The sequence below is a fragment of the Tinamus guttatus genome, unplaced genomic scaffold, assembly GCF_059628265.1.
Source record: "Tinamus guttatus ecotype Peru unplaced genomic scaffold, ASM5962826v1 Tinamus_guttatus_pri_ptg000397l, whole genome shotgun sequence".
Classification (NCBI taxonomy): Eukaryota; Metazoa; Chordata; class Aves; order Tinamiformes; family Tinamidae; genus Tinamus; species Tinamus guttatus.
This window is the reverse complement of record NW_028288931.1, coordinates 2,500,917-2,632,769: the sequence shown is the minus strand read 5'-3', so window position 1 is coordinate 2,632,769 and position 131,853 is coordinate 2,500,917. Positions and strand designations below refer to the sequence as shown.

The 131,853-nt window shown below is 58.1% G+C and overlaps 17 protein-coding genes across 19 annotated transcripts; 7 read left to right on the top strand and 10 right to left on the bottom strand.

Annotated features, from left to right (window-relative positions):
* Positions 1-2,461: 2,461 nt before the first annotated feature.
* Positions 2,462-5,969, bottom strand: HMGN2 (high mobility group nucleosomal binding domain 2). The gene is made up of 6 exons (XM_088531130.1): positions 5,866-5,969; positions 5,122-5,166; positions 4,731-4,760; positions 4,351-4,401; positions 3,871-3,966; positions 2,462-3,385 (listed from the first exon to the last, which is right to left on the bottom strand). Exons 1-6 carry the CDS (start codon positions 5,878-5,880, stop codon positions 3,350-3,352), a joined length of 273 nt encoding a protein of 90 aa, XP_088387256.1. The 5' UTR covers positions 5,881-5,969; the 3' UTR covers positions 2,462-3,349.
* Positions 5,970-8,870: 2,901 nt separating this feature from the next.
* DHDDS (dehydrodolichyl diphosphate synthase subunit) lies at positions 8,871-17,580 on the bottom strand. The gene is made up of 9 exons (XM_088531141.1): positions 17,518-17,580; positions 16,679-16,766; positions 15,704-15,820; positions 15,131-15,273; positions 13,686-13,802; positions 13,383-13,484; positions 12,660-12,774; positions 10,846-10,953; positions 8,871-9,495 (listed from the first exon to the last, which is right to left on the bottom strand). Exons 2-9 carry the CDS (start codon positions 16,739-16,741, stop codon positions 9,256-9,258), a joined length of 1,005 nt encoding a protein of 334 aa, XP_088387267.1. The 5' UTR covers positions 16,742-16,766; positions 17,518-17,580; the 3' UTR covers positions 8,871-9,255.
* A 2,367-nt stretch (positions 17,581-19,947) lies between these two features.
* On the bottom strand, positions 19,948-28,699 carry LIN28A (lin-28 RNA binding posttranscriptional regulator A). Of its 2 annotated transcripts, none has more exons than XM_088531022.1 (4): positions 28,663-28,699; positions 27,442-27,620; positions 21,483-21,667; positions 19,948-20,170 (listed from the first exon to the last, which is right to left on the bottom strand). In XM_088531022.1, the coding sequence occupies exons 1-4, from the start codon at positions 28,697-28,699 to the stop codon at positions 19,948-19,950; spliced, it is 624 nt and encodes a 207-aa protein (XP_088387148.1). The 2 variants fall into 2 exon arrangements, with proteins under 2 accessions (XP_088387148.1, XP_088387149.1); XM_088531023.1 differs by lacking the exon at positions 28,663-28,699 and adding an exon at positions 28,334-28,364.
* Positions 28,700-34,904: 6,205 nt separating this feature from the next.
* CRYBG2 (crystallin beta-gamma domain containing 2) lies at positions 34,905-42,336 on the top strand. Its single transcript, XM_088531021.1, has 20 exons — positions 34,905-35,819; positions 36,018-37,058; positions 37,339-37,386; positions 37,470-37,588; positions 37,886-38,024; positions 38,105-38,244; positions 38,331-38,457; positions 38,601-38,636; positions 38,706-38,833; positions 38,911-39,037; positions 39,218-39,360; positions 39,438-39,564; positions 39,649-39,681; positions 39,784-39,896; positions 40,112-40,241; positions 40,336-40,475; positions 40,554-40,677; positions 41,384-41,542; positions 41,922-42,081; positions 42,248-42,336. Exons 1-20 carry the CDS (start codon positions 34,905-34,907, stop codon positions 42,334-42,336), a joined length of 4,038 nt encoding a protein of 1,345 aa, XP_088387147.1.
* A 6,978-nt stretch (positions 42,337-49,314) lies between these two features.
* UBXN11 (UBX domain protein 11) lies at positions 49,315-58,162 on the top strand (the record flags this gene model as incomplete). The annotated part of the gene is made up of 11 exons (XM_088530980.1): positions 49,315-49,422; positions 50,161-50,218; positions 50,821-50,897; positions 51,370-51,484; positions 52,922-53,139; positions 53,444-53,521; positions 54,902-55,022; positions 56,158-56,261; positions 56,440-56,513; positions 57,091-57,237; positions 57,988-58,162. Coding segments are annotated over 11 exons (1,275 nt in total), but the record flags the coding sequence as incomplete, so codon positions are not given.
* A 1,817-nt stretch (positions 58,163-59,979) lies between these two features.
* On the bottom strand, positions 59,980-61,526 carry SH3BGRL3 (SH3 domain binding glutamate rich protein like 3). The gene is made up of 3 exons (XM_088531155.1): positions 61,404-61,526; positions 61,034-61,201; positions 59,980-60,600 (listed from the first exon to the last, which is right to left on the bottom strand). The coding sequence occupies exons 1-3, from the start codon at positions 61,449-61,451 to the stop codon at positions 60,535-60,537; spliced, it is 282 nt and encodes a 93-aa protein (XP_088387281.1). The 5' UTR covers positions 61,452-61,526; the 3' UTR covers positions 59,980-60,534.
* A 691-nt stretch (positions 61,527-62,217) lies between these two features.
* On the bottom strand, positions 62,218-71,388 carry CEP85 (centrosomal protein 85). Its single transcript, XM_010218892.2, has 13 exons — positions 71,322-71,388; positions 70,645-70,797; positions 68,139-68,854; positions 67,367-67,500; positions 66,492-66,618; positions 66,167-66,352; positions 65,730-65,882; positions 65,330-65,484; positions 64,813-64,933; positions 64,311-64,361; positions 64,129-64,236; positions 63,287-63,512; positions 62,218-63,009 (listed from the first exon to the last, which is right to left on the bottom strand). Exons 1-13 carry the CDS (start codon positions 71,374-71,376, stop codon positions 62,846-62,848), a joined length of 2,349 nt encoding a protein of 782 aa, XP_010217194.2. The 5' UTR covers positions 71,377-71,388; the 3' UTR covers positions 62,218-62,845.
* Positions 71,389-73,898: 2,510 nt separating this feature from the next.
* On the bottom strand, positions 73,899-79,679 carry CNKSR1 (connector enhancer of kinase suppressor of Ras 1). The gene is made up of 21 exons (XM_088531132.1): positions 79,614-79,679; positions 79,027-79,227; positions 78,732-78,922; positions 78,536-78,620; positions 78,289-78,330; positions 78,095-78,202; positions 77,965-78,024; positions 77,642-77,710; positions 77,287-77,410; positions 77,139-77,214; positions 76,528-76,662; positions 76,292-76,446; positions 76,006-76,038; positions 75,759-75,931; positions 75,610-75,683; positions 75,230-75,301; positions 75,075-75,148; positions 74,797-74,861; positions 74,604-74,718; positions 74,177-74,358; positions 73,899-74,099 (listed from the first exon to the last, which is right to left on the bottom strand). Exons 1-21 carry the CDS (start codon positions 79,677-79,679, stop codon positions 73,899-73,901), a joined length of 2,301 nt encoding a protein of 766 aa, XP_088387258.1.
* A 2,496-nt stretch (positions 79,680-82,175) lies between these two features.
* On the bottom strand, positions 82,176-83,165 carry ZNF593 (zinc finger protein 593). Its single transcript, XM_088531154.1, has 3 exons — positions 82,959-83,165; positions 82,734-82,796; positions 82,176-82,549 (listed from the first exon to the last, which is right to left on the bottom strand). The coding sequence occupies exons 1-3, from the start codon at positions 83,153-83,155 to the stop codon at positions 82,408-82,410; spliced, it is 402 nt and encodes a 133-aa protein (XP_088387280.1). The 5' UTR covers positions 83,156-83,165; the 3' UTR covers positions 82,176-82,407.
* Positions 83,166-84,067: 902 nt separating this feature from the next.
* CUNH1orf232 (chromosome unknown C1orf232 homolog) lies at positions 84,068-84,962 on the top strand. The gene is made up of 4 exons (XM_088531152.1): positions 84,068-84,166; positions 84,222-84,305; positions 84,389-84,486; positions 84,708-84,962. The coding sequence occupies exons 1-4, from the start codon at positions 84,068-84,070 to the stop codon at positions 84,955-84,957; spliced, it is 531 nt and encodes a 176-aa protein (XP_088387278.1). The 3' UTR covers positions 84,958-84,962.
* A 617-nt stretch (positions 84,963-85,579) lies between these two features.
* On the bottom strand, positions 85,580-86,708 carry FAM110D (family with sequence similarity 110 member D). Its single transcript, XM_088531147.1, has one exon. It carries the CDS (start codon positions 86,597-86,599, stop codon positions 85,679-85,681), a length of 921 nt encoding a protein of 306 aa, XP_088387273.1. The 5' UTR covers positions 86,600-86,708; the 3' UTR covers positions 85,580-85,678.
* Positions 86,709-93,953: 7,245 nt separating this feature from the next.
* PDIK1L (PDLIM1 interacting kinase 1 like) lies at positions 93,954-100,081 on the bottom strand. 2 transcript variants are annotated; one of them, XM_088531140.1, is made up of 3 exons: positions 100,037-100,081; positions 97,872-98,173; positions 93,954-95,238 (listed from the first exon to the last, which is right to left on the bottom strand). In XM_088531140.1, the coding sequence occupies exons 2-3, from the start codon at positions 98,154-98,156 to the stop codon at positions 94,498-94,500; spliced, it is 1,026 nt and encodes a 341-aa protein (XP_088387266.1). In that variant the 5' UTR covers positions 98,157-98,173; positions 100,037-100,081; the 3' UTR covers positions 93,954-94,497. The 2 variants fall into 2 exon arrangements, with proteins under 2 accessions (XP_088387266.1, XP_010214709.2); XM_010216407.2 differs by lacking the exon at positions 100,037-100,081 and having other exon boundaries at positions 97,872-98,232.
* A 1,867-nt stretch (positions 100,082-101,948) lies between these two features.
* TRIM63 (tripartite motif containing 63) lies at positions 101,949-104,748 on the top strand. Its single transcript, XM_010216418.2, has 8 exons — positions 101,949-102,152; positions 102,374-102,540; positions 103,098-103,266; positions 103,507-103,602; positions 103,745-103,978; positions 104,100-104,122; positions 104,441-104,565; positions 104,663-104,748. The coding sequence occupies exons 1-8, from the start codon at positions 101,994-101,996 to the stop codon at positions 104,746-104,748; spliced, it is 1,059 nt and encodes a 352-aa protein (XP_010214720.2). The 5' UTR covers positions 101,949-101,993.
* Positions 104,749-105,258: 510 nt separating this feature from the next.
* On the top strand, positions 105,259-107,015 carry SLC30A2 (solute carrier family 30 member 2). Its single transcript, XM_088531142.1, has 8 exons — positions 105,259-105,308; positions 105,425-105,603; positions 105,685-105,831; positions 105,998-106,151; positions 106,231-106,378; positions 106,472-106,577; positions 106,655-106,789; positions 106,870-107,015. Exons 1-8 carry the CDS (start codon positions 105,259-105,261, stop codon positions 107,013-107,015), a joined length of 1,065 nt encoding a protein of 354 aa, XP_088387268.1.
* A 377-nt stretch (positions 107,016-107,392) lies between these two features.
* On the bottom strand, positions 107,393-112,124 carry EXTL1 (exostosin like glycosyltransferase 1). The gene is given in 11 exon segments (XM_088531131.1): positions 107,393-107,702; positions 107,704-107,941; positions 108,015-108,175; positions 108,268-108,354; positions 108,455-108,550; positions 108,692-108,807; positions 108,880-109,012; positions 109,084-109,203; positions 109,276-109,383; positions 109,619-109,712; positions 111,190-112,124. Coding segments are annotated over 11 exon segments (2,328 nt in total). The 3' UTR covers positions 107,393-107,462.
* Positions 112,125-114,977: 2,853 nt separating this feature from the next.
* On the top strand, positions 114,978-117,529 carry PAFAH2 (platelet activating factor acetylhydrolase 2). The gene is made up of 10 exons (XM_088531137.1): positions 114,978-115,067; positions 115,163-115,313; positions 115,422-115,518; positions 115,619-115,687; positions 115,773-115,896; positions 116,183-116,296; positions 116,479-116,570; positions 116,652-116,822; positions 116,925-117,073; positions 117,398-117,529. The coding sequence occupies exons 1-10, from the start codon at positions 114,978-114,980 to the stop codon at positions 117,490-117,492; spliced, it is 1,152 nt and encodes a 383-aa protein (XP_088387263.1). The 3' UTR covers positions 117,493-117,529.
* Positions 117,530-127,357: 9,828 nt separating this feature from the next.
* Positions 127,358-129,645, top strand: STMN1 (stathmin 1). Its single transcript, XM_010228654.2, has 4 exons — positions 127,358-127,427; positions 128,116-128,288; positions 128,546-128,737; positions 129,156-129,645. The coding sequence occupies exons 1-4, from the start codon at positions 127,415-127,417 to the stop codon at positions 129,222-129,224; spliced, it is 447 nt and encodes a 148-aa protein (XP_010226956.1). The 5' UTR covers positions 127,358-127,414; the 3' UTR covers positions 129,225-129,645.
* The last annotated feature ends 2,208 nt before the right edge of the window (positions 129,646-131,853 follow it).

Sequence of the window (131,853 nt, the reverse complement as noted above, 5' to 3'; positions counted from 1 at the left end):
GGATCTGCCAGACCCTGCCAACACACCACGGATCCAGCTCGCTTCTGGGGCTGTGGGTATTTCTGTGAGATAAATTCAACATTGATGGAATTTCCTTCCTTGATTCCTGGAGCACTTGCCAACAAGGAAGCTCATTTTGTCATGGCATGGCAGGGAAACCCAGGCATTAAAAGGCAGGCTACAATCCAGCAACAATCCATACACTGAACACCCCAAACATGGTAACAACCTTTGGCATTACGACAAATTTCTCTCTGGAAATTACGTCAAAAAGTAATTTAATTGCTGAAGTTTACAACTAGTCCTCAGGCTTCACTTAGGACCCCTAATATACGGTTTTATACTTTGATAATGCCTTGTATTTCCCTCCACATAAAGTACAGAGATAGCACTTTGCTAGAATAAAGGCACACCAAAATTAATCTCCTCCTGTCTGTGCAACACTGAAATAGTGCTGCTCATTTGGGGTAACTTGCTCTTGCTTGAGCACTGTTGCAGGTGCCACCTCTACATAGGAGCTAGAAGCTCGTGAGGAGGGGAGAGCCATTTCCTGGGGGAAATTTTTGTTTAAAATCCCACAATAAACTTCGGAAGGTTAATGGAGTAAGATAAACCGAAATACACCGTAACAGAAATCCTCCATTTAGAGTCAAAATTTATAAAGTTTTTTCTTTTTAGCATCCAGGCATTGAGGTTTGCTCTTTCTCGTTCTTCTATCACACTGCACATTTTCTGCCATCCTAGCACTTCCTGGAGCTCTCTATTAGTTTGTAGTACCTAATCCTCATTAGCCTCAATCAAACTTTACTCAGAATTAGACCCCCTTCATTATCCCCTTCCCATCCCTTGGTCGAGAGCAAGCACCTACTGTGGATCACAGATTAGTTTTATATATATATATATTTTTTTTTTTCTCTTAATTCACTTGAAAGCATAAATCACATTCCCAGGCAATGGATAGACAATTCTCCATGTGAAATGACTGGTTTAATAAAAAGGGAAAATAAATAAATAAATAAATAAATCTTAGCTTAAGGCATTCTGGCAGCCAGAGATGCAGATTTGTGGCTATTCCAACCACTAAACATGCATGATTGTAGCACAGGGCTGGCCGATCTTTATGGTTTAATTTACAGAACTAATTAGTTGGATTTACTGTCTTTAGCACTCTTTACCCACTATTTGCTTAGGGAGAAATAGATGAGCCCTGCATGTCCCATCATGTCAAAGGGAAAAAAAAAAATACAACTCGAGGATCAGGGCACATCCACTGGGATACACTATAAAAGATACTTTAAATCTCGCAGTGCTTAATACACGTACAGCCGTGTTCCACAATAGACCACGCTATGGGTGCAGTTATGTGTGTGATAAAGACTAGAATTTTTGGAGCACCTATGACACAATGACACCTACCAATTCAATCATTAGCAGTTCAATAACGTGGCTGAATTACCACGAATAAACTTACATGGTTGTTATCACACAGAGTGAGGAGTCACCTTCCTGTTTGGCTGGAAAAAGAGGCCTGCAACATAACACACAGCGCACCAGCACAGTTCACACCAGTAAGACTCTTAGGTATGAAAAAAGATACCTCATTTTTTTTTTCTGGGGGAAATATTAAGACTTACTAACTAGGCAGTGCATGATTGAACAAGTTGACGTTGGTACATTCTCATCTGGTGCAGACTGCACCATTACTAGACACAGAGGACTGGATGCGAAACGTTTGTCAGGACCCGCTGGGTTCTCCCCAGAAGCAGCACAGGTTACAACAAGTCATTGAATGTAATCAAGGACAAGGAAGTCCCAGGAAATGCCAAGTGGGGATACAAAAAAAAAAAAAAAAAAAAAACTCTGAGAAAGCTGCTGAAGGAGGTATTTATACATTTGTTTTGGGTTTGCAACCATGCAATAGGTACAAGTAGCAACTACAAGAAATGGTGCATTTTTACTGAAAAAAATCTTGTCTTCGGCTTAGTCACTACCATAGCAAAGTCTGCATTTGATTAGAAGCAACAATGTTCAAACTTAAGTGCAGACATCTAACACACAATCAGTTTTATGAAACTATTATTGCTTTCACTACAAAGCAAGGCTAAACGGAATTTATTTTCCTGTACAGCAACTGAAGTTTCCACCTTTTTGTACCAGTACTTAAGACAATGAAGGCAGATGTTCTCAGCAGACTCACCTACACGCTGCATTTTGGCGCTCCGAGTTTTGAAACACCCCCACAGAAAGGTTACCTTATCTAACTTGGAATTAAGGAGATCTGGATTTCCACTTGCAAATAAAGCCTACGCATCAGAATTAATGCGCTTAAAACAAGTTCTTGACCATTAGTGAAACACTGATGAAATCTAAATGCTTACATGTACACACAGCAACTATATTCTTGCAGCATATACCACGTCAGAGATGAAATAAAGGCAAGAGAAATTAGAAAGGCATTAAGAACAGTCCAAGCCAAACCGTATCCAGCTTTATTAAAGGTACTTTTCATAAACAATCATGGTAATTTAGGCAGGACATGGGCTACAATCTGCAACATTTTACAACAACTGTCAAACTCCCCTCCCTTTGTGGACTACCAAAACATAAGAGTTGCTATAAAACTGAAGAATCTTCATTTCATACTTGTAGAAGGAGAAGTTTAGAGTGAGGGTGGACACTTTCACATTTAGTATGTTGTTTAACAACTTTTCACAAACCTACCCTGACTTTTAGGGAAAAAAATAAAAATAAAACCGCAGGTTTCTTAATCTGAAGATCCACAGTATAAAAGAGAAAATATAGCTCTTTTTAGAGCCATTATATCCTAAATTGAACACGAGAAGTCTGGATCAGTTGACAATGCATTTAGAGTGGTTAAGTCCCAAAATGCCATTTTTGCCATATTTGGGAGTGATAAGCTCTAGGCCAACGATGAGGACATGAAAGAAAACACAGAGGGCATTGCAAACTGCAGCTTTGAGGCCAGCAAGAGGCATCTTGGGAGCTTCAACGTTCACTCTGATGCACTTCACAAAACTTGACAGACGTGCAGCACGAAGGAATCCTTCCTCCTCTATTCAGGAAGAGCCCTTCTTCCAAAAAAACTGGGAGGGGGAAAACTTTTTCTTTTTAAAATACAGGTTCTGAGAAATAGACTAAGTGACATTTGTCCCCGCTGCCCCTCCCTCCCGCCCTCCCCAAAAACACAACAACGAAGCGGTCTGTGTGCTAACAACATAGCTTAAAAAAAAGTAAAACAAAATTCTGCATTGTTATAAAACTTGATAAAAAATAGTATTTCAAACTGTACAGTCACCAGAAGTACACAGTTATCAAAAATTCACACATTTTACTTGGCATCACCAGCACCTTCAGCTTTCTGTGCCTGAAAGGAAAAGGGGAAGTGGTCAACACACACCATGTACTTGCACCAACAAACTTCCCAATGGGGAAAAAAAAAAAAAAAAACCCAAAAAACAAAGAACACCCTTATCTGAGCTGCATCATATTTTTTAAACAAAATGAAATCCATAAGTACCTTAAAAGCAAACCTGAAAATGCTTCATTAGGCGTTTTAACTTTACTCCTTTTTAGAACAAGGCGTTAACATGATTTTCATAGAGTAACTTCATTTCAGTTGGCAAAAAGACAACTTTTATTTTAACTCAATACCAACCAGACAGTACAAACTGTGTTTTCTAAAAAGAATACTCTGCAGACTTGTTGCTAATGTCATAAACAACAGGTCTAAATAATTGAGCAATAATTTCACTTCAGTAGTGCAGGCCTGGACCTGCCAATACTTGATATGGAAAAGAAAAAGAAATGAAGTCACTGAAGTAACACAAGCTGCTAGAAACACTCTTATACCTGGTCTGTTTTGGCATCTCCGTTTTCTGCGGGGTTGTTGCCCTCCTTGCCAGCATCAGCTTTCCCCTTTTTTCCTTTAGGCACCTTCTCACTTTTCTGCCAATATCAGATGACATACACCATTAAAATCCCTGATACCCACTCAGCCACAAGAATTCAAAAACTAGGATGGTAAAACCCAACACTGGATGTTGGCCTAGAAAGAATGCAGCAAAACACAAGTACTTATATGCTTGAGACAGATTCATGACCTTTGTAAAGTTTCCTCATTTATTTGGTTAGTTTTAGACAATCTTATGCAAGTTTTATAAAGTATAGAAGCTTTCAGTCCAACTTTATAAGTAACAAGGCAGCTAAATTCTCAAATGATTGCTGTCTCAGAGACACCGATGCTCAAAGTTTTATGAATTATTACTAGTCAAACCTGTACTTATAACCTATCTACCTTTCAGCAAGAAGATTAACAACACACCAACTTACCTTTGGAGCTGCCTTTTTAGGTTTAGGCTCTGGCTTCGGAGGGGCAGGTTTCTATAGAAAAAAAAAATACTCATGCTACACAAGCAGTTAAAACAATGAGCTGCCCTTTTCTTTCTTTCTCTTTTTTAAGTCAATTCAAATAGTTTAGTTTTAGGAAAATAAATCAAAGCGATATTTGAAATTGAAGCACTTGCTTGATTTGACAATTATTCTACCACTCCCAGAAGGCCACACAATGGGGCAGTTTGTTAAGCTAACAACATTCCTTCAGGCGAACAATGCATCCCTCTGGAATACCTTGGGTTCTCATACGGATGCAGTATTTAATACTCAAGCCCGATAAATGCTGTGACACCTCTCCTCAACAACGGGATACTCACAGCAGATAACCTCGCCGATCTCCGTTGTGGCTGTTTAAAAAGAAAAAAGATGAAAAATAAGGTCATAGAATATGAACAACCAAAACCATCTAAATGAGCCTATTTCAAATGGACACAATCCCAGGACAAGAGCTTGAGTTTTACTTTTTTTTTTTCCTACTATCAAGAAACAAGCAGATACACTGCTTAAGTCACTACAAACGGTATTTGACAGCAGTTAGCACATTTTTCATGGTTAAGATTAAAAGGCACAGGGTTAATACTTTAAAAGGACAGCATCAATTAAGTGCCATTTCCCCCACTCCAGCTATCAATTTCAACAAAGTTAAACCTAGTCTCCCAATGCAAACACCTTACGCTCCAACTTTCGCAAAAATATTTAACTTCTTACCTCATCCTTAACTTTGGCCTTATCGCCCTTGGTATCTCCTTCAGCCTAGGAACACGAAACGTTAAGTTGCACCGAGCAGGAAGGCTCGGCCCCCACATGCACCCGCAGCGACATGGTTGTCTTTAACCCCGGTATCTGCGAGGCGACTGTTTTCGGGCCTAGGCCCTAAGGGAGCTCTGCGGCTCCACCCCCACCTGCCTGTTGAGGCCGCGCGCGGATTTTGGTGCGTGGGGGGGAAGATTTGGGGGTTTTGGCAGGGCCCCACAGCGAAGCGGAGCCGCGATCCCCCCCAGGAAGGCGGGAGGAGGCAGGGGACGAGGCTGCCCCTTCAGGGAGGCCCCGCTCCCGCCCACGGCTGCCCCCGCGGGGCGGCGGTTTTGGCGGCAAAGCGGCCGCCGCTTCCCGCCCTTTCCCGCGCGCTGGAGGGAAGGGCCGGGCCCCGCCGCTCCCCTCCCCCCCCCTCCCCGAGCCCAGGCCAAACCTCCCGCCAAAACGAGCCGGATCGCACCGGCCCCGCGCCCCTCCCCGCGCGCCGTTAAAGCCGTTAGCGCCGGTAACGGTCCGCGCCGCCCCGCCCCCACCGCGGCCTCCGCTCGCGCGCCGCCTCGCAGCCGTTACCGCCCCGAACGGGGGGGGGGGGGCCTAGTCCCGCCCCCCCCGCCACCGGCGCGGGCGAGTGAGGAACGGGGGGAAATGGCGGCCCGCAAAGCGGAGCGGGGCGCCCCGCTCGCCCCCGCCACGTACCTTTCTCTTCGGCATGTCTGCGGGCGGCGTGTGCCGTGCGTGCGCGGAGCGCGGCCGGCGGAGGGGGCGGAGGGAGAAGGCGGAGGAAAAGGGGGGGCGAGGGGGAAGGGCCGAGCTCCCTGGGCCCGAGGCGGCGGCGGCGGCGGCGACAAGCGGAGCGGGGAAAGGGAGGGAAGGGGCTCGAGGAGGAGGGCGGAGGGGCGGGAAGAGCGGCGGTGCGGCGGCTCGGGGCGGCGGCGCCGCGGCGGGGCTCTCGCTGCCGGCTGCGGGCGCTGCCTCCCGACCCCACTAATTTGAATCGGCTGTTTATAAAGTTTTATATAGAGCCGGACGCGGCCCAACCGGTTCCAGCCGGATCCCCGCCGCCCCGCGCCACCATTGGCCGGCGCGCGTCACGTGGGGTGGGGCCAAGCCAGGCGGCGCGGGGGGCGGGCGGGGAGCGAGGCGGCGCGCGCGCACCCGGGCCTCGCGTCCCCCTCCCCCCCCCCCCGCCTTTTTCCCGCCGCGCGCGGGGGCGGGAAGAGCCGTGAGGGAAGTGGGGGGGAGGGGGCGAGCGGCCATGGCGGCGTGAGGGGGGAGAGCGCGGCCGCCTCCGCGCTGGGCCCCGGGGCGCCCGGGCCTCTCCCCGCCGGGGCCCACAAAATGCCGGGCGCAGGTGAGCGGAGCTGTCCTTCAGCACCAGCTGCGGCGGCCCCGCCGCACCCCCGGGAGCCTCGGCCCGCCCCCGGGGCTTCGCGTTCCCCCTGCTCCTCAACGGGAGGGTCGCGGTCAAAAAGGGACGACCGCACAGGGCTGTGGTAGCCGAACCCAAATGCCATAAAGTTCACATTTTAAGCCGTGCCACCCGGGTGAAATGCCCCCGCTACTTACGCTGGAAGCGGCTCGCGAAGTTAGCAGGTGGCCAAAGGAGACATGGCGCAGCTGGAAGGGGAGCACGGCCACCTCCCGAGGTACCGCTGCCCCGAGGGGAGCATCGGGTTAGGGATGCACTGTGCTCCCGGGCCCAGCTCCTTAGGCCTTACCTGGAAAACCAGCACAAGCCGCACGCCTTCCCCTGCCTCTCCCAGGGATCTCGTGGGCTTTTTCAGTTCTTGGACACAAGAGCTGCATATATCTCCACTCGCATGCTGATTATTTACATCTTCACCATGTAAAAATCCCTTCAAAACAGACAAGCTGGATCCTCAGCCACAAAAGTCCATAACTTAAACACCCACTGGACAGAGGGACTCTTGAGAAGTAGGAACCTGCCCTTATTACTTATGTCCATCCTTTAAGGAGGCAAAGTTACTATTTTATTAGAAGAATTAATGCAAGTGCAATAAGACAAACTGTGAGGTACCGCAAGCTGCCCCCCACCATCACCCAAAGGGCCTGAAGGTTGGATTTTTTTCAACCACAGCGATTGCTCTTATAGAAAGGTATCAAAACTCTCCTGACAAACCAAGTGTAACTTTGATCCTTCAGTTACCAGAGCTGCAACGCTACCATTACACTGCAGAAAGTGACCACTGCAGTTTTGGTTGTTTGTACAATTTAAAAAAAAATTACTGGTCTTTGAGGCAAATATACATTCTTGGAGGGAAGACAATCTCCCTGTCTGCCTGGCAAAACAAATTGGAGAGCGCTCAGTCTCATGGAGACTAAGAACTATTTCCATAGACAACTTCCTGCAACATAAAGACAGGCAAAATAAAAATGTAAGTGAAAATAAAGATGTAAAGAACAGGCAAAATACCACAAAATAAGCTTAAATGGACAGCTTCCATCTCGGCATACTTTCAGCCAAGCTACTTTACTTACGCAGGAGGATGCATTTGCACAGTGCTTCAATCAGCCAAGTCTTGGGACACCAGCAGATTGCCCAGACAGTGCTGTAAAAGAATTCAGCTTTGAAATTCTTTCTATTTTAACAGGAATCAGATAAGGAGTCTGTCACAGGTTAAACAATACTATATCACACCTGGATGCCAACTTCATTAAAACTTAGAAAACAAGCTCTGTATAGTTTTAAATGCTAGGCTTAAAAAAATAAAAATGTTTGGTATGAAAATGCTTTATTCATGGTTTGACAACTTAATTATGCTCTTCACAATCATACTCAGCATGCTGAGTTTGCAGCACTTAATCTTTAAATCTGCATTTTCTAGTCCTCATCTGAGGGAAAAAGGATCTCTTTGAAAACAGCAATGGCTGCAACTGCTGCACCTGTACATACAGCAGAAACAAAAGCAAGACAACATTTTCTGTTGATTATTTTTTCTATGTGGACGGAAACAGGAGAATTAAGAGATGAAAATGATCTTGGAAATTAGCTATTCCATCTCCCTGCTGATAGAGAATGAAGAGCAAATACCTCTCCCAGCTACTCCAGCCCTTCTTATTCCAATCAGCTGCATAGCACTTTTAAGCCATTTTCATTAGGGATAGGTTGGTTTTGGCTACTGTATCACTGAACTAAGCCTACCCTAACACCTTGGAAACAGGATGGTTAGTCATAGCTTAGTTCTCTTTTACAAGTCTGGCATACTATAACCATCACCTGGTTTTAGCCAACTTGTTTTCCTCTTTAATCCATTAATTTAGGTCCATACCAATCCTTTTTCTTGCCTTCTTGGAGCCTTCCCCCTCCTTCCTGCAGGACAATCGGGATGTTCCAACATCAGTAACTGCTTTAGGTGCATTTGGGTCCCTTCTGACCTTGTTGCTGAGATTTCACAGGACCTGACAGCAAGGTGAGGCTTTGGGCCTTCTTTACAGTGACCACCTTGGTTTAGTTCTTTGGAAGCCAAGAGCAGATCTAAAACCCAGCAGTCAGGAGGGGAAAAAGAAAACAAATAGATGCTATTAGGGAGCGGGAAGCATCTCTACCACTGCTTGGCACAGGCCCACTTATACACCGGGAATAACCCTCTCCGTATAGAATGGAAAGGAGACACCTCATGGAAATAGTAAAGGAAATCTTACCAAAAGATTCCCCACTGCAAGGCTACAAAAAAAAAATAAGTCCAGCCTGATTTAACAGCACTGATTTCCTTTTCCTCAGCCAATTCATGAGGAGCCTAACAGAACTGGAAGCTCATTCCAGTAACCTGCTTGTCCCCAAAGCATCCAGGCCTGCAATATACCAGGGAGTGCAGAAAAGGCAGGGGAGTTTATTCTCTCTCTACCATCAGGGGCCCGAGGCAGGACGGAAAAATGCCATTACTTTCTTCAGTGGTTTTCATAGAACTAGGAAGGTTGGCACTCGGATAGTGCCACTGGGGATGTAAAGTGCTGTAGCCGCCCTGCATCCCAGCTGGAGTTCCACACCAAGGGAATTCCTCTGGGCAGCAGCTGTTATTCCTCACAGTTTGAAACTGTCTTCCCAAGAACTACCTGGCACCTGTGTCACGCAGACACAGGGCACAATCTTTCAAAGAAGTCCGCTCTCTTGTGCTCTAGCGCCTGCAGAAAGCCCTGGATTCTCTCTTCCCTCATGGCAGCGCATTCCTGCAACAGTGTCCGTCGACGCCGAGAAGAGTCTCCATGAGATGCCAACCCCTCCTGCTGCAGCTTCTCTGTCACATAAGCCTGATCCCTTTCCATCTGTTGTCGCCTCCTTTCCTCCATGTAGGAGTCTCTGGCCTTCTGCAGTGAAAAGCAGCAGAGCATTAGCACTTCACCAGGCCTCCCTGCCCACCCGTGGTACACATACAAGGTAGCAAACAGCAGAAATAACCTCTGCTTGGCCATCAATCGGCAGGTTAAATAAAGAGAGGCTCTGTGTGCATCTCTGTGCTGCCAGGCAGCTGCTTGATTGGTTACAGAAAATACAGGAATATCCTTCAGGACCTTCTCCTTGAGATACAGCTCTGCTCACAGCATTAACTTCTAGTTAAAATAGATAAAGGTCACGGCAGACTATGGAAAAAGCCTCAGATACCTGACTCAGAGAGGAGCAGAGTAGAGGAGTGGTTTCACATCACAGACTCGCACACCAGCTATCCTTGCCAGTGTCATTACAGAATCTTTGAACCCATTCACATGGCAGCAGAAAGGCTTTGGGGGATTCAGAACAACGATTTATGGGGCAATTCTTTGAGCTCATGATCGGGTCCTGGGCTAATTGGCTGCAGTGAATGGGCTCAGCATTGCCAAATGCCTGTGCTCTAATAATGTACCAGCTCCAGACGTGGCATAATGGGCAGGATAAAGGAAAATGTGGCAGCTCTCTTTCCACCTATCCTCAAGCATTCAAAATATATTGTAAAGAAACACTTTTGGGTTTCTTCTCATTGCACATACCTTAACTTGGCAGGCATAGAACTGCTAACATAAGAGCTACATCTGCGTGGAGGCAGATTAAGCCTTCATTAAAGAGAAATAAGACTGTGGTCATTGTTATATAACCTGATATGCATACATTAAGGGAATACTGGCTTTTCAAGAAAGCAAAATGTCCAAAATACTTACTGGAATGAGGAATTCTCATACTTTTGACCACACTTCCTCCCTATTCAACTCATCAGTCTGTCCTCTGGCACTGTAAACTAACTTTTGCTGTGCTGGGATGAAGTGAAATTCTGCCCATGCACCAGAAAAGATAGAGAGTTTTCAAGAGGGGGCTTTCAAGAAGCTCAGCATCTTAAACTGGCTGGTTTTGCCCTCTGGAGCACTCACCTGTTCTGCCCTACCAGCCAAGGAGCAGGAAGAAACCCTTCCTGCTGGTGGAGCAGCAATGAGCAGTGGAGGTATTGGCAACTTTAGATACCTTAGTTACTCCAGAAAAAACAGGAGCTTGTCCATATCCTAAGATGCTGTAACAAGCTACAGGAATTCAGAAGTCGCACATCTAGAATAAGCTGCTATTAATGTATTAATGCACTAAATTCCAAATTCCCTGTTCATACTTCACCTACTCTCACCTGATCTCCAGCATGTTATAGAGCTCTTCTATGAACAAAATACTGTGTCTCCAGCTCCCTAAGGCTCCCTTACCTGTAAAGCGCTGTAGTTCATCTGGAAGCGCAGGATAGCCTCACACAGGTTCCAAAAGGAATATTCTGGCCACAGCACTGACTGAAATACCAGGCATGAATGGGATGTCTGCAGAAAGCAAGTTCATCAAGAATTTAGGTGTCTAGTGAAGGAAAAGTCATCAAGACAAAGCTCAGTAAAAATAGGCCTTTTTGGCCACAAAGACTTTACTTAGGTTGTGTTATCAGATTCCTACATAAAATGAAATAAAAATAACTAGGATACTTTGAAACTGTACAGTGTAGAGTCTTTCTGCCTAGTCTGCTTTTAATCCTGGGACAAGTGCCATCCGTTCCCATACAAGTAATCAGCAGAATTATTTCAAATGCTAGGCTGGTCTTCACTCTTCACAGAAGTATTTCTAATAGCTGAAGTATAGCAGATATACAGAAAAACTAATAGAGCACTTCTGGACTATCAAAGGCTGAGTTAGAAGAGCAACAGATGAACTGAGGATCAGTTCATGACACTTGAGACCTTTACCAAATGACGTCTGGTGATATTCCTCACTGCCCTCTCACTGCATTTAAACTGCATAACGAATCTAAGAGTTGTGTTGCACTGTTGGCATCCTAGAGCTGCAAGATTGAAGCTTTCAAGTCAAACATCCACTTTTGCCATCAATTCCTTAAAGTTTCAATTAAGCAGATAACCTTTCAGCAAACATTACTATAAAACATGACACGTAACAGGACCCTGCATGTTCTTTTTAAAACTCACAGTGCTGTAAGAAAAATCTCAGCATGAATTCTACACAAGAGAATGCTGCAAGGACATTTTGCTGCCACAGAATCACCCCTAGTAGCACAATTTTTCTACATTGGGGTTGTTAGGACTCACATTACTGCCAGCAAAGGTAAATTTGCACTAGTGCTTTAAATGGTGACCTGGCAGGGTGAGAGCACGAATAAACATTGCCCTCTACCACTTCTGTTGAACGAGCTGCAGTCAGTGGCAGGGGAGAGGGGCCTCTTGCCAACGAGATTCACAAAGCATTCAGCTGCTCAGCAATGCTCCATCGGTTACGTCCAAACTCAGGCTCCAAGACATCCTCGCCAGGACTGCCAACAAGAGAAACGTCCCTTTGCAGCACTGACACCTGTCCAGGGCGTACGTGTGCCCAGAAACATGCTTGCTGGGCAGCCCAATTCGGGCCAGGCAACTTCCATGAACTTGCAAGCTAAACGTCTTAGAAGAGGAGTATTTGATGTGGTTGCTTAAAGGAATTTGGTTCTTGGCTCCAAGCTGTACAAATTGCAAAAGAAAGGTTAACTTTTAAGTAAAACCGCTTGACTCAAATGTTCTCAGTGTTCTCTGCAGAGCCTAGGTTACAAGCATTTCAGTACTGCTTAGTATGTGAAAAAGAAATAAAAATAGCAATGCAATTGCAGATACATGAATTTCACATGTTAAGAACTTACTATACCTCAGCTTTGTGGACTGAGGTATTTTATTTGGACTTTGCCATCCTCAGAAGCTGTTCTGAGAGGGGTCTTGTTTCACTACCAGGGTCAAATAAAGTTGCAAAATGTCAACAAGTCAGTCATGCACATTATGTATAGACTAGCAGGGTAATTCTTCAATTCCTACAACTGAAGGAAACATTTGACACCTTCTTCCAGAAAACCTTTCTGAATTTTTCCTTCAACAAGCTACCTACAACTTAGCTGGCAAGTGTTTAAAAATTCTCACATCAGTTCATGTCTGGGTCCAACAGAACTCTCCTCTGCAAAGATGGAAAATATTAAGAAAAAAAACAAAGTTAAAGACTTTACCTGCCAGAGTAGAAAGTCGCTCAACCGGACTTCTCCTGAGGTTCGTATCAGGAGATCTGGGTCTGGGGAGTTGTTGGTGTACAGACACTTATCAAGCAAGGACTCTGACACGTCACTAAGGGAGACAGATGCACTCCATTGAGATTACCCTCACAGCCTGGTGGAGGTGGTACTACATAACCAGAATTACTGAGAATTAAACATATTAAAATTGGGTGACTGGAGCTGTACCACAGCCAGCCATCAGCTTCCTTTGGACACACACTGCTGTCTGCTCCACAGGCTATTTCAAATGCTGCTTTAGCCCCCACAGCATGTCCCTCATGCTCCTTTACTGGCCTAACGAGACTGCAAAGTTCCCTCTGGAGCAGAGGGCCAAGTGCTAACGTCTCCATCTCCTCCAGGGCGGAGGAACAGTTCAATATTCATGATTCATCTGTTCTTTAACCTCATAGCTAAGACTGACAGTTAAGAAGCCAACTACTGTGGCGTAAAATCTGCCTTCACATTTAAACTAACTTAAGACACAGCCCTAATTTCTTTTCTGTCTGGCTTGTGAACCCATCCCCATGGTAACTGAAATAATAAAAACTAACAACTCCATAGTAACTTAAGTCATTTGTTCCAGTCAGACTGGTTTAATAGAATCTATTTAAAAGCTACTTGGTTTCTGGGAGGTAATTAGGAGACATAGGAGGTAGGACAGAGAACGAGGAGAATTACCTGGGTTCGAGCAGTCCTTGTTCTACCCCCCAGGCCATCTCCCTCACAGCATTGCTGATTTCATGTCTCGATGTATATGCAAAGCAGACATTTAGAAAGCATCTGAAAAGAGAAAGATGTAAAAGGAACTAATCGAGAGAAGGGCTTAGCAGATGGCAGAGAGAACCACCTCTCTGGAAGAGTTACACATGCTCACAGGAAAAGAAAAATGTCTGTGCTGTATCTGCCAAGTCTCAGCCTTTAGGTACACGAGGCAGACACCAGCTATCAGCCACTTTGAACAGTGCATTACTCCTTACTTACTTGTTGTAGTTCCTGGTTGCCAGCACAGCTTGGGCAATCAGTTCCTGAATATCCAATGGCAGAAGTGGCAGGTCCCCAAGGACACGGATACACACACCATGCTTTTTCAAGTTCTCCCTGCAGCCAACAACAAGAGTGAGGACTGCAGAAAACAGGTCAGTCCTGACTGGACGAGAGCCAGGTTTGCCTTGCATAACATCCACCAAATGGGAAATGCAGGCATGCAGTGGTAAAACAAAATGAAGAATTAGAAAAAGGCATAACAACCAAATATTGTTCACAGATGACTTAGGGATTGGTTTGGGATGATGGAAAATGAAGGGGAAACTGATGGTTCTATACACAGATTTCTGATTCACAAACTTAATCAAAGCACAAGATAATGACCACAGATTAGGCATTCCTATTTGAGGTTAGGAAACACGTGTTTGGGGAAAAAATGTACACAGATATCTAACTAATGAAAAATAAACAACATAGGAAACAGATAATAATGGCCATCTCAACAGCATCTTTTTTTCTGCTCTAAGGAAAGATGAGTGCATCAACAAGGGGATGGCAAAATGGAAACTAGCTGAGATCGGAAACTCATGAGATTTCTCAAGGTTCCTGCTGCTGTCTGACCAGTGCTACAAGTTCCCTTGTGATTAAGGGTCACGCTGGGTAGAAAACAGGGCAGCTAGCACAGATTGCAAGTTCACGGCCTCCTGGATTCATAGCATGCCGCAGTGCTCAGGTATTCCTGCTCTTCTCAAGTTCTGCCAATGAATACGAGTCATCCTTTCCCTCCACTTATTCCAGTTGTGCTCCCTCACTGCTTTACTGGTTTATTTTGTCTGGGTAAGCATCTCCTCTCTATATGCACGTTCTTCTCACCCAGGAGGAATGGGGACACAAATATATGCACCAAATGTGAGCAACATGTCACCATAATCATTTTGGTCACTCGGAGCTGTACTAGTTCTGACTACACAGACCACATAAATTAGGTCCCCACCTCAAAACGTGACCTCACACACTATATGCCCATCTGTAGAGGTCTCAAGTACTTTGAAACACAAGCTGCAGAGTTAAAACTCTAATTTCCTGAGGATACTAGGACTGAATTCAAGATAAAGCATTGATATTTCACCAAAACAGGCACCTAAGGCTCAAGTCCTAAGCAAAATGTACGATTGTGTTGTCTTCAGCTGAAAGCTGCGCTGTTTCAAATAAATGGACAGGATTATTATGCAATTAACCCTAAAATAAAAACAAGTTTGTTGTGCTTGGAGACAGCATGCTCAGGAGACCTGGAGGTGACATATGGCAACACAGACCACTGGGTGGAGGACTGCTGCCTTCATTTAAGCCATTTTCACAAGTTGCATAAGAGAAGCTAAGGGAATATTCCATGTTTTGCCATTACGCGACCCCGGGAGAAACCCACACGAGAGGATTCTTACTGTTCTTCCAGTAGGCGACTAAATTTCTGCCTCGCCAGATCCATTAGCCCATCCACTTCCTCCTTGGAGCGTTTAAAGTTCTCAATACTAAATGCATAAACAGTGACCTCCTGGATACCCAGATTTAAACACCAACGCAGCGTCTGTTAAGGAGACAAAAGGTAATTAAAAACTGAAATCAGGTAAGCAGCCTCAGGAAATCAGGCAGGTAGGCAAGACCCACCTGCTCTGCTGCTAAAACTTCCCTGTAATTCCCCACTACAGCAAATCTGGGTCAAAAGAAACTAAGATCATTAAGAGCTGATGACGAATTCCACCTGATGACGAGTGTCAAATATAGCTCAAAGAATTGGAGAAAAATCTCCCTAGTTCCAGTTCAAATCATTATTAAATTTTATAGCACAGATTCCAAATAGAGCATAACCATGAGACTAGCCTTTTCACAAACTGAAGCAGAATTAGCTCTGCACAAGGCCTGATTCCAGGGAAGAAAAAATAAAACATATCAGCAAAGTGGTGAACTCAGCTCAGACTTGCAACATCCAACCTAGGGGCAGCAACCACCCTTCCCACCTGTGCCAGCTTCTCAAAGCCTTGCGAATGCCCCTGCTGTCTCTCCACGTGGCACTTCTGGGCATAGCGGCGATTGCCATCCATGATGAAGGCAACGTGCTTGGGCATGGGACCTGCCTAGAACATAAGGAAAGGTGACACAGAGCAGATGACACAGGAGGCTAAGGATCAAGCTGGCATCTTGCCTCACAGAGAGCTCAGCCCTGCTGTTCTTGGCAGCACCACCTATTTGTAGGAAGGAAATAGTTAGTCCCACCTTAAATCCTGGAACTGGAAAGAGAGTAAGCAGCTAATTATCATTTTGCTAATCCTATTTAAGGCTCTATAAAAACATTTCAGCACTGACAATTGCCTCAGACGAAGAGCAACTCTGTTCCTCCATATTCTATTACATGACAGAGACTCAGGAGAGAAAGGGGCTGTGACGCAGCTACCTCTCTGCAGACACTGGGGAGTTTCACACTACTGTCAGCCTACGTAATTTTGCTTTAGGAGTTCACAAGTGTTGCTGCAGACATATTTAAGACATATAAAGCCATCATTTTTCCCCCTTTAAGGGCAGCATTTCCTTCTGCTGACCTCATTAAACTCACACAAATCCCTTTGAGGGGACAGTAGCACCAGCTTCAAGACTGCTGAGCACAGAGAATTCTCCTGGAACTGGGGGACTGGGATTTCATTCACCAGAAACTCAGCTTCATTTTTTAGAACCATACTCAGAACATCACATTTCCTTCCCTCCTCCCATGCCCTGTCTCCCTCAGTAAGGAAGCACAACCCTGGAAGCTGGAAACTCAGCTCACTGGAAAACACTGCCTGCAGCCCAAGTAACTTCCCAGCCCTAAATACTGTTTAGGTAAACATCCAATGCCAGAATTAATATGCGATAATGTTGCTTGCAACTCTATTTTTCCAAAACTGAGCTGTCACAGAGGCTATTACTATAATTAATATTCATTAAGGTTCATTCCTTACCTTAATAATGTTGGCGCAAAACCTCTCTATGATGGTCAGCTCACCTTCTCTGATCCACGACATCGCTTCTGCTGAGAGCTTATTTTCTCTTTAATTAGGAAGATGAAAATAAAAGGGACAGAGATTCTGCAGAACCCAAAGTAAGATTATAAGGGATCTGCCTGGGGAAAGAAAGAAAAAAAAAAAAACACTTTGGTTAACTGTTTTCAAGCTCTTTTATTATTTGTACCAATTCACAGATAAGCAGGTGATGAGGGAGCTAAACCTTCAGCATTTTTTTTTTACACTCAAGTTGCTGGAAACCCTTAGAACAAAACCTGCCTACTCGCCAGCCGCGCTACTGCCACCGCAGATGGGCCTTGCTCTTCCCAATAGAGAAGTGTAGCCTCCACGGCCATAAAAACCTTGCTTTCTCACCACGTTATCCACATAACGAATATTTTAACAGGTCTGAGCTTCACTAAACTTCCAGACCCACCTTCAAGCCCTGCAGCCAGGAGTGCCTAGAGAGCGACAAGCGGCCGGCGGGCTCTGCTGCTAGAGCCCCTGACGTGCTGCAGAGGCCCCCTCCTCCACCCCCACCGCGGACTACGCTTTCCCCGCCGCTTTCCGTGGAAAAACATCCCCTGCATTCCCGGAAAAGCCGCTGATCCCACCAGAAAGGGGCAAAGAACTCCCGGAGAATCGGGAGGCAGCAGCCGGCCGAGCCCGGGCAGCCGCCGCGGGACCCCCCCGAGCACGAGCAGCTGCCGCGGGAGGAGGCCCCGCTCCCGGTCCCGGTCCGGTCCGGTCCGGTCCGGTCCGGTCCGTCCTCCGCCCCGCGGGGCTCCCGCCGTTACCTCTCCCGGCGGCGCCGCCTCAGCTTCCCGGGCAGGGTGACGCGCACTTCTGCTGACGTCACCCGACGGGGAGGGGAGGGAGTCCTGTGCGCAGGCGCGGCGGGGCGTGGCCAGAGCGCATGCGCCAGGCGGGGCAGGGGAGGGGCGCGTGAGGCGGGGCGAGGGTGACATGGCGGCCGCGGGGGGACAGCGGGGAGGGGGCGAATTTGGCGGGGGCTGGATGGTGACAACGGGGGCGGGGGGGCTTTTTCTGAGGTGGGGGGGATGGAGGGAGCGGGAAGGGGCTAGAGAGTTTGCGCAGCCCCAGGAAACAGCAACCCCCACCACCCAAAACCATCAGCAGCAGCCATGGCCCACAGTGTTTTATTTTTATTTTTTTTTCCAGAAAAGAAAAAAAAATCACATTTTACATAGCTGGTACAAAAAAATAAAAACACACACAAAAAAAATGGAGAGAGGGGGGAATCCCCGCAGCACAGGGGGTATCGGCGCTGGCTGCAGGGCGCCCGCAGGAAACCTGCGCTTGGCCAAGGGCTGCCCCCTCCCCAACACCTCGTCAAAACGCACGCATTCCACACAAACAAGCTTTGGTTGCTAGCAGTAAACATGGGAGTTACATTCTTACGTCTCCTCGTAGACAAATCTCGCGGCTTGGGGCTTTATTTCTCTCTTTTTTTTTTTTTTGCACCAGGGGAGGAAACATCTCGCGAGGGCCGCTTGGTCCTCATACATTCACACGCTCCCCGCATGGCCCCGTAATGCACCGTGCCCGGCGCCCGCGGCCCTCGCACGGGCAGGCAAGGGGAGGATGCAGCAGTTTATTAATTATTGTCAAGACGTGGGGAAGAGCCACAAGGCAAGTCAAGAAACACCCTCCTCTGCCGTGTGGCTTCCCTTTACCTACAAAAATCCCCTGTTTGTTTTTTTTTAATTTATTTTTCCTGAATCCTGGTCCCTTATTGGCCCTGAGAAAAAAATGAGTGATTCACTAAGCCGTTTTCCTTTTGCTTTTGCCTGGGGCAGGGATGGTTACAGAAGTCATCCCCCTAGCACAGGCAGAGCTGCAAGGCAGAGTACGCAGAGAAGATCCTGTCTCTCTGGTCCAAAACCTTTTAGATGTTTTTTTTTTCTTTTTTTCCCTTTTTATCTTACTTTTGTAAACAATAATCAAGGAGAATACTGAGAGAAAGCGGAGAGATTTACAGAGGTATTTACATAGACTAGACACCTAGTGGAAAGTCACCAAAAAAATCAAACCGAAGGGGAAGGGCAAAGGTTCTACATGATTCTTCAAGACAGAAACAAGAATTGGGGGGGCAGCAGTTTACCCGGCACAACCGAGGGGGCCCGGGAAGGCCAGCGGTGCCCCCGCAACCCGATGTGCTCTATTGCATTTACCCCGTTGAGATAAAAGCGGCGATCCTGAAGCAGGGTCGTCCAGCTCCCCGAGAACTCAGAGACTTTCCCCCACCCTCCCCAAAAAACAGACACCACCACCTCACCATAAAAACTACCGGAGCAGAGCAGGGAAGAGCCGGGGGAGCCGGAGTCCCCTTGGCACTGATGGAGCAGATGCTCCCCATCCCTGTGCCCGTCTACATCTAAACTTATCACTACCTAAAAATCAGCAGGAAGACGAAAAAATCACAGCACCCTCCCCAGGGAAGGGCCCAGCCGGCCCCAGGGCTGCCAGGTTTAACACAGCGTTGCCCAAAAAAAACAGGAGCGCAGGGATTCCCAAGTGTGGAGCGGAGCCGGATCCTCCGGGACAACGTGGGATCTAGTGGCTGTGCCCTGCCCAGGGCACCGCTGGCTTCTCCTTCCTTCCCTGCAGCCCAAAACCCCTCTTGCTCCGGTAGGAAAGAGGCTATTCAAATACAGACCAAAAGAAAACTAAACGCAAACATACCCAAAAAAACACAACCAGAAAGCTCAGCAACACGCCGGGCCACCTAGCAAACACCCAGTGAGGTAGATCTGCACTTCCAGACAAACCTTGTCACTTTTTGCTGTTAGAAAAAACCCTGCTCTCTATCCAGCGCTGGCTACAGAGGCAATTTATCCCTGAGATTGCTCGAATACCTGAGAATAAGTTGCAGGAGTTAGGTCCTTTCTCTCTCTCTATCTCTCTCTCTCTTTTTTTTTCCTTTTTTTCTTTTTTTCCCCCTATTTTTTTTCTTAAAGATTAAAATATACAAAAAAAAGAGAATATATTAAAAAAAAAAACCCTAAGACGACAAACAAACCCAAAGATACGTCATTCACGCACGTCCTAGTGCAGGTTTCCCTCGGCGTTGGCTTCGGCACGGGCGGAGAGGCTGGAGGAGGGCGACCCGCCGGAGCCAATAAATAAAGGCAGGGCTGGCAGGGATGGGGGGGGACGACAGCGGCCACCGACCCCCCGGCATCCCCGAACCCCGGCGCCCGCCATCATTCCCGGGGCTCCGGCAGGGCCGCGGGGCTGCGCATGTCGTCGTCGTCCTCCTCGTCGCGGAGGCCGGCGGCCTTGCCCTGCGAGCCGGGCGACTGCTGCGCCTTGGCGGGGCAGTTGGCCACCATGTGCGCGATGCTCTGGCAGAAGTGGCACTTCTTGGGCTGCGGCGGCAGCTTGCACTCCTTGGCGTGGTGGTCCAGCCCGCCGCAGTTGTAGCACCTGCTGCGGTGGGAAGGGAGGGTGGTTCAGGAGGGGGAGGCGCAATGGGATCCTGGGCTGCATTAAGAAGAGCGTCTCCAGCAGGTCGAGGGAGGTGATCCTGCCCCTCAGCCCTAGTGAGGCCGCATCTGGAGTATTGTGTCCAGTGCTGGGCCCCACAGGACAAGAGGGATGTGGAGCTGCTGGAGAGAGTCGAGCGCAGGGCCACAAGGATGATCAGGGGCCTGGAACATCTGCCCTATGAGGAGAGGCTGAGGGAGCTGGGCCTGTTCAGCTGGAGAAGAGAAGGCTGAGAGGGGATCTAATCAGTGTCTATAGGTACCTCAAGGGAGGGAGTGCAGAGGATGGTGCTGGTCTCTTTTCAGTGGTGGCCACTGATAGGACTAGAGGAAATGGCCGGAAACTGAAGCACCAAAAGTGCCACAGGAACTTAAGGAAAAATTTCTTAACAGTGAGGGTGCCAGAGCACTGGAACAGGCTGCCCAGAGAGGTTGTGGAGTCTCCTTCTCTGGAGATCTTCAAACCTGCTTGGACGCAGCCCTGTGCCATGTGCTCTAGGTGACCCTGCGTGTGCAGGGGTTGGACTAGATGATCTCTAGAGGTCCCTTCCAACCCTAAGCATTCTGTGATTCTATAATTCTATGACATCCCTGCTGGCTCCTCCGTGCGTCCCAGGGCCGCTCCCACACTTCGGGTTCAGCCCGGCGGTGCCGCTTGTACCAGGAGATGGCAGCAAACGCCCGTGCCCAAGGAGGCAGGATGGGGACACAAAGCGGGACGTGGGGGCAGAGGAGCCCTCCAGCTCCGTTCTGGTTGTGGCCCCTGCAGGGAGGGAGTCCTGGGAGGAGCAGGACCATCCGGGGGGACAGGCAGCATCTCCGGCTGGAGGAGGAACAGCCAATTCCAGCCTTCGGCATCAGACAGCCCTGTGCCGGGCTCATCCGCCGCAGCCCTCCCTACACGGACACCATGTTCCCGTTGGATCAACGGCAGGAGAATGGGCTGGTTCCTGTCCGTTTTAAGCCCTGCTCGGGACTTGGACAGCCACAACCGCTTGCTCTCCTTTTCCTTCTCCAGCTCCTTCCATCCCCACAGCTCGGTGACAGGAGCCTGACTGGGAACACGTCCAGGCCTGGGAGACCCTACCTGATGTCCAGCCATTTCCTGACCCCCTGAGAGGTTTCTCTTGGAGAAAATCCCCCAGGCCGGCACATCCCTGCCATGTTTCCATGCCAAGGGGATGGCTGGCTCGGCACATCCCAATCCCTGCCCACCTTTCCCAGCACTGGGACCCCAGGGGCTCACCCCTTACCGGTCTCCTTTCGCCCTGCGCTTCTGAAGGCTCTTGCTCTTGGGCCTCCTCTCGCTGCCGATGCAGAAGACACCGCCGGGGCCGGTCACCCGGATGGACTCGAGGCCTTTGGACGACTTCTTGAAGGTGAATTCGACAGCTTCGCCCTCCTTGAGGCTGCGGAAACCCTCCATGTGGAGCTTGCTCTGCAGGAGGAGAGACACAGAGGGGTCAGCGCTGATCCCTCCCCAAATCCCAGCACGTGCCAAGGACCCAGTTCTGCAGAGGGACTTTCTCGCGGGCACCATCCCAGGACACGATGGACACGAACGTCCTCCGTGTCCCCCCTCGATGGCAGCTTCGCGCTCCCTTGCGGAGAGGCAGGAGCTGCGGCTGGGAAGCCAACCTCCCTGTTCCAGCAATTCCGGGGGATTTGGACATAAAGGGAAGGCAAAGCGTGGAGTAGGAACCAGGACCCTGCGGGAGGATCTGCCCAGCTACAGGAGTAGAGATGCTTGGGCAAAACCCTTGGACGCAGCAGCACCCAGAGCTGCTGCTGCTGCTCCCTGCAGCTTCAGCCCTTTGAACGCTCCCAAATTTAGCAGCCGTTCGGCCCTGGATCATCCTTTCCCTCCCGGCATCGCTGCGTTGCTCAGCGTCCAAACCGAACTTGGGAATTGGGATAGAGCGGGCGGAGGGACGAGGAGGAGCAGCTCCCCCGGCCGGGCTGGCGGCTCCGCGTCCCGGCGGCTCCGTGTCCCGGCGCCTGGAGCTGCTCCCTGCTCCTTTATGAATGGAGCCGCTGGCCCATTCATGGGAGTCTGTCACCGTCACGTGGCGCCGCAGCCCCCCGTCAGCTCCAGGACACGCACGGAAACACCCCCAAAACCGGCAGGGAGGAAGAAAACAGCGTTTGCTGCTCCGAGGGGGCTCCCCCGGGATGCGCGTGTGTCCCTGGGCAAGGGGAGGACCCCTGAGCACCCCCGGGCAGAGCCAGCATCACCCGGGCTCCAACCCGCTCCAAAGCCACCGCCGAGGTCCCCAAGGACACCCCAGGGTCCCCGTGGCCAGCGCCGAGCGCTGCCTACGCGGGCCAGCTCGGACAGAGCTGCGACCAAGGCGGGAGCCCCGACGGCCACGCGGCCGGGCAAACTCAGCGCGTGCCAGAGCGGCGCCGGGAGCAGCCGCCCGCGGGGATCCCACGGAGCAGCCCAGCTGTGTTTACCCGAGCGGCACCTCCCGGCGCGGCCGCCGCGGGGGGCGGAAGGAGAGCGGCCCCGCGATGCCACCGTCCCCGCGCGCCCCCATCGCGGCAGCGCCGGGAGGAAGAGGAGGCCGAAAGCGGCGCCGCTTCTTTCCCGGCGGGAGCGGGCGAGGATGCCGAGGCCCCCCCCGCCCCGGCCGCCTTTTGAAGTGCGCGGCAGCGGCCGGTGGTCCCGGCGCATCCCCTGCCCCCTCGCGCGCCGGCATTGCTGGCATTCCTGCCTTATCGGATAGGTAATCAAACTGCAGCCCATTGAGGCGGCCGCATACCTCCCGCCGCTGAAAGGAAGGGAAGGGGCCCCGCGGCCCCGGCCCGGCACCACACACAAAGCGGGGCCTTCCCGGCGCTCCGCGCGGCCCCCTCCCCAAAATCCAGCCGGAGAGGTTGGGATGGGGGGTCGCAGGGAGAGCCCGGGGCCGGCCCCAGAACAAAGGGCTGGCGCTGTCCCCTGCGCGCGCCCGGCAAATTCCAGGAGTTCCAGGCTCCTGGTGGGAGCGGGGGGGAAGGGAGGCCCGAGCGGACGCGGCCTTGCGGAGCGCCGGGAGCGGGTGCCGGCCGGGAGCCATCCTGCCCCCAGGAACGATGCTGCCCCCGGGAGCGTTCGGCCCCCGCGGGTAGCGCTACGAACCCTTCCTCATCCACACGCTAACGCTGCGCTCGAAAGCACGGCCTGACTCAGGCATTGCCCTTGCCGTCATTCAGATCCAGAGTGAACAGCAGGATGAAGGACGGCACGGATGGCTCCAGCTCCCGCACAGGCCCTGGCAGCGCTCGGCCGGGCCGCGTTACCCACCCTCCGGCGCCTCCTTTTCCCACTGCTCCTCCGAGGAGCCGTCCCGTTCCCGTGCGCCGGGCGCTCGGCGGCACAAGGACACGTTATTCCCGCGCCAGGCGGTTCCTCCAACCGGCTTCGTGCACGCGGCCTCCAGCCCCATCCACACGGGAACTGGGCATCGCTTGAACCCTAAATCCCCTGGAAAACCGGCCGGGCCAGGCCAGGCTGCGGAGAGAGGAGCAGCCCTGGGGAAAGGCCGGTCCACGAGGCTGCACATCCCCCTCCTCATCCCGCTGTGCCCGGAGGGATTTTTGGATCCAGCAGGAGGGAGGCCACGGAATGGCCCCAGGGCCCATTTGTACCAGCAGCTCCCAGCACAGAGATTCCCATAGGGAGGATTCCAGCATCCCGCAGCCGCATCCAGCCCTTGGTTGCCAGGTCCTTCCCGCCTGCTGCATCCTCTGCAGCTTCCCGAGTCATCCCGCCCTTTCCCTGGCACCGGGGCAGCCGCCATCCATGTGGAGCGGGAATCGACTCAGCTATGTGGCCAGGGAGAGGCTCCTCTTCCAGACGGAGGAGTCGGAACAGGGATAAACAGGGAGACTTCCTGCCGGATCCAGCCTGGCAGAGGGCCGGGAACATCGCCGCAACCTTCCTGTTCCTTCCCAGCCTTGCCCTGGCCCATCCTGTGGCGAGAAGCCCCAGGATTTTTTCCTCCTTATCCAAACGCAATCCCAATAAAGCTACTTCCCTGCCAGGACAGGGGTTTTCAATGCTCCCTCTCGACTTTCCGCTGTGAAACGGCTCAAACTCCCATTCCCAAGGCGGGCATCCCTTGGAGGCAGCTCACCTGTCCCAAACCCTCCACTCCCTTTTATTTTCCACCACTCCTGACGTAGCCAGAGCCCCACTCGGGGGCTAATTGGGATCAGCTGCTCCCTATTAATTTCATAGTTCAGGAGTGGCCGCACTTGGTGCTCGCCAGCCCCAACCGCACCGGCAGTTTCAGCTTTGGACACCGTTTATTCTTACGAGGATGTAAAGGGAGGACAGGAAGGGGTTCGGAGCCACCGGGTCCATCCCAGGTCTCAGGGGCAGCCCTGGCCCTTCCCAGGCCCCGGGAGAAGGGCAGAAATCCCATTCATTTGGGCTATTTTATCTCGGAGACCATTTAAGGGTGTTTTCTGCGGGCGGATGGGGGCAGGGATGCGCCTGGAGCCATCCGTTAATCTTTACACAGAGACAGGAGCCTTTTTTTGTGCTCGAGGAGGGGGTTTCGGGGAGGGGGATAAAGCCGGGCTCCCTATCCGATGCTGCTGCCGCATTCCCAGGATGCGGCGCATTTTACGCCGGCAGAGATTGTTAAGAACTGGAAAAATAGTTTAGGGAAAGAAATTAAAAAATAAAAATAAATAAAAAGGAAGATTTGCTGAATTTGCTCCCGCCTCCCCTCCCCCACGGCAGCCGATGTGAAGGGACATTTGTGTCCCAGCCCCGTTTGTGTCCCAGCCCCGGCAGCCCCCGCGGCAGCGAGCTGGGATCCGGGATAACCCGGCACAAGGCCCGGCCCCGGGCCCCTTCCGAGGGCCAAGGGAAGAAGGGGGAGATGTTGGAGGGCTCCCGTGGGGGTCCCTGCTCCTGTGCTCCCAGTGACAAGATGCTCGGCGGGAGGCAGGTCCTGCCGCATCCGATGTCCTGCACACGGGACTGGGGACTTGGGTGCTCCCCTTGCACAGGGAACGGGAAGGGCTGAATGAACCAGCCAAAACTGCCTTTTCCAAGAATTTCCACCTTTCTTGAGAGCAGAGGGTTGGAGAAACACGCCGAGATGCCCAGCTGGGACACAGGCCCGCGAGCGACTGCCCTGGCACCCCCTTCCCAGCAGCCTGAGCCGGGGCTGGGTTTGATATCAGCTGGGCCCAGCGGCACCAGGGAAAAAGCGATGGAGGCGCCCGGATTTCCGCCCTCTCCCTGTTTCCAGGTTTTGCCGCCTTTGCCGGGCGGCTCCCCCGGCGCTCCGGGATGCTCCTGTAACCGGACACCCGGAGCGGAGGTGTGAACGCAGCAGCCGCATCCCCGGGGGGTGAAACACGGCCATTTCGGGGGGGTTTCACCAGCCTCCGACTCCAGACCCCCCAGGTCCCGCTCGGCTCTCGCGAGCGGCTCCTCCGGGTTCCATCCCGCACGCGGCTCCCCACGAATCCCTGCCCAGCGCCCAGGGGAGGCATTCGAACCCAAATGCCTCATTTTGGGCTCACAAAGAGAGGGACAGGCAGCCCTGGAGGAGCCCTGTTAGTCTCCTGTCCTGCCGAGATTTTAATCTCTTTGTGATCAGATAAAGGGCGAGAGGGCTGGAGACGCTGGGGCCGCACACCCTGCCGAGAGGGGCCATTCAGACCTGGTTCCTGTAATAAAGTGATTTAATAGATCTAAAGAGGCCAATTCCCTTCTTTCTCCCACAATTACTTCCTGTGGGTCATCACTCACACATGTAAATGGCGAGGGGAAGGAAGGGACTCTCGGGGCTCTGCTAAACCCCAACCTCTGCACCGGGGCACCCTCAGTTTTGGCTTTTGCCCTTCCAGGTCCACCTTGCTGCCCGGGAAGCAGGGAGGGCTCCGGAGCGCACGTTCCCGCTCCCCATCGCCACATCCCCGCTCCTCTTCCCAAAGCACCAAACACATCCCAGCGCTTCCCATGCCCAACGGCGGCTCCCGGGGGGATGCTGCGAGTTTGCGACCTTCCCCGGGACCCCCGTGCGATTCCCGTTTCCCGCAGGACCGCGAGCAATCCGCAATCTCAGCCGGCCGGCGCCAATAAACGCAGCGTGGCACCCGCTTGTGCTCATGTGCACGGCCCTGTTTTCTCCCCGTGCCGCCGCGACTGCCCGGAGGAGCCGCACGGGCTCCCCCAGATGATTTGGGGTCTCGCTGGCAAACAGCGCCACGACCAGAGCCCGGGATGGAGCCGCTGCAGACGCCGTTTCCCTATGTGGCTCCCCGGGGAAGGGGGACGCGGGGCTCCCGCGCGCCTCCGCTCGCTAGGTTAGCACGGGCAGGACAGATCCCGACGGCTGCCGCCAAACGCACGGAGCAAGCGGGAGCAGAGGGAGCGGCGTGCTCGGCACGGATGCGCCTCCGAGCGCGTCCTATTCCCCTTCCCGCGCTGCCCGGTGCTTCGGGCACCGTCCCCTTTCCCCAGCATCTCAGACTCGGGCCCTGGCTGTGCTGGAGCGGCTGCATCCCGGCAGCCGCAGTTCCTGCAGCGCTGGGGCAGGATCGCGGAGCGGACGCGCGCGGCGCTGCCCGGCTCGGGACGGCGCTTGCAGCTCGAGCCCGGACACCCGACAGTCGCTGCACGCACCGCACGGGCTCCCGGTCCGCGCACTGGGAACGGAGCGGGTTTTGGGCAGGAATTTTGTCCTCCAGGAGCGCAGCACGGGGATGAGCGCGCATCGCCGCACGAAAGACCGTTTTGTTCCTCTGTTTTCCCGGTCGGAGCCCCATGACCTGGAGCAGAGCTCAGTCCTCCCGCAAGGATGAGCCTCCCGACTCCAGGCTCTCAGGACCCCACATCCGCACTGGGGGACACACAGATTCACCCCAGCGGGCACCGCTTCCCCCTTCCCACGTGCACGGGCACCTGCTCCCCCCGGATTGGGGCCCCTCGTGGCTCCAAAGGGCTCCCCAGGGAACCATGATGCGAAAATGAAATCGCTCCAGGATCGGTTTACAGGGTCGCTCCCCGGAGAGGTGACCCCAGGCCACAGAGGGGCGAGCGGCTCTGGGCCCCACGTCGCTCCAACAGCCCGAGGGGGTTGGAGACAAATCCCGGGAGCCTGGAGCATCCCGGCATGGGGGAACGGGGGTCCCGCTCCGGGGCCCAATCCCGAGCGGCGTCCCCGGGGCCGCATCGTCGTCCCCGCTGCCCTCCCCGCGTACCTGGTGCACGAAGACATCGACGGGCGAGTCGAGCGCCGCGCCGCCCTTGGCCGTCATGGAGAGGAAGCCGAAGCCCATGCGGACGTTGAACCACTTACAGATGCCGGAGCCGTGAAGCAGCTGAGGCTCCTTCTCGGCCTTCGGGGAGTCTCCGGCCGCCTCCTCGCCCGTCTTCGCACCTGGGGATGGATCCGAGAAGCAGCTGAGCCCAGAGGAGCCCAGGGTCCCCCCGGCAGCCCCTCTGCTGCCCCCAGGGGAGCGGGCAGCCCCCATGGGGGCCAAATCCTGCAGGTTGGGGTGCCGGGAAGGGGGGAATCCCCCCCGCCGACATGGAGCCCGGCTCTGTCTCCGTGCGCACAGGGACAGCTCTGGAGCCAGGGAAACGAAGGCAGCGCCACGGTGGGATCGCCTCAGTTCACCCCTTCCTCCCCAAAAAGAGCCTGAACCCATTCCCCTCAAAAACACAAACAAACCAACCCAAAATAACTCCCAAACACACATGCACAAAAAGGGAAAAATATTCCCAAAATAACACCCCGAAATCGCCCTGTCCTCAGCAAGCCACGCTGGAGAAAAGTCGCTCCAGTCCCTCTCCTAAAGCAGCAGCCGTCGGGTTGCAGCAGGAGCTGCCGGCTCCAAAACAGCCCTGAACTTTTGGGCTCATCTTGAGACAAGAAGGAGAAAAAAAGAGGAAAAAAAAAAAGAAAGAAAAAAAAAGGAAAAAACATCCTGAAAAGGCCCCGAAAGCCCCGGGCGGCCCCGGCGCGGGCAGGGGGCGCGGGCCGCGCCGGGGGCGCAGGGGGCCGGGGCTGCGCGGGCCCCGCGCTCGGGCCGCGCGGGGTTATTAATAATCGCGGAGCCGCGGCGGGCGGCGACAATAATATAACTTAACCTGCAAACTGCTGGTTGGAAACCGAGCCCATCCCGACCCTCGCTTGCAAATTCCGCGCTCTGGCTGTTACCGCCTCCTCCCTCCTCCTCCTCGGCCAGCTTTGAGGGTATCGGCCCGGCCGAAAAAAAAAAAAAAAAAAAGAAAAAAAAAAGAAGCCAACAAAAAAAACCCCCAGCTTAGACCCCGACAGGAGGGAGCCGGGAGAGGTTTGACTCCATCTTCACTCCAACAATAGGGGTGGGAGGGAGCGGGAGGGTTTTTTTTCAAAGGCTCCCAAATTCGCGGAGACAATAGCGGCCCCCGCGCCCCCCCCCCCGCCTCGCACCCACCCGCGGGGCCGGGGGGCGCGGGCCCCCCCTCCGCCATCGCGCCGGCCCCTGCGCCGCCCGCGCCGCGGGGTCCAGCCCGCCCGGGGGGCGGCCGCCCTCCCCCCTCCACGTGACCCTAATTAACCCCCCCGCGTTAATAGCGATACATTCTGGGAGAGATTTGGGGAGGGGGAGCTCGGCCCCCTCCCTCCAATCAGGACGAGGCCACCTGTCAAGGCGAAGATGTGACCCCCCCCCCGCCCCGGTGCATTGAGGCTTTGGGACCCCCGCACCCCGCGGCGGGGGGGACACGGGGTTGTCCCCTCGCCTCTCCGCGAACCCCACGCGCGAGCGCAGCCACCTGCGGCCCGCGCAGCTCCGCGGGGGCAGCGCTTGGGGCTGGCGCCGGAGGATCGGGCCACCCCCCCCCGATCCCCTCGTGGGCAATAGGGGACCCCCCCCCCCGGGAGAAAACACGAGGGGGCGGGAAAAACCCGCGTGCTCCGGCGGCCCGAGGAGCGGGCGGGCCCGGAGCGGGACCGCGCGCCCGGCCCGGGCCGTGTCCTCCCCGCGCCGGACCGTGTCCCCCCCACCCCGCTGGGGCCACGCGCCCCCGTGGGTCCCGCATCCCCCGTCCCGGGGCCGCGCGCCCCCCGGCCCCGAGCTCCCCCGCACCCGGGGCCGCGCAACCCGCTAGGGCGGCGCGGGGGAGCCGGGCTTGGGGGGATCCCCCCCACCGCCCCGTCCCGCGATGTCCCCCGGGGCCTGGCAGGGACAAAGGGCGAGTGACCAGCGCCTCCATTTCCGGTGGCCGCTGCGGACAATGTCCCGCTCGCCATCCGGCCGGGCCCGGCGGCGGGGGGACAGCGCCGCCCGCCGCCCCCGGCCCGGCCCGCGGCCGCCTCCGCCACCGGGGCCGCGTGCGCCGGGTGTCCCCGCAGGACCCCCCCCACCACGGCCACCAAATCCCACAGGGGCGACCTGTAAAAGCGCCCGCTCCGGCCCCGCCGCCTCCCACGCACCAGCGTCGCCGCGCGGGTGCCCCACGCGGGACCCCCCCACCCGTGGGGAGCCCCGTTCCCTGCGGGGAGGCGCTGCGGGGGGGAGGGGGGGCGCCGCGCTGAGGGGGGAGCTGCCCGCGTGGGGGGTGACCCGGCCCCCGTCGCGCGTGGGGCCCCGCGCCCGCGGGCGCCGCCCGGCCCGGCCCGCGGCCCTGGCCATGGTGCTGAAGCGGCGCCGCTCCCTGTCCAGGGTTCTGGGGGTCCCGCCTTCCTCCTCCTCCTCCTCTCCCCGGCCGCCTCCTCCTCGTGCTTGGGGTGTCCAAGGAGAGAGGCAACAGGGGAGCAAAAAGCCAAAATAAAGGAATAACCAAATTTAAAGGGAACCGAGGGAAATTCTCCCGTGTTTTTCATCCCCGTCCCTCCGCCCTGCCCTCTCCCACCAGGCAATATCTGCTGCGGGCCGCGGTGCCAGGCGGAGGCGCCCGGCGAGGGGAGCCCTTCCTGCCCGCGCGGGCGGGCGCTGGGCTGCGGCGAGGGGCGGCCGCCCGCGCGCTCGCTTTCACGAATAATGGCTTCATTAGATGGCAAGAAGTGGCCGGTGACCTCTCCGAAATGGACTTTGTGACCCCTGCTGACCCCCCGCCCTCGCTCTGACAGCCTGTAAATCTTCGCCCCGCGCAGCCAGGCCGGGCCGAGGGAGGCGAGCGGACGCGGCGACGCCGGCGCTCGCGCGGGCCCCGCGTGGCGCAGGGCTCCCCGTCCTGCGCAAGGAGGCGAGCAGGGAGCCGCGGGGACAGGAGATCCTTGGGGGCAGTGGCACCGCAGCGACCACCGCGCTGCCCGTCCGTCCGTCCTCGTGGGCTCCCGCTGCTCCCTGCGTCATGGCCCTGGCAGTGCGGGGCACAGAGGCCGGCGCGTGCGGCTGGGCGAGGGGGAAGAGCGGCTGACGCTGGCGGCAGCTCCGCGGTCCCCGCACTGGCAGCGGAGCCCGGGGGACGCCCTGACCTTTGCCTACGGAGCCATCAATAACGGAGGCCGCGGGGCCGCTCCACCCCTGCCCTTCCCCCTGCTCCCGCGGTGCCCGCGGCCCCGCTCGGCGCCTCTAACGATCCCCGGCCGTCATCGAGGAACTGTCACATCCCTCGGCCGCGGTGCCATCGACCCGCACAGACACAGGTGTGATGGGGGGACGGGAGCAAGGAGACCCCGGCGGCCCCCTGGCCACCGCGGGCACCGGAGCGCGTCCCGGCCGAGGGCAACAAGGAGCTCCCGCCACCCACCCCCGTGCGCTTCCCTGCATTTCAGGAACTTGGGGAGAGCAGGGAGCGAAGGAAGGAAGGAAGGAAGGAAGGAAGGAAGGAAGGAAGGAAGGAAGGAAGGAAGGAAGGAAGGAAGGAAGGAAGGAAGGAAGGAAGGAAAAATGGATGGATGGATGGATAAGGGGTCGTGCCCAAAGTTGGCACCTCCCCTCCACATTCCCGGCTGCCTCCGATGAAAGCCCTGGGCCCGCAGCAGCTGATTGATCACCCGCGGAGCAGGGATTGATCAGGGATTCGGCCCCATGCATATTCCTGCTATCTGATAAAGGGAAATCGATAGCACGAAGAGGGATTCCTGCGAGGCCAGCCTCTCCGGAGGCAGCAGCCACCGCGGATCACAGCGTTTCCACCCCTGCCCCCCAGCAAACCCAGGTGGCAGGAGGGAAAACGGCTGGGGAGGGGGTGCAGGGCCGAGCATCCCCCCCGGGATGCGGGGCAGGGCGACAGGGCAGGGGGGACACAGGGTGCCCCACGTTCCCGTCCGCGGAGCGCGCGGGCCCCGGGCGAGCCGCCCTGTTTGCTCTCCAGATAAAGAGGCCGGAGCTCGGCCGGCCTCCCCGCGCTGGCCTCCCGCCCCGGCGCGGGCTCCGGCCGCACTCGCCCTGCTGCCGGCCCCTGTGTCCTGCGGGCCCCATGGGCAGCGGGGACGGCACCAAGGGCGGCAGGCGGCCGGGACAGGGACGAGGCGGCCGGGAGAGAGGGGCGGCCCGGGAACACGGGCAGGTGAGTCCTTGGGAGGCTGCAAAAGCAGCCGGAGGAGCCATGGGTTTGTGCGCGCCGTGCCGGGTGCCTGGTTCCGGGAGCCGTCCCGCACGGCTTGGGCACCCTCGAGTGGCCCCTGTGGGGCGCAGAGCCCTTCTCCGGGGGGGCTGTGCCCTGCTCTGGAGGATGGGGAAGGAAGAAGCGGCAACAACCGCGAGCTCCGGGGCTGGGCAGTCCCGTGCATGGAGGTCGGGATGCCCCCCGGGCACCCCCGGCTGGGAACAGCCTCCAGGAGGCCAAATTGGGCCCCTGGCACCGGAGGCTGCGGAGGCGCCGCTGAGCGGCCCCCCGGGAGCGGTGCCCTGCGGCGGCGCCGGCGCAGCCCGGCCCGGCGGTGCTGGGGAGGAGCCGGGTGCCGATAGCAGCCGGCGCCGGCTCCGATGGCGCTCAGAGCCCTTCCAGGAAGAGACTCCCACCCAGGCCCCGGCTCAGGGCTGAGGCACGAGGCTGAGCCGCTCCTGGTGGCCCAGGGCCGCCACAAGCCCCTCGCTGTCCCCTGGCAGCCCTGGGGATGGGACTGGGCTCTGAGGCAGCACCTTGGGGTGCTGCGTGACCGTGCTCAGGCCCCGCTGCGGCCAGGCCCACCCTGGGTACAAGCCAGGACATCCCCGTCCCCATCGTGGCACCACAACTCAGCCCCACGGGCCCAACACAGGCTCCGACGGTGACCATCCCCCTGAGCCCGCTGGGCGAGGAAGAGGAGGGCAGAGCTGAGGAGGCAGCCGCGCTCGGCAGGCCGGGGGCCGCCGCTCCTCCCGGCCGCGCGGAGTCGCAGGGACCGCGGAGCCGGCTCCGCGGGAACCAGCCCAACCGGCTCGCCGGCTGCGAGCGCCTGAGGAATGCCAAAGCCGCGCTCGCCCGGCGAGGGCTGGGTGCTCGCCCAGGGCTGGGCGCTCGCCGGGTGACTGCGCCGGTCCGCCCAGGCGCGGGGAGCAGCAGCCGGCAGCAGCGCGGCGCTCGGCACGCTCGGCACCGCGGGACGCTCGGCCAGCAGGTACATGGGGAGCCCCAGGATGGGGGGGACGCGGCGCTGGGCACAGCCAAGAGCCAGCGGGTACCAGGGGGGCTGTGGCAGCTCCGTCCCGGACACGGCATCGGGCGGCTCCAGCCCCGGCCTCGCAGGCTGCATCCCAGGACGCTGCTCCGCTCTCAACCCCGCTCCGAGCAGCAGAACAGCCCGGATGCCGTGGGAGCAGACGGACCCCTCCACCTGCACAGCCCCGCGGGCGGATCGGGGCTCCCCGGGTCCCGGCATCGCCGCGTCCCGCCGGGAAGCGCAATCGCCTGGCCCTAATTCCAAACCGGGGTGCACGCGCCCGGCTGTCCCATGGCAGCGGGTCCCTCGGAGCCCGCAGCTATGGAGCGCATCCCCACATGCCCAGGTCCTCGCAGCGCTGGCCCCCTGTCACCCCCTGAGCATTCAAAGGCATTTGGGGCCTTTTCCTTGGATGCTCCGAGCCCTGAATGGGCACGTGAAGACCCTCCTGAACTGCAACGCGTTCCCTTGTGGCAGAGGGCAACAAATTAGCTGAGCGGGTTGGCTTTGCCTGGACACAGGGTGATTAATCGGCCACGCCGGGCACCCCATCGCGATGACAGCGCTGTGGTTAGCAGGGCAAGGCCCGGCACTCGCAGCCTCGCGCCGCACCGTGAGCCCCCTTGTCACAGCGGGGAGCCAGACTGGCCGGGATCCAGCGTGGCCCAGGGCGCAAGAGGCAGCCGCGGCGCCCAGGGCCCGGGAGGAGCTGCAGGGAGACGGTTTGGAAATCTGGCTGTGGGCACAAGGCAGCCCGGGCGGCTGAGTCACCGGGGCACCGGGACGCCCGCGGGGCCACCTCGCTGGAGAAGCCCTTCGGAGGTGGCACGTAGAGCGGGCGGCCTGGCGAGGGGCCCCGGCGCGATGCGGCCTGGCCCTCAGCGCAGCAGGAAACGCAGCCGCTCCGGCCACGCGTGTGGGGCCGGGCGCCCCGCGAGCCGCCGGCGCCGCAGGCAGCGCTGAACCGGGCCCGCCACGGAGAAGGGGCGCCAGGCGGCGGCGCCGCGCGGGTTTCGCCAGCGAGGGAGGATTGCGCGGCGCCGGCTGCGGCGCCGGCCTCGCGGCAGCAACCCCCTTGGCAGGGCACGGCGGAGCCACAGCCACTCGCATCGCTGGGGACAAGGATGCAGGTGGCCGGAGCCCCATGTGGGGTCCACCACGGTCCCACAGAGCCCCATTTCAGCCACTTTCCAGCCTCAATCTAGTCCTGGCCATTTGCTTTGACCCCTGCTGATGCAAGAGGCAGCAGGTGCATGCGGGGACAACAACCGGCCCTGGTGCTGCCAGCTCGGGGAAACCTGCTCCAAGTTGGAAGGTTTTTGCCCCAGTTTCCACCTGGGAAAGCTGTGCGTTTGGCCCCTTCATGGTGGGGACGCCCCCAAGACCCCCTTTCCCTCCTGCTCTCGCCAGGTCGATGACACCAAATCACTTAATTAGGAGATGCCGCCACGCTTCCGGCCCCGTCACCAGCGGCTGCTTTGTCAGCTGCTTTCCATAACCCAAACACAGCAATAAAACCGTTCCGGGGCAGTTACGCCGCCTAATCACAGCGTCGCTGCCACGCGAGCCCAGGCCGCGTCCCCAGCTGAGCAGGACAGGGTGGCGATGCCGATGCCGAAGCGGGGGGCGCGGGATGCCTTGCTGGCCGCGGGCACCGCGCTGCCACGGGGCAGGAGCCCGTAATGAGTGTGGCTTGTTCGCTCACGCCACTTGGGCCCCGGAGCTAGACGGAGCGATGTCGTCCTCGCCCAGCTGCAATCGCCGCGGTCACAGGGGTGACGCTGCAAGGACGAGCCCAGCCCCGGGCCGTCCCGCCCGGCCCAGCCGCTGCGCTGGGGCTTTCGGGGCCGGTTCCTCTGCAGCGCTTGTTGAGCCGGCGCGGCCCAGCGCCCGCCTGACTCATGCCATGTTCGGGCCCGGCCCGGCCGGGCTCTCCGCGCACTCACCAGCACCGCAGGACACAGAGCAAAAGGTTTCAGTGATCCTGGGCTGGCCCAGGCTCTGGGACACAGCTGGGAGGTTTCCGCTCAGTTCCCCGGCACTGCACGGGGGTCCCTCCGCGGTGAGAGATTTTGGGGTATTGGTTAGTGCTGAAACTTTCTTGTGCCCATTCCCTGCAGCTCTGCCAGGCCCCGCACGGCCGCCATGGATTCGCCCTTCCGCCACACCAAGACGAGAGGCTTCGTCTCCAGCACGGAGCTGAGCATGAAGCAAGCGGCGCCCGTGGTGCCCGAGGCCCGGCCTCGCTTCCAGAAGGTCTCGCTGGTGTCGCGGAGGCTGGAGAGCTCTGTGGCCTCGCGGGGCCGGGAGGGCAGCCCGTCCCGCGTGTCCGTGCTGCTGCAGGCCTGGGAGCGGGAGATCGTGGAGAAGACGGCGGCGGCGCCGGCGGGGCTGGTGCAGCGGCAACGTTCCTCCTCCATCAACCTCCTCAAGGATTTCGCCCCGCACGGCCCCGTCTTCGCGCAGGTTTACTCGCCCATCCAGAAGCCGAGGAGGCAGGACGAGAGGGGGAAGGCGGCGGTGAGCGCCCGCGAGGTGCCCGTGCACCGCGAGAGCTACCTGCACGGCGCCCTGGGCCCTCCCCGCGCGCCCCAGCCGCCCGCGGCGCCGCCTCCCCGCAGCTCCTCGCCCACAGGGTCCCCCCGCAACGGCACCGGGGCCGCGGCCGGCGCCGTCCCAGGATCCATGTCAGATCCCGGCTCTCGGCCCGCCGTGCCCAGGGCCAGGCACGTCACCGTGCTGCGGGCGGGCAGGGAGGCAGCCGGCTCCGAGCGCAGGGTGGCGGAGGAGCGGGAAGCACCGAGTGGGGCGCCCGGCGCCGCGGGGACACCAGGGGAAACGCCTGGGCAGGAGGACAGCGATGGCTCCGACACGGCAGCCCCCAGCGACCGCTCCCCGGGCAGCTCGGAGGCTGAGAGTGTCTCCCAGGAGGAGAAACGCCCGGTGCAGGATGAACTCACCAACGGGGATGGCCACGGGAGAGAGCGCGACAGGCCCGGGGACCTGCAAAGCGGGAAAACCAGCTCCCGGCACAGTCCTGCGGAGGCAGCCGGGGCTGCTGTGGAGCAAGGAAGCACGGTGGAGCAGGGAAGCACGGTGGAGCAGGGAAGCACGGTGGAGCAGGGAAGCACGGAGCAGGGAATCATGTTGGAGCAGGAAAGCATGGCAGAGCTGAGAAGCACAGAGCAGCAGGGAAGCACAGAGGTGCAGGGAAGCACAGAGGAGCAGGGAAGCATGGAGCAGCAGGGAAGCACAGAGGAGCAGGGAGGCACAGAGCAGCAGGGAAGCACGGTCGAGAGGACCAGTCCCACTGCAGCCACCTCACCGCAAGCAGGGAGCAACACAGGAGCCTCTGAGAACCCCTCCATGGAGGAGAGCAGCAGCCCTGAGCCCTTCCCTGAAGCCCAGGGGCCTCTGCAAGCCCCCGAGGTTGAGCAGGAGGTTGGAGAGACAACGAGAGATCCCCAAGGAAGAGCCCAAGAGCTGGAGAGCGGGATGGAGCCGCCCGGGGCACCCAGCGAGCCGGCGAGCAGCCCCACAGCCGAGGAGGATGCGGAGCTGCTGGTGGACATGGAGCTCTTTGTGGACACGCTGCGCAACATGGAGCCCTCGGAGATGCGCAAGGCGCCCAAGGGGCCGCGGCAGCCGCGGCCGTGGGCGCTGGGCCGCTGCGCCGCGCTGCCGCCCATCCACGAGGGCCGCGTGGCGCCGCGCGGGCCGCAGGAACCCGCACGGAGCCCCGAGGAGGAGCCGGAGAACCCCTACGCGAGCCAGGAGAAGAGCCCCGAGGAGGAGATCGAGAACCCCTATATGAGCCCCGAGGAGGAGATCGAGAACCCCTATGCGAGCTGCGAGGAGACGCTGGCGGCTCCAGCCGCGCTGCGACGGGGCGGCCCCGCGGAGGGGAAGGCCGAGGCGGCGATGGCCTCGCTGCTGGGGGCTCTGCAGCGGGAGCAGGGCCGGCTGGGCCTCCCGCGGGCCTCCGTGGAGCCCAGCGTGCTCTTCCGCGGCAACGTGCTCAAGGGCATGGCGCTGCTCTCCGACTTCCTGGAGCGCCGCGCGGCCGCGGCAGACGAGGGCAGGCCCTACTCGCGCCTGGACAGCAGCGTGCTCTACAGCCGCTTCGTGGGCCCCGCGGCCGCCCCGCTCGAGGCGCCCGACGCCGAGGAGCCACCACCGGCCGACGGGCCCTGCCCGGATGCGACCCTGGCCTTGCAGGAAGGCCCAAGTCCCGGCCACGTCCCTCCCGTCGCCAAAGAACCTGCGACAAAAAGCGCCCCGTGCCCTGCAGACGTGCTGGTGAGTAAATCCCAGCACGCGCTCCTTGCTCGGCTCCCCATGCCAACGGAGAAGCTGGAGCGGGGCCCTGCACTGCGAGCCGCACTGGGATGGCCCTTTCCCTGGGGACATCCAAGAGGGGCCAGGACGCGGGTGCGAGTGGGGACGGTGGCTGCGTCACGCGAGGGCAGGGACCGCGCGGCCGCGGGGAGGAGCGCTCGGAGCGGCCGCTGCGGGAGGCACCGGCAGAGCGACCCGCGGCGGCCCCGCGCACCCCTCACACTGCTCCGGCCCTTTGCAGCAGGAGGACAAGGAGACCTCCAAGAAGATCAACGTGAGACCTGGCAAGGTGCGGGGGACGGGGCGCGCGGCTGTGGCTCCCGGCCCGCCGGCGCTGCGGTGCCAGCGCTCTGCTGTGTCGCCCCTTCCCAGATCATCCTCTTCTCCGAGCCGGGCTTCGCGGGCCAGAGGCGGGAGATCTGGGGCGACGTTCCCGACGCCACGTCCTGGGAGCTCTCGCACACCATCTCCATCCGCGTCATCCGAGGGGGGTGAGCGAGCGGGGGCGGCGCGGGGAGCGAGCCGCCCGCTGGGGCTGCGCTCCCGGGAGCCCAAGTGCCGGCCTGGCCTCCGGGCGTCGTTGCCAGCGCTCGTTACCGCGGCTCGTAGGCAGCGTCTCCCCGGCACACGGTGCTGCCAGCCCGGCGCGGGGCTTGGGGACGTGTCCCCCGCCTCTCCCACTGCCATTACCTGGGCTGGCCACCACCCCGCACACAGCCCCGTCTCCCTCGGGATGGGGTGACGGGTGAGAGCGGGACCGTCTCCCTTTGCTCCGTCCCCCCTCGCAGGTGGGTGATGTACGAGAAGCCGCGGTTCCACGGGCGCAAGTGCGTGCTGGCCGAGGGCGACGTGGAGATCGACAACCCCTGGACGGCCTACGGGCAGAGCGGGCCCTTCCGCATCGGCTCCTTCAAGCGGGTGGTGCGGGTGAGGACCCGCGCGGTGCCGGCACGCGGGGCGCCGCAGCCTGCACCGGGCGCCCCTCACGCAGCCCTTCCCCGGGCCAGGATTACCGCGTCCCCGAAATCAGCCTGTTTGCGGAGGAGAACGGCGAGGGCGCCCGGCTCACGTTCACCAACTCGGCGGAGGACACCCGCGTGCAGGGACAGCCCGTGACGGCCTCCTCCATCATTGTCCACTCGGGCCTGTGAGCGGGGGCTGCGGGCACGGGGCTGGAGCGGCGCTGGGAAGGGGCACTCCGGCATTTGGGAGAGCGTTTCCTGCTGTCCCCAGGTGGCTGGTGTACTCCAAGCCGTTCTTCGACGACGACCCCTACGTTTTGGAGCCGGGCGGGTACCCCAACCTAAAGGCGTGGGGAGCCAAGGACCCCTCTATCTGCTCCATGCACCCCATCCGCCTGGTGAGCGCTGCTGCCAGGTGGCAAACGAGCCAAAACCCTCTTTTCTTGAAGGAAAACGGCGCTGGGCCCCACAAGGCTGCAAACAGCCCTGCAGCGGCGCCGTCCCCTGCTGCCGCAGCCTCATCGGGCTCTTCTCGTTGCAGGGCTGCCCCGTGGTGGAGCGAGCCGGGGAGCCGCAGGTGAGCGCGAGTGCGGGATGCTGTGGGGCTGCCCGGTGCCGCCGCGGCTCCAACCCGCTCTGCCCCCAGGCGCTCATCTATGAGGACACCGGCTTCCAGGGCCGCAGCGTCACCGTGAGCCGGGACATCTACGACCTGCGGCGCCTGCCCGGGCTACCGCTGCCCACCGTGGGCTCCCTGCACGTCCTGGGCGGCTGGTGAGGGGACGGGTTTGGGGGATGCCCCACTCTGGATACCCCAGCAGTGCACGAGCCCTGTGTGTCTGCGTGTGCAGCTGGGTGGGCTACGAGAAGGAAGGTTTCCGGGGCCACCAGTACCTGCTGGAGGAAGGCGAGTACCACGACTGGACGCAGTGGGGCGGCTACAGCAAGGAGCTGCTGTCCCTGCGCCTCGTCCGCACGGTGAGAGTCCCCGTAGGGTCTTGCCCTCATCCCCCGGAGAGCCCTCTCTGTGGGCACCAGGCACCTGGGCACGGCCTGCGATCCCCCCCAGCTCATCACACACCAGCAACTCGGAGGCCGGAGGCAGCCCCGAGGTCCTTGGACACGCAGGAGGGCTCAGGGGGCTCCCCTGTCCCGCAGGACTTCTCTGCGCCGGCGCTGGTGCTCTTCGAAGCCATGGACTTCGAGGAGGGCCCCAGCGTAGAGCTGAGCGAGGCGCTCCCCGACACGCGGCTGGCCGGCTACGGCCCCGTCACCCAGTCCATCCACGTGCTGAGCGGCGTGTGAGTGCGGGGCCGCCGCAGCGGGTGCCCGTGGGGACGAGGCGCGAGCTGAGGGGCCCCGCGTCGCTCCCTCGCAGGTGGGTGGCCTACGAGGGCCCCAACTTCTCGGGCGAGCAGTACGTGCTGGAGAAAGGGGTGTACCGCAACTGCGAGGACTGGGGCGCCGCCGACTGCCGCGTCGCCTCGGTGCAGCCCATCGTGCAGGTGAGGGCACCAACCCCGCGCTGGCGAGTCCCCGCTGTCACCACGCGGCACGGCGCCGACCGGCTGTGTTCCCTTTGCTTGCAGGTCGGGGAGCACAACCTGCGCTTCGTGTCCAAGGTGAGGCGGTGCTGGCTGATGTGCGCAGCGGGGGACACCCTGGTGGGGCGGCAGAGGTGGCTTTGCCCCCATCTCACCCAGCCCCTTCGCGGCCTTCCCCAGATCCAGCTGTTCTCAGAGCCCGACTTCCTTGGGGCCCACGTCTCCTTTGAGGACGACCAGGACACCCTGCCCGCTGCCTTCGTGCCGTGCTCCTGCCGAGTCCGTGGGGGCAGGTGGGACACGGCGGGGGCGGCCGGGATGGGAAGTGGCCACGGAGGCTCCTCGGGGAGCGGGATAAACCCGGGGCTGGGAACCCTGCGGGTGCCCCACGCGGGTGGCTCTGGCTGCACGGGGAGGCTGCAAGAGCACGAGGACAGGCCCGGTGGCCATGGGGGCTGCAAGGGTCAGGCACGGCCCTGTCACCCCTGCGAATGCTCCTCTCTGCCAGCTGGACCCTGTTCGACGGGCCGGAGTTCACGGGGGAGCAGCACGTGCTGTCCGCGGGCGAGTACCCCACGCTCGGCGCCATGGGCTGCCTCTCCTCCACGGTCATCCGCTCCTTGAGGAAGGTCCCGGTGGTGAGTGCGGCCGCCCTGCCCTCCACCGGTACCGACGGGCAGCTCCTCCCAGCCGGCCCCTCACAGCGCCGGCCCTTCGCCCCGCTCCCCGCAGTTCTTCTCGGAGCCCTCCATCTTCCTGCACGGTCTGGAGTGTTTCGAGGGGAAGGAGATCGAGCTGAACACCGAAGTGCGGAGCCTCCAGGCCGAGGGCTTCAACAACCACGTGCTGTCAGTGCGCGTCAAGGGAGGGATGTAAGTGAGAGCGGCGCCCGCTCCCCAGGCTCCCCGTGCCCGCCGGCAGCGCCGGGGTGACGGCGCTCTGCCCCTCAGCTGGGTGCTGTGCGAACACGGCGACTTCCGCGGCCGCCAGTGGCTGCTGGACTGCACCGAGATCACCAACTGGCTGACGTACAGCGGCCTCCAGCACGTGGGCTCCCTCTACCCCATCCGTCAGGTAAGCGGCGCCATCCCAAGGGAGCAGGCGGCAACGACGGACCCCGAGACAAGCGCAGGCTGCTCCAGGAAGGATGGAGAAGGGGGTTGCCCCCACGAGCTCCACATGATGTGAGGGGAAGAGCAGCCAAGTGGGGGCACCCACGAGGTTGGCGGGCGGGAGGCAGCTGTGCCACAAGGGAGGCCCCACGGAGCAGCACGGAGGCTTTGGGGATGCCCGCGGAGAGCTCACAAGGAAGTGCCTGATGACAACGGCCCGTCAGCGGCACTGGGTGACCGGGGCAGGCAGGGCAGGGCCTCAGGAAACGGTGTTGACAGCTCCCGGCCGTCAAAGGTGCCGCCCGGCCGTCACTAGCACCCCTCTAATCCGGGCAGCCCGCCCCGCGCTCCCACCCTGGGAGCGGCTGCGCGTGGTGAAACTCTCCCCGTGGGCAGGTTGCACAACCCGCTGCCACCCCGCCGGGAAAGCTGCGACCGTGCCAGCCACCAAGGACAGGGCCACGGCCGTCACCTCAGCACGGCCGGGGACACGGCTGGCCTGGGCTGCTCAGAGCATCCCAACCGCAGCCGGGAGACCAGGTCCTCCCTTCCTGACGCCCCGACCAGCAAATCGATCCACGGGGCTGTGACGGGAGGGAGATGCCCAGGCGCAGAGCCAGAAAGCAGAGCCCAGGGGAAGAAGCGAGCAGAAAAAATCTCTCTTCCAGAGACGGATATATTTCCGAATGAGGAGCAAGGAGCTGGAGGGCTTCTTGTGCGTCCCCGACGACGTTGAGGACATGAAAGCAGGGCGCGTGGTGGTCTCGAGCCTGAGCGACCAGAGCAGCTTCATCTGGTTCTACGAGGAAGGACTGATCAAGAACCAGGTCAGGGCTCGCGTGCAACTGACGGCAACACAGAGGGCGCATGCAAACCCAAGGACACCGGGAGGCACCCGGCAGTACCTGCTCCTCCTGGGTCAAACCTGCTCCATGTCCTGCCTGGGCATTTCCCACCCTGGAGTGATCTTTCAGGCCTTAAAGCACACAGCCTCAGGTGACTTTTATTGCCCTGATCATGCCCACCTCCCACCGTTTTTCCAGCTTCGCCCACACTGCACCCCACCCAAACCCAGGTGGAGCTGACGGCCAGGGAAACCCTCTGTGTTCAGGGCCTCCAAGTCGCGCTAGCAGCCGTGGCAGGGAAAGCATCAGACAAGGACGAGGGATGGGAACGGGCTGACTTGGGGGCTGGGGTCCGTTCCAGGTTGCCCCCAACATGAGCCTGCAGGTCATCGGGCCCGCCGGGAAGGGCGCCAAGGCCGTGCTGTGGTCTGAGAACCGCGTGCCGCGGCAGACCTGGAGCATCGACTCTTCAGGACGGATCCACAGCCAGATGTTTGAGGACATGATCTTGGATATAAAGGGTGAGGCCCCCTCACAGCGGCTACTTTTCCAAGAAACCCCCAAAAGGGAGGGTTTGGCTGGAAGATGGAGCTCCAACCCCTTCCCACCCTCAGGAGCAGGAGGAGAAGAGACTGTCTGCTCACAAGGTACCTTCAGTCCCCCCCAAACCTTCATCTCTCCCCACAGGTGGTCGATCGTACGACCGGGATCACGCCATCATTTGGGACAGGTCAGAGGAAAGACCCACGCAGGTCTGGGACATACAAGTGCTATGAGGGGGCCGTGCGTGGCCCTGGCTCCGAGAAGCGTCGCAGGACGGGATGGGAGCGCTCACCAGCTCCTCCGCACTGCGGTGGGCTGCGTCTTCCCCGCACACACAGGACCCTGCGCAGCCCCGCAAGGCTCCCTTCCCACCCTGGCCCCTTGCTCCGAACTGTATTTATGTATGTGCGTACGATACGGCCCCGCTCGCGCTGGGCCAGCACCAGACGCGGGGTCTCTTTCTTGCACGGGGGCCCTCGCGCACCCCTTGCCGGGGCTGATACCCCAGGCCAGGACCTGACACCTGTGTGAACCCTGCAGCAGCCTGGCCAATGCCCCAACTTGCTCCTTGGGTACGAGCCCAGTGCCCTCTAGTGTCCGAAGGCCACATGCAGCACCTGGAAGCTGCTTTTAGAACACAAGGCAGATGCTCTCGTGCCACCCAGAGCAGCGTGCCCAGTCCCAGATGCCAGCACTCAGCAGAGCACCATCACACGTGGCATCAGCCTGGTGGTGGCAGAGCATGGGCTGGCAGAGTCCTGAGCAGCCCCATCCCATGGCAGTGTCAGTGCTAAATAAAAGAGGTTGTGGATGTATCAGTCCCTCTGGAAACTGGGAAGGGAGAGGGTATCACCAAAGCATGGATGGTGACCCTGGGATGCCTTCCCAAGTCACAGCACTGAGCAGAGGGGCTCCAGGCGCTTTCACTCCTTCAGCTGAACTTGCTTTGGTAGCCAATGCATCAAGATGACCAAGACATTCGTACCGAGGGCAGGGGGCTTCTCAGCGCAGGCAGCACTGGCATCATTACAGGAAACCACAACCTCTGCACTCCCTCCAAGTTCTTGGTGAGGCAAGCTGGATATTCCCATAGTCAGGAAAGCCAGAGCCACAGCCAGAGCAGAGCTGCATTTTAAAGGCACCCAAGTATCACAGCAGACCACAGGCGGCTCTCCAGGCCAGAAATACTGAGGGCAGTTGCAGCATAGAGGAGCCACCAGAGAGCTCTGGCTTGAGGCTAAACATCTGCTAGCAACCCTGCAGGGGAGGTACCACCAACCTCACACCCCACAAGCCCCGCAGGGGTGGTCCTGCCATCCTCACACCCCACAGGGGAGGTACCACCATCCTCACACTCCGCAGCCTCCACCCACACCGCCCCCATGCACCACAGTCAGAATAACGGCGCGCCTACCCAGGCCACCCTTATATAGCCCGCCCCTGTGACGCGGCGAACTAGGATAGGCCAGGAGCAGCCAGATGGCAGCGCCCCATTGGTGGGGAGCAGGAGCCCTGCCGTGCCATTGGTCGGCGGCTGCGTGGGATGGGGCGACCCGCAGAGGGCGCTGCGCGCGGCTGCGTCGCAGCCCCTGAGGTAACGGGCGTGGCCCCCGGTGCCGTCCCGTGTCCCATCCCCATGTCCCATCCTCGTGGGGGACAGTCAGGAAGCGCATGACAATCCCCCACCCTTGGCCCTGAGGACAGGCGGGCATGAAGGGCTCCTGACCCCAGCTCCACAGGCATTTCCCACACCTGGCAGAGACAAAGCGGACACGGGGCTGCGGTCCCGGCGTTTTATTTCTCGAAGCCTGGGCAGCAGCACGCCTGCTCCTGAGCCTGGGCGGGCAGCCCCACCTGTGGCCAGAGCACAACGAGCCGGGGTGGCTTCGCCAGCACATTGTGAAGCGTCGCAGTGTCAGCGCGTCTCGCCGGCACCCAGGGAGGGGAGCTGGAGCGCGGTGCCAGGGGCCCGTGCAGGGCCGGCAGAGCGAGTGCAGAGCAGCTGGTGGGCCGGGGAGAGGGACTGGCAGGTGGGAGCACTGGCATCATGCTGGCCGGTCCCCACGGTGAGTGTCCAAGGAGGGCCCAGGGCCGCCATCCCGGGGTGTCTGCGCAGCGCGGAGCAGCAGGCCAGGGCGCTCACCTGGGCGTTTGCACCCAGGCTCAGTACAGCCGCAGGAGGAAAGTGGTAGCCAGGCCCAGCACCAGGGAGACGAAGGCCATGCTGCAGCTTGGGGCGGCCAGGCTAGCAGGTTTTGGGGGGGCGGGGGGAGTCTTGCTTGTGTCCTCCACAGTGTCGCCCTCCGCCCAGCCCAGTGGCTGGAAGAGCAAATGGGAGAGTCAGGCACTGCTCAAAAGCAGGCTGGAAACCCCCTCATCGCCCCTCATCTGGGGGGCCTTATGCCACCACAACAGCCCCTCCCTGGGGACAGGGACCTGGCCCAGCATCATGCCGCAAGAAGGGTGAGCCCGTGCTGTGACCCATCTCCAGTGTCTGGAGCACAAACCATGCCAGCCCCGAAGCAGCTTCTTGCCCCTGCCCAGCCTTGTTCAGTTCAGGTGTCCTGAGGAGCAAATGAGGCAGAAACGAATGCCCAAAGGAGCCCAAGGGCAGCCCCGTGGCCTCTGCCCATGCCTGAGGACATCCCTGTGTCCCTTCCCCACAGGAGAGGAGGCATCTTAGCCCCGGCCCTTTCTCCCGTGTCACATACAATTCACTCGCTGCTTCTCTTTTCTTTTAACCAAAGGAGGCTGTAAAACAAGGGCTTTCTTCATGTTGTTCCCTGTTTCTAACCTGCAGGCGCCTATAGAAAGTGGGAGGCAGAGGGAGAGCAGCTGCCTCCGCCCCTCCAGACCACTCTGAGGAAGCGGATGAGGATGTGGGGGCTTGGGAGCCCCACGGCAGAGGATGTGGGATGGAGACACGGGGCTGGTAACCCCCTTGTGATGGAAAAGGAAGGCGGGAGGAAAGAGAACCCCCTTCCTTGAGGCACTGTGGGGTAGTGGCAGTTGGAGCTGCTCTCAGCACTGGCAGGGAAGTGGTGGGGGCCAAGCCAGAAGGACCCAACGGTTGCCGCAATCTGAAACACTTGCGGTTATCAGGACACGAAACGGCAAGAGAACCTGGATGGTAATTTGAGAACAGTCTCCTTCCCTCTCTAAAGCCCTCTCCGTCCCAGTTAAAGGCATTTACTTGAATTCCTCCTGCCCTAGCTGTACGTAACTCTGCTCGAGGTGTTTGGTCCTTCCTGGGGATTAGTGAGCAGCAGGTTATAGCACAAGGACAAGCGCTGCCTCGGCTGCTGGAAGTGGGTCGCTGTGAACCTGCCCTTGTTTGCACTGCTCCCCGGTGCGGGGCTGGGGACTTGCAGAGTGTTTTGGGCTGCAGCTCGTGGGTTTGCCCACCAAACTGGCACAGCCGCCCTGTAAACACATGCAGCAGAGCCTGCAGCAGGTCATGTCACCTGTCACATTTGTGACTGACAAAAGCCCAAACGATGTGGGAAGAAGCTGTGGAGAAACAGTCACAGGAGCTGCTTGGGACAGCACCCACCTCCCTAAAAACACAGGCACAAACAGGCTGCCCCAAAACGGTCCTCAACCCACAGACAGCAGAGCGCGACCTGCGCAGTGCTGCGCGTGGGTTCAATCAAGCCTCCCCAAAGGGAAAGAAAAATAACCTGCAGCAGGGAGAGGCAGGACAAAGCACACGCACTAAAAAAAGACTTAAAACCCCACAGAATTATTTAACTTTTGCAGATCATAGTGCAAAGCTTCCTATAGGACAGCCAGGGTTAAGGTAAAAGATGCTCTGCTGTCTGGCTGCGGGCAGGATTTCTCCCTCTCCGTGAATCCTGCAGTTAGGGTGGATCTGGCTGAACCCCCGGCTTTGGGGGCTCCCCAGGGCTGTGGGTTTCTCTTACCAAGCAGAGGGCGAGCAGGGCGAGCAGAAGGAGCAGGCGGGCGCACTGCGAGGGCTGCATGGCGGGGCTCGGCGTCCGGCTGCGCTGCGCCGCTTCCTCGTGTGCGCCCTGCGACGGCGGCGCGGGGCTCCTGGCGCGGGAGCCGCGGGGCGTCGCGCCAATCAGGGCGCCGCGCGCAGCCCTTCCTGCCCCGAAGCGTCGCCCCGCGCACACCCACGGCCCCGCCGCCCACCCGGGGCTCCGCGCTGAGCCCGGGCACCACGGCACGCGGAGATGAGGGCCTTGGGGACAGGGATGAGCAGGCACCGGTGGGGATGCGTTTACAGATGGACTTGCTGATCGGGAGGGTCTTTTCCAACCATGATGATGCTGTGATTTCCCCCAGCTTGGCTGTTGGAGCAAAGGGCTGCACAGCGATGCCAGCGGGTGCAGAGTGGCGCCAGGGGCCCCTTGGGCGTCTCTTCGCTGCCTTCGCCCCATGGTGTAAGGGGCTGCATCACGGTTACGGGTCTTGATTCACGGGGAAGGTTTGCAAATCAGCCAACATTTCAGCAAGGGCCCTGCCTTGCCCTCGCAATGAGCCTGTTTCCCAGTGAGTTGGAGCAAAAGATGGAGCCGAACTGCCATGTCCAGATGAGGGAACCAGCCCGTGTGACTGTGTGGTCCCCTCCAGGCCCTGTTCAAAAGAGTAAAACACCCGGATAGAAAAGACTCCCCACCTCACGCACCACCAGCGCTCACCAGGGCCCTGCAGTCACTCCCAGGGTGGCTCATCCATAACGCGATGGAGAAACACGGCCAGGAGATCAGCTAATGCTTCCCTGCCCCAGGAGCACTGCCTCCTCCCACGGCACCTCCCGCTCCTTCAGGAAAGCCAAGGGATCCAACTAGATTCTTTCTGAGAGTTTGAAGAGCAAATCTCCCACAATGCGCAGCTGTTTGGGTTATTTCTGCACAGCCACAGGGAGCCAGGCCCACAGAGCCAGGGCCTGAAGGCGCTTGCCAAGAGGCACCCAATTTGGCTGCTTTTTTGCAGCGCATGGAAGCGTCAAAATGAAGCGGATTGGGGAGGGCGAATGTGCCCTATAGTGTCTAAAATGGGACGTGTCTGGTCCTGCCCCAACTGAGAGGCCTCAGAAGGGTGAGGTGCTGCTCTGCATCTCTCCCTGGGAAACGTTAAAAACAGGAAACTTTAAAAACGCTGTTAAATGGGAAGAGGTTGGAAAACGCCGCCCCGGGGAGGGGGGAAGAGGGGGGCGGATTTTGGGGGGCAGAGGCGGCCATTTCCTGAGGCCGCCGAGGGGCTGGCGCGGAGCACGCTGGGACATGTAGTCCTCTGGCGGCCACGTGGCCGGGGCTGGGCCAATCGCCGCGGCTTGGGTTGCCGCGGCAACCGCGCGTAAACAAGATGGCGTCGCCGCGCCTGAGGGAGCGGGGGTGAGTGTCACCCGAGCGGCACCGTGACACGCAGCGCCGGGCCCGGAGCCCGGGCCGCTCCGCGCGCTGGGGTGGCCACAGGGCGCGCTCCAAGCGCCCCCATGGGACCCACGTGCCCAGGCGGCAGCCAGCTGTGCCGAGCTGCACCTGCAGCCCTCGCTTTGGCCTCCCCGCCGCAGCCCCCTTCATCCCTCACACACCTCCAGGTCCTTGTGCCCCGGAATCTGTGGCCGTCTGACATTAAAACCATGACTTCTGCTCTTCCCCCCCTTGGGAAAGCACCCCAAAGTCCTGCTCCAGCTCCGCACGCCACGGTAAATCCCATTAACACTTCTCTGATTCCTGTGTCTCCTTGGTTTGGTTTATTTGATACCACCTGGTTCTCCTAGTGCCTTAATCAAAGAAACAATGACAATCACGGTGTGACCTGCACACTGCCACCCCCCCCCTGCTGTATTGCACACACAATAAAAGTTATGCCCGTTAATTTGAGTCCTTTTTGTCTACAATCCTCCAAAAAGTTAACTGCTATCAGCTTTCCATGAACTCAACCAATACAGTCAATCAAGTCTGGTTCTGGCAGAACAGGGCACTCAGTTCAGTTCTGTGTCCAACAGTGACAGTTGCAGCAACAATATTGGCACGAAGCCACCCAGCCCAGGAAGCAGGCAGTAGGGATGGGGAAGATGGACCGGTGTGAAAATGTACAGTTTGGGCTTATTTATTTTTTGGGGCGGGACAGTCTACAATCACATGTTGAAAACGTGCCCATCAAGCACACCCTCCAATAGTTAATTAATCCACCCATTGTTTCTGTGTATTCTCTCTTATTTTTAGAAATGGAGCAGAGGGAGCTAAGGACATTGCTTCCACTGGTAAGGTTTTTCTTACCATCCTACGTATTTTGCACATGTTGGCAATTGTGGTTCTCTTCCTGTTCTCTATTTTTTTCTCTCCTACATGTGTTCAAAATCAGATAAGTTACAAATGGTTTCCACATCATCGCTAAGCCCGAGAACACTTCATCTACTTTTACAGTTCCATTTTAAGCCATATCCTTCCTCTTTTTCCTTAATCTTAAAGCAAAAGCTCTCTTTCCCTTCTTGGCAAAATTTGCTTCAGCGAGATCCACAAAAGTTTGTCTCAGACTATTGTTTTGTTAAAACAGCCCAAATTTACCACTGGTCTTCCTCACTGTACAACACAGGATGCTCTAAACCAACATCACTATCTGCTTTTTTGGCAGCCCTATTTTATATTCACTCTACTCCACTGCTCATATTGTAGTTTTGCTTGGGTCCTATGTTGTAAAATGAGTTGAGCCTCTCTGTTTTCACTAACTCCTACCTGGGATCAGTGAGCTTGTATCCAAAATACTGACCTGTTTTCTTTCTTTCATGCTTCTTGCACCTCTTCTCAGAAGGTGACAGCCTCTCTTCCTAGGACAAAGGATGCAGTGCAAGACAGTCCATCTTCTTGCTCAACAAGCATAGCACTCAAAAACGCACAGGGTAGTCTCAAAGAAGAGGGGAAGCAGAGTCATCGCTGTTTCCCAGTGACAGCGGGTGGCCTCAACAGCCCAGGGCTGCTTTAGGTTGTATTGCTCTTACACACAGCAGCACCTCCTGTGTTGGTGGCACAGCCATCTCCTCATCGCTCAGGGACCAAGAGATTTAGACACAGTAGCCAGAAAGGACCCCCCTTGCCCTACCTGCTGTGGCAGAACACAAATTCTTGTGTAGAGTCTTCTGCTCAGAAAATAGTACAACACATTGAGCAGCAGATGCCCTGGAGTGAAAATCAGCCTGCAGTGCTGATGGCATTTTAGAGAGGTGACACATTGTGCTTGTGCTTTCAGGTGCAGCTCCCACCGACATGGAGCTCGTGTCCTCCATGATGCAAAAAATTGCTCTGTTGGAACAAAAAGTAAAGAAACAAGCAGAGGAAATCCAATTGAAGGTAAAAATCATGGTCCTTAGAGGGCCTGTTCAGTGCCCTACTTTAACAGTTCAAGTCACAGTAGCAATATACCTACTCAGACCTACTTTGGGCAAAAACAAGTTAATCTGTAGTCTGCTTACTACAGAAATGACCCATTGCAAAGCCACAGAGCAGACAGCATTTGGCCTTGGGGTGTGGGACATGACAGTCAAGTTATGCTGGGCTTTTTCAGGCTTTAAGAAATGAATCTCAGCACTCATTTCCCCAAAGCATTGGCTGTTTAGCTTCAGGCTTCCCTTCTTTTTGCTTTCTGAAGCAGCAGCTGCTCAGATCACAGGGCTGCACCACAGCACGCCTCTTCACCTAACCAAAGTTTGGAATAAACAGTGTTTTTGGAAGTAATGACTACAGAGATGATGGTTCAGTTTCCAGATTTGTCACTTGCTGCAGGTCAGGTTGTGAACTGTGCTCGAGCAGGGAGTGCAAGGCCATGACCCCATCCATCCCACAGCTCTTGCCCATATGGCCAAGAAGGGGGTAGGTGGGTCTGCATGTCCCTTACCTATTCTTGGAGCAGTGTTATTACATCCACCCCTCTTTTGGGTCCCATCAAGGTGTTTCTGAGGAGATAAGAGCCTTTGTAACACCGCTCAGGGGGGTGAGGGTGTATGTACAGCCAGGACCAATTGTGCAGACCACACTTAGAGGTACCAAAGAGAAACTAAACATGTTTTGGTTTGGTTTTGGATCTTAAAGGACAGGAAGATTGCTGAACTTAAGGGGAAGATGAAGACCCCCCTTCAGAAAGCAGAAGGTAAAAATGCCCTGCTCTTGGCACCCTACTCCTACCTGAGAGCTCCACAGAGCTCCAGACCTGCTCTGCTGCAGTACCAGGACCTTCTTGAGGGCTTCTGACCTGCCCTTGCCTTAGATCAGTTACACTCACGCTGCTGTTAACCGAGGTAGATCCTCCCTTCATACATGCATCTGCTACTCTGCTTTTCTGGTGCAGCGTAATACAGTATTTTGTGACCCATTTTTTTTATGGGTTACTAAGTTTCCATGAGTACAGAACAACCATGTAGGTAGATGACAGGGGGCAGAGAAAAGAACAAGTAAACAGCACAGAAATCAAACAATCTGAAAAAACAGAGCTCCTCGCAGTTAAGCAAAACCCGAGTTGTGCCTGGAGTCTCAAACAATTCTCCCAGGTCCAGGTTTTAGCCTGTCCACATCTTTCTCAAAGTGCTGCAGGTTGAATTTGGCAGGGACAGCACACACAGCCCCTGTGGCTTATGGGCTCAGATGAATTCACAGTGCAGGCAGGCTGCAGGGGCACCTCCACTGCGTGGCATAGGTTATCTGCAGCAATTCCTTAAAACTGCCTAGGAAAAAAAAAAAAATCTTCCCTATCAGATGCTCCTGACTCACCCAGAGCAGAGGATCTAGAAACGAGGTGCCTTCGGCTGCAGACCCAGGTCTGGGAGATGGAGGTGAGACTCTTGCTTTGCTTACCCCAAGCTATCTGCACCTTTCACTTGAGGTTCTTTCAGTCCCAGCTTGCTTGGTGCTTATCAAGCTGCTCGTTTAATTGCCACAAATCTTCACCTCACCCCTCAGAAAAGAAAAAGCAGGTTGGATGGGAGCTACAGGGAGGGGAATAGTTTGTATACACAAATGTCAGGCCACCTCCGAGTATCACAATTTTGATTCCTAGGGCTGTATCCTTTGCAGCTGTCAGAGCTTTGGGTGACAACTATATAACTAAGGATAGTTTCATTGTGACATTAATCTGCTACTACTCTGTCAGTGAGAATGTCTAACAGGGCCAAATAAGCCATGAGCCACCTTCACTTTCACGTCCCCTTCTGCACGCCACAGTCACAACTACGCTCAGGTTTCCAGTTCCAGTTTCTGTGTCTGTGGACCTGCACTGCTGCCTTGGGTTTTCTCTTCTATGTACAGCGGTTTCTAAATGACTATGGTCTGATTTGGGTTGGAGAGAGTCATGAACAACTCAAAGACTTAGAAGCATGCAAGGACGAAGAAGAACTGCCTGCAAGGAGGCTCTGGAAGCCAGGTAACACTCAGTGCTCTTCCTTGGGGCTGCTGTCCTAGCTCCCGCTGAACACTTGGAGAGGGTACAATATTTCCTGGAGAAGACAAGCAGGTCATCAGAGCTTGTGATCTTGGCCTGGCGTCTCCACATCAGCCCAGCTCAGCCCAGCTCGGGTCAACAGACATGGAACAATATAACAGAGGCTGGGCCGGGCCAAATATTGGTATTTATATGCATATATTTTATAAATACCATTTGGGAGGAGAAAACCTGGTGGTTTAACCATTTGGAAAAATACCCTCAACAGCAGCTGTTTCCTTCCTACCCTAAGACCTGACATACCCTAAATGTAGAAGGTCTGATTTTGCTCTAATAGGAATGAGGTAAAGTGCGTGGAAACCAGCAGCAGATGTTTGTACACAAAGTGGCTACAGTAAGTGGCCCACGTTGCCGGTTCTGTCAGCGAGTGTTGTTTGCCTTTCCTCCCAGCAGCCACGTGAACGGTTTAAGTGGGACCCGATGGTGCTGAAAGGGGTCCAAGGCTATTTGGCAACAGCCTTCTAGGAAATGGTAATGGGAAAAAAACAGAACAAAACAAAACCTGGGCTCCGCAGCCAATGCTGCCTCCTGAGCACTATGCAAATACTGCCTAGTTATTTCTTCCTCTCTTAGATGCAGGAGGTAAGATGGGGAAAGTAACAGAAATAATCTTCCTGAGTTGCAGTTCATTTACTCATTCTAACAGATTTTTTTCCTCTTACATAAGCTGTTCTTTTTTCTTTACCAGATCTTTGAAAAGCAGAACAGAAAAATATCAAAGGCCCTGGGCCCCCCCTCTGCGTATATTTCTGCTCTCATTTCCTCTTCTCGTTTAATTTCTCCATGTCATCACAACATCCCCTGTGCCACTCTCCCTCCACGTGCCCCCAGACACACACACTCAGCAGCAGCCCCGTGGGAGAGGGCTGCTTTGGGGACAAAACCTGCCCGTGGCTCGGAGCAGGCAGCCAGCTGTGTTTACACTGGCACTTCCTCAGCCAGCCTGGCCCCTTTACCCAATCCACACAACAAGTTCCTCCTTCTGTGCATTTCGCAGCATCATTTTAAGAGACAACACATTAAGTTACGAGCAAACGCAGGGATCTGAAGGCTGCTGCAGAACAGTTTGCTGTGGCTTTAGCTGACAGCGGAGCTCGTGGCAGGTTTTAACAAGCACACTGTTTCCCTGGGGCCCTGCCCTTGTGGTTTCGCACACACCCATGGGGACCTGGCAGCCCAGCAACACTGCAGTGTTGTCGCCCCACGTTTTGCAAAATTGCACACGGTGAAACGCCAAGAGGCAGCACGGACAGCCCCAAAATACTAGCATTGCAATGCACCTCGAGTCTGTCCACGCAGATGTGAAAACTGTTTAGCTGGCACCTCCTTCTCCTCCTAACTGAGCTCCTTCTGCCACAGGTGAAACAATTGCTTCAAAATTCCAGATTGATTTTGACTTAGTTTTGGAAAACGTGAAGGATTTGAACGCGCTGGCTGGGGAAGGCCTTTCTGAGATCGAGCACACGCCTCGGGGCGCTCGCTTGAGGCAGCCAGAATCCCTCCCCCTCACACTGTATCGAGATGGGATGGTCATGGGCAACGGACCCTTTCGGCCCTATGAGGAACCGTCCTCGCAGGTATGGAGAGGTGTGGGGGGAACTCGACTCGCAGCCTCCCCAGATCCCAGGTAGGGCTTGGGAGCTCATCCCAGTCAGAAAAAAGCGCAGCTGCGGAGACCTCCCAGCCTCACGCTCTCAGGATGCCCTTAAGGACTGTTACCTGGTTGTACAGGAGCTTTTAGAGTTGAAAACTCTGAGTCTTCCATGCACACTTTCCTTCACTGCAGAAACACAAATAGGAGCAACCTAGGAGGAATATATTAGTCATGAGATGACTGCAGAGTCTGAGGACGGGCACTGAGGTTCTTGTGCTTTGTTTCAGCAATACCTGCGGGATATCATGGATGGTTATTTCCCTTCAGAGCTACAGCCACGCTACCCCAACGGCGTTCCTTTACAGGTGGGCAGTGCAAAGCTCCATTCAGCAGCTTTTTGATAGAAAATCCTCTCTTGGCTCTCTAAGAAAAGGGCTCAGATTTCTTCCACTATCACCAAGCCACTGGATCCTCCCCACAGATCCTCCCCTCCCCAAATTAAGTTTGTTTTGAAATCACACAGCTAATAAGCAAGTAAGTTCTCTGCAGGGGTGTCTTAGGAAAAGGGTGGATGGAAACACCTGCGAGAGCTGTTACAGGAAACATGTGAGTATCTGTGCACTGGGACCCAACGGTTTCGCTGCCTCGGTGAATCGTGGCTTGGAACAAGAGTTCAGAGAGCTGAACACGCTTTGTAGAAGAGAAGCAGCATCCGAGCAGCACGTGCAGCATCTGAGTAGCTTTGCAATTAAAAAAAAAAATCTCAAGCAGTTCCCCTGAGAAAGTTTTAACAACAGATTAGACACACGTGTCACAAGGAAGTAGAAAAAGTTGATTTTGCCATAATGTAATTGCCTTTGGCTTCCTGAAAAGTCTTTGCCTGCTCCCCCCCCCCCCAAAAAAAAAAATTACCAGGAAAAAGAGAAAAGCCTTGTTTTCAGGCACAAAACGGGCAAAGGGAAGGAATCTCAGAGGACTGTAATGTAAGTCTTCAAATGCACCTGAAACAGCAGGCACAGGCAGGGGGACATTTACCTCCTGCCAGAAAGGAGGCAACAGCACAGGGAAAAGCTACTGCGGCCGAGCCGAGACGGAAGGTGCCGCGGGTGGAGGGGCAGGACTGTCCCAAGGCAGCGTTTGTGGCTCCCTCCAAGCCCTGTGTGACTGGCCAGGACTAGAAGCCGCAAAGCAGCCCTACAGGTCGGGGCAAATACAGCCCCCAAGTTGTTCCAGCTGCGATTGGGACAGTCGGGGGTGAAGGGGACGCAGAGCGCTTGGATGGACAGGCTGCCCCTCCGCACACGTCGCTCGCGCGTTTCCTCTGGGGGCTGCAGGGCTCCCTGGCGATCCCCAGCGCTCATCTCCCCGCGCAGCCCCGGCTCAGCCCAACCACAGCGCGCGGCCGGCGGTGAATTCCTCCTCACCCCCAACCCGCCCGCAAACACGGAGCGGGGCAGCCCCATGGGCCTGTTGAGAGGGATGAGTGACCACCCTGGCGCTGCACGGAGCATCAGTGAGCTCTAGGCTTCTGCAAACGGCCAGAATTTGCTTAGTTTGAGAGTCTGCAGGGCCTGAAAACAGATTTGAGTTTTGACAGATGGACCAGCTTCACAGGAACTAGCTCTGGGTTTCGCTTGGGGTTTACAGTTCTTGGTTCTTCCTGTGTTTGGTTGTGCTCTGGTGCAGTTAGAACTGGTTTAGGGCAGCACTCAGACTTGTTTACAGCAGACAACCTTAATCCACAGGTCACCGACAAGAGGGACGTGGTATTCCAGGAGAGACACCTTCCAGGGAGCTTTCCTGGCCCTGGCCAAGTGGTTGGCCATTCCAAATCAAGTGAGCTACAGGAAACCACAGAGATCCCAGGTAAATTCTTAAACCTGCCTGGAAAATCACAGGTAACTCCCAGGAAGGAAAATGAAAGTCTTACCATGGTTGTGCAGGTAGCAAGAAACGAATGTGCCGTTCTCAGGAAGACAATGTTTGTGTGTTGGAGTTCTCCCCTTGCAGCTCTTGAAGCAACACTGCCTCTCCAAGCCAGCCAGCACACAAGGTGTCCCTTTTAATCACTAAATCTTCCTAAAGAAGGAGGCATGACAAGTCATAAAGAAACATTAGATCGGGAGGTTTCCCAAAATATGCCCCACACCCCCCAGTTCTGGAAGACCCAGCTCCTTCCAGCCTCACCCCTATGAGCAGCATTCGAGGATGCACAGGAACCCCGCGAACATGGCGAGGGCCACTTCCAGTTACCCCTTTGGTTCCAGTACAGTTTGCATCCGCAAGGCTGACATCTCTAAGCAGACTCAGCTATTCCCAAGATACCAGAATTCCTCTCCAAACTTTCATTAGGGAATACGGCATATAAGGTCAGCCTAGAGATACCTCATTTTGTTTTTAGACGCCAGCAGTCTGATACTGTCATGCTTGGAAAGCCAAATACATTCAGTCATATAGAGAGAAAACAGCTTGTGTAACTAAATAATATGTACAGTGGCATTAGTCATCAGCAACAATGTCATTACCTTATATATATAACACTATATTATTCACTTAATCATCTCAAGGACATTTACAAATGGAAGCGGTGCTAAATGATTCTTTTATTTAGGTGTTTAAAAAAAAATTGCTCAGAGATACCACACAAGGAGGAACCAACGCCTACAAATGCACTCTCATGAGCTGAGTTTTCCAAGTTTGAAGGAATTGCCATAGTTTTACGAGTTTTTCTCATTCGGAGCAGGGCTGACCAGGTTCCTGGCAGGTGTCCATGCTGGCTGTGTGCACAGTCAGTCGCTGCTTATGTTGATAATGAAATATTCAGTGGGCCAGAAAGTGGGACAGCTTCAACAGCGGAGACCGAGAAGAACCAGTCTCAGCAGAGCTAGAGAAGTTAGAGCTCTCCCTGTTGGTTATTCTAGTCTCTTGCGTCACCAAATAACATTCTGATGGAAAATTATCAAAAAGGCATCGCATGGGCACATTTTCCCTCTTCTGACAGGTCCCAAGCTCTCCCTGGAGCAGTTCCTGGACAAACTCCCCAAGTCCTTGGTCCGCGGGGGACAAGTGCTGGATGTCCAGGGCTCGGTCAGAGCCAGGCTGCAGGTACCGGCCGGCCCCGTGCGGGTCCCCAGTGCGATCCGCGGGTCCCAGCGCCCCGTGCAGCGCCGGCCACCTCCTCGCAGGGCTCCCCGAGCCCCGTGCAACCTCGTCACTCCCTCTTGGGGTTTTTGGGCACTGCTTCGTCCCGCTGCAGAGCTGACACTCACCCGTTTGCTCACAGGGCTCCGACGGGACACGGAGCGGAGCCGTGATTCCAGTGGAGACGCCCCAGCTGGCTGCCCTAAAGAGCTGCAGGTTTGGGCCCTCCATCTCTGCCACACTGGGCTCTTGCTCCCCTCCTGTTCTGTCACTGCAAGTCCCTTCGGGGCGTTGAGCTGAGGGAGTAAATGGACTTGCCTCTTTTTGCTCCTTTTATCTTCCCTCCGGGAAAATAATGAGCAAGCAGAAGGTCACGCTAACAGTGCTGTAACACTCAGTCTTCTGGGCAAGATAGGACCCAAATAGCTAATGAAAAAAGAATAATAACCAAGCAGATTAATTTTAATCAAAAAAAGTAGAGCAAAGTACTTACCAAGCAGCCCTGGTCCGAAATAAATAAATAAATAAGGAAAATAAATAAATAAATAAAAAAGCAGCATCCTTCTTTACAAGATACCTTCAAGCACTGAAAGCAAAGTAGCTCCTCGGTCTGTGGGTTGGCCCATTTGCCTGCAGTGAGACAGGGCCAGGCTGACCCTGCTTGAGCCTCTCCCCGTTTATTCGGGCTCCCCGGCACGGCAGGAGCTGCCCAGGGCCACCCGTCACACGAAGCTCGCGCTCTGCAGGGGGCAGAGCCCTCACTCCTCAGCTAACCGGGTTCTCCGACGTCCAGGGGGAAGGCAGCTGAAGAGGCCGAGCCTCCTGCCCCAGGCGTCTGCACCCTGCGGATCAAATCCGAGAGTGGTGAGCAGACGTACGTCGTGAAGATGCTCTTCACAGAAACCATCGGGGACCTGCGCCAACGCCTCGCCCAGGCCAGGTAGGCCTAAGACAGCTTGTGAAGCCCCAGAACGGTCACGCAGCTGCTCAGGGCTAGTCCCAGGCGCCAGGAGGTGGCAGGAATCCCCCTTTGGCTCCTCCTAACAGCAGAGGTGCTCTCGAGGAAACCCCTTTGGGGTCAGACTCTTCAGTCAGATCATTAAGCCACCCAACTCTGCCAAAACAAACAGGAAGACGCATCAGCAGAGACGTGTGCCTTGGCCTCTCAAAATTCCCATCTCACCTGGGTCAGCACTGGCCTCCAGCTCTCAGTCCCTCACCTGACTGTTGCTGCTCTGCTCCGAGGTGTCTGCACAACCCTTGGTTGACAGCCCTTGGTTGACAGCTGTGGGATAAACCGTCTTCAGCTCAGTCAACTATCTCCAATGCCCTCGCTGCTACCCAAGGGCCTCAGAAATCCTTTTAGGGCAGTTTTAGACATCTGAGGGGACACACTTGCCCTCCTCCTTGCCCCGCTGCTGTTGTGGCCTGCGGCCTGGCCTCGGTTTGGGGCCCAGGATGAGCTCATCGCTGCTGCGATGTCAGCGTGTCCTTCCCCGCTGCAGCTGCGCGGGCCGAAACGGCTGCTCTGGGCCTCGTTGTTCACAGTTAGGAGGAGCAGCCCTTTCTTCTGCTTGGCCTGTGCTTGTGAAACTCTCTCCCTTTGCTCTTACATAACTGCAGCTGGATTAGCTAGAGCAAAACCTCGGGGGAGCCCGTGCAGAGGAAAAACCGCGCTGTTCTTTGCTAGGGGTGGAGACTCCGAGTCATACGAGATCCTGAGCACCTTTCCCCAGAGGGTGTACGTGGACAACGCCCGGAGCCTGCAGGACTGCGGCCTCGTCCCCAACGCCTCCCTGCTGCTGCGGGAAAAGGCCTCTTCTAAACAGGGGGGACAGGGCTGCAAACAGATCAGCAGCCTCTAGCAAGGCGGTTCCCGATGTTGCAGCTGCTCCTGCTGTCCGGCCCGTGCTGGGCCCCGCCAGAGGAAGGAGGTGCCTTGCCCAGTTAGCTGAATTACATCCTCCCCCTGAGCCGGGGAGGGCAGAGTTGTCTCTCTGGCTTTCGCTTGGTAGCACCGTTACCTGGGATGGCGGGAGGAGCTCGGAGGCAGCGGCTGGGCCTCTCCCCTGGCCCGTCCTGTGCCTGGCGGGCGGGTGGTTTCCCCGAGACGGGCGAGTTCCAAACCCATCGGGGTGTTTCTGCCCGCGGAGATAAACCAGGGACGGAGGCACCCGCATCTGCTGAGGTTGGATGGGCTGATCCCTGCCAGCTTCACACGGGCACCGCGCGGTTCCTGAGCTGGGCTCGAGGCTGCTGCAGTGCGGTTGTACCCTGGCAGGATGGACCAACAGCCACAGTTGGGCTGTTCCCCCGAGGTTTCCACCGCACTTACACAGAGAGAGAAGCAGGCTCAGTGGTGCGTTTGCTGGCGAAGCTAAACCCTGAGGCCTTGAGCCATCAAAATGCTGGGAATGGGGCCAGGCTCCATCCTGATCCTGCTGCTGCATTTCCTGTAGGCAAAGAGCCCCTGCCCTGGGCCAGCCCCCAGCTCCGGCTGGGACGCGTCCCGCGAGCGCCCAGAGCCAGCGCCGCGCGTGGGGCCGCCCTCCCTCGCAGGCCGCAGTGCGGCTGCAACAGGACACCGTGTCACCGGAGAAGAGCACATCCCCTCTGCCTCCTCTTCACCCAATACCCCTAAAACATCTCCAGGGGCCGTGCTCTGCAGGCCCCTTCCTTGGGGCATCCTTCCTGCTGCAGCTCCAACAAGTTCCCGCCCGGCTGCGACGCTCCCCCTTGCGCAAGGCGGCGCCTTTTCCAGCAGGAGCCCAGCACAGCCACCACCCAGCCCGCATTAAAGCCTCCCGAGAAGCACCTATTTAGTTGCAGTTTCCACCTCCGTTGCAATTCAAAGGTAGTTAGCCCTGGAAGGGGACAGGACGCCCAGAGCGCTTCCTGGAACTGCTCAGCTTCCCCAGACCCCCTTCAGCGGCTGCGCCGAGCACAACTCGGCCACAGGAAGCGTCACCAGCAGCAGCTGCTTCTGCAGGCGCCTCCGACCCGTGACTCAGTCCCCAGAACCCTGTGCTGTCTGGCACGTGCAGGGTGCCCTCCTGTCCCCCACCGCGAGCTGCTCTGTGCCCAACCGGGTCAGTTATGAGCTGGAATTGGTCTTTTGTCCATGTGCCCCTCTCCCCACAACTGCTGCTCTTACCACGCACCGGAGAGACCATTTGGGGAGTGGCTACCAAACTGCAGGATATTCGGGCAAGTCCTGCGAGCGTCTGAACAGCGACAGCAATTTAAGGCGTTAAGATCTTTCTGTCAGGCTGCAGCATTGAGTGCAACCAACTCAGCTCCTCCAAGCTGGAACTGACCCGGAATCGTTACATAGGATGATGTTTAACCTGTAGTCAAAATAAAAGCAGTTAAAAAGAAACCCACGAGTGCCACCACGAAAGGTACAGTAACATTTAATAGCATCTCGGAAGACAACACTGGTTATAAATTTGCTTTTTGGCAGGAAAACAAAATGCACTTGGTCCAGGTTGCAAAAAAGCTATCCCCCCCCAAAAAAAAGAAATGGAAAGGAAAGATAAGACAAGACAGCCGGATCCTCGGCTGATCTGGAGCAGCCTTGAGCCCTCAACGCTCACACGGGAGCCCCAGCACCGCGGCGGGGCGAGGGCAGCGCGGGCCCCTCGCCACCAAAGCGGCCTGGTGGGTGACACAAGCCCTGGGCTCCCAGCGCTTGCCCGCTCCATGGGGGGCGGGCAAACACCACCTTTGTGCAGTATTTCTGCATTGAATTAACATAAAAAAAAATCAACTTGGTAGCCGTAATCTCAGCAGTTGAGATGAAGGAGGAAGTGAGGCAGCAGGATTTACGCTTTTACCAGCGACCGGGAGAAGTGGGAAGTAACAGGTAGCCCTAGGCCCTTCCCGTCGGGAGCAGGGGCTTCCCTGCGGAGGAGGGGGCCGCTGGCTGGCCGCGCTTGGCCCGGCCCCGGGGACTTGGCCGGCTGCAGAGGCACTGGAAGCTGCGCGAGCCGGGCCGGCTCCGTCCCAAGGCGCTGCACATGGAGCATCGGACTTGCTTTGGATCCCTCCGAGAGGACGCCGGGCCGAGGCAGGAGGGAATCGGAGACAGCTGCAGTGGGAGTTTTGGTCACGGGTTGCCCTGTGCTGGGAGGCAGGTCGCGGGGCCAGGACGGCGCTGGCACCCGGGAAGGGGAGGCGGTGGGAGATGAGGGCACTCGGGAATGCAGGTGGAGTCCAGGCCGGGAGGGGCCGCGGCTCACGCCAGCTTCAGGAACTCCTGCAGGGTGTTTTGCTCCACGGCTTCCACAAAGAGCTCGTAGTCCTGCGGAGAGAGAGCCACACGGCTGCTCGCAACGCCAGAGCGGGGCAGCCCGAGCGCCTGGCGCGGCCCCAGCTCCCCTCCAGGGACACCACGCAGGGTCCCCCGAGCGCCCAGCACAAAGGGGCTCATGGCCCTAGCGTCAGTCACTTGCGCTGATGGTGACGGTGCTGAGCATGGAGGGCCCCTTGGGCCCAGCCCCGCACCCTCCTCGGGGTCACCCCGGCTTGCGCTGACGCTCACGGTACCGTTTCCTGCAAACCACGACACCCCCAGCGCACGATAACCCACAAGCGCTTAATGTGGGCGCCTCATCAGAAACGCCTTTGAAAAAGCATCCTGACACTCCACCTTTAGCAGGGAAAAAGGGAAACAGGATCATTCCCGATGACCCAACGTTCCCGGTGCCTGTTCGCAGGCGGAGCGTGAGCCTTACCCCGCAGTAGTGGTCCCCGTTGACGATCTGGGGCGGGATGGCTTTGGGGTTGCCCGCCTTGGCCCTCATTTCCTCCCGCAGCGCGTTGTCCTGGGAGATGTCCACCAGCTCGTATTTGATGTTTTTCCCATCGAGGATTCTGGTCACTTCGCTCTGTTGGGATTTGATCTAGAAGCCGGACAGGAGACTCAGGTTATGGGGCTGGGGGGGGGGGGAACCCCAAGGCGCCCACACCCCCAGCGCGCGCTGGGGACACCCGGCGCTCGCGGAGCCACCGCTCCCGTCCCCAGGTGGGGGGCCCCGGGGCTCGGCCCTGCGCGGGGAGGCAGCAGGAGGAGGACGGGGCGGGCGCGGGGGTCCCGGCGCTCACCTCGCGGGAGCCGGTCACCGAGGTGCTGTAGACCTTGAGGGCGCTCATGGTGGGTGGCGGCCGCTGGGTGCGCGCAGCCCGGAGCGCGGCGGCGAGGGCGGGACGGGGGCGGCGGCGGCCCCGCATGTGACTGCGGGGACCAATGGGGCCGGCGGGCGCGGGCATGCGGCGTGGGGCGGCCCGGGCCCGGCCCCGGCGCCGCGGGCTTCCGCGCAGCGGGGTTCGGGACGCCGCGCCAGCCGCGAGCGGCCCCACAGGCCATTCCCTTCCCGCGGAACCGGCTCCTCTGCGCGCGAGAGCGACACACAAAGCGCCAAGTTGGGCCCTTTCCCAAAGCGCCGTCTCAAGCGCTCGGGACCATCGAGATTAAAAAGGCTGCGACAAAGAACGAAGCACAATTTATTTAGCAATCCAAGTATTTAACAGGGGAGAGGGGAGCTCCCAAAAAGCGGCTAGAACAAAACCCAAGCGCTGCTGCCTCGCGGGCGGCGGGGAAGGCTCCGGTTCCGCACAGCGGTCCGAGCCCCCGGCCCTGTCTAGGGCGGGATGATCCTCCCCAAGCAGGGAGCCGCGCGGGGGGCCCTGCCGCTCGTGGGGCCTTAGGGGCTGCTCCCAGAAACGCGTCGCTCCCTCGCCCGGCCGGCGGCCGCATGGGGCAGCCTGCGCAGCCGCGGGTGCTCTAGCACGTTAAGGCACTTCAGATACATCCACTCCCTCCGCAGCCGGAATCACACCCGAATTCAGAGCGTTTTCTCAGGGAGATGAAGGGTTTAAGGCTTCTAGGGTAGCAGTGCTCAGGAGGAGCATTTACAGAGTCTTTTAGTGTCACTTTATTCCCCTAATTCTGTTGGCTACTGAAAGACTCCGGTTGCATTTACCTGAGCAAAGGTCCTGTTCCACAAACGGCTGCACAAGTGCCCAAGCCAGCCCTGTGCACACACGCACGGATAAAACCTGTAGCACCTTGATAAAGTTAGCAGTAGTGTTAAATCCACAAATATCCCCTGATAAGAGTCCGGCCTTGTTAGTCACACAGGATCTACACAGGGAGTTTATCAGAAAGACCAGGGCGTATTTCCCTTCTCGCATTGGTTAAAACTGTCACATTTGCATGTCTAGAGTATGACAAGCCTGGAAGGCAGTGCAGAAATCACCTCCCAGCGTCAGAGACCGTATCAGCTCCAGCAAACACAGCACAAACACATTCCACTCCACCAGAGCAGCTGCAAAGCCCAGCACCAAAGCCCCGAACGATTCCAGTTAGCCAGGCAGCAGCTCAGCACTTCTGGCAACAACCCCCGGACTTCTCATGGGGAAACCACACGTCTTATACCCAAGAAATGAGATGGTAAAGTGCCAAATCAGTGTCATTTGTAGGAGCTCTGGTCTCCCCAGGGTTTCAAGTCTTCATTTCCTGCCTTACTTTGGGGAGAGCTCGTTCTTTACTGGGTGATGCAGTTGTCCCCCATGTCCTGGGCATATCTGTCAGATATTGCCGTCCTTAAGTCCTCCACCTCTTTGTGAAGCTGTTTTACCTCCAACAGTTTTTTTGCCAGTATATCAGGGCTCAGCAAGTCGTCCTTCTCCTTAGCCGAGTACTGCACAGCTGTGGGGGCAGAGAATTGAGTTACCTCAGACATGCAATTCTGAGCAAGGGTCCCACACATTTGTAAATGAGCCAGAAAAACCATCAAGACACGTTTGCAACAGAGGCACCACTTAACACTGAGTTATTACAGCAAGGAAGCATCAATTTTTAGAGCTTGCTAACCACAAAAGAAGGTTCAGGATCCCAGAAAGATGAGGACGTTGTATCTATATAACACAGGTGTTACTTAATTCTACCTCAGCACATTTGCTAGGCCAGCACTCTGCACACTTACAGCGAATGCCCAGGAGCAGGGAGAGGTTGGGATCCTTGCCCTGAGCCCTCTGAGTCACTATGCTGAAGACAGACTGCAAATCCTGCAGACAAGTGCCCAGCTCTGCGTGCAGCTCCTGGGCGAGCTGGGCCGCCTGCCCGGCGAGCGGCGGCGTCAGCTCCGCCTGCCGCAGACGCTCCTGAAGGGTCAGGTTCTTCTCGATGAGATCCTGGTTCTGCACAGAAAGCTGGACAAGGGGTCACAGCAGATTAGTGGTCACACAGTACAAAACTAGCAGGCTTAAAGCAAAGACTCGATGAGGATGGGAGCGCCCAGGCCAGGAGGAGCAGGTTTGTGCCCGGCTCTCCAGACTCCTGATGGATGAACAAGGATCAATCCTACGGGATGCGAGCAGCCAGGTTTCCCTGCTCACACACCAAGTACTCACGACAAGGGCCAATGCAACAGAAAAGCTTCCAGGTTGCACCCCAACCTCTCGCCCTGACACAGGCCATCCCACCCGAGGGGCTGTCATGGAGCTCAGCTGCCTTTAGGCTTCGGACTGGGGCCAAGTGCCACCTCACAGCCCGGTTCAGGCACCTGCTCAATGTGTTGCCGCCCTCCCCTGGCCAGCTCAGTACTCAGCACCACAACAGGCAGCCCCAGCTGAAGGTTGGAGCAGAAAGAGCGTCAAGAAGGCCCTTTGCTCCTGTTTCTGGGCAGAGGAGAGCTCCTTTCTGAACACTGACAGGGCACCTGACGGATAGGGGAGGCTGAGCTGCTGACTGCAAATTAAGACAAGGACAATTTATTATTTGTTCAACTGCTGTGCTCTGGCACTCAAAGTGTCCCCATGCTCTGACCTCTTTCACAGCAGTGCGGAGCTGCTGCAGGGCGTTTTCTCTCCTCATCGCCTCCTCTTTCAGAGCTTGGCTTGTCCCCTCTTCCTGAGCCACTTGTTCTTCCAGATTCTGGAAGAGACCATGGGAAATTAATAAGTCTAATTCATTATTAAGTTCTAGATCCCCCCACAACAGCCTCTCACCTTTACTTGCAAGGACAATTGCTCCATCTTCTTCTGCTGTTTGTCTGCAATCTGGAACCAAAAATAGAGGCCATTAAGAACAGGCCACACAGACTCTTTCCATGATATTAACAGGATTTCTCCTTCAGTGGGACAGTTTCCCCTTTCCTCTCTCTCTGCTGTTCATTTACTGTTTAACTTACTATTTGTTAGCAGAGAATGTGGATGTCCTAACAAAATGCATCTGATCAAAAGAACTATTAGAAATATCAGCTATGAAAAGGTAAGTTACATTCTTGTGGTTTTCCTCCCTTTTTCTGCATTTAGCAGCTCTACTCCAATGAAGTGTTCAGGGACTACTCTAGGACTGCATGGTCACCACACCAAGAGAAGAAGAGCTCTTAAAACCCCTCGGTTTGCAGTGCCAGAGACAGCTTTCAGTGCAGTTGTGACCACTTGCTAATGCCAAAGTCCTTGATTGCTTTTTAGTGCCTGCTGTGACCCAGTGGAAGAAAAAAGTTACCTTCCTGAGGCACTCGCATTCTTTCTTCAGAGAATCATTTTCTGCTTTGTGTTTCTCTCCATCATGGGCAGGGGGGCCTCTCTCTGCATTCTTTACAGACTGCTGCACCTTGTCCTGCAAGCTGAAGTTGGCAGAATATCGTGAGAAAAGCAGGGTGTTTCCCCTCATTAAACTACAGGGAAAAGTGACAGACCATCATACTGGCACAGTTGGCAGTAACTGTGGGTTGCACAGTTCTGTTGTGCAAGGAGCTACAGTTGAAAGCAATAACCAGAGGACACAGACAAACCCGGATGACAAATACCCCCTTCCTCTCAGCCACCTGCATCTGCTCTTCCCCTTCTTCGCATGCAGAATTTGAACACAGGGCTTGGGTGGGAGCTCACAAAATCACAGCAAATCCCAGGTAACCCAGTTCTGACAAGCGGGACAGCAGCAGTGCTGAAAGATCCCTGTTCTAGTGCTGCGACTCCTTCAGTGCCAGGACGGAGCTCACTCCCATCCCCCAGACTTTTACCTGCGCACCGAGGAAAGAAGCTCCAGTTCTTTGCGTTTTTGTGTTTCTAGATGCATTTCTTGCTCCCTGAAGGCAGCGCGGGTATCTCCAAGCTGTGTTTCCAGCGCCAGCACCGTTTCCTGCAGAGCAGTGTTCTTCAGTTCAGATTCCTTCAGCTGCAACAAAGATTATCACGATACTTTAAAGACCTCCCAGGTGTTTCATCACACACACAATTCAATTACACTCACAAGGCAGTTTTCACTATCCATGTGGTAGTTCTCAACTCTAGCTCAGAACATTCCTCCTTCCAAAAGGAGGCACTGAAACTTCACTTGCTTGAGATTATTTGCTCAGGTCATTCTTCCACAGCTGTAAATATCTAAAGTGTTATTATCACACCTGGGAAAAAGGTTTTTACCTTCTGACTCTGTTTCTGGTGGTCCTCAAGAGTTGGGAGATCAGCCAGGTATCGCTCAAGGGTCTCAATTCTCTGTTGTCTCTCCTTGCTTTGCTCAGATTCCTTCTGGCATTTCTTTTTCAGGTTATTAATGTGCTTGTCTCTTCCCTTTACCTGCAAATACAGTTTTATAGAACTTCTTTATTATAATAGTTGTCCATTCTTCAGTCCAGTGGTGCTGTTTGTATAGGCCCATTCCTTTATTGGTACAGTGCTCAGCACCAAGATACAAGATCATTTTGCCTCGGCAGCATTTCTACTCACTTAGCCTAACATAAGCTTCATCTCTGGTTAAAGGAAGAGGTATTAAACTACTTCTAATTGCAGGAGGGAGGGATTTTCCTTATAGATAGGGAAATAGGAGGAGGGAAGATATCTCCAGAGCAATGGGATCCTACCCTTTCTTCTTGTTTCTTTAATTCCTCCACATGTTTCTGCATAGTTTCCTTCAGTGTCTCCCGGATCAGCTTTGCATCCACCTCTGCAGCAGCCAGTTTTCTCTCCAATTCAATCTTTTCTTTACCAAGAGATTCCGTCTTCTCTGTGAACTGTGCTCGGAGAAAGGTGTTCTCCCGTTGCAGCTCCTACGGGGAGAGAGAGTCTGTGAATTCTGTCCCTTGAAGAATTATCATATCCTGCACAACCCTCCTAGTCAGGAAATTCCTCGTGAGATATGTTAGGGCCATTGGGTTCAATATATGATGTCCCATTGCACCCGATTACCTGCAATCTCAACATATAGACATCTCCATAGGGTGCTGGGGGCGCCGGGCAGCCAAGGAGGGCGCTGTGAACCTGCAGTTCACTTTCCCGAACTTTCTGCTCCAGCTGGGAAATGTGCTGTCTTTGCCTGTAGAAAACACATGTAGATAACACTGTTCTCAAATGCACACCTTGTTTTCAATGCTGATAGGGAGCACACAAGAACAGCCCCACCACGACTCTTTAGTTAATACTAGACGAGGGAAGGTGACAAGCACAAAAGAAGGACAACTGGCCTGCAGATAAATAATTCAGCCAATCTCTGTTTTCGTACTTTCACAGCTCTGCATAAACCTTCTTTCCCTCCCATCCTTCAAAAAATGCTTCTCCCCCAACAGTGATCATGCTTAAAGCAGCCTTTTATAACAGCTTATGGACCACTAATATTAACATATGAGAAGTGTTGTTTGCCAGCCCAAATTCACAAAAAAACAGATTTATTATAAAGGCCTCCAAGAGCTCACTAAAAGTTCTCAAGCAAACAGGCAGCAGTTTCAAGATTCCAGATATTTGTGATGGAAATGGAAGTTTTGATCCATTATAAAACAGGGAAAGACATAACCAACATTTGTTTGAATCTTTCAGAATTCTACTTCTGAGAGGATGGGAAAAAGATTTGTGGGGGGAGGAAAAAAAAAGTACTCTAAGCTATCTAGAACTTCTAGGTTCTTCTTTATGGCAAATAAATAAATAAATAAATAAAAATAAAAACCAGCCTCCAAAGGGTAAAAGGGTCTCTGAGACAAGAGCTTTCCTTCATTATTTTCATAATCCTGCCTCCTCCAAAACAAAATATCCTGGAGTTCTTCACCCACACTTCAATGTCAATCTCTCACCTGTCAATGAGGAGCTCCTTCTCCTTGAGGAGGTTTTCATTGGAGTTCAGGATATTGATCCACTGGGTTGGATCAGCTGAAGGCACCGGAGCAGGATACACTGAGGGATGGTGGCAGGCTGCTCCATTTTGTAACTGCAAGAGCAGACAAAATAAGGAGGGAGAGGTTTATGCAGAGGTAACTGCAACATTGCTAGAGCTATTTTGCACGCTGTGTGCTCATCTGCATGCCAGGACATGGCTATTTCAGTCTGTGCTGATGTCCAAGACCAAGTAACTTTGCCCAAGCACAACTGGAGATTAACAAATAATTTTAGATCACTGCGCTGTCTCACTGGAAACAATTTGTCTCCATTAGCATACAGCTGGTGGGAGGTGATAAACAAACTGCTTCCATCTAATAAATTGTGGATAATTTCATGTTTTTTTCCTAAAAGTCTATCTCTACGTACAGAATAAAACTATCCTATGAGCTAAATGGTTAACAACTTCTTGCCATACGTTTCCTTTGCAGTTTTGGGTGGACAGGATATTTCACCTCTCGGCCTGAGTTACCATGCAGGGCTGTAACACTATCCAGGCTTGAGCTACATGAGTGCTGTGACACATGATACCCATGACGTGGCCTGCTGTAAAAACAGCTCATTAAGAGACTTTCAGCACAAGACAGGGAGAAGCATGAGACATTTCCCCCTTGCTTCACAAGCCCTCAATGATTCACAACGAGAGAGGAGCAGTTTCAGACCGAGCCACTCACACAAGCAGCTTCCTACCTGCATTTGCTCTATTTGCAGTCGCACGTTGTCCAGCTGTTGTTTCCAAGCGCTGAGTTCACAGACCCTCTCGTGCGGGTGCAGCGTGCAGGTTTCTTGCATCCATGCTCGAGATGGGGGAGTTGTGGGTTTTGAAAAGACACCGTTGGCCTGGAGTGCTGCTGGCATCAGCCTGTTCCCGTTTGGCCACGCTCCGCCGTGGGCCTCGCAGACCCCGTTAGCCCCCGCTGCTTGCTTGCTCTCTGGCAGCACTTTGTACTGATCCTTCCCTGCCTCAGTTGTCCCAGCGTTCAGATTAAACTTCTGGAACCTGTGCAGAGGGTCAGTGCACAAACTATCCAGAAAGAGAGACTGATTAAAGGTTTGCTCAATGGCAGGGGTGTCGAACTTCTGATCACAGGCCAAGAGAGGATGCTTGGAAGCGGGATGCCAGGACTGCTCCAAACCATTTTCCCCTGAAGCCCCGCACAGACGCAAGAGATCTCCGGGTGGCACCTGAGATGACTTCCCAGCACTGAAGTCCCCATTTCTCATGAGTCCTGAAGCTGATCCTGACACGGCAGGTTTTGAGGTACTCTGTGAACTGCTCTGTTCACCTGCTGAGCGGAGCTTGGAGGGTGAAGCACTCAGTGTAGAAGGCATAACATGAGCTGTTGGGATGGTCACTTGGGTTTTGATGGGCTGGAATGAGGAACCGTTACTGGAGTTGCAAAAGTCTAGGGAAACAAGAAGCATGATGCTTTCATTACGATCCTGAAAGTATTCTGACCTAAACCACCACTTCTCTGCTGAATAGCTCGCTACAGAATTTTTAAAAAGCAATTCTTTTCCCCAAAACATCTCCTCATAAGCAGCAGTAGCTGATGTAGAGCAACAAGAATAAGGTATAGCTGTGTTTTCCCTCACTACAAAGTTCAGGAGCCTGGTGACATTTTCTTACCAGAGTAAATCACACAGAGAATGCAAGTTACAGCTCAGGACACATTTCTAACCCTTGTTTTTTAAGCTACTCTTCTATAATATAATCTTCAATCTATAAGGTTATCTTTCTGCTTGTTTAAAAATCACAGCCTTTGAATTGAATAAAAAGACTTACTCAACTGAACACTGAGTCCTTGATTCTGTTCTGCCCGTCCCGCAGCTCAGAGGCTCTGAACTGCAACCAAAGCTAACTGGAGCCTTCACTAAGCCCATGATGAGCTTCAAACATAGCTGGACGCTACATCACCAAGCGAGTGACCTTCGAACTCCTCCAGGACGCTGCAGCAAAAGAGCTTTTTCTAGAGGCTGCAGTAATGGCTCTTGCCTCCCTGCCACAGGAAGCGGGATAGAGCAGAGCACACACACCCCAACGTGAGCCTGTCCTGCCTGGCACACACCAAATCTGGTGACATGGGAATACAGGGCTATTCTTAGCAAGGCTCAGATTTCAATACAGCAACAGCAAGAGCTGCGAAAGGCAAACACCGAAATGCCTGTTCCTTCTCCTCCTCCTGACACGCACAACACATTAAATTCAGGTTTCTCCCAGATACCAAAACTTGTTTTCTTCATGCCTTTGGCTGCAGGCCCATCCTCACATGATGTTTCTCTAATTCAATAACAGGACAGCAGGGTCAAATTTCCGTGAGTTAGTAACCTCAAAGCATTGCTATAAGGAGGAATAAAAGGTTACATTTTGAAGCCAACAAACAAGATCATGCAATGATCATCAAACGACTGGAAAGCTGTCAGAATAAAGACACAGACTCCGTCTCAAAAATTAACAGGAGAGGCAGAAAATCTTCTCAGACATTTCTTGGCTCTACCTAAGAACCCCTGCTGCCAAGCACTCACAAAACACTCGCTATAGCAAACACAGGAGACAGGTACAATTTTGTTTTCAGCTCCTTAAACTTGTAGTCCTAATACCACCAGGAAGGACTTGGCTTTCCTGATCCCTGACCAGCAAGTCGCACGCGAATGCCGGAATCAGCTCCCTGAACGTGGCTAGGGTTATTGCAACGACATTTATAACTAATGTACTGACTAAAAAGTCAGTGTGGTTCAGCCAGCTGCCAGGGCTGCAGTTCAGTCTAAGCTCTTAGGAACAAAACTACAACACAAACATTAGAAGGGCAATTTCTCAAAAAACAGTCACCACCCCCCAGCTCTCAACACACAACTGGATGTTTTATTATCCTAAAAGTGGCTGGCTGTGACACTTAAACAACCACTCTAATAATGTTTCCAAAAGCTAGGTTTTTTTGAAAGCCTCCATTTCAATTCCCACGTTATTAAGAACTACAGCTCGTTCAAGGCACACAGGACAGCCTGTGAAATCCATTAAGGTGTGAAATGTATTGTATTAAGGAACACACAAGCTCCCTTGCTGCTGAAGGGAGCAGCGCTAATGTTCTATGTCACCTTCACAAATGAAGATGAAAATACAGGTAGAAAGAATACTGGGCTAATTAATAGTTTAAATCCTTCAGCAGTTTCAAGAGATAACGTGTTCAGAATTTACCTTCAGTGCTGTCTGAGCGGGAGGTCCCGATGCCTGCGTCCCCGCTGTCAGCCACGCTGGAGCAGCGACTGATGCGACTCTGGAACTTCGCAGACAACATGGGTGTTTTCCAGTCAGTCTCCAAGAAATTACTCTTCTGACTGGTCAAAGGGTCTAGGGAGAAAAAGTCCATGATATTCATGTTTTAGCCACCAAGAATAAAGCTGCTTCCTGCTTCCAGTGCACCTAATTAAGCCATAAATAATTATCCTCTCTATCTAGAAACAAACTGATCCTTGGTAGACTCCCCATACTGTTGCTCAGGAAATCTCTTTCCTTTTCCATAAGGAAATGGCAGCAAACATAGGGAAGCCAAATAATAGCAGGAGATTGGAAGTCAGGAGTCAAGAGCAGTCAACTCTGCTGTTACTGACAATCTGGGTTATATTAAACAAAGCTGATGCTCTGGTACTAAAATAAAATAAAATAAAAAAAAAATAAAAAAAATAAAAAGGAGCATCAATGTTAGCAGATATGGCAGAGATATGTTTTTTTTTTTTATCAACCATTAAAGACTCTTTCCAAATCATCGGCTATCATTCAAGAGACAGAACTACTAGCAAGTGCCTCTGGACACTCATGCAATTATATTATTTTGCAGGAACAAGACTTAAAATTGCTTTAAAGACTGTGCTTACCTGATGGATTGATCTGCTGGAGCCTGAGGTCTGGATGCTTCTCAAGAGCAGCCATCTTATCTATTCCAGTCAGCTAGAGAACAGTAAATAAAAGGAAAAAAAATATATTTTAATAGGCCCTGTTGCCATTAACCTAGTAGACAAGGATCAGCAAGATCTCATTCAAGGAATTCATCTTAATATAGCATTTTTCATCTTTTCCAGCAGCTACCTCTGTTTCACCCTCCCACACTTAATTATTAAGTATTTAAGTACTAAATCAATACTTTTAAAAGGCTCAGTTGTAGGTTTTCTTCATGCCTGAGAAATGAGAAGAGCTCCCATTTGCAACATTCTTCAGGTACGCAGCTGTTCAGCAGAGCTGTCAACTGGGGCATTTATATCCATTATAGTTATTTATAGAGCATCAGTCGCCATGGTATCTACATGCTGCCTCTATGTCTAGAGAGGCAAAAAAAATTATCTTTATAAGTCTTAACGTTAAAAGTAGTTCATTTCTGCCCTCTTGTAGAGGTCACTAGGCAACTACAGCCACAAGTGCAGCAATTCAAAAGAGCATTGCTGTACCATAAATGGCAATTATTATCTATCCAGAGCTTTGGTTTAACTTGTTTAACTTGATCCACTCATCAGAGAGTGAATTTGCTGCCTCTGATGTGAATATAATTTACAGCTCTCTTCACTGGGGAAACTTAAGGCTTCTCTTTCCCTCCATCAGTCAAATACCAAAGGCTCACTGGTGGCTCTATGGAAGCCATTCATACAGATGTTACACACTGGGACAGCATAGGACAGATTGTGAATGAAGCAGTGGTGTCATTTTACTCATTATAGCAAGGTAATAAAGCATAACTCTTAGCTAAATGCAGTGCTTGTTATATATGTAGTTAGGTATGAAACCACTGATTTTAAATCTCAGCGTCTCCCACACTACAGTCAAGCCCTTTTAACATAGAAATTCAAGTACACAAAGCTGAAATACAACAGAGAAAACAACCAAAGCATTCACATCTTGCTCAGCACCACCCTCTCACAAAAACCCACCGCCAACAGCGCACACAGCATCCTTTAAAACGCTCCTTGCAGCAGTGGGATTGGGCAAATCCTGCAGGCGGGGCAGGAAGGGACACATCCACAGGCAAAAATGTGAGAAACGAGGAGGAAAGGGAGAGAAGGATCACAAAGAGAAAGAGAACAGTGCTACACCAATGGAGAGCAGGAGCGATATGATACGGCCGCAGGAGGCTGGGGTGGAAGTGGGGGCAGCGACTCATCCCCAAGGGAGGTTATTTGTTCCGAGGAAAGCGACTGTTTGGCCTCAGGGAACCATGATTTGGTTCTAGAGCAAGGGAAGAGAAGAGGGGGAGGCAGTTTTACCTCAGGGAGGGGGCGTTTTACCTCAGGGATGGCGACCCTGAGGGGGAGGAGAGGAACTTGGCGGGGCGCTGAAGGACGGGGAGCCCAAGGGCTGAGGGGAAGACGAGCGAGGGGGCGGTAGCTGGATCCAATGGCGCTCCCTGGGCGGAGGAAGAGCCGCCGCCTCGCCCGGGGCAGCAGGAGCCCTGCGGAGCTCGGCCCGTCCCCCGAGGCGCGGCCCAGGCCCCTCACCTGCCTCCGCCGCAGCGCTCGCGCTGCCCCCGCGCGCCGCGACCGTTACAGCCCCGGGGGAGGGAGGGCGGGCGCCACGCCCCCTTCCTTCCCCTGCAGCCTATCGGGAGCGCCGGCCCCTCCCGTTCCCTCTCCTCATTGGCTCGCCGGCCACGCACATCCCCGCCCCAGAGCTTCGCGGCGGCAGCGAAAGGCTGCCGGGAGAGGAGAAATGTCCGTAGGCGCCACCCGTAGGGAGGGAGGGCGGCTGGAAGCGCGGCGCGGACGGCGGGCAGAGGCGCGCAGCCACGCCCCTCTCGCTGAAGCCACGCCCCCTAGTGGTTGGTCACGCCCCTTTACTGGCTGCTCCTGCGCATGCGCATTGGCCCTCCTGGCGCTGTTGTGGGGGCCAACATGTCAACCCACACAGTCGCCACGCGGTCCCCACGCTGTTCCCCGGCGTAGCCTGCCGGGCCGGGGCAGCCCCCGTTGTGCCCCATGGACACTGAAGCCGGGGGCACCCCTCTTTTACCCCGTCCCATGGTTCCCCTCAGCTCCCAGCACACAGAAAGAGGGGTTGGATGATGGGGCAAAGCCACAGGACGGTTCATAGAGAGCAAGACATGACCAGCAATGGCCAGCACAGATATATTTACAACTGGGCGAACCGGGCCTGGCCATCGGCACCGGGGAGGCCCACAGTGGCCTCCCGGCGCAGGCCCCCGTGGCACCACAGCAAGGTGTCCTTGGAGGAGGTGTCACAGCAACGTCTTGTCCCCATGGGCATGGGGGTGGCAGAGACCACTTCTTGCACTGGAAGTCCATGCTCAGCTCCCTGCCTTCAAAAATGATGTAAACCCCCCCAAAACGCACCTCCCACCGCGTCATGGGCAGTCTCTTTGCTCGGGCAGCCCCCTTGCTCAGGCAGCACTGTGTTTCCTGACAGGAGAGAGGTGTCCCGAGGCTGGCCCGGTGGTTTCCCGCAGGGTGTCACGGTTCAGCGGCCTCTTGCAGGGGGCCAGGTTCGGCACCGGGCGCCCCGGCCACGTCCTGGCCCTGTGGCCGCAGCCACGACTCGCGAAGCTCCTGGTAGAGCTCCTGGTGCTCTTCCTTCCAGCTCGCGAACTTCTCCGAGGTGAGCGCGTCGTCGCCAAGAAGCTGCTCCAGGACCTGCAGCTCTGTCAGCTTGGCCTGCAGGGATTAAAGAGCGGGTTTTGGAGGGACTCTCGTGGCCAGGACCAGGGCCGGGGAGGGCCAGGGGCTCCCACCTTGAGTGTGCTCTGCAGGGCCCGCACCAGATGCACCTTCTCGTTGATGAGGGGGTTCTTGTTGCGCTTGATGAACGACTTGCGGCACTGCTCCTCGGTCAGGAACCGCTGCCTCCCAATGAGGGACACCCCGCCCTGCTTCAGGCACTGCATCAGGCTCTCCAGGTCCTCCCCAGAGGGGTCTGGGCGGCAAGAGGGGGTCACCACAGCATGGGGACAGCCCCTGACACAGCCCCACACGTGACTGTCCCACCAACATCTTAGACCCAAAGAGGAGACTGGACCACAACTCAAAAAGAGGGTGAAGACACCCTAACACATCCCAACAGGCCTGCGAGAGCTTGAATGAACCTTCCTGCACTGTGCGCACGCAAAACGGTGGTCAAGAGCTTGGTCAAGGGGGACCCCCAAGCCCCCCAGCACCTACCCATGGGTGAGCAGGGCCGGGGGCTGCCCTGGGGGCTGCTGGCCGCGCTGCTGGGCTCGCTGCCGGCCGCGAAGAGCTGCGCTTTCTCCGGGGCGCTTTGCAGCCTCCTCTTGGGCTGGAGGAGAGAAGGGGCAGGAGGTGAGCGTGGGCTCTGCCCTCCCCGCGCTGTCCCCGCTCCCATGGGGACACTTACGGCGTCGCAGCCCTGTCTGGGAGAGTCTTCGTCCGGGTCCTCGGCTTCCGTCTCGCTGTAGCAGTCTGGGGACAGGACGGTGGCACTGGAGGGGCCACCTCAGCCCCTCCAGGAGAGGCAGCTCCGGTGCTTCTCGCAGGCCATGGGTGAAGCTCCGAGTTCCCCAGGGCAGGAACCCAACCACGAGGCGTCCCAGCCCTGGGGACACCCCGGGGCCCACGTCCCCCCGGGGGAACCGACCCCTTCTCCTGCCTCGCAGCCGCACGGGCTGCACGTACCTTCCTCCCTCTGCGGGACCGGCTTCTGCGCCAGCGTGTAGTTCATTTTGGCTGTGATCAAGTGACTGACCCACCTGGGGGAAAGGACAGACGGGCGGTCACGGCCAGCCCGTCCCCGCGCTGCGAGGCGTGGGACGGTGACCGGAGTGACTCACATGCTCAAATCAGCCAGCGTTTCTGCGGCGAAAATGAAGGGCTTGTAGGTCTCGTGTGAGAGCTGGAAAACACTGGGAGAGAGGAGAGGGGGCAGCTGCATTCACTGCTGCTTTCCAGGATCACCAGCAACCATGGGCAGCCCTAAGCCCCCTTCCAGCCTCCTGCATCCAGCCTTCCCCCTCCCAAACCAGCCCATGGACTTGGGTGACCGTTTTCGCTGGCATTGGAGACGCTCTGGATGCGCTGTGGCCCTTGGCCACATCTCAGGTAACGCAAGGCACGTCCCACACGCAAACATGGCCCGTCCTAGCGGCGTCCCACCAGCATGGGCAGGACCCAGTGGGCAACAGCCGCGACGCCGGCCCTGCCGCCCACTCACTATTTCTTCTTCTGCTCCCGCGTGCTCTCCAGATCGTAGGTGGCCACGTTGATGAGACCCGCGGCCTTGTCATCCTGCGGGAGAAGCACAGCAAGGTCCACGTCCACCCGCAGCGCTGCGCGCGGCTCCCCGCGGCCCGGGGGACTCACATTGGGGTGGTTGTACCAGTAGAGCATGTGGCCTTTCAGCACGAACCAGCAGCGCTTCCACTTCTGCGCCATGAAGGCTACGTGGTCCTTCTTCTTCAGGAGCCAGCCATCGCAGTCCACCCGGCCCAGGTCCCGGCACGAGACCCGCCGGCGGCTCAGCCGGGTCGCCACTCCTGCGGGGACGGTCACTGTCACCTCACAGGGCCGGGGTCGGCGGCGCCAGGGCCCGCGGCGTTTCGGAGCTCACCTTTGGGTCTGCGGCCCGTCTCAGGACTGCCCTGTGTGGAGGGATGGAGGTGCTGGGGGGACGCGGGGCAGACACGGCCCCACGCACGGCTGAGACCCCCGGCCCGAGCGGTGTCCACCCCCTCGCCCGGCTGCTTTGCAAACCCCACAGCTCCGAGCCCAGAGCCCGCGCCAAGGATTTCGCCTCTGTGCCCAGCCGCGATGCCCGTCCTGTCCCCGCCGCTGCCCTTCCCCGGGTCTCACCTCTCCACGGGGCTGGCCGGGCTCCGTGCCGCGAGCTCCGGTCCCGTTCCCGGAGGTGGCCGGGATGCCGGGCTCCGCGGGGCCGGCGGCGGTGTGGGCGCGGGGCGAGCGCGGGCTGGTCGGCACCGCGCAGCTCCGGGGCGCCGCGTCCTCCAAGGCACCTGTGGAGCGAGCCCAGAGCGCTCCAGTGCCAGCCCAGCTGCCACTGGAGCTCCGCTCGGCCCCACGGAGACGTATCCCAAGGGAGAAACCACTTGCATTCCGGAGACCCCCCCGCCGCTCCCTACCGTCCCGGAGCAGTCCCTGCAGGAGCTCCCCGGCCTCCGAGCCGGGCGGGCTGGAGTCCCTCTCGTCCTCCTCGTCGGTGGTGGGATCCAGCGCCGAGTCAGGCCCCGATTCCCAGTCGGCAGCTGCGCTGCAGGAAAGAGGGATCCCTTGTGGAAAAACTCCCCTCCCGCTGGGCCGGTCCGGCGGCCACGGAGCCCAGCACAGGCTCTTCTCCCTCCCCGGAAAAGCAGAGGCGGACGGAGAGCGGCGGAGCCGCCGGGCACTGGCTAAACCGGCCCCTCTGCTTCTGATCCCTATGGGGAAACCGAGGCTCCGACCGGTGCCTCCGGCCTGAGCTCGGACCGTTTGCCTGGGACGGAAGAGGCGGCAGCGAGCGCCTTTCCATTCTGGGAGAGAAGGCTCATTGCTAAATATAGTCGCAAGCCTCATTAAAATGTTACCAAGAGACTTAATTGCAAACAGAGCTTTTTTTTTTTTTGTCCTCTCCTTAAGACTCTGGGCAGCTCCCTGGGCTGTTCGCACCGTTGCTCCTCCGTGGCATTCCCAGCCTGGGCGTTCCAGGCAGGAAGGGGCTGCGGATGCTCCCGGGGTGTCGCGGCTCACCTGGAGCTCAGCGATGTGGGGCTGCCGGGACACTCGTCGCTCCGGGTGCCGACGGGACCCTCCGGCTCCAGTCCCGCTCCCTGCGGGACAGCGCGTCAGTCCCGGCCTGTGTCCCGCATGGAGACATCAACCCAGCGTGGGGGGACACTGGGATCGCTCACCAGCGGCTCGGGGGAGCCAGGGGGGCTCAGCGGGATCTTCTTCAGCACCAACGTGGCCCCGCTCGGCTTCTCCCGCAGCTTCTTTGCCAGGTTGGCCGGGGTCCAGCCCACCTGCGAACGGCACCGGCCCCCGCGCGGGGACACATTCCCAGCAGCTCCGCGGATGCATCCCAGCGTCCCACAAAGCTCCCCGAGAGGGACGGAGCGGGGTTGGCACCCGGAGCGCCGCGCGCTGGGAAACCCGGCAGTGCAAGGGGTGACCCCAGCCCCAAATCTCCCCCCGCCAGCACCCGGGCAGAGGTTGGGGCTCTCGAATCCCGGCCTTGGTCCCCCCGGACTCACCACGACCTGCTCGTTGACCTGCACGATCTCGTCTCCGGGCAGGAGCTGGGGCCCGTGCAGGGCCAGCGCCTGGGGACAGAGCGGGGGTGGCTTAAGCATTAACCGGCAGGCCTGACCACGCGGCAACGCCGGGCGGGACGGCGGCGCGGAGCGGAACCCGGCACCTTGCTCACTCGCGAGACGAGTTGCACGGGCTCAGCTGTGCACAGCGGGCTCAGGCGGCCGGACTGGGGCTCTGCGGGGTGCGTGGGACCCAGCGGGGTCCCTGCTGGCACCGGTGACATTCCCCATTGCGTTCCCTGCAGGGGCAGCCCCCAACTCACCTCTGAGGCGGTGCCGGAGATGAAGTGCAGCCCGGAGCTGGTGGAGGTGACGTCCAGGTCCTGCGGAGGGACACGGGGGCTGTGAGCGGCGCAGGGGCCGCGCGGGGGGCCGGGGACGCGGGGCACTCACCGGCGGGGCCGCGGGCAGCGCCACGCGCTGCAGCACGGCCGTGCGGTCCAGCAGCGCCCCGGGGCTGCAGTGCACGATGCTCTCGCAGATGCCCGCGATGTGCTGGCACTGGGGGCGGCAGAGCGGGGCTGAGAAGGGCAAAGGGGGGACAGGGGGTGCCGATGGCCCCGCTGCCTCCCTCGGCTGGCACTCACGATGGGCAGGACGCGGCCCTCCCTCTCGTCCGCCGGGCAGTCCTGGGGGAGAGCAGTGCTGAGCGCCAGGGCGGCACCGGCTCCCGAAGGCACCTGCGGGACCAGCGGGAACCCTGGGGACACCAGGCCCTGCCCTACGTGCCCACAGCCCCGGGAGCTGCCAGTCCTGCCCGCCAGGCCCCATCGCCTGCCTGGTCCTTGTGCCCATCCCCGGGGCGTCGAGGCGGCGCGGCCGCCCTGCACTCACCTCCTGCAGCGCCTCCACCAGCTGGGCGCAGAGGAGGACGATGTCGCGGCTGGCCGAGTAGTCGTTCAGGGTGGAGAAGAGGTACCTGGAGCGCACGGGATGGACATGGACACATGGATCAGCGCCAGGTGGGGAGGGCACCCAGCACCCCCGGGTGCCCCTCGGCCCCGAGCGCTGTCCCCTTCCTGTCCCCGACCTGTTGAGCCAGGAGAAGAGCCCCTTGGCGGCGCCCAGCAGCTCCGCGACGCAGCCCAGGAGCTCGAGGGACGGCGGCTGCGGCGCGTCCCCCGCGCGCCGCCCGCCCTGCGCCAGGCCCTGCGCCCGGCGCGCCAGCGCCCGCAGCTCCTCCGTCAGCGTCCGCAGGCTGGTGCTCGCCAGCTCCTGGTCCTGGCGCAGCACAGAGCGATGCCGGAGGGAGGAGGATGCTCCCGGGATGCGGTCCCCGGAGCGGGGACGCCGCAGGGCATGGAGTGGCGGGGGGGGACACTCACCAGCGCCCGCAGCTGCTCCACGGCCTCCAGCAGCAGCTCCTGGTGGCCCAGGCGCCGCACGCCCAGCGCCTCGAGCGCGCCCGCCGACAGCCGCAGCAGCTCGGCGCCCGCCAGCGCCCACGTCTCGAACGGGTAGCCCTGCACCGCCGCGTCCAGGCCTGCGGGGACGCCCGCCCTGGAGCCGGGAACGCCGCGGGGACCCTCCTCCCCACCCGGCTCGGCGGGGTGACGCCGGCTACGGGGTGACACCAGCAATGGGGTGACACCGGCGAGGGGGTGACGCCTGCAGTGGGAGCGGCGCTGCATTCCCCCCCGGGGCGCAGCCGGATGCCAGCGCCGCCTCTGCGCGGAATGAGTGTGCCGGGTCTCAGCACACGTAACACCAGGGGCCGCTGGGGATGGCCCCGTGTGGCCTCGCAAGCCACCACGGCGAGGGGACAGCACTGAACCCCCCCTTGTCCCTGCTACAAGGTGAGGAAGTGGCACCCAGGGTGACTCTGTCCCCTCCCCAAACCACCCACCCCGGTGTCACCCCTGCCCCCCAGACCCCCACCGGGGTCCCCCATGGGCGCTGGGGGTGTCCCGGCCGGGGGCCGCTCACCTCGGAGCCAGGCGGCCGCCTGCGCGGGGCTCCAGGCGCCCACGGGCTCCATGGCGGCCGCGGGCCGGGCGGCCGCTCACCTGCGCCAGGTGAGCGCCGCCCCATTGGCCGGCCCAGCCGCCGCTCACGCTGCGCCCGCCCCCCAGTGACACCCAGGGCCACCCGTGTCCCCCGGCCGCTCTCCAGGGGAGCCAAGGGGGCCCCCCCATGTCCCCTGCCTCAGTTTCCCCCTCCGCAGGGCTCTGTCATCAGTGTCATCCACGTAGGAATGCACCCGGTCACAGCGCCCCAGCTTCCCCCAGGCCATGTCACCCTCGTGGGGTCCCGCTTTGCCGGGGGCAAACGGAGGCGCCGGGTGGCATTTTGCAGCCCCACAGAGCGGCTGCCCCACACGCAGCGGCACCGGCGCCATCGGCCGTGCCAGGAAGGGCCTCGCGGGGCCACGTCCCCCCCTCGGCGCCCGTGCGCTTGGGGGAGCAGCGCGCGCTGATCGCTGCTGACAGCCGCTCGGCGCCAGGCGGCTGCGCGGGGCCCTGCACGGGGCGTCCCCGGCGCCGCGGCCGCGCGGCCCGTTCGGGGGGTCCCCCGCGACGCAGCCCCCCGAGCCGGCCGCGAGGCCGCCCGCGCCGCCGCGGGCCCTTCCTCCCGGCCCTGCTCTTCCTCCCGCTGCGCCATGATCATCCGCCCGCGCCGCTTGACCCCGGGGTATTTTCGGCTGCTCCAGGTAAGGGTCAAGCTGAGGTGGGGGGAGGAATGTGTTTGTGGGGACCCCCCGGCACCGTGAGCCCTGACGGATGCCGGGAGCGATGCCCGGCCCTATCCTGGCCCCAGAGAGGCCCCCAAGCGGGTGCCAGGGCGCAGCGTTGGGCACCGGCACCAAATGCAGAACCTGGGGAGCCAGAGCACCCAGATCGCGCTTGGGTCCCCGGACTGCGCGGCAGGGATGTCCCAGGGCAAAACCACACTTTTCTCCCTGAAATCCCTCACGGGCACAGCCAGGACATTCAGAGGGTGCCCTTTGCACTGTCCCCGGGCTCGTAGGGGCACCGGTGTCCCCAGGGCGTCTCCGTGTCCCCCCGTGCCCTCCTCTCCTCTCCTGTCCTCTCGCCCCGCAGGTGCAGCTGGCCGGGGGCCGGCCGGGCGAGCCGGGGCAGCGGCTGCTGACGCGGCTGGCGCTGCTGCTGGCGGCCGCGGGGCTCGGCCTCTCGTGCTACAGCGCCCGCCGCATGGCCGGCCCCGCCACGGCCGCCCCGCGGCCCTGAGGCCACCCTGGACACGCTCCCGTTGTCCCTGTGGGGAGCTGGGACGCAGGATGGAAAAGCCGCCCTCGCGCCAACCCACGGGGGACACAAACGGTGAGGTGGCCCCCACAGCGGGAGCTGCTGCTGAGGAGCGGGGACGGAGTCACCATGAGGCTCGTCGTGGCCTCGCCGGGTGCCTCCCGCTGCGGCGCGGGGGACGCGCTGTCCCCGCGGCCGGCCCGGCTCCTCCCTGCGCGGGCGGCAGAAAGGAGGTCAGCGCCCGGCGCGGTTATGTAACGGCGCGGCCGGAGCGCCGGGGCCAACATCAGCCTCCCCACGAGAAGCTGGGGGTGGAGAGCGGGACACGGGCCCGGCTCCCACCTGCAGATATGGAGCAGGAATTGGATTTGCAGTCTCCACAGGGGCAGACAGGCCCTGGGCCTCCCACCCCTCCTTGCACCCCAAACCCCGCACAGCCGCGCGAAGCTGCCCCTAACACAGGGCCGGATACTACCAAGAGCTCCCCTCAGTCGCGTGGATAACCCTGCTCAGCCCACGTGCCAATAAACCTCCTCCTTCCCAGCAAAGCTGCTTTGTGTCGCTGCCTCTCTGCGGCTGAACCCTCCGGCCCAACCCTCCGGCCCGTGGCTCGGCAGGGGGACAAACCCTCCGGCTTTCCTTTGGGTGCCGGGCAGTATCCGTTAAACCTGTTCTGCAGGAATTTGCAGCGTTGCAGGGAGCAGGGAGGAGCGGTGAGCAGAGGGGCTGGTTCACCCTGCACTCGCGGCCCCGCTGCTCCCTGGCACCAGATGGGAGCCTGGAGGTGTCCCCAGATCCAGCCCCCTGCAAGCCCAGACGAGGCAGGGACAGAACCGCACGGAGCTGCTGGCGACAGGGCTTGAAGAGCAGCTGGTTCAAGCTCACAGTGTTCCCCCAAACACCCCAAGTTTTACCTTCCTATGGGGGTAAGAGAACCGCGATGCAGCTGTCGCTACACCCTGGCAGGGGTGTCACTACACCCTATTTCCCTTTCAAACATTCAGCAAAGGCTTCGAGGCGATGACGCTCAGCCCCAAGGGGCAGCTGCCCTCGCTCCCTCGCCACAGCCTGCATCGCAGCAGCAAAGAACCACGCTCAGCACTGCCGGCCTGTCGGTTAACACACTTTAATGGGTGACTTACAGGTGCCAACCTCTAACCCAAGGAGCTGTATCCAAACCCCTCTAAAAGCAGAGAGGGGAGTGCGCAGTTGAGCTAATATTCGCACCGAGAAGCTGCTTCTCCCTTCCCCAGGAAGGAGGACGCACAGCCCGCTGCCAGGCACAGTTCACAAGGGCCCTCCCCAGCGAGGGCACCCAAGGTCTCCCTGGCTGCCTTTTCCTCATTAGCTCTTCAGCAAGGAAAGCTGCCAGGAAAACTGCCAAGAGGCTGGGATAGGGCTCGTCTTCCTCACAGGGCTCAGTAAGAGGATCCCCTTTTTGCAGCGCTGTGACATGGGCACCAGCAAACAGGGCAGCCCCGGCCCTTTGGCCGGCCGTGCTCAGCTGGACGCCTCCATCTCCACTTCTTCATCGATCGGTTGGGTCCGAACTTCCACCTTCTTTGGCGGGATGTAGGATCCCATCCCGGCCGCCCGCTCCGCCTCCTCCTGCGTGTAGGGCTCCTCACTCAGCTGCTTCAGCCTGCGAAGGCAGAAGAGACTGATGAAATCACGTGCAAAAGGGCTGATCTTCAACAGAATCTCCTCAAAACCAGCCACCCCCCCCAACACCCTGGCAAAGCCGGGGCCACAGAGCACCCAGGGGCTGCGGGGACGTGACGAAGCCCCCCTGGGCACCCTGCGGCACCCCTGCCCGCCCCCCTTACCTCTTCTTGTGCACCTTGGACCTGAAGTGCTCCTTCATGCTGCTCAGATCCACGAAGTAGCGCCTGGGGGGGACACGGAGGGTCAGCGGGTGCCAAAACAGGAGGGGGCAACGGATCGCAGCCCCGGGGTGGGGGGGAACGGGCCCCCTCCCGTCCTCCGTTACCCCCCGCGCCTCCTCCCATTCTCCGTTACCCAGCCCCGCCGCCCCCGCCCCGGTGACGCACGCGCAGTGCAGGCAGTAGAACTGGGCGCAGCCCGGCAGGTCGGGGTCGGGCTCCTGGCGCAGCAGCCGCGCGGCCACCGCGGGCCGCAGGTCGCCGTGGACCTCGTCCAGGTCGCGGCGGCGCCGCTTGCCCTTGGCCAGGCGGCCCCGGGAGCGCGCGCGGTGCGCGCCGGTGCGGCGGCCGCTGCGCGGCGACATGGCGGCGGCGGGCGGCAGTGACGTCAGAGCGCGGCGCGGCGGCGGCAGCCCGCGCCCCGCTGTGGCGGCAGGCCACGCCTCCGTGCGTGTAAGCCACGCCCCCTGGTGGGACAGGTCACGCCCCTCCGCCTTTGACAAACCACGCCCTCATTTGACAAACCACGCCCCCAAGGCGGCAAGTCACGCCTCCCTGTACGCCAAGCCACGCCCTCATTCGGCAAACCACGCCCCCTAGCGCAGGCCACGCCCCCCGCCCGCGCGCAGCATGGGGACTGTGGCGCTCCGGGGGGCCCCGTCTCGCCAAGCCCCGCGGTTGCCCCCGGGTCCGGCCCCCCCCAGTCGGGGTGGCACCGCCACGGGGATGGCGTGGAGGGATCAGGGTTGGGGGGGACAGACCCCAGCGTGTCACCCACCCCTGTCCCCAGGGCGAGCAGTGTCCCCCGCTCCGAGCACGGCTGTCACGAGCGGCGGCGGCCTCAGCGCGGAGCTCAGCGGGTGCCCGCGCGGTGCCCTGGCCGCAGGGGCCGCATCAATTGCCTTACCGCCCGCCATCAATAATACATGGGGAGCTGCCACGCGCAGGGAGGGGGCCACATCGGGCCCTAATGCCCACTAGCCATGCAGGGGACAGGGACCAGGGCTGGGGACGCCCCCAGGCAAGGGGCTGCAGGTGGGGGGGTCTGCTCGGGGACGGGGGTTTCGGGGTGGCCGTAGCAGCTGCCCCAGCTTTGCCCCCCCGGCACCGTCTCGGGTTCCTCTTTGTGCAGCCCCGGCGGCTCCTGCAAGTTTAATGAAGACACCGGATCCGCGGGGAGTGGCTGGGGTGGGGGACACACGCACACCGTGTCCCTGCCGCCCCCCACGCCAGCCCCGCGGGTGGCAGCCGCACGCGGGGCTCCCGCGCCCGTCACCATGAGCCAGGCCTTCTGGCGGCTCTACAAGTCCAAAGTGCTGCAGACGCTGGGGGGCGAGCGGGCCGACGAGGAGGTAGGTGGGCGCCGGCGGCGGGGGGCAAAGCCGGGTCAACCCCCTCCCGCCGAATCCGCTCCTTCGGGCTGCCTTCCAGGAACCCCCGGAGCTGATGGAAACGGCGGAGCCGCCGGCGCTGGCGGAGGAGGGCAGCAGCCCCGTGTCCCAACTGGCACGAAAGGTGAGGGCAGCGCGGGGCCTGGGGCGCCCCGAGGCCGCGGTGAGGGGCTGCCGGGCCCGGCTGAGCGGGGCCTCCATCCACAGGTGCAGGGGGTGGGAGCCAAGGGCTGGCGGACGCTCTCATCCCTCTTCGGCCGTGAGGACGAACACCAGCTGCTCGGCCCGGAGCCCTGTGCCGACCAGTAAGTGGGATCCGGCGCGGGATCGGACGGCGACGCGGCCCCGCATCCCGGCTGGATGCTCCTGCATCCGTCCCCTCACCCGCGGGCTCCGGCTCCCTGCCAAGACCCAGCAGCTAAAGGAGTTTTGCTCCCACGAAGCTGGGATTGGCGCAATGGAGAGGGGTGTCCCCAGCATCCAGGCCCCTTCTCTGTCCCCCACTGTCCCCTCGCTGTCTCCGCAGCCCGCTGGCCGCGGCGCCGGCCGAGGTGCCCCCTGCCAAGGCGCCCGGATTCTGGGACCTCTTCGCTAGCAAGTGGCAGCCAACGTCGGCATCGGAGGAGCCGGAGCCGGCCGAGTGCCCCGGGGAGCCCGTGGGCGACGGTGGCTCCAGCAGCGACCTGCGCGAGCCGGAGGAAGGCGCCTTCAGGTGGGGTTTCCTGGCCGGAAAACTTGCCGAGCTCCGGAATAAAAATGCTCCCAAGGGCAACTAGAGGAGGAGGCGCCCGGAGGGACTCACTGCAGCTGCATGGGCAGCCCCCGTCCCTGGCCAGGGGCGTCCTCCGTCCTCACCCTGCAGCTGGATCCGCTTGTGCCCTTGGATAGGGGCTCTGGGTGACCCTGTGGCGGGTGGTTGCAGTGAGTTTTGGCGGGTCTCAGCCTGCACGGAGGTGTCTTCACTAAAGAGCTCGAGCTGCCCCTTTGCCCTGTGCCGTGTGGAGCTTTTCTTTGCCTGGGGGGTGGTTTGCCAGGTCTGTCCCCGCAGGGTGATGTGGCGGGACGGATGCCCCACAGAAACAGCACACACAGCCGGGCTGGAAATGCCCGCAGGTTTATTGAGCTCCACCTGATCCCGCACAGCCCTTTTCCTGTCGGATCCGGTGAGCCTGGCAGGAAGGAGCATCCAGGGCTGCCCGCACCAGGGGCTCAGGCTCTGCCCACCCACCCTGGGTTGGAGCAGCCGGGCGCTGCCCTTCCTCCTTGGGACAGCCCCGTCACCCTCATCCAACGCATCCAAACCAGCCCTTTCTGGGCTAGAACAGGTCTCCGAGGCCACGCTCCCGCTCTTCCACAGTCAATTAGGTCCATCCCACAGTGCCCGTGTCCCCATGGATAGACCTGCTGTCTCTCCCGGGCAGCCACAGTCCCGCTCCAGGAGTGCATCCGCACGGAGCCACCAGGGCTCTCCGGGCTCTCCCGCTGCCCCCATCCCCGTCACACCGTGGACTCCTTGGCGTCCGCCCAGGCCCGCTGGCAGCTGTAGAGCCACTTGATGACGCGGGCGTTGCGCTCCACGACGGACACAGTGGCACCGTCACGGCCGCCCGGCTCCTCCTCGGCGTCCTCGGCGCTGCGCCGCGACGCCCGGCTCGCCTCCGACTCGCAGGAGCCCGCGGGCCGCGCGGGCGCCGCGTCCCAGCCGGCGGGCGCGAACCGCTCGCGCCCCAGCAGCTCCACGAGCGCGCGGTCCAGCCCGCAGTAGTTGAAGAACCGCTCCTGCTCCGAGAGCGGCAGCGACACGCGCAGCCCCAGCGGCGCCTTGCCCGGCGCGGCGCCGTCCCCGGCGCCCGGCGTCCTCGCGCCCTCCTGCCCCGTGGGCACCCACTGCATGGGGGAGCCGGGGCCAGCAGGGTCCTTGTCCCGCTGCGGCGCCTTGTCGCGTGGGGGCCCCTGGAAGAGGCGCCGCACGAGCCCGGCGCCCTTGGCGTTCTCCTTGCTCGCCGCCGGGCAGTCCCGCTTCTGCCGGTAGATGATGAGCGAGTCGGGTCTCAGCAGGCGCCGGCTGCCGCCGCCGCGGCGCGACACGGGCGACGGCGGCCCCGGGGGGCCGTCGCGGCCGCGCTCCGAGGCCGGGCAGAGCTCGTGGCGCTGCTGCAGCGCCAGCAGGCGCCGGCCGCGGGGCGAGAGCCGGGGCGAGCAGCCGCGCAGCGCCGGCTCCTGCCGGCTGTTGATGACCTGCTGCGACTTGACGTACTTGGCCTTGTCGGCCTCGAGGCGCTCGGCAGCGCTGGGCGCGCGGCCCCCCGCGGAGCCGCGGAGCAGCAGGGCCGGGGGCGAGAGCCGGCGGCCGGGGGCTACCAGGCGCGCGTGGCCGGGGGCGCAGGCGGCCAGGGACGGGCTGCCCAGGGGGACCATGGCCCGATGGTCCCCAGTGTCACCGTGGGGGGTCCCGCTGGGCTCCCGCGCTCAGCTCGGAACCTGGGGGGAGAGAGGAAAAGGGAGGGTTAGTGCCCAGGGAGGCTCGGGAAAGGACTCAGGACAAGGTGAAGGGCTGGGACTGGGGTTGTCTCCCGCGGAGCATCGTGGACACACGCGGGAGGCAGGAAGGGAGAAGCGCCGCGTATCCGCCGGCCTCCCTGGAGCCGCTTCCAACCGGAAAAAATACCCGTCCGGCCGGCTTATCGTTATGAGCGTGGGACAAAGCGCGGGCAGGAAAGCCGGCGAGGTGCCCGGTCTGGCACCGCTGTGCGCGGGCTCTGCGCTCTCCCTGGATCGCGGAGCAAAGGGCTTGTGTTAGCCCTGGGGGCCTGAGGCTCTTCCCAAGCTTTAATCCGGCCTCCGTCCTGGGAGAGGGGCACAAAGCTGGGAGGGGAGGGACAGGCAGCCGCGGAGGGCAGGATGGGACCATAAATCCAGAGGTCCAGCGCAGGCGGCTGGAGCCTGAACCAGGGGCTGTAAATGCCCAAAGCAGATGGTTTTCCGGGAAGGGAGAGGCCCAAATGGCCGGAGCGCTGTCCCGGCGCTAACAGTTAACAAGCCCTGGTGGCCTTGGGGACAGACCTTGGGCACGATGGAGAGGGCGGCCAACAAAGCAGCAAACAGCCCCCACGCAGCCCCTCCATGTGCGTGGTGCTTCCTCTGCTCCACTGCACGGATGAGGAAACGGAGCCTCGGGGGGTTCTGCTCCCTGCGGATGAGCCCCGGAGTCTCTCCCCATTTCCAGACTGTTTTTTTGGTGGCAGTTGAAGGCACGCGGTCCCATAACCCGCTGGATTTACCCCAAACCATCGTGCCCACGGGGATGCTCGCGCTCACCTGGACCACGCGGGGAGGCTCCCGCGGCGCAGGGACGTCGCGCTCCGCGGATGCTCCCGGCCTGCCACGCTCCGACCCTCCCGGTCCCGTCCCTCCGGCAGCAAAGTGAGCCCGGAGCCTGCGGGAGCCTCATATACCCGGGGAGGAAGAGCCACCCTGTTAACCCGCTCAGTGCCAGCCCCATCATTAACCCGCTCGGTGCCGCACACCCCGCAGCCGCTCCGGCCCTTGCACAGACACAATTAACCCCTGCTCGCCTCTTCCCTGCTCCTCTTTTTATTTTCACACCACGTCCTGATTTCAGGACAGGCTCCTTCTCCTCCCTCGGGGGTTGGCAGGTGGGAGTCAGGCGCTCTGCCCATCCCAGCACACGGAACAGCAAGAACAGGGTGGCAAAACCAGGTCCCCCTCCTCATTCTGCCTCTCTGCCCGGAGGAGCTGGGTCCAGCCTGAGAATGGGATCCCGGGGATCCTGCTGGACCTGCTTGTCCAAGGATGCAACGGGCACCCTCACTTCCGAGCCCAGACTCCAAAAGAGCAGCCGGCAAAGGGAACGGAGCAAAGAAAGGTCCCTCCAGCACCTTCCCCATCGGCACAGAAAGGGTCAAAGGGAGCTCGGGGCCAGGCAGGTTCCTGCCTCCGGGAAGGGCTGTAAATCGCAGGAAGCCGCAAGCGCCAGGATCCAGCCTGGGGGTTATTTTTACCTCCATCCTCTCCCCTTCCCAGAGGGCTGCACATCGCTGCGGGGGAACAGCCCCCGGCTCCGCACACGTTTAGGGACGCTTGTCACCATCAGCAGCTTTTGTCCCCAGGCCTCTGTGCACCCATAAACCCCCCATCCCCGGGCCCAACATCGGGAGCGGTCCGGGCTGCAGGTGACATGGCCATGTCCCTGGCAGAGAGTCAGGGGACAAGGAGGCTCTGGAAGGGAAGGAACGGTGGGATTTGCCTGGGGACAGTGGCCCAGGACGCTCTGTCCCCTAGCGGAAAGTGGAGCCGGTCCCAAGTGCTGCCTTTTCCCCCGGCCGGTTCCTTCCTACGGCGTCAGCAGCGGTGCCGGGAACGGGCCGGGTTGGTCCCTGCACGTGGCCACCAGCGTGGACAGAAACAGAGGCTCAAGCCAGGGCTGGAGCTCCGAGGCCGGGGCTTGTTCAAGCTCTGCCAGCCCAGGGCAATCTCCTGGGAAAGCAAGAAAGGGACAAACCCGGCAGGAGAGCACAAAGGAGGAGATGGGAAAATGGGCACAAGATCCTAGGAATTTGGTGCCAGGCCGAGGACGTGTTCCCTCCGGGAAGAGGGCAGCCAGTGCCCCCAGGGGCAGCCATCTGGGGACAAAAGTACCTTATTTTTACGAGCCTGGCCCCCCATCCAGGCAATGTGAATCACTGTTGATGAGGATAGGATTGTTTTCCGAGCTGGAATTCCGCCTGCCGTTCTGGTAAGGACAGGCCTGAGTCCGGGCAGCCTTTGATTCACCTCCTTCTACAGCGGATGCGGCAGTTCCTGCCCGGCCCCAGGACCCGGCGCCTCCGCGGCCCGTTGATCCCCGGCTCCCGCTCTCAGATACCTAAGAAAATAATGTAGGAAACGGTAAATTTGCAGAGCAGTGTCTTCACTGGCCGTAAGCCACGGAGCGCTGGGAGGGGAAGAGCCATCCCAAAGCAGCCGCCAAAACGACACCAACTCCTACAGCTTTATCCCGCCTCTCCCGAGCTTCCGGCACTGCCTCGCCAGCAGCTCCGTGAGCCGGTCAGGATTTGTTCCATGTCGAGGAAACTTCCAGCACTAACGGTTGGAAAGATTGAGAAAGAGCTCAAAGGTCAGGAGCCCGAGAGCACAACTCTGCCTTCCAAAGCGGTTTTGCAGAGCGCATCCGACTCCTGATTAAACAGCCCCGTTCCCAGCGGGACCTCCTCTCTCCTGGACATTTTCCGTCCCCCCATGTAAACAGCAGCCCGTGGGCTCCAGATCCCCGGGCGCCCGGCACGCGGCTCTAATCCGTCCCAGATGAGCAGGCAGGGGGGGACCCTGAGGCCACCGGAGCGGGACTGATGCCGGCCGTGTCCAATTGAGCCGGCAGGGAGCAGGAGCTTAATTTCCAAGAGGGAATTTGGCATGGATACCCCAGCTGAGCTTCCTGCTCTTGCGAGGGGACAGAAGGGATCTTTGTCATTAATGGAAACACCAGCCTAGTGTCCCTGCGCTGCCCTCGGCACAGCGTTCCCAAGGAAAATCCCATGGGGGACACAGAGTCTGGAGGAACGGAGTCTCCCATGGAGTCCTCAGCACTCTGGGCTTCCCAGGGAAATCCTCGGATTCCCCCAGAGCCCTGTGTGTGCCGGGATATACGGGAGCAGCTGGCACAGGCCGCGCACCAGCCCAAGGGATTGGGATACTTGAACCTTTGCTTGGGAAGACTGGGAGGCTACAAGAGTTTAAAAATACCCAGGGCTCAAGCGGGCATAAATAGATGTGAAAGGAGCAGCCACAGTTCCCGGCAAGTGGGAACGAAGCAGCCGCCGGGATGGGAGAGCAGACACCAAGGCAGATCCTGCCGCTGGGATCCAGAAGGTGCCTCCGGAGGCCGCCGGTCTTGCTGTTTTCTAGCCACTGTCTGGCACCTGGGAAGCAAAATAAAAGTCAGCGCCGGGACCACACGGGTAGCGGGAGGCAGAGCCGCTGCCGGGAGTGCAGGGATGAGCGGTGCTGTCTGGGCTCAGACCGCTTTAACAGCTGCTAATTCTGAGTCCGCTTCTCCCATTGCACTCTTGGAAAAACACGGACGAAGCCGCTGTCACCCCCTAGCATCCCAAACCAAACCTGCTTTGCCTGCTCGACACAAGCAAGGTGCATGGGAGCCAGCTCCGGGTTGCAGATGCTCCTTCCCAGCGGTGGCTGCGGCTCCAATTTGCCACCGGCCCGGCCCATGGGGACCATCTTGGGCCACTGGCTTTTCAGGCTTCATTTCTCCAGGCTTCAACTTGCTCTGCCTAGAAAAAATAAGGCTCAGAGTCCCCAGAGCACTTAGAGATCCACGAACCTGCGGTGCTGCAGCTCAGAGCACCCGTTTGCAGCACGGAGGGTTGCAGCATGTGAGGTGCATTCCTGTTCCTTAATTGCACTTGGGAATAGCCAGCGCTTTGCAGGAAATGCTCTCCCAGTCCCCAGGAGGGGAAAAGGGATGAAAGAGCAGCTGGAGCTCACAGTGCCCGAGCTGCAGGGCCCCATTAACAAGCACTTACACTTAAACACCTCTCACTAGTTCTGTGGGACGCTGCTCTTTGCATCACTGGGAGCTTTACTGCGTTGGCCACTAGTAAAGATTTTAAATACTTAAAAACAGATACCACATTGAGGGGAGAAAAGCATTCACAGGACATGGGTGCAGTGCCAGGGAAAGGGATGCAAAATGATCTGTTTGCAGTCCAAAGTTCAGCTGGGTTTGTGCACGCAGTAGCCAACGTTGAGGAGGAAAAAGCTGCTTCACTGGAGCAGGGCACCCTTCCCCGCGGCGCTGCCCGGGTGCCTTCCGGCACCTTTATCTCAACCGCGCGGCAACGTCTGCCCTTGCGCTGTCGTTGAGCAAAAGTCACGATTGGCTGGGGCAAAAAACACCAATCTGTTCAAACGAACACAAAGCAGAAATGAAAACACGGCGAGCTCGGAGCTCTGGGAAAAGCCCTGCCCTAGGGAGCGGGGGGAGCTGCACCCGGCGGTCTCCGTGCACTGCAAGGCCAGGCAGAAGCTGCGTTATTCAAACACGGAGCCTTCTTCAAGTGCAACTTCTGCAGCGGGACATTCGCCCGGGGATATCTGCATTTATCCGTGTTCGGTTTTCCATCTTCTCTATCTATTTGAAGCACATGGGTGTAATTTCTTCTCATTTCGTGGAGGAAGTGTACGGCTTATATTTATTTTCTAAATCACCCCTTTTATAACTAATCAAGGAGCTGCCACTTTCTCCTTTGGTTAAGGTGCTTATCTTTTCAGAAAGAAAAAAAAGGAAGTTGCCATGTCTGTTTTTACAGGACTCTATTGGCTTACCGATTTAAGCCACAGGCCTCAGCCCCGTAGGAATTCTGCTTCTTCCCAGCTCCGCTGTAAGCAGGAGACTGCAGGAAAAGGTGCAAGCGGAAGATAAGGAGAGATGGGATTTCTGGTGGGATAACAGGGAGTAAAGCAGGCACGCAGCACTGCCAGGTTACCCTGTTCCCAGCCTGCAAAGCCCTTCTGCAGCACTTTAATTAAAAACATGTAAATTATTTGTAAGCTCTTGTAGCATGTATAAGTAACACTGGTTCCTCCCTCTTTCTTCCTAAGGCTTCCCAGGACACATGAAACAGCAGGTCCCAGTCTCAGGGGTCCCCAGGAAGGTAATTCCACACAGGGCATCCCCAGGCTGAGCACGTTTTGCTCCTCAGCATCAACCCAGCAGCTTTTCCAAGCTCAGCATCTTGCAACACGAACCTGAAGTACTAACCCACTCCTCTGGCTGGGCCAAGAGGCCTCTGTGCAGCTTCAGGATAACATCGCGCTGACCGAAAAGAAAGCAACTCTCTGTAGGGAGTTCAAGCATCGAAATTCATTCTTTTTTATTTTAAAAACAGTCACGAACTTAATAAATTACACAATAATTTCCCCCTATTATAAATCTCCATAAAATATATATTACAGCTTTTAAAGAAAGTTCTGAAAGTCTTTTTTTCCCCCCGAGTGCTGATGAGCATCCTGACTTGTGTCACGCTGGTGACTCCTGCAGCTGCTGTAACTGTTTTAATTTATCCAAGGTTCTTCAAACACCGACCTCAGACACAACAAAGACAAGTGGAACAGCAGAGCCCTCCAGGACTGTCACACAGCAGTAACCAAGGAAACACTCGGTGTCACCCAGCATCAAGGCTAAGCACCATGCGAGGGATTTCAGGTACCCCCACCCTTTAAAGTGGCGATCAGTGCAAGGAAACACTTTGGGAGTCAGGACCTTGTGGGGCAGGAAACCCTACAGAGGACCCTACAGGGTGATTTGCAAAGCGCTTTGAAAGGTTAGTGCTGTTATTCCATCAGAGATTCACACTTTAAGACAAAAGAGCTGATTCTAGTTTTCAGGTGGTTGGGAGAGAAAAGGAGTTAGCAGAGGGGTTTTAAAACTCTCAAGGGCAAGATGGAAGTTGAGAGTTTAGAGCACCCTCCTCCCCTGACCATGCCAAGTGCAAGGACTGGAAAACAGAGCTGGTGCAGGTGGCAAGGGGTTTGTTTTCCTCCTTTCAGTGACCACAAGCCAAAGCTCTCATTGCACCGAATTCGGATAAAGCACAAGGATGAGCAGACTTTGCTTTCAGAACAGACAGACCTCTCCTTGTCACAACCAATTTATAGGCTCTAGCTCCACGCTTAGGGGCTGGGCTCCCTGCTGGGAAGCAGCAGCACTGGGAGCTGGGGGGAAGCAACAGATGGGAACGTGGAGCGGCCTCGACTAGAAGGAGACCACGTCCAGCAGCTCCTCAGTGTGAGACCACATCGTTTTCTGATGATTAGTTTGTACTTCCATAGCATTTCCTAAACAGCCAATATTGTTTGGGGACAGGAAGGTATATTCCTCAAAAAAATCACAGTTCAGGTAAGCAGGTGAGAAGCAGCGGAGCTCTAAAGCATCTGAGGGTGGATAGGATCACTAACTGCTATGAGAACCTCTCCTTCACTCCTGCAAGAAGGAAAATTCTACCGTACAGTGCTAGGTAACCTTAAAGAAAACTCTTAACATACGAATTTCTTTGTGGAATAAGAACTAGGGGTTTAAGTGGCCTTTCAACAAGTGCAAAGCTTTTCATTTTACCATCCTACCATCCAAGGCTTTAAATAAATACTACTTTAAAAAGAAAAGGAGGAAAACAAATCCAAACAGTGGCCAGGGTCAGTGCACAAAACAAACAACTTTCCATATACTGATTACTAAGCTCTCCTGCTTGAAAATAGGTGTTTAACGTGACAAACAGCCATCCCTTGTCACCTCTTGGTCACCAAGCAATGCCAGAAAGGAAGAGGCCACGGCCACGGCTCCAGCTAGATCCAGTTAACAGAAAGAGCCGTGTGCTGTCGTATTTTGAGGAGTCTTCAAATTATGCCTGAAACCGCCAGATTCCCTCTCCAAGAGCAGCAGGCAGGTTATGAAACAGTAGGTTAACTGATTAATAAAGTGTTTGATTACTAGAAGAAAGCAACATTGAATTATTAATGACTTAACCAACATGCCAGCACACGAATGCATACATTTGTAGTTTGACTCCCTCAGTGATAAGCTCATTAAGCTCTAAGTGCTAAGCTCGATCATCTCAGCACTTTTAAAACTGCTGATCCCTTTGCATTGCCTTTTTTATTTTTTTTTTCAAATTCAAGTAGACCCCACCTTAGACCCCATCTTTAATGTTATATAATAAAAATAAATAAAGTTACTCAGTTTTGGAGAAGGAATGCTTCTCAGTGATCTTCCTCACCCATTTTTCCAGCAGATCCCAATCATTCAGACCCATAGTAAATAATTTAGAAAAGTGGCATTTTCTCTAGGAATACCACACAGACAGGCATACACTCCCAGTCACTCCCATGTACATAAATACATACACAGAATTACTTTACAAAGCCCAGGGATTTGCACTACCAGCATGCAAACCTCTTTTCCCATGAGAGTTCCTAATACTGACAAAGGAAACTGGAATGTATGAGATACTCCATGACAAAATGCTGGAAATCAAGTCTCAGATCTAACCACATTTTGCTGCCAGCTTGGACAAACAAACATCTTCACATCTTATACACCTAAAGTACCTCTAACAGAGTGACCAACTGAAGTTCACATAATTTAAGAAGCTCTAAAGAAATCCTGCTCATAAGGAAAACAAACCCTGAAGGTTCGAGCTCAGGCTTATTTCTTTTACTGACACAAAACTGCACCATCAGTTGGATTGAAAGCAGCTCTTTTGGGAGAACAGCCTCTCTGCAGCTCATGTGTCCCAGCCGCTGTCCTTAAAAGCTATGTTGACTAAGCGGAGCTCTAGCTCGAAAGCATCGGGCCGGTCCTGGGGGTTGGCAGCCAGCATTTCCTTGATCAGCTGTTTCATTCGAGCATTCATGGACTTTTTCTTTACAGGGATGAGTAGCTCCATTTTCGGGTTTTCTAGGAGTGCCTCTCCAACAGGCACGATTTCTGTCCCTTGCTTGACGTAACTCCCCAGCAGTTCTTTCTTTGTTTCTGTATCTATGAATGTCATTCTTTCTAGCATTGCCCAAATGATAATCCCCAAGGCAAAGATGTCTGCTTTGGCAGTGTAGTGGCCTTCCCAGACTTCAGGGGCCATGTAGAAGTCAGTCCCACAAGCAGTGGATAAAAAACACTTATTTACATTGACTGGTTCTTCGGGATTCTGTCCTGAAGCTGAACATACCTTACTTAGCCCAAAATCAGCTACTTTCAGGGTAGGTTCCAAGTCACTAGCGTCCATCCTGCTCTGTGAGATCAGGATATTGTCAGGTTTGAGATCACGATGAATAATCTGATTTTTGTGCAGGAAAGCCAGAGCGCTGCTGAGCTGAAGCATGAAGCTGGTGTTGGTCTTGCGGTTGGGCTTTCGGGACAACAGATACTCATTCATGTCCCCTCCGTCACAGAAATCCATTACAAACCAAAGGTAATAAGCACTTCTGGGGTCAAAGGCTATTTCTCCTTTTAACGAGGTTTCTACAAGCTGCAACAGGAAAAGAGATGTCATAACTACCCGATGATCACGAGAACAGAAAGACACGACGGAAACATGCAAGAAGTTTGGACCTGCTTCTCTACAGTCCAGACAATAAGATATTGCAGCCAGTAACAACAAAATCTCAAGCCAAATTTAAGATTCGAAAACCACGCCGTGTTTGACTGCCTACTTATTTTTCTCCGTGTGAAGCATATCAGGTTTCCACGCTGGCCCAGAGACTCGGGCAATGCCCAGATAAGAGTATTTTGAGAGATACTGTGTGGCCGCTGCATCCCCATCTGCTTCAGCTGGACAGTGGCCCACCCTGACAAAGCCCGTCCCACCCAACCTGCTAACAACTTTAGGGAATAAACAGAATTTCGGCAAGTGACTGCACAGAGCCCAAGGGTCAGCTCTGTCCCCTGCTGAGGAAATGGCCTAAGAGATGGTTTAAAGGCCCTTTTCTCTTCCTTATGCATAAATGCTTTCTAAGAAGTGTTAACAGGTATCTCAATCCAGTAGAAGACTAATCTACATGCCCAGCTGAACAGCTGCTGCAAGTAACATTTTTCACCATCACCATTAACTAGCTACGTGCTGGAATACAGGCAATGACTACCTTGACCAGCTTGCTCAATAATTGCTCTACACGTAAAAGGAAATTAAACCAGCAATCAATGCTGCTAATCCTCTTTACACAACTACACATTTGTTCCTCTGAGGCGGCTCCTCGTATATTCAGGGAGGAAAGTCTATCACTTATTTCTGTTAGTAGTAGAGTAAACGAGCCAAACATTTAAGAAAAAGAAACAAAAGCAGCTATTAAAGCATTTTGTACTGCCACTCCAAATAAGAAAAGTGAGGCTTTCCATCCAAGAGCAAAATTAGTAGTAATTCATACCTGTTTTAGATTATGAGCAGGGCTATTACTCAGGACAGACCAAATGAAAGAGGAACCCACATAGTAACTGCTTTATTTGGGCTGTGCAGCCAAGGACAGTGAAATTCAGGCCTTGCAGAGGGACCTCTCAGCCCATGCCAGCGTGCACACCTTCACCCTGGACGTGCCTTTCCAGCAGCTCTGCAGGACTCTGCATCTTCCTGCAGAGCACTGGAGGACAAACTGCGCTCCTGGGGCGAAGCACCATGAGAAGGACCAAGCTGATTTGACCTTGTGGCTACACTGGTTTGTTCAGTGAGTACCCATGGAGCAGGAGGGTCCTGCAGAGGACATTGCTCCCCTTTCCCCAGGCAGCTTTCTTTACACACTGCACCAGCTCAGCTCTGTAAAGTAATACACCTGGGACGGAGGGAGAGAGCAAGCCAAGGGAGATCCTATTTGCCCTATTATAAAGTTATCCAAGCCTCTCCAGAGCCCAAGTCCAAAGCTCACTCGTGCCCTTTGCTCTTTTCTGCTCTTTGAAGCAGGGGAACAGTCTGTAGCACTTGTGCCTACGATCAACAGCCCCCTGACATGGGCAGGATCTGAGGGCAGGATCCAGACACTGCAACTGGGAAAGCTACGGGTGACCTGGAAACGCTTCCACCTCCCTTGCAGGCCCACCTGCCTTTTACAAGCCGCTGTCTATGGAGCTGCCCACAGCTTTAAGGCAATATCTCCCTGCTTTGCCAAAGAGCAGGCAGGTAAGTCACCGACGTGGCCTGTATGAGCCAACAACACTCTCTTATACTAATCTCTGCATATCGGCAGCAGCCCCTGTGCTACAAAGGCAAGAATCCTCCTTCCAATACGATGGGATCTCACTAGCCACAAAGTGTTATCACATGAACATTCAATAAAAGAGAGTCCCACATTAGGCATGCAAGAACAACAATAAAAAAATATGGTCATAAAAGCTGACTAGGAATAATACAGTAAACATCTATACTCTAGTGAACACCAAAACCAGACAGGCAAGAACCTGCAAGGGAACATTTCATAGTTACGCCAACTTCCTGACAAGGGCATGAACTAGATGATCTTCCAAGGTCTCACAGAGAAGTTTGTTTATTGTTCTACAACGCATGTCTTCAAACTTAAAGGCAACTTAAGAGGCCTCCTTCAGTAGCCACACAGGAAAAAGTGGCATTTATTGCTCTGCTCCATTATTTATCATACGCTAGACCTTTACTCCTCTTTGAAAAGATTAAAAGCTATTTACCCCAAACATAGGAAATAAAAATGCATCATTATGCTTCCATAATTGCTTATTATTTTTTTTTAAGGAATTTTAAGTGCTGGTTTCCTAAATCAAGACAGTTGCTTCCTCTTCCAAGGACTGCTGAGACTAAAGAATTCTGCAGCACTCTGGCTCAAGCCATTACTCCTGCTTCTACCAAGTGAATACAACAGCCTGTATCTCCGCTGCGCCTTCCTTGTGCCCTTTCCTCATATACAGAAAGCAGATTTGCATTAAGAAAGAGTCCTGGAGTGGCACAGCTTCCAATTAACAAATTAGGATGCTTGGTCAATAAGCATGTTGTTCCAAAAATCTGAGGCAACTTTCGGAGTTTCTGATGGCCTCTCCTAACTAAGCATACCTTAAAAAGAATAATAATCTTAGCTACCCACCTGCTTTCCCCCCCGCAGCTAGAGATGCGTATGATCATTTGCACCCCATTCCCTCAGCCTCATGTACCTGTAAATAAAGGGAGGAGCTGGAGCCATGAGACATCTTCTGCACCATGCCATCTTTCTGCAAGATGCACTCCTCCAGGTGAATGACGTTGGGGTGCTGGCTCTTGATACTGCTAAGCGCCCAGAACTCGCGCAGAGCTAGTTCCACGTTCTCTGGCGCGTGGCACCGAATCTTTTTCACCGCCACGCGTGCTGAGGTCTTCCTGACGACTGCTTCGTACACCACACCGTAACTGCCACGGCCAACCTCCCGTATTAGATCGTACTTAGGCTGGCTACTCACCATCTTCAAGATCAAACGTTCTGGGGAAGGGGAGAAAACCCACAGAGCTAAAACTTCTGAGCAACCGCTAGGCTGTATTTTCCCCATGTGATGTGAGATGGCAATGTCAGCCCTTCAATTATCCGGGCACTTCCTCCGATCTCATAACACCACGTTCTAGTGCTAGAATATCCCAGAATCTACTGTGCAAACCTAGACCTGTTGCTAAGGAGGAATTAAAAGTATAGCATTAGTGGGACTATTAAGATTGCAAATATTGGTTCCCAAGAATGCAGCAGTTCAAACCTAGATTGTACTGCACTGGCATGGAAGTACCACACATTTTCTGCTGTTTTCTTTTTTTCAGCATCTTTTGCTCTGTCAGTGCAGGTAAGAGCACAGTATCGTGCTTGAACGATGACTGGGATACCAGAGAGCTTTAGCTGAAACTTGCTGTTAGGCTGCAACAGATTTAATTTAAAACTACATTTCAAAGAGGTGACAGTTCTGGGAAATATTTCTATTATAATTTAACTATGGAAGTTTTTGGGGCACTAAAACAAGAGAATGTTTCAGAACATTTATAGTATTTTGGCAATGGTACTATGCTTTTCTATCCAGTTTCCTCTGAATTATCAGTTTAAGGTTCCACAAAGTTTAAGAGGGCAACTAATTACAAATGCTCTTATTGAGTATCTAAATTTCAGTTTTGGGAAACAGGGCAAAGATTTCAACAAAAACTAACATATTGCTCTCTAAGCAAAAGAGAGAGACAAACAAACAAAGTGCCACAAACTTACAAGCCTCTCTACAAGTTTACAAACCAAAACACAAGGGCGACACCTCCAAATAATCAAACTGAAATGGGACACTGACTACAGGCAGAAAATAAAGGTTTGGCTGGCCAAACATTACTGGTCGAACAGAATGAGGTATAAAAAGTAAACAAATAAAAGAAAGATCACAGGTCAGAACTAAAATATACTGCAAGATTCCTAGTGATAAGTGTAACTCTTTCTGTTAGTAAACCAGGCACTAAAACCACATCAAAACAGCCCCTTATCACTAGGGAGCTTTTTTTTTGTGTGTGTGTGTGGCCTTTTTTTTTTTTTTTTCTTTTTTTTCTCCTGAGTGTTTTATGCACCAAGAAAAAGAGAAAGTGAGAGAGACAGAGCTATCGTCAGCCTCAGGACACTGAGGACGTGGATGTTTGGAGCCTCCAGGGTTTGCAGAAACACTTAAACTGAGACTGAAGCAAGGAAGAAATCGGCCACCCCGAGCTGTGGGTCAGGAGCACCTGCAGTGTTGGGGGAGGAGGACGATGGTCTGAAGGGGAAGATCCCAGGGGCCAGTAACACCTGCAGGGGGGAGCATTGGGGCAGGAGCTGCGGCCTCAACAGCTGTCAAATTTGAGGGGAAAGAGAGTTATTTGCACAGAACCGCAGCGGGAAGAGGCCCGGCCTGGCCCTGCTGCCTGCCCGGCCGGAGGTTCCACTGAGCAGGCCGCAAACACCGGGCCCGGCCCCGCCACGGAGCCTGGGCGGCCCCCACCGACCCCTCACAGACAAAGCACCTCTCCTGCCTGCCTAATTAAAAATAATAGCGACAGAAGACATTACATACAATATATATAAATAATATAATCCTGCCCTGCTCACCACCGTGGCCCTGCAGCGCGGCTGTGCGACAGTCGCCACACGGGCCCCGCCGGACCCCAAGGCGGGGGGAAGCAGGACACTGAGGCGGCTCTGCCCGCTCCCCCCGCAGCCGCGGCGCCGCCGAGGCCCGCAGGCCGCGGGCAGCCCCGCAGGCGCCCGGACCGGGCTCGGGCAGCCACGGAAGCGGGACCGGGCGCGGGGGTCGCCGCTGCCGCCCGCCTGCCCCACCGCGCGGCCCCGCGTTACCTCAGAGCCGCCCGCGCCGCGCGCCCGCCCGGCCGCCATCATAGAGCTGCGCGCAGCCCCCACCCGCGGCGCGGACACGCCCCCAAGCGCCCCGCCCCCGGACACGCCCCCGAGCGCCATGACCACGCCTCCTCCGATATGCCACGCCCCCGACACACCCCCGCCTCCTGATTGGCCGCCGAGGGGGAGCGCGCCCCCGGGCGGCGGGGCGGGGGAGGGCGCGTGCGCTCCCGGGCGCGCTCCCGCCCAGTTTCCCGCGCTCGCGCCCAATTTCCCGCCCTCGCGCCCAGTTTCCCGCGCTGCTCTGTTTCGTTCCCCTCCCGTCTGCTTTTCCCCGCCTTCGTGCTCGCCACCTGTGCTCCGATCGATTAATTAATTCATTTATGTAGCATACACGCACATAGGCGTGTTTATTTATCTTGCTCGGTTTTAGGACAAAAATGAGCGCGGCTCCCTGCACCCTGTGCGGCCCGGCTGCTCTTCCTCAGGGGTTGTGAACTCGGGAGGGTTGCAGATTAAATGAATTGCAAATTAAATGGGTTGTAATTTAAAGCGTGTGCAAGTTCACGTTAAAGTGCTTGCAGGTCAAAGGGGTTGCAAGTTATGGGGGTTGCAAGTTGGAGAAGTTGGAAGTTTAGGGGTTGGAGGCTGAAGGGTTTGCAAGCTTGAGGGGTCTCACACTCCCATGGGTGCAGCGAGCTTGCGCGCTCACACGGAGCTACGTGTTTGCTTCACCCTGGCTCCAAACACGGACAGACATTGGCCCTGGCCAGCCCGGCTCGTGGGGATCCGTGTTCCCACAGCACCAGAGGGCATGTGGCCATCGCGGATCCAGAATTTGGGAACAGCGCCGGAGCAGCAGAGCTCTTGGGCGCCAGGCTCTGCACCGGCCCCGCATGGCATCACCAAGGCAGCTCTGCCCGTCATCAAGATCCTCCCTTTCCCCTCCGTATTAATTACTAATCAGTCCAGTGACAATTAGCGCCTCCGAGTCTTCCCTGATCTGCCCAAGCCAATTAGGAGCCGCCGAGCCCCTCGCTGGCCAGCAGCTCCCAGAAGCCGATTAGGGTATTCCCAGCCTGGCTGGTGCCACGGATCCCCTCAACGCAGGCCAGGAGCAATTAGTTAATTAAAGCCACACCGGGCCCCCTCAGGCCATGCGCCAGCGTGACCCACAGCCGCGGCGCTAAAATTAACCCGCTGTCCCCTCCCAGCTGCCAATATTTACAGGTCTCCCTGTGCACCGGAGCTGGAATTTGGCATAATAACCTGTTTATCGCCTCGGCTCCCAGATGACACCCCAGCATGTGAGCCGGGGGCTTATTTTATCTGTGCCGCATGCCCAGCTCCAGCGGAAGGGGCCCAATGGGCCGCCCTTTCTCTCCCAGTGTTTCTGGGACGGGGTTTTGCAAGCGAGGCCACATGCACCCCAGAATAGTTGCATTAATTAACCCATGGGGCATTAATTGCCACCCAATATTTTCTGCCTTCCCTCCGGTCCTTCTCCTCAATCTGTGCTGCCAGCATTAGGGAAAGTGTTGGGAGCCACAGAGTGGCTTTGGGATGGTGGTTGCGCCGGACACCGGCCCGGACGGGCTCCAAATCCTTGTCACCGCATGGGGAAGCAGCGCACGGCCGGAGCCGCCGCTCGCGTGACTCTGTTTATGGGCTCCAGTTTCTTTGTCCCCGGAGCAGCCGCGCTCCCGGGAAACGACCGCCCGGACAGACCGTCCCGAGCCCTGTTTACGCCGCCTCCCACCCGGCCCTGGGATTGCTCACTCCCGTGTGACAGGTGAAACTCAACCCGGCTCTGATTTGGCTCCACGTGACCCTGGAGCCGCTTATAAATAGCAGCGTGTCCGGAGGCGCTGACAAAAGCCCGCGGCCAAGACACAGGAGCTCAGTGCCCAGGAGGAGCAAGGGACACTTTTTGGCCGAGGAGCCTTTGGCCGGCCCCATGGATTACCAGCCCGGCATCATCCGGGACGGCAACGCCATGGAGAACCTGGAGCGGCAGCTCATCTGCCCCATCTGCCTGGAGATGTTCACCAAGCCCGTGGTGATCCTGCCCTGCCAGCACAACCTGTGCCGCAAATGCGCCAATGACATCTTCCAGGTGAGCACCGGGACGCCACTGTCCCCAGGGATCCCTTGGGCTCTCTCTTGGTCCCCGGCAGAGCGGAGCTTCCCATCGCGGGAGGCTGTTTTGGGCATGGTTGTTGGTGGTGACTGTCCCATGAGACACTACAGCTCAGTGGGACTCCATAGAGATGCCCTTGGGTGTCATGATGCCCCTGATGTCCCCATCTGGGGACGCTGACCCGGCTGTCCTTGCAGGCCGCCAACCCGTACTGGCAGAGCCGGGGCAGCGTCATCTCGGGCGGCCGCTTCCGATGCCCATCGTGCCGCCACGAGGTGCTCCTGGACCGGCACGGCGTCTACGGGCTCCAGAGGAACCTGCTCGTGGAGAACATCATCGACATCTACAAGCAGGAGTGCTCCAGGTGGGCACCTCGTCTGACGGGGTAGCCCAGATCCCACCCTTCGTCCCCTCCCGTCCTCAGCTCCCGGGTTTGGCACATAGAGGTCCCAGCTGGAGATAACGGGCGCATGGGACAAATCCCAACTCTGCTTGAGCTAAAACAGGATGGAGGGAGGTTATTGGGAGGGGAGCTAGAAACGGCTCCAGCTCGTGTTGTACAGGGGCTGAGGTAAGGGATGAACAGGGAGTCACTCTGAGGGAGCAGGGACCAAAGCTTTTCCCAGGGAGAGGGAAACGGGGAGAGCAACGGGAAAGCAGGGCAGCCCGGGGGGACTGGCTGCCCAGCCCGCTGTGAATATTATCCACCAGCCGTGGGGATGGTGACAGATGTCAGGCGACAAACATCCCCGGCATCGCAGCGCCCGCGGGGAAGGCATGCGGCACCCCCACTGCAGGGCGGCTGGGGCCCGACAAGCTCATTGCACCCATGAACGGAGATCCCCCCAGGCTCCTGCTTGAGCATCAGATCAGAAGGGGGGACCCGGCAGGGTGTCACCATGGCGCGGTTGCTCTCTCCAGCCGGCCCCTGCAGAAGGGCGAGCACCCCATGTGCAAGGAGCACGAGGACGAGCGCATCAACATCTACTGCGTCACCTGCGAGGTGCCCACGTGCTCCATGTGCAAGGTCTTCGGCGCCCACAAGGACTGCGAGGTGGCCCCGCTGCAGAGCGTCTTCCAGGGACAGAAGGTACCGGCGGCAGCGGCCCGGAGCGCGTGGGGCCGGCGAAGGGGGCGGCAGGCGGGATGTGCTGAGCCGGGACGGTGCAAATACCTCCGGGAGCCGCTCACGGGGTATTAATAGCGGCCGGCCACTTTGCCCAGGAGACAGGCTATCTTTAGCGCGCTAGCGGCATTGGGGGAGCCGGGTGGCCTGCGTTGAACCTATTTTTAATCCGTCTCCCCCCTCCTCATCTCACGCCTTGGCCAGAGTGAGCTGAACAACTGCATCTCCATGCTGGTGGCCGGCAACGACAGGATCCAGACCATCATCAGCCAGCTGGAGGATTCCCAGCGGAGCACCGAGGTGAGGACACGGCCAGGGGAACCTGAGCAAGCGGCGGGGACACGACCCGAGCCCCGGGGGCCGCGGCGGCGGGAGGATGGATGGGAGCTGCCCCCCAAGGAGATGGAGTGGGTGGAGGTTCCTCATCCCGCGCTCCCGGCAGGAGAACAGCCAAGCGGCCGAGCGGGAGCTGTGTGAGAGGTTCAGCGCCCTGCAGGCCGTCCTGGAGGAGAAGAAGTCGGAGCTGCTGCGCCGCATCGCCAAGGAGCGGGAGGACAAGACGGGCTTCGTGCAGGCCCTGGTCCGCAAGTACAAGGAGCAGCTGGAGAAGTCGTCCCGCCTGGTGGAAACGGCCATCCAGGCCATGGAGGAGACCGGCGGCGCTGCCTTCCTCATGGTGAGGGCCCGGGGATGCTCCCCACGTGCCGGTGGCCTCGGGGACATCCCCGGGACTGCCGGTCCTGCCAGCGGCGGCTCCCGCTCTGCTCCGCTCATGCCCTCTTCCTCTCTCCCCACAGAATGCCAAGCAGCTCATTAAGACGTAAGTGGCTGAAGCTGGAGAAATCCCTGGATGCTGAAGCACCGGGGCCCTTCGCGGAGATGAGACCGGATTTGGGGTGGGGGCTTCATTAGCCAGGCGTCTAATGAGCAAGTCTTGGAGGCACCAGGCACGGGAATGGGCTGCATCCAAGGGATGCAAAACACTGGCCTGGTGCCATCATGCCCCAACTTCTCCCAGACGCCCCAATATTCCCTCCGGATATCACTTTTCCCCCCTGGGCACCCCGATTTCCCCGGGTGTCCCCACTGCCCTCTTTCGGAGGCTCCCAGGGGACACGTCGGGGCTCTCCCTCCCCAGGATCGTGGAGGCCTCCAAGGGCGGCCACCTGGAGAAGATCGAGCAGGGCTTCGAGAACATGGACGGCTTCTCCGTGAACCTGGACCACATCGCCGACGCCGTCCGCGCCTTAGACTTCGAAACAGGTATTTCCGCCCCCAAAACCGCCTCGGGGGTGCCGCAAAGCTCCGTTTCGAGGTGGCCTCCTTGGCATAACCTTGTCTTTCCAATGTTGGTTTGCAGATGAGGAAGAAGACGAGTTCTTTGAGGGGGAGGAAGGAGAGACGGAAGAATCGCCCCCCTCGCCCCTTCCCGCGGCTCCCCAGTAGCGGCCGCGACGTCTCCGCAGCGGGAGCAGCTCGGCGGGCGGCCCGGGACGTCCCCGGCGGCCGCGTTGGCACCGAGCGCCACTTTTCTATACGGGTGCACCCAGGACAATTCCGCGCATTTTGTACGGTCTCTTGTTTTGTATATACTTGTAACGGACGGGAAATTTGTGTATTTTGTACAGAAAAGAAAACGATCCCTTTCGGTTCCCTCGCCCCGTCTCGTTTGTGCCTCGCTGGGCGCGCTGGGGGTGGCTCCCATCCTGCAGTTCCCCCGGGCGCGGAGGCCTCCGGCTGCAGCGCCCTGTTGTTGTCGGCCCCATTAGCACCTCGGCGCGGGCAGGATTTATCTCCCGGGGCCGCGGCGGGCGCTTTGCAGCCGGCCTGGCCTCCCCCTCCCCCTGGCTCCTTCCCGGCTTCCCTTTGCACACGGATCCCAGCGCTCCACACGGCCGCGCGGGGACGAGGCCACCGGGTGCCACCCGCTCCCGGCTCCGGCACCGGCACCGCGCGATGGAGCCCGGGGACGAGAAGCGGCACTTGCTCCACGCAGCCGCCGGCGGGTACAGGGGTGGCTGCAGGGGGGGACATCCACAGAGGCCACTGTGGGGACCTGGATGTCCCCTTTGGTGGCTGGGGAGGGGACAGCTCTGACCCCAAGAGCGCCTCTAACCCGCAGGTGCTACCTGGGGGTGTCCCCGGTGCCCGGGCCCGACGCGGTGGAGCTGGGTCCCCAGCGCGGGCGCCACTGCCACACGCCGCGGGCGGCGGGCGGCCACCGCGGCCAGCAGCGGGCGCGCAGGAAGCTCTACGTGGCTGCCACCATCTGCCTCGTCTTCATGGTGGGGGAGGCCGTGGGTGAGCGACGGGGCTCGGCGGGGCGGGGGAGGCGTTTTTGGGGGGTTTTCCCGGGCTTTCGGGACACGGCGCTCCGCGCAGGCGGCTACGTGGCGCACAGCCTGGCCATCCTCACGGACGCCGCCCACCTCCTCACCGACTTCGCCAGCGTCATGATCAGCCTCTTCGCGCTCTGGGTGTCCTCGCGCCCCGCCACCAAGACCATGAACTTCGGCTGGCACCGCGCAGGTAGCGCCCGGGCCCCTCCGGCTGCGGGAACAGGGCCGGGGATGCGGGAAGGGGGGCTCATGCTCCCGGCATTGCCTGTGGAGCTGCTTTTGGAGGGTGGCGGGACGCCGTTTCGGGGGGAATCGGCACCGTTTGGGGCGATTCGGGGCTGCCGAGCTCTCCGCAGAGATCCTGGGGGCCCTGCTCTCCGTGCTCTCCATCTGGGTGGTGACCGGCGTCCTCGTGTACCTGGCGGCCCAGCGCCTGCGCTCGGGCGACTACGACATCCAGGGCGAAGCCATGCTGGTCACCTCGGCCTGCGCCGTGGCCGTCAACGTGGTGTATGTAGAGCCAGGGCGCGCGGGGGGGACGGGGACAGCATGGGGACAACACCGCGATGTCCCCGCTCGCCCGCTGCAGGATGGGGCTGGCTCTGCACCAGCCGGGCCACGGGCACAGCCATGGCGAGCAGCCCAGCGCCAGCGTGCGCGCCGCCTTCGTGCACGTGCTCGGGGACCTGCTGCAGAGCCTCGGCGTCCTCGTCGCCTCCTACGTCATCTACTTCAAGGTGGGGGCACCGATCTGTCTCCCGGCTCTTCCCACTCGGGAGCGGGAGGATCGTGGCGCGTGCCATGCGGATGCATCCCGGCCTCCCTTGCAGCCCGAATGGAAGTTCGTGGATCCCATCTGCACCTTCCTCTTCTCCGTGCTGGTGCTGGCGACGACGCTGAGCATCCTGCGCGACGTGTTGCTGGTGCTCATGGAGGGTAGGGGCGCCCGGGGGTGCCAGGAGGGCCGCGGCGGGACCCCGACGTGGGCTGCACTGCCTCCACGTGTGCCCTAGGCACCCCGCGGGGCATGGACTTCAACGCGGTGCGCGAGACGCTGCTGGCCGTGCCCGGCGTGCGGGCGCTGCACAGCCTGCACCTCTGGGCGCTCACAGCCTCGCAGCCACTGCTCTCCGTCCACGTGGCCATCAGTGAGTGCCGGCCAGGGCCGGGGGGCGGCGGATCGTGGGGGGTGCTCCGGCCGCGCGCCCCAACCCCGGCCCCCTTGCAGCCGAGGACGCGAGCGCGCAGGCGGTGCTGGAGGAGGCGCGCGCGCGGCTGCAGGGCGCCTTCCGCTTCCACACCACCACCATCCAGATCGAGAGCTACTCCGAGGACATGCAGGACTGCCGCGAGTGCCAGCCGCCCCGCGACTGAGCGCGGCCGCCGCGCGGGAATAAACCAGAGCGGGGCCCGCCGCCACCTCGGGCTGTGTGCGCTATTTCTGCTGACGGCAGACCCCAAACGAGCTCTTTTCCCCCAGTTTTGGGCGCTTGGGCAGGAGCGGGGCCGCTCGGGCGGGACTGGCCCCGTGCGCAGCACCCGGAGCGGGAAGGAGCCTGGTCCCTTCCCCCTGCCCTGCGCCCGGCTCTTATCGCTGCTCTGTTTGCGCTGGGGAAGCCGAAGGCCTCGTGGTCCCCTGCTCCGCACGGAGCAAACCGGCAGGACGGGAACACCCGGAGGCTGCTACACCAGGAGCCCCAGTACTGTCTGTCGGGGAGAGGTGACACCAGAGGCAGCCACAAGACCCTGTGTCCCCGCCAGCCTTTAATGTACTGGTAAAACCCAATAGTGAGCGAAGGGCGGCAGGAGCTCGGCCGGGCCCTAGGGCTTCTCCAAGAGCCGGTATTTCTTGCGCAGGATGGAAACCGGGTCCTTGAAGAGCACGGGGTCGAGGCGCAGCTGGGAGGACACCAGGGGCATGTGGCCGAACCAGCCCGCCAGCTGGTCGAGGCAGTCGCACGGCGGGGAGGAGCGCGCGGCGGCGCCGGCCGCGGCCGTCACCTGGCCGGGAGAGCGCGGGAGTGAGCGGCCCCGCTCGGGGACCCGGTGTCCGCCCCAGGGAATGCTCAGGGACGTGGTGACTGCCCCGGGAAGGGCAGAGGGACCTCCCGCCATCCCCACGTCCCACCTGCTGCTCCCCGGGCTCGCTGAGCTCCCTCCGCTGGGTCACTTTGATGGGCGGCAGCTTGGTGACGGCGGCCACCAGGAGGTTCATGAGGACGTCCTCGCAGGCGGCCAGGCGGTCCACGAGCGCCCGCAGCGCCGGCGGCAGGTAGTGCGTGAAGAGGCTGTGATAATACCTGGGGGACGAGCCGCACGGTGGGGACGGGGACGGCGCTCGGGGGGCCGCGGGGCGCCCGGGCGCTGCGGTACCTGTGGTAGACGGCGGCGGCCGTGAGCACCATGGAGAGCTCGTTGGCGCGGGCGGCCGTGGAGCTCCAGCGCCGCCGCTCCGCGTCCCAGAAGTGGCTGCGTGCGGGGAAGCCCACGATGCGCTCGGGGAAGCTGCGCCACACCACGAAGGCGAAGTCCACCTGCAGTGGCAGCGACGGGGAGGTGGCAGCGCCGGCGGTGGCACCGGGAGCGCCGGGCACCGGGTCCCGCGCACGCCACGCCACAGGCTCACCTCGCTGGTCAAGAGGCTGGTGTCCTCGTCCAGGCTGAGCACCGCGTCCGTCCGGATCTCCGGGAAGGGCAGGAAGCGCTCGCTGAGCTGCGGGACGCGAGTCCATCCGGATGTGCTGCAGGACGGGCGCCCGCGCGGTCCCTCCCGCTATCCCGGCTCTCCCGCCCCGTGTCCCTGCTCCTCTCACTCTTGTCCTGCCGTGGATGATGGTCAAAGGCACCGTGGTCTGCGGCCACTTCTCACGGGGCGGCGGCGGCTTCTCGCAGCTCCACAGCACCAGGATCTGCAGGTGGGGAGGGACAGGGAGCCCAAGATGGGGCCAGAGCGTCGCTGCCTCTGCTTGGGGGGTGCCCATGGCTGGCAGGGCTTGGCCCAGCTCAGCCCGGGAGCTGTGACGAGCGGCGCCGGGCTCAGCTCCCATTACCTGGTCACAGTATTGAGATCTGGAGACAGCCTGGATGAGCCTGAGGAGGGGCTGGGAGAGGGATGCGGATGAGCCGGCGCGGATGAGAGCCGTGAACTTGTCGGAAGGGCTGGAGCCTGCACAAGGGCAGAGAGGCGTCAGGACATGCACCGAGCGGGCCGTGCTCGGCCGGGCGCCGCGGGCCCTACCCTGCTGCAGGTAGTAGAAGGGGAAGTCTCCGCTGTGCGTGGAGAACTCAGGCAGCGCCAGGAGCCCGCCGGGCAGCGCGTTCCAGAAGAAACGGGCGCGGGAGCGGTGCGGGAAGAGCCGGTCCTTGATGATCTGCGTGTGCGGGAGACGCGCTGAGCGCGGCGCAGCCGGCGGCGGCGGCGGCGGGGCCGGGCGGCGCTCACCTCCAGCGTGGTGTGCACGATCTTGTCCACGGAGGAGAAGTAGGCGTCCCACAGGAACTGCGTCTGCTGCTGGAGGGCCAGCACGCGCTCCGGGCGCACGCGGCGCACGGCCGACGGGAGCTGCGGGCGACACCAAACGTCGCCCGCCGGGAAAGAGGGTTCCCCGGGATCCCGCGCGCGGCTCCGCGGTACCTGCAGGAGGAGCCTCTCGCTGCCCACGACGGCGGCTCTGCCCCAGTCGAGCACCTCGGAGAAGGGCAGCTCCCAGCCGTCGCTCAGCAGCACCGGGATGCAGGCGGCCTGCGGAACCGGCAGCAGCGCTCGGCACCCCGAGGGGACCCAGCCGGGAGCCTGGGGTGCCCCCCGGCTGCCCCACAGGGCTGGTGCAAATTGGAGACCCTCTCCCTTCCCAAACCCTCCTCAGCAGCCCGGGGCTGCTGCGTCCTGGCTGCCACGGGGAGAGGGATGGAGGTGGCAGGAGAGGGACAGGATGGGATTGGGGACATGGAACAGAGCGATCGAGAGCCCCAGGTACCTGCAGTGCCTCCAGGAAGCGGAAGGAGCCCAAGCGGCGGCCGCGCGGGATGATGCAGAACGTGGAGTTGTGCAGCAGCTCCTGGTAGTCGAACCTGGGGAGAGAAGCAGGGCTGGGGCAGCCGGGGCGGCGCTGGCGCCTGGGGAGCCGTCGAGTGCAGGGGGAAATGTGGGAGACCCCGGGAGACAAAGGGATTTGACTGAGGTCCGAGAGGGAACACGCAGCACAGCCAGGACGCAACGGTGAGGACCAGGGAGCAGCTTGTGACGCCCCTTCCCCAGCCTGGCCCACGTCCCGCAGGGCCCACGCAGCCCCCCGGCGCCGGGAAGGCTCCGGGCTCATCCGGAGGAGCACCGGGACACGCGCTGGCATCGCAGGACGCTCCCGAAGCGGCTCCCGGCGCGGGCTGGCGCCGTCGGCCCAGGCTTCCTCCCGGGAGCGCTGGCGCTCCCGGCGCTTTCCGGGCCGCAGCGCCGGCCAGGCTTCCTTGTTTTGTTATGGGGCCGTAGCCCCCCGTGCCGTGCGGCTCCCGCGTCGCTTCCCTCGGAGTTTTAAAAATACCCGGGGCCGCGACGCTGCCACAAACCGCCCTTTATCCGGGCACAGACCCAGCTTGTTCGGGCGACGGGCGGGCGCGAACAAGGCCGCCCTCTTCTCCCGGCGCCGGCTTGAAGGAGGGCTCCTGTTACCCCCCCGGCCGCTGCCGCGCGACCCCCCCGGCCGCCGGGACGTCGCCGGGAGCAGCGGCGCCGCGGTGCAGCGGGCACCGCGCCAGGACGCTGCACGGCGCCCGCGGGAGGGTTTGTGGCTCCGAGTGAAACCCTCCCGTCCTACCCCCTCTGCGGAGCGGGAAGAGCCTGGGAGCAACACGGGGACAAACCGGGACACAATTTCACCGTGTGCTCCCTGTGCATCCGCGGCCGACATCCGCCCCGCGCTAAGGGGTAAGCTCCCTGTCCCGGCGCGCGGCGCTCCGGGATAACCCGGCAGGGACGTGCGTGTCCCAGCCCCGTGTCCGGGAGCGCCCCGGAGCCCGGCTAATCCCCGCCGCCCGCTCCGCTGTTACCTCCCGGCACCTTCTAAGGCGCTCGGAGGCGGAGGTCAAGCGCGGCCGCCGCTCCCAATCGGCTGCCCCCGCGGCACAGGGATGCTGCAATCCCCCCGCTCCGGACGGAGCGTTAACCGGATACATCGCGGGATCTCCAGCCGAGGGGGCGGGGGGGGCACTCGCCGGGCTCCTCTCCAAGAGAAACGTCGGGTTTTGGGAAGGGCAGGAGGAGGACGAAGAAAAGTGGCATTGACGGGGGCAAAGGGAAGCGGCGCTGGCGGCAGCCGCGCTGGCCGCGGATCAGAGCTGCTGTCCCCGGATTACTTGAACTTTATCACAGAGCAGGAAAAGGCCCGAGCGAGCGGCCGGCGCCCCGATCACCACCAGGATCAACCAGGGGCCGACGCTCCCTGTGTCCCGGAATCCCACCCGAGGGAGCTCCGGCTGCGACTCGCCCCACGGCACCTTCCCACCCCGGCGCATCCGCCCCGCCGGGATTCACCCCCGTCCCACCCAGACCTACTTGTCGTAGTCCACGTTGTCGCGGTCGCAGCGCGCGTCCTTGTGCCGCTGCCAGTCCTTGCCGTGCTTGCAGGTGGTGAGGGAGACGATGTCCCGGCCGTTGTGGATGTGGTGCAGAGCGTTCCTGGTGCCGGAGCCGATGCCCGTGAGGTACCTCTTCCCTTTGAAGACCAGCAGGTATTTCCTCTTGGGAGGCAGCGGGTGCTGGTAGAGCCAGCCCGGCTCCCCGCCGCTCTGCGGGTGATCCTTGGGGAAGAGCGGGATGGAGACGTCAAAGCCGGGCCTGAAGTTCTCCGCGTAGAAGCTGGCCTTGGCCAGCATCGCCTGCCCGATGTCGAAGCCCAGCTCCTCCGTGTAATTGGGCCAGGTGCCCGAGTAGAGGTTGAATATCAGGTGGTTCCGGCCGCCATTCCAGAGGGGAAAGCCCTGGATTTTCTCATCCACGTCGCGGACGTACTGCGGGGAGAGGTGGTCGCGGTCGAGCGTGTCGATGCCGAGCACGAAGAGACAGGCGGCCTCGGGGTCGGCCGTGTAGTAGCGAGACCTCTCGATGGCCGCGAGGATTTTGAGGTAGGTGCCGGACGCGCCGGCGTCCCGCGCCCCGGGGTACACGAACACCTTGAACCCGCGCCGCTCGCAGCGCGCCGCGTCGAAGCAGCTCTCCATGCGGCACCGGCTGCCCCGGTAGACGCTCCGGCGCGCGGCCCGCCGGGCTCGCGGCGACGGCCACGGCGGGACCCCGGCGCCCGCCGGCTCCTCGGTGCCCGTGAAGCTCGGGAGCACCGAGTGCTCTGCCCAGCGGGGCCAGCTCCGCGGCGCCTCGGCTCCGCGCCCCGGGAAGAAGGGGAAGCGTCGCAGGCAGGCGCCTCCGAGGAGGAAAAGCAGAAGCCAAGAAGCAAGAAAAGTCAGGAAAAGGTATTTCGTCCTGGTCTGCATAGGGTCACGCGTGGCCCCGGATCCTCATGTGGCAGCAGGCGCCTGGCGGAGACGTCCGGGTGGCCGAGTGGGAGCAGGGACGGTGCCAGGTCCCTGGGTGCTGCCCTGTGTCCGTGCCGGGAGGTGGGAATGCCGGATTCGCCCTTCCAGCGCGCCCTGTGGATGGGACTCGTCTTGCCGGGCTGCGCCCCTCCGGAGCGCCGCGGCCACCCGCCCTGCTCCGCACCCGCGGATCCCGCGGAGCTGCAAGGTTTCCGCAGCTTCGGTCCCGGGGGAGGCAGCGAGGCCGCCCAGTCGCCTTCCTGCCCTGGCCGCCGGCGTCACCGCGAGCGGCTCCGCAGGGACTCCCCGTCCCGCGGAAACACTCCCCCCGCTTTGGAGCTGCTCCTGTTTCCAAGCCTGTGGGGTTTTTTTTTGCTTTTTGAGTTTTCCTCACCCGTTCCGAGCCCGTTTCCTCACCTGTGGCGCTGCACGGAGGCTCGGCCGTCGCCCCGCGTGCCCTCGGCGGCACCATCGGCATCGCCGCCCGCGGTGTCCCCCGGGGACGGCTCCCCGCTCCGGCTCCGGTGCCGCAGCTCTGAGCCGCCGCTAAGCTCCGCCGTGATCCCTGCCGCGCTCCGGCCTCTCCAGTGCCGAGTTATTTCTGGACGTGGCGTTCAGGGCCGGGCCTTACGTAAGGGGCCGGTACCCAGGCACGGAGCTGACCCAGTGCCTGCCACCCCTTGGGCCTTCCTCATCACCCTCCTCCTCCTCCCGGGGGTGCCCAGCAGGCGCCTCCGCCTCCTTGTCACCCTGCCTGTCTCTCTGTGCCCCTGCTTGGCTGAATGTCCCCCCTGTCCGTGTGTCCGCCCCCTTCCCGAGCTGCCTGCGTGTCCCCCTGTCCAAGTGTCCCCGTGTCAGTCTGTCCCGCGCTCTGCGCCTCGTGACCTGCCGCCCCGGTGAGTCCCTCCCGTGCCCCCCACCCGGCCCGTGACCCCGTGGGTCGGTCTGACACCCCCCGGCGCCTCCCCGCGTGGGTGGCTCCTTCCTCCCCGCCGTGGCTCGGCCCGTGTCGCCCCCCGCCCGGCCCGGTCGCGTCTGCCCCGGCGCTCCGCTCCGACCGCGCCAACATCCCGCCCCGGCCACGCCCACCCGGCCTCCCATTGGCTACGCGCAGCTCCCGTGGGCGTGGTCGGCGCCGCGGAGGGGGGCGTGGCCCCGCCGCGGCGGGCTCTCATTGGCCGCGCGCCGGAGCCCCGCAGCGCGGCGTGGCGCGCGCGCCCCACGTGGGCCGGGGGGTTCCCCAGGGCCGGGGACCCCGCGGGGGCGCGCGGAGCGGAACGGACCCAAAATTGGCCCTTTTTCCCCCAGCTCCTGCTGCCCCCCCCGCCTTCCGCCTTGTTCTCACCTGACACCCCCACATCCAGCCCGGGGCTCCATGTGCCCTCCTTCCTCCTCCTCCTCCTCCTCCTCCTCCTCCTCAGGGATCAGCTCAGCTCTTCCCGGCCCCACCAGGCCGCTCCCCTCCCTGCGGGTGCCCCAGTTATCCCAGCGCCACCCCGGCTGTCGCCAGGGTGTTGACACCTCCCGGCTTTCCCTGTCACCTCCTCAATCCTCCTCAATCCTCCCATCTTCTAGAGCCAGGGCTCCTTGGGAGCCCTTTCTGTGCCCAAGCGTAGTGACCGAGACCCCGGGTCCCCCGTCCTGTCCGTGTGTCACACTGACCATGATGGCAGAACCCCTCTCCGCTGGGCTGAGCCCAGGGAAGCAGCCGCGGGGCAATGGGAAACAAGGGGCCCACAAAGCCGGAGAAACCGGTCCCGTTGCCAGTGCAGAGCAGAGGCAGGTTGGGATCGGCTGGCACTCGCCTCCCGCCTTGGCTCTCCTGCCCCGGCACCCGTTTGTGGGCGCTCCTGTCGCCTCCAGGCTCCTGTGCTGGCTGGAGGTGACATCCCAGCCCTCTGAGTCCCACAGGGAATTAATTCCCAGCCAGCAGGAGGGATTAGCCCGCGTGGCACACAGGCGTATTAGGAGGCGTAAGCAGATTAAATCGCGGGAAGGGAACATGTGGATGAGGAGCAGGGAAAATCCGGAGCACAGAGCAAGCTCCGGGGTTCGGCAGCACTGTGGAGCGCTGGATTTTGGGGGCTTCAGGGCTGTGAGCGCGGTGGCACTTGCCGGGGGACCCCGGCACCTTTGCGTTGCTCCCGCTCCCGCAGCACAGGGGACCCAGCCCCTCCATCCTCCGCGTGGCCGTCCCTGCGCTCGCTCCAGCAGCCCGGCTCTCTCCCGCGCTGCTGGCACCGGGTGGCACTGGGAGCTGGTGGTGCGGGAGCATTGGGACATGCTGGAGCTGCAGCCGGGAGCACTCAGGGAGCCCGTGGGGGGCACTGGGAGCCAGGGAATGGGAGCCGCTGGGAGCTGGGAGCGCTGGGAGCTGCTGGGAGCTGTAGTTCTTTGGGGAGGGGGATGGTGTTGCGCAGGGCTGGCAGCCACTTCCATTCAGCCCTGCGCTACCCTCTTGCTCGCACACGACCCCGCACTGCCCCCTCGCTCGCACACAGCCCCGTGCTGCCCCCTTGCTCACGCACCAGGCACAGGAGCCACAGGGTCTCCCAAGCAGCCTCCTCCCAGCACCGCCGGGATCCCTGGTGAGGCGCCAGGACGGTGCCGAGCGGGAGCGCTGGGAAGCGCCGGGGGCGGCCACCTGCCCCGGCCACGCAGCCGGGCAAGGTACAGGCAGCAGAGCAGGAAGCGGGAGCCGCAGCGCCCGGCTCTGCCCCGCGCCGCACACGCCGCTCTCCTCCCGGCCGCAGCGGCTCCGCCGCCGGAGCGGCTCCGTGCGGAGCACCGGGAAGCGCCGGGGGCAGCGACATGGGGGTGGCGGCGTCGCTGGCGCTGCCGCAGCCCGCGGGGCCGCACGGCGTGGGCTGTGCCGACGTCATGGTGGGCCGCACGCGCCAGGTAGGGCCGGGGCTCCCGCCGCTCCCCGCTCGCTGCCGGGGCCCTGCGGGGAGATCCCGGGCGCCTCCCGGCCCCGCGTCCCGTCTCTCCCACAGGGCCTTTTCTTCCGGCTCTACTACCCGTGCGAGCCCCGCGCTGAGGCCACGCAGCCGCTCTGGATCCCGCGCTCCGAGTACTGCGGCGGCCTGGCCGACGTGAGCAGCCGCAGCCGCTGGTGGTTCGCGCCGCTGCTCAGAGCCACCTTAGGTGAGGGGACCGCGGGGACCGTTTGTCCATCCTGGAGCCCCAGGTAGTTTGGGGCTTTTTCTTCCCCTTTCTTGGAGCATCCCTGCCCAATCCGCGTGTCTTCCGCAGGCAGCTTCCGCGTGCCGCTCAGCTGGAACGGCCCCTTCAAGCCCAGCAGCGCCAAGTACCCCCTGATCATCTTCTCCCACGGCCTGGGCACGTTCCGGTGAGGGGGCCGCTCCGCGCGCCCCGCTCCCGGGCACGGCCCCGCTCCGGCCGGGATGGTGCCGGAATGCCGCCGGCATCGCCGCCTCCTGCCCCCGCAGCACCGTGTACTCGGCCATGTGCGCGGAGCTGGCGTCCCGCGGCTTCGTGGTGGCGGCGCTGGAGCACAGGTTGGCACCGCGCGCCCCGGCGCCCGCTCCCGCCCTGCCGCCCTCCGGAGCGCCCGCCGCAGCCGCCGTCCTCTCGCCGCCGCAGGGATCATTCCGCCTCCGCCACCTATTTCTGCGCTGGGGAGGCCGGCGAGGAGCTGCGGGAGGAGTGGATCCCCTACGAACGGGTGCCCCCTGGACAGAAGGAATTTTATTTCCGGAATAAGCAGGTACCGGGTTCAGGAACAATCCCAGCCTGAGGCAGCTCCCCCAGGAGCCAGGCTGGGGCTCGCTCTGGTTCTGGCCCTGCTGGATGCTGGACTTTATCCACCGCTTGGCAAGAAACGGACTTTCCCCCAGCGGCAGCGAGGCCCGGAGTTGTCCCCTGACCTGCCAGGTCCTCTGCTGGTGGCAGCTTGGGGACACCGGGGACAGCAGCCTCCGGGGAGGCTCTGGCCCTTGGTTCGCAGGATGGAGGCACCGGGTTAACCGGGGAGGGGGCCCCTCTCGCTCCAGCTTCACCAGCGAGCGGACGAATGCGTGCGGGCGCTGCGGCTCTTCGAGGACGTCAGCCGCGGGCGGGCGGCCCCGAACGTCCTGCCCGGCGGCTTCGACCTGTCCGTGCTGCAGGTGCGGGTCCCTCCGCGCTGCGAGTGTTCCCGGGGGCTCAGGGTGCCAGCGAGGGGGGTGTTTTGGGGGCAGGATCAGCCCTTGCCTTTTTCTCCCCCGCCGGAGAAGCTCCGGCTTTTCCTTTCCCGCTTGGGGCCCTTCTGCAGCAAGCGGGAGCTCCTCTCGCCTTCTCCGTTGCGCAGGACAGCGTCGACGTGAGCAAAGCGGCTGTCATGGGACACTCGTTCGGCGCGGTGACGGCGGTGCTGGCCACGGTGAAGGAGCCGCGTTTCGGGTGAGGAGCTGGGGCCGGGCGCGCGGGCCGCGCCGGGCGCCGCGGGGCCGGCAGCCCGTGCAGCCGCCCGTGCCGCCGCAGCTGCGCCATCGCCCTCGACGCCTGGATGTTCCCGCTGGAGCACGCGCGCTACCCGGACGTGAGCAAGCCCGTGCTCTTCATCAACAACGAGACGTTCCAGACGCCGGAGAGCATGGCCAGGATCAGGCGGCTCAGCTCCAGGAACGGCGACACGAAGGTGGTCACCATCCTGTGAGTGGCATCTGCTCGGCAGCGGGAGCCGCAGGAAGGGACACGGAGCAGGTCCTGTCCGCGCCGGCCGGCCTCTCCACAGCCCTCCCTTCCCCTCCTCAGCGGATCCGTGCACCAGAGCCAGTCTGACATCACCTTCCTGACTGGGAGGTTCGTCAACCGCATCCTCACCACGAGGGGCACCCTCGACCCGCACAAGGCCTTGGACATCACGTGCCAGGCGGCGCTGGCCTTCCTGCAGAGGCACCTCGGTAGGACATGGGCTGCAGGACACACGGTTGGCGGCACTTGGGAGGGCTCGGGAGCGCCCCGGGCACAGGGGGTTAACAGGAGGCCGTGGCCTCCGTGCGGCCCGGCCTCGATGCTTCCTGTCCCATGGGGAGAGTCACCTCCTGGCCTTGGAGGCAGCCGGGCTACCGTCTCCCAAGCCAGGGAGCCGACGTTGCCCTTTGCCTAAGGCTCCTGGAAAGTTTTGCTGCCCAAGGCAGATACATCCAGCGGCTCCTTTTCTTGCACACACGGGGCCTGGCCAGCCTGGTAAGTGCTGGAATAACCCTGTGATCTGCCCTGCCCAGACCTGAACGAGGACTTTGATCAGTGGGACCAGCTCCTCGAGGGCATCGGTGACTCGGTCGTGGCAGACGCTCCTTTGCCCCGCTCCAACCTCTAGCCTGCTGCCCGCGGAGCCGGCACCGCGAGAGCCACCGCTTCTTCCACCCGTACCCACCCTCCAAAGCGCCGGAGGTGCCAGAGAGGAGCAGGGCCTGGGGATGGCCCCTGTGGGACGCTGGCATCCGCATCTCCTTGCTGCGGAGCTCACCGAGGGTGCCACGAACCCCAGGGCTCACAGCGGGGCTGCTCTGTGCCACAGGAGCTGAGTGCGGATCGAAGGGAATAAAGTCCCTGGAGGCGAGCAAAAACTGAGCGGGTTGCTGACTTCAAGCCCAAAATTTGAGGAAAGGGAAAGGTTTTAAGCAAGAGTCTGCCAGGAAGTGTCCAGGGGAGTGAGATCAGCTCTAGCGACAGGAGGGACTTGGCCCAGCCTGGCAGTACAGTGTGAAGAGCAGCAGGGCTGCAAAGAGGCTGCTGGCACCAGCACGATGGCGATGGAAACGAAACGCTGCAGGAGCATCGATAGCACATTCCCGGGTAACCCCAGGAATATCAGCGCAAGACGGGCTCTGTGAGCAGGGTCTGATCCTCAGCTGTCACCAAGCAGCAGTGGGGCCTGTGGAGCCGGCCCGATTCCCTCCCCATGGCCCCGCTCCGGCTTTCCCTGTGGCGCTGCAGCGGGAGAGGCGGCAGGCGCTCCTGGCCACGCCGCTTTGGCAGCTGCTCTAAATCCCCGGCATCGCGGCACGCCATCTGCTTCCCCATTGTGCCTTCCCGCTCCGGCACGGCGTTCCTGCCGGGAGACGTGCCGGGTGACGGCAGTGTCAGCCCTCGCTCCCGCGCGCCGCCTGTCACTGCCAGCGCTGCCGCTCCGAGCAGCGGCGCTCGGTGCTGCGCCGAGGCGGCGGCTCCTCCGGCTGGGGCTGCCGCAGGGCCGCTCTGCCTGGATCTGGCTGCTGGTGACAGCAGGTGACAGGGGTCCCAATGCGCTCAGGGCTCCTCCTGGAAAGGGAATGGAAAAGCGCCGGCTCTCGCGCTCCTCCGCCACACACGCTGCAGCCTCCTCGGCACCTCGCTGCAGAGCCCAAGGCCCCCAAGCCCCCGGTGTCTTCCAGACTTCCCAAACCAATTTCCCACTCTCCCTAAATCACCGTTGCTGTGCACTAGGTGAGGGAGCCTTGGGCCGCGCTGCCGAGGCTGTGCCGGGGACATTCAAGGTCAGCGCACGCAGCGTGGGAACGCTCCGGGGTAGGAGGAACCGCCGCTCCATCCCTCCGTAACAGCGGGAGACGGTGACTGGTGCAGAACTCAAATCCCATTTCATCCTCGGATTCGTGCTGCCTGGGATCCGTTCTGACAGCTACATGGAGCCACTCGCGCCCGCCTGGCTCTAGCGCAGCTCAGCTGAGCAAGGCCATAAATTCTGCACGACTCTTATGTAAGGGCTGTTAGGATGTGGGGAAGGGGGGAATCAGCCTGTGGTTTGCTCAGAGGGTGACTTGGAAAAACGTTAACCCCTCCGTTCACAGAAAGCTGCATCTGTCATCCCCAGTACACACGGGCCTGGGGGACAGATGTCCTTCTGCCTGGCCCTGCACCCTGCTCCCCTTTCCAAAGCCAGCCTTGGGCACCTGGGATTGTGTTCCCAGTTCCCTGTGTGGAAACTCCTCTGCCACAGTCAGCATCTTGAAGGATAGTGCGGGACCCGCCATGACCATCAGCTCCTGGTTGCAGTGCTTTGCTCCCCTTACCACAAAGAGGTTTGGATTCAGCTGCACAACAGCTGGGTGTGAAATCCATGTGTTCCCAGCATCCCGAAGGACATCGCTCAGGCGTATGGGGAGGAAATAACCTCCTTGGCAGCACCTTGGCCACCCACCTGCGGGTCTGGAGCTGGGCCCTCCCTGCCCCGCAGCGTCGTGACTTGGCAAGGGGGAGCTTCCAGACAAGCTCTGCAGCGTGACCAGCTTTAACATGCAGACGGGTGGCTTTAAAAACAAACAAACCAACCGAAAACTGCCCATTGACATTCCCCTCACAGCCCCGCTCGCATCATGGCCGGGGCACTCCTCAACCCCCGGCCCATCATCACGGAGCCCGGCCTGGGCTCCGAAGCCACCGCGACAAGCCGAAACCCTGAATCTGAAATAAAGCTGAGAGTTTTAACTCCATGGGGGGGTCCGCAAACACCCCGGGGTTGTGGTTTTTGGTTATCACCCTGGCTCCCCCCCGCCGCAAGGCGGCTGCTCCCGGCCATCTGCCGCGGGCGCGCGCCCAAGATGGCCGCGGTGGGGACCGGGCCGGGCGCGGTCGCCATGGTGACAGACAGGCCGCAGCTGCCGCCGTGCTGGGGAGGCCTCGTCATGGCCGTTGTCACCGCGGCCTGCCCGGGACACAGGCCCTCGTCATGGCCGTTGTCACCTTGGCCGGCCCGGGACAGAGGCCTCGTCATGGCCGTTGTCACCCGCAACATGGCGGCGGGCCCATCGGGCACCTTTGAGGCCGCGCCGCCTCGTGGCTGCGTCCCCTCATGGAGGCCATGGCGGACGGCGCCTTTGCCTGTGCTCACAGCCGCCCCGGGTGCCTCTGTTTCTATTGTTACTTGTTCATCTATTAGGAACTCAAATTAGGGAGAAAAAAAGGCAAAATATAGAAAGATCCAACAGCATGAGGCCAACGCAGGTGTTGCTTATGGGCCGAGCAAGCACAGACCAGGGTGCACAGCCAGGGTGAGGTGCCCACCCTGGATTAACCCATTTCCATATGGATTTTCCAGTGGGGCTGGGAGAATGGCTCATTTTCCCAAAAGCACATACTATAAAACTCGCTCCATTACAGGCAAGTTCCCCTTGTTTTCTCGACCCGGAGGAAGCCGTGCACCTTTAAGAGGATTTCCAGCCCCGAACTCCTCCCATCATGACACTTTCAAGCCTCATTTTGTCTTCAAAGGGTGTCAGTATTTTTAACCATATCCTGCCGGGGAAGTATCAATTGCACAATAGGCTGGCTGAGCCGCCATCCATGTTTTAAATTCAAGAGCTAATGAGGAGCTGGGGAATAATTAGCACCGTGCCCAGCTTTGCTTCTCCCTGCTTCATCTGCGAAGAGCCAGAGCAAACGTCTTCACTGGCATCTTCTATTGCTGCTGAATATTTCATGGCTTCTCTGTGCATCGCTATTCCATGCTGTTGTCAAAATCACGTCGTCTCCTTTGCTCCCAGGTGAAATGGCTGCCTCTGACATACTGGAAATCTAATTAGTGCAGCTCGTGGCAGCTCACATGCAGGAAAATAAAACCCCGCTCTTAGCGCTTCTCTCTGTGGCATTGCTGGGCGCTGCGGCTCTGCGCAGCGTGGTTATTTTTGAACCCTCGGCAGATAGTTATTTACGAGCAACTGTGAACAGCAAAGTTCTTGGTGCTCCATATGGGGAATCTATATGAGGACGTAGCCTGGGAGCAGGCAGGGGAACGCAGTGAGGATGCAGAGAAATGGGTCAAGGCTTTCCGTTGCTGTTGGGAGGCGTGGGAGGAAGAAGGGGGAAAAAGGAGACCTGGCTATTCAATGCATATTCATTGCGTACTCATTGCACCTTTCTGAACGTAGCAGAGGTGAGCGCCAGAATTCACAGGGACCCGTTCTCCTATTTGGTAGGTAGTTGCAGAACAGCCCAAGTGTGGACAAGGGTCTTGCAGGACTTTGACTAGAACAAGCAGCTCCAAAGTGTCACCTGCTGCTGCAGGGCTGCGATAGCTCTGACCGGTGCGAAGCCTCTGGTCTCTAATAATAGTTCAGCTTGTGCTGCAGCTTCCTCCTCGCTCCTGCCTCTCCCCAGCCATCTGTTTTCAAGAAACTTCTAGGAATTCATGCCACTGAGATCTTATCCAAATTTATCACATGGGGCAGAGACAAGCGAGCCAAGCCAAAAGCTGGGGAGGGGGGAGGCTAGGCAGAGATACAGAAGTAATTTGATAATGTAAAGCCTCGTTTTTGTAGGAAACAAAGACCGAAAAACAATCCCAGATCTAGCAACTGACTGGGAAGGGAACTGAGTTGTCCCTCTGCCCTGGTTGAATGTGAAGCAGAACCTTTAGGATTGCAGAGAAAGACCAGAGCTCTAGAGTCTTGTCAGCACTTCCACCCCGGTATCTGGGTATCACGCAATACGGGTGCGCGGTTGCAATTTAAGAGATGAGTATGACATTTCATGATCACATTGCCCCAGTATCAAAGCAATTAATTTATATTTTCATCTCTCTTCCTGCAGGCACAATTGCCATCTGTGGTGTGTGCTTGTACTTATCGCATTTTATAGAGGAATTATGTGAGTTTTTGAGTGAATTTCTCAAAAAAAAAGCAAACGAGAAGCCAGGCATTTTGTCTGATTTGGAAAAAAAAAGTCATTTCCAACTGTACGTTGGCAAGTGCAAATCTGTTCTAAAGGTAACATCTTCTTAACACTGTTTTTCAGCATAAATATAGTACCAGCCCAAGTCCCCAGTAAACAGATATCAGTCATCTGAAGTATTTCTTGCCTGTGGAAGAGCTTTCATTGTGAGGGTGTCACTCCCTAAAAGTCTTGCTTTAGTCTTCATTTCCGTGGACTCGTAGGCTGCTTCTGGACGAAAATGTATTTTTATCCAAAGATCTATGAGAGCTTTGCAGGTTCTCATTTTTCCTGCAAGGGCTGGGATGGGTAAAGTGCAGCGTAGACATAGATGAAGGTTAATGCAAAGAATTTGAAACACAGATAGAAAGAAATCTTGTATTCCTTGTCCTGACTTCCACATGCAAATTTATTTTAAATTACTCCCTCCTCTAGCAGGTTATTTATTAGTAAGTTACAGTTAAAATGCTTGACTCGGATCATATAGTATATCAGATTTCCAGTTTTAAAATGAACTTTACTAATCCAGTGACTGTTGCCAGGCTCAGAAAATACTTCCTGTTAAAAATTACTCTCAAAGTTGCTTTAAAACAGTCCCTGACTAACAAAAAAAGCTGTCAGTCCATCCACTACGGATGCTTGAAGGTAGCAATTTAATACCAAGAAAGCACATTTTCTTATTGCAGCTTAAATATTTTTGCAAGTTAAAAGAGGTGCCGTGGGCTGAGTTGTCACCTAATTATGTCAGTCTCTTTGTGGAGTGTTTTGATAAAGCGCATCAGAGCAGCATCTTTAATCTTCATGCTAAATCTGAACACGTCCTAAATTCACACACAGTCCTGGGCATGAGACCTGGGCTCATCCGCCGCGGGAGAGCGGAGCTTGCTGGGGTGAAGCCGAGGGGCCTCCCTGCGTTTTGGGAAGCGGACACGGATGCGGAGCAGGTGCAGCTATCGCAGCCTTGGCACCGACGGGCGGCCGCAGGACACGCTCCTGATTTACAAATCCGAAGCCCCTTCCAGCCTCCGGAATATCCTCCGCGGGTTTTGCTGTGGCCTTTTGTCATTTTCAAGAGGCACTGATTCATTTGGCCGATCGGGGTAGATTTGGCCTTGAAACAACATGTTCCTTCTTCAGCCTCGTTTTAGGGTTAGAGTAGTGGCTTTTCCCAGGAGGAAAAGCTCTCCTGTTGGTGCTCCCTTTTCTTTTTGGAAAAACAAACAAACAAAAACAACAAAAAAACTTGAAATATGGCAAAAAAAGCTCTTGTTGGTGATAAGGAATCTGCAAGAGAAAAACTGCCGCAGCCACAAATGATGAGATGTGACTAAAGAAGAATCTGTTTAGACTCCTAATAAAAGTGTCGATAAACACAAATTGAATGCAAATTAAAGCCTTTCATATTCTCCATTTTCCTCAAGATCTGACAAAAATAAATCACATGTAAACAAATGGGCCCTATGAAATGTTCCAAAAATAAAAGCACTTTTGCAATGAGGCCAAAAATGAGACCATCTCCATGCATTTCCAGCTGCTAAAAGCTGTTATTTCTCTTTGTGTTCCAACAGTACCCACAGATTTACGTTTAAATTGAAAGCAATTGTGGCAGGTGTTGTAAAGAGGCTATTGAAGAGTCTCATCCTAAGTGACTTAGAGTGGAAAATATCGGTGCTGAGAATAGTTCCCAAATCTGATTCCCAGCCCAATGCTGTTGTTCGATAGTCGGTGCTGCCGTGTGAGAGCTCCTATCTGACCCAAACATTTGGCTTTAGAGCTGATTTGTAAAGGATAGTAGGTTCCATTCAAGTCCTTTTGCTTTTTCTCATTTTTCTCCTGTGAGAAGCCCAGGAAAATCAGATGGAAAGCACAGGGCGCAGACTCTGCATGCCTTGTAGTTATATCTCAGCCTGCATCCCTTCTTCAAAAGCTGTAAATGATATTTCATCATCATCTCACCAGGGGGTGAGGACTAACCAAGGGCAGTCACGCAGGTACCAAAGGAAAAAGCCCCAGAGCCAGAAATCCTGATTTCCTTGGGGAAATCCTGAGATCACCCTAGGATAAGCTCACTGATTTTACCAGAAAGCATTAATATTAAATCATCCAACACACTGTTGCTCTGTGCGGATGATAATTAGCAAATGATGAGGTAAAACACAGGCTGATGGCTCGATCTCTTGGCTGCTTTGTCTTCCAGCAACATTTACTGCAAGCGAATCCAGCCTCTCAAGATGGTTTATTTAGAAACGCCTGCGTTGCAGGTAGTATCTGTGCCTGGACGTGCCCAACGTGAGTCCCTTCGTTGCTGTTTGTCCCTGCAGTGTGACACGCAGGTGCTGGTACCGTGGACCTGATGGACGAGCAGCACTGGAGCATTTGCCCATGCACCAAGCATGGTGAATAGTCAAGAGGAGCGTTTTGCATCTGAAGTGCTCGTGTCCCCTCAGTCCTACAAAAGGCTCTGTTGGAAAATGGCTCTTCCAATGCCCAGTGAGCCACTCCAGCAGAAACCTATCCCAATTCTAGCAGCTCAGCGGCTGGATGTGGTTTCCATGGAAATAGACGTCAGATCAGCAAAAAAACAGGGCAAGTGTTTAAAATAATCTCTGTTTTGAAAGCTTTATACATTTCTGTCACAATATTAGCCTTCCTTAAGGTAGGACTTCTTTTTTTGTGCAAACCCCCCCCCTTTTTTTTTTTTTTTTAGTGTGCACAACAAGGGCGGATCCCCTTGGAAAAGTCCTTCCTGCAGTATTTAAGGTACAAAGGCAGCTGCGAGGGGCTTGGATGGAGGCGAATATGGGGGCTTTTCTCCATCCATCTGCCTGTCGTGTATCAGCTCCTGGTGGAACTCAAGTGACTGTATCCTAAAAATTGCCATGAGAATCACGCAAAATTTGAACAGAAGGTATGAAAATGCAGACGCTTCATTTAAAACATGTTCAGGAGCCAACCCCATAGCTACGCCTAGCAATGGCGTGTCTTGGAAGGAGAAGAACTGCTTGTAACGCAGCCCCTAAGACAAGTAAGGAGAGGCCTTATGCCGCCATTACCTGTGTTGTGATAAAATCACATAGTGGGGGGGAAGCCGGGGTGCTGATGGCCGCAGCACCTACTCACACACAGCTTGGTGTGACGCTGGAGGAGAAGGTGGTGACACGGCTGGCCCCAAATGCAGGGCTGAGGGCTTGGGCACCAATGCACCAGATCTGCTCTGGGTATGGCCTGAGGTGACCAAGGGAGCTGAAGTGACTGTGGCCTTGAAGTGACCGAGGCCCCTGAGTTGACCAAGGGTGTTGAGGTGACCAAGGGCACTGAGGTGACCAAGGGCGCTGAGGTAACGGGTCAGTCCTGAGGTGACCATGGCTCTGAGGTGACCAAAGACCATGAGGTAACTGGCCAACCCTGAGGTGACTGTAGCCTTGAGGGGACTGAGGGCCCTGAGGTGACTGTGGCCTTGAAGTGACCAAGGCCCCTGAGGTGACCAAGGGCTCCGCGGTGACCCTGCTCCCCGAGGCCACCGTCCAGCCGTCCCTGAGGGGGAGCGCGGGCGCCGCCGCCGCCCCCACGCCGGGCGCCGCCAGACAAAGGGAGTCCCGCGGCGCGGCGGGGCGGCGAGGAGGGGGCTGCGCCGGGGCGGCCCGCGCGGCCTCCCGCGGCCCCGCGACGCCCCGCGGCCGCTCCCCGGGCACGGCCGGTGCGCGGGGAAGGGGCGCCCCGCGCCGCCGCCGCCCGCCCCGCCCGGACTACAGCTCCCGCCATGCCCGGGGAGGGGGGTGGGGGGGGAGCCCCCCGCCTCGCCGCCCCCCCCCGTCGCGCGGCACGTGCCGCCGCGCTCGGCCAATGGGGGCGGGGCGGGGCGGGTCACGTGCGGCTGTTTGGCGCTTTTGTGCGCGGCGGGGCGGTTGGGAGCGGAGTGTGGCCGGCGCTGCGGAGCGAGCAGGTGGGTGCGCGCGGCGCCCGCTGCGGCGCGTCCCGCCCTGCTCTGCCCGGCCGCCGCCGCGACCCTCCTCCCGAGCAGCGAGGAGGGAGAAGCCGCGGGGCGACGCTCCGAAGGGCGGCTCGGTGCTCGGCGGGGCGCGCGGCGGAGGGAGCGGCAGGGGCGTCGGTTGCGGGGTGCCCCCCTCCCCCCCCGTTCCCTTTGGTAGAGTGCGGGTGTCAGCGCGCGGGGGGGGGGCGGCCGGACGGCTTGACCGCCGCGGGGCGCCGCTCGCTTGGGCGGGCGGAGGGGCTCCGAGCCTCCCTTTTTGTCTCTTTTTCCCCTGCTTGGAGGGGGGGATGTCGTGTCCCCACCCTCCGCCGCTCCCGAGGGTCCGCGGTGACAAAGGGGCTGCGGGAGACAATGGGTGAGGGGGCTTCTATTGTGGCGAAGCGCGAGCTTCTCCGAGGGGCGACGCCCTCAGCGCGGCGGAGAAAGAAGAGGCGGCGGCGGCGCTTCCCCCTCCCCTCCCTGACAGGACCCCGCCATTGTTAGTGGGGAAGGGGCGGCGCCGGGGCGGCCGCGCCCGCTGCCACCGGGACCGAGCAGCGGCAGCCGCCGCTCGGCGGGGCCGGACGAGCCCTCGGCGGGGCCGGGGGGCGATGCGGGGTGGGGGGGGAGCCCCGCACCTGCGGCGGGGGCGCGGCCGGGGGGCGCGCAGGTGCCCGGATGTTGCCGTTAGCCCCGCCCCCTCCCCCGAGCCCCCCGCGCGCGCTCTGCGCTCGTTTGAATTCGGTGCGGTTGGGGGGGCGGGGCCTCGCGGCGGCCGCGGGGCGCCCATTGGCTGCGGCTGCGCCCGGCCCCCTGCGGCGGCCCCGGCGGGGCCCGCCCCGCGCGGCGCTCCCCGGGCCCGGCCCCGCCGCCGCCGCAGCGCCCGCCGCGGGGGCCGGGCCTCGGCGCGTCCCATCAAAGCAACAACCAAAAAGCCGTTTTCAGCGACGTTCTCGGTGCTTTGTGCTAGGCCCCTTAGTAACAGCCCTCCTGTCAACCGATGCTGGCCCAGGCTAAACAGATAAATAAATGCTTGCGTCCCTGCTATCAGGATATGACGAGATGTGTTTGGCTGTGGCAACACAAGTGAAGCTCATGCTTGGTCTTAAATCTGCCTCTAGCATCACGCGGCAGCAGCTGGAGTCTCATCTCTGCTGCCTCGCAGTGTTCTCTGCAATAAAATGCAGTTTCCATTTCCTTTAGTTAAGCTAAATTGGCCCTTAGTGCCATGTTTAGTGTTTATTCCATAGCCCTGTGCAGTGTTGAAATAATGGAAAAATTGGGGTCTTAGTATGTGTATCTTCATTGCTATAGGAGGACTGGAGCTATCCAGATACACAGTAGTGCATTGACATACAAATTCTGCAAAACTAGTAATTGCGAAAACCTCTTCTGTTCCCTTGCTGTACCTCAGTCTCATTCCTGGAGTGGTTTGGATGTAAAGAATGCAGTGACTTACCTGGTTGTGTTTTGTTTCTAATAATACTTACCATTTTTACTGGATTTTGAAAGGAGAGGAAATGCATGTGCTGGCTAATCAAAGACACCATGTCCCTTTGTTGTCTAGGAGTCCAACTGAGTGACGTTCTCGCAACGCTCACATCTTGAGTCTGTCTTCTTGGACATGGCTACTTCTGGTACGTAACATTTAGTCCTGAATGCACTCGTGGTCGTTTCACAAAGCTTAGAATTCCTGTAGAGTAAAATAACATAACAGAATAAACTGTAGTCACTATGCTTTCACCTACCTGTAGGCTTCTTTGGAGAAACGCCACAAGCCATTTCTAACTAGGCGAGCTATGTCTGTTAGCAGACAGGCTTCACTTAATGTGCCTGCCATCTGCTCAGTTAGCAAAACTGACTCTCACACAGACATCGTGGTGATCCAGACTGATGTGCTGGTACAGCTGGCCTTGAACAGGGCTGATGCGCCTCTTCATGGGTGTTTCAGGCACAGAACATCAGCTTAAATGTCCTGAGAGTTTCTCTCTGACAAGTCACACTGCAGGAAAATACCCTGCATCTCTTGCACTGGTTTCTCACTGAAGAATGAGCGCTTTTCAGTTGAAATACTGATGAATGGCTTTTCATGACCTCACTTTTGTAGGCTAAAGTAAAATGCCCAACAGTTGGATAATATCTAAGAAGAATTAGAAACAATTACCTGCTTTTGTTTTTGGAATGGTGCTGTTCAGAAAACAAAAATCAGAAAAGCTCAGATGTTGCCTGTCTCCTAGAATGAACTTCTTGTGACATGGAATTTCTGAAGGCTTTCACGTTATCTAAATCACTTCCTGGCTTAAAATACAGATTTTGTGCTTGCAGATATTCAAGTGAAGGAGCTGGAGAAGCGTGCCTCTGGGCAGGCATTTGAGCTGATACTGAGTCCCCGCTCAAAAGAAGCAGTTCCAGAATTTCCTCTTTCTCCCCCAAAGAAAAAGGATCTGTCATTGGAGGAAATTCAGAAGAAGCTGGAAGCGGCAGAAGAGAGACGTAAGGTAAACTCAGAACAACAACAGATTGAGAGAGCTCTGCTCAACTGGGCGTGTAGGGGTTTTCTTAAATCTTGCTTTGTCTTTTTGCCTGAGTCAATAACTAGCAGTATGTATTGCTGTAAACAGAATATTAATTGAATTTTGGTAGAATGTCATAGGCTCTCGGGATACTTTTTGACAATCTGAAAGACTTACAACTAACAGCAGAAACCTACTTTTCTGTGTATTTTGTTCTAAACATGCATGATCTATCTTGTTAGTCTCATGAAGCAGAAGTCCTGAAGCAGCTAGCTGAGAAACGAGAGCATGAAAAAGAAGTGCTTCAGAAAGCAATTGAAGAAAACAACAACTTCAGCAAAATGGCAGAGGAGAAGCTGACCCACAAAATGGAAGCTAACAAAGAAAACCGAGAGGCACAAATGGCTGCTAAACTGGAGCGCTTGAGGGAGAAAGTAGGTGTAAAGTTCAGATTTCCCTTTGGGAGAGAATTTAGCTTTAGCTCCCTACTTTGGAAACCAGCTGTGTGTGTGTATTTTAAGCTTAAGTGACCAAATCTGGGAATCTGCATGAATAGATGGATGTCCTTGGGTGTTCTGTGTTGGTCCGGTAATTAAAGAATATTAAATCTGCAAAAGCCTTGGCAGAAAATTTCCTGTGGTGGGAGAGGAGACAGATGGAGTTAGCTTCTTGCATGCTCTTAAAGCTTCATTTTATAACTCTGTCTTGTAACCTCTGTCATGGGTCTCCTGTTGGTTGGAGGGGTGGGTAGTAAACTCGGGTGAGCAGCAGTCGCAGGCTGCTCTGCAAACCTGGGGTTTTGCCTTTCTCTGGGCTCAGGCAACTAACTGTGTCAGTGCTCTTATCTGCCAGGACAAGCATATTGAAGAGGTCCGAAAGAACAAAGAAGGCAAAGACCCCGGTGAGGCCGAAACCGACTGACTTCCTTCTGGAAACTGACTCTCCCCCTCCTCTAAATATCCAAAGACTGTACTGGCCAGTGGTTTTTCTTTTTCTTTTTTTTTTCTTTTTTTTTAAGTTTCTAGAAACTGATGTAGAACTGTAAAGTTAGATCCAAACTGTACACTTTCTTTGGGGGCTAGAGGGGAGACCTTCCATGTTTCACTTTTCTAAAGTGTTGTCTTTCCAGTGTAGCTATCTTCTTGTTGCATCCTTTTCTACTCCAGAGCGCTTGCTGCTGGGTTGACGGCTAGTACTGTATCAGCTCTGTAAGACTTTGTGAAAGGAATATGTATTATACTGTTCCATGCTGAATATCTGTAACACTTCAAAAAGCTGATTCTGTCCCAGTCTAAAATACTACTGTAACTGAGTGACTAAATAAAGCTGCACAGTGCTGTTATCACGAGAATTATTTCTGAAAGTAAGACAAAAATGAGTTAGCTGAGGTCCAAGAGAGATGTCCTTCACCACCACTGGATAACAAGGCGGTAGCAGCACTTCCCTAACATCCATGGGAATGCTGCACGCCTGCCTCTTCCTTAGAGCATTTCCATTGTCTTAATTTTACAATACGAGCCTTGTTTGGACACCTCAGCAGTGTCAGCTGGTGTGTGTTTTTGCTCAAAGGGTTCAGAACCACCTCCCTTTGGATGCTGACCCTTCCAACAAGCAAGTCCTTGTTCCCACATGACTCCAGGCCTTTTTGTTTGTGGGCTTTTTTTTAATGGAAGGACTTGTAGAAGCTTAATTCTGCTATTGAAGGGTGACTTTTGCATCATATAATGTTAGAAAGCTTAGAAGTGCAAAAGGCTGGTCTGTTGGAGACCATGGCCTGCCTAAACAGAAAATGCTGCTGTAGGTGAAATGCCTTTTTAAAAAGGTGTCTGTTGCAGACATGTCTGGATGGTAAATGGTGCCCCAAAGTGAAGCTGAAGATAATTCTTCCTCACAGATGCATATAAAAATAATTGAACTACTGCACTTGTGCTGTGAATAAGGATGCTTTTAAGGTGGATTAAGTGGTTGAGTAGGATTAAGGAGGTAAGTAGCCACCTGCCTAAAGCTGCTTCCATATAAACACCCTGTTCTGAAGGAGCTTGGCAGAGCTGCAACTAGAGCTGGATTTGACGAACTCTGCTCGTGTAAAGAGCAGGGCCAGTTCTGAAATTCAAGTGTCAAATCCTTGGGTTTAGGTCATGTTTTTCCCCTGGTTTGTGCCCTTAAGCTTTAGGTTATGGTATTTTCAAGTTCGTCACACATCTCTATCCTCTGGCACGGGACAGGTAATGGCTTTGGATAACATGTGGCTGGAAAACCTAGTAGTGGCCAGGGTTTTGCTTTGACTTTGTGTTTTGCAGGGCTAATGAGTAGTGGGGCCTCGGCCTTCTGAGACTCACCAAAGAGGGGACCTCCCTTCAGGCTTTATGTAGCACTTACTGCCTCAGACTTGTATTTAACTAGCCAAAAATGAAGGGCTGCTGTTTCAACAAAAGAAGAAAAGTTCAGGCTCCAGTGGGATACTGTCAAGCCCAATATGCTTAGGTAGCTGGAATCCTTTCAGAAGCCCAGGAAGCTTCTGAATTCGAGGTAGGACAGACTGGTCCTACCTCTCAGCACCCAGCACTCCGCGGGTTTTCTAAGGGCACTTACTGGCCTTGCACAAGTCACAATTAGGGCCTACCCCGAGGAGGTGAACAGGACAATAGAAGAAGAGCTAAAGCTTAAGATGGACTTAATTCAATTGTGCAAAAAATGTGTAGGAAAGATGTTGAGCCTATCTAATTTTACATATAATTAGCAGTCAACTCCCCCCATCAACCTACTGATTTGCTGCCTAAGAAGAGCCCAGTGCTCCACCGCCTTCTCCCCTCTAATTCAAAGTCGGGGGCGATGAGAATGACAGCACTGCCAGAACCCAAACGCTTAAGCAAGAAAAGATGAGAAACCAGGAGGAGTTTCCTACTTGCCAAAGCTGTCAGCTGTGGGCAGGAGGCTGCTCTTCAGTCTGGGTTCCGCTTCATGGGGCTTCTTGTGCTGAACGGAGCTCGACGCACAGGGCCCAGTTCCTCCAAGAGAGCAGCTGCAGGGAGGGAAGGTTGGAGGACACAATGAGGATGCAAACAGGAAGAGGGGGGTAATATCTGCGGAAAAGACCAGGGGAGATAGGGCGGAGAGCAGAGGAGAGCCCTGCTCTGCTGGCCTGTTGTACGTGCAGAGGGTGGCTAAGGTCAGGGCGCAGCCCTGCAGCAGCTGTGGAAGGGGGTAACCCCGCAGCTCCTGCGAGGCTGCAGCCCTAAGGGACAAACGCACGTCCTTTTTGTCACCGCTGCTTCTTGCATAAATCCCCCGGAGGGCACGAGGAGCACAGGGCTCTGGGCAGGGGCGCTGGCGCCGCAGCTCACACAGGCCTCCAGCTCGCGGTGCGGATGATACAGGGGTAGTGCACGGGGAGCGCGGAGTCGCTGCTCACCCTTCTTGCTCCTTATTTCTTTCCCTGTTCCTGGGGAGGGTGGAGGCAGCAGTGAGGCCCCCCAGGGCAGCCCACGGAGCCTCCAGGAGCAGCGGCCTCGGCAGGAGCCGCATGGGGCGCCCGGCAGGAGGAGCTGCC

Coding starts and splice junctions, on each gene's coding strand:
- HMGN2 (XM_088531130.1), bottom strand. Junction 4,761..5,121: donor AGGCCAAAGTTAAGGATGAG/GTAAGAAGTTAA, acceptor CTTTTTAAACAG/CCACAACGGAGATCGGCGAG. Junction 3,386..3,870: donor GAGATGCCAAAACAGACCAG/GTATAAGAGTGT, acceptor TTTTCCTTTCAG/GCACAGAAAGCTGAAGGTGC.
- DHDDS (XM_088531141.1), bottom strand. CDS start 16,741: ATGTCGTGGATCAGAGAAGGTGAGCTGACCATCATAGAGAGGTTTTGC. Junction 15,274..15,703: donor GCTTTGAGAAGCTGGCACAG/GTGGGAAGGGTG, acceptor TCTCCTTAACAG/ACGCTGCGTTGGTGTTTAAA. Junction 13,803..15,130: donor AGTCGCCTACTGGAAGAACA/GTAAGAATCCTC, acceptor TGTTGGCTGCAG/GGAGAACTTGAAAAAGCATG.
- LIN28A (XM_088531022.1), bottom strand. CDS start 28,699: ATGGCGGAGGGGGGGCCCGCGCCCCCCGGCCCCGCGG. Junction 27,621..28,662: donor CGCGCCCCCCGGCCCCGCGG/GTGGGTGCGAGG, acceptor ATCCATCCCCAG/GTGCGAAGACGGGCGAGGAG. Junction 21,668..27,441: donor TCGATGTCTTCGTGCACCAG/GTACGCGGGGAG, acceptor CTCCTCCTGCAG/AGCAAGCTCCACATGGAGGG.
- CRYBG2 (XM_088531021.1), top strand. CDS start 34,905: ATGGATTCGCCCTTCCGCCACACCAAGACGAGAGGCTTCGTCTCCAGC. Junction 39,897..40,111: donor TGCCGAGTCCGTGGGGGCAG/GTGGGACACGGC, acceptor CCTCTCTGCCAG/CTGGACCCTGTTCGACGGGC. Junction 40,242..40,335: donor CCTTGAGGAAGGTCCCGGTG/GTGAGTGCGGCC, acceptor CGCTCCCCGCAG/TTCTTCTCGGAGCCCTCCAT.
- SH3BGRL3 (XM_088531155.1), bottom strand. CDS start 61,451: ATGAGCGCCCTCAAGGTCTACAGCACCTCGGTGACCGGCTCCCGCGAG. Junction 61,202..61,403: donor CGGTGACCGGCTCCCGCGAG/GTGAGCGCCGGG, acceptor TCCGGCTTCTAG/ATCAAATCCCAACAGAGCGA. Junction 60,601..61,033: donor ACGGGGACCACTACTGCGGG/GTAAGGCTCACG, acceptor CTCTCTCCGCAG/GACTACGAGCTCTTTGTGGA.
- CEP85 (XM_010218892.2), bottom strand. CDS start 71,376: ATGGCTGCTCTTGAGAAGCATCCAGACCTCAGGCTCCAGCAGATCAAT. Junction 64,934..65,329: donor CTTCTTTCCTCGGTGCGCAG/GTAAAAGTCTGG, acceptor TGCCAACTTCAG/CTTGCAGGACAAGGTGCAGC. Junction 63,010..63,286: donor CCTGCTCCTGGGCATTCGCT/GTAAGTGTGCAG, acceptor CTGCCCCCACAG/CTGTGCAGTACTCGGCTAAG.
- CNKSR1 (XM_088531132.1), bottom strand. CDS start 79,679: ATGGAGCCCGTGGGCGCCTGGAGCCCCGCGCAGGCGGCCGCCTGGCTC. Junction 78,203..78,288: donor AGGGCCGCGTCCTGCCCATC/GTGAGTGCCAGC, acceptor TGCCGCCCCCAG/TGCCAGCACATCGCGGGCAT. Junction 74,719..74,796: donor CCAGACAGGGCTGCGACGCC/GTAAGTGTCCCC, acceptor TCTCTCCTCCAG/CCCAAGAGGAGGCTGCAAAG.
- ZNF593 (XM_088531154.1), bottom strand. CDS start 83,155: ATGTCGCCGCGCAGCGGCCGCCGCACCGGCGCGCACCGCGCGCGCTCC. Junction 82,797..82,958: donor TTCTACTGCCTGCACTGCGC/GTGCGTCACCGG, acceptor TGTCCCCCCCAG/GCGCTACTTCGTGGATCTGA. Junction 82,550..82,733: donor TCCAAGGTGCACAAGAAGAG/GTAAGGGGGGCG, acceptor CTGCCTTCGCAG/GCTGAAGCAGCTGAGTGAGG.
- CUNH1orf232 (XM_088531152.1), top strand. CDS start 84,068: ATGAGCCAGGCCTTCTGGCGGCTCTACAAGTCCAAAGTGCTGCAGACG. Junction 84,167..84,221: donor GTGGGCGCCGGCGGCGGGGG/GCAAAGCCGGGT, acceptor GCTGCCTTCCAG/GAACCCCCGGAGCTGATGGA. Junction 84,487..84,707: donor CCGGAGCCCTGTGCCGACCA/GTAAGTGGGATC, acceptor CTGTCTCCGCAG/CCCGCTGGCCGCGGCGCCGG.
- FAM110D (XM_088531147.1), bottom strand. CDS start 86,599: ATGGTCCCCCTGGGCAGCCCGTCCCTGGCCGCCTGCGCCCCCGGCCAC.
- PDIK1L (XM_088531140.1), bottom strand. CDS start 98,156: ATGGTGAGTAGCCAGCCTAAGTACGATCTAATACGGGAGGTTGGCCGT. Junction 95,239..97,871: donor GCTCCTCCCTTTATTTACAG/GTACATGAGGCT, acceptor TTCCTGTTGCAG/CTTGTAGAAACCTCGTTAAA.
- TRIM63 (XM_010216418.2), top strand. CDS start 101,994: ATGGATTACCAGCCCGGCATCATCCGGGACGGCAACGCCATGGAGAAC. Junction 103,267..103,506: donor GCGTCTTCCAGGGACAGAAG/GTACCGGCGGCA, acceptor CGCCTTGGCCAG/AGTGAGCTGAACAACTGCAT. Junction 103,979..104,099: donor GCGGCGCTGCCTTCCTCATG/GTGAGGGCCCGG, acceptor CTCTCCCCACAG/AATGCCAAGCAGCTCATTAA.
- SLC30A2 (XM_088531142.1), top strand. CDS start 105,259: ATGGAGCCCGGGGACGAGAAGCGGCACTTGCTCCACGCAGCCGCCGGC. Junction 105,309..105,424: donor CTCCACGCAGCCGCCGGCGG/GTACAGGGGTGG, acceptor TCTAACCCGCAG/GTGCTACCTGGGGGTGTCCC. Junction 106,379..106,471: donor CCTACGTCATCTACTTCAAG/GTGGGGGCACCG, acceptor CCTCCCTTGCAG/CCCGAATGGAAGTTCGTGGA.
- PAFAH2 (XM_088531137.1), top strand. CDS start 114,978: ATGGGGGTGGCGGCGTCGCTGGCGCTGCCGCAGCCCGCGGGGCCGCAC. Junction 116,823..116,924: donor ACGAAGGTGGTCACCATCCT/GTGAGTGGCATC, acceptor TCCCCTCCTCAG/CGGATCCGTGCACCAGAGCC. Junction 117,074..117,397: donor CTTCCTGCAGAGGCACCTCG/GTAGGACATGGG, acceptor TGCCCTGCCCAG/ACCTGAACGAGGACTTTGAT.
- STMN1 (XM_010228654.2), top strand. Junction 128,289..128,545: donor CGGCAGAAGAGAGACGTAAG/GTAAACTCAGAA, acceptor CTATCTTGTTAG/TCTCATGAAGCAGAAGTCCT. Junction 128,738..129,155: donor TGGAGCGCTTGAGGGAGAAA/GTAGGTGTAAAG, acceptor CTTATCTGCCAG/GACAAGCATATTGAAGAGGT.